The following is a 144,179-nucleotide window of genomic DNA, read 5'->3' as shown; positions in this document are numbered from 1 at the left end:
TGAATGAAAAAAACGGAATTAGAATGTACAGAACAGAGTTTGAATGAAAAAAACAGAATTAGAATGTACAGAACAGAGTTTGAATGAAAACAATGGAATTAGAATAAAAAAAACTGAATTGAAATGTACAGAACAGAGTTTGAATGACAACAACGGAATTAGAATGTATTAATAGTCCATTGTTTTCATTCTAATTCTGTTGTTTTCATTCAAATTCCATTGTTTTGATTCAAATTCAGTTCAATGGAAAAACAATGGAATTTGAATCAAAACAACAGAATTAGAATGAACAGAACTGAATTTGAATCAAAACAATGGAATTTGAATGAAAACAACGGAATTTGAATGTACAGAACAGAATTTGAATGAAAACAACAGAATTAGAATGTACAGAACAGACTTTGAATGAAAACAACGGAATTAAAATGTACAGAACAGAGTTTGAATGAAAACAACGGAATTAGAATGTACAGAACAGAGTTTGAATGAAAACAATGGAATTTGAATCTAAACAACAGAATTGAAATGTACAGAATAGAGTTTGAATGAAAAAAACGGAATTAGAATGTACAGAACAGAGTTTGAATGAAAAAAAACAGAATTAGAATGTACAGAACAGAGTTTGAATGAAAACAATGGAATTAGAATAAAAAAAACTGAATTGAAATGTACAGAACAGAGTTTGAATGAAAACAACGGAATTAGAATGTATTAATAGTCCATTGTTTTCATTCTAATTCTGTTGTTTTCATTCAAGTTCCATTGTTTTGATTCAAATTCAGTTCAATGGAAAAACAATGGAATTTGAATCAAAACAACAGAATTAGAATGTACAGAACAGAGTTTGAATGAAAACAACAGAATTAGAATGAACAGAACTGAATTTGAATCAAAACAATGGAATTTGAATGAAAACAACAGAATTAGAATGTACAGAACAGAGTTTGAATGAAAATAACGGAATTAGAATGTACAGAACAGAATTTGAATGAAAACAAGAGAATTAGAATGTACAGAACAGACTTTAAATGAAAACAACGGAATTAAAATGTACAGAACAGAGTTTGAATGATATCAAAGGAATTAGAATGTACAGAACAGAGTTTGAATGAAAACAACGGAAATAGAATGTACAGAACAGAGTTTGAATGAACACAACGGAATTAGAATGTACAGAACAGAGTTTGAATGAAAACAACGGAATTAGAATGTACAGAACAGAGTTTGAATGAAAACAACGGAATTAGAATGTAGAGAACAGAATTTGAAAGAAAACAATGGAATTTGAATCAAAACAAGAGAATTGAAATGTATAGAACAGAGTTTGAATGAAAAAAACGGAATTTGAATGAGAACAAGAGAATTAGAATGTACAGAACAGAGTTTGAATGAAAACAACGAAATTAGAATGAACAGAACTGAATTTGAATCAAAACAATGGAATTTGAATGAAAACAACAGAATTAGAATGAAAACAATGGAATATTAAAACAAACAACAGAATTAGAATGAAAACAACGGAATTAGAATAGAGAACAGAATTTGAAAGAAAACAATGGAATTTGAATCAAAACAACAGAATTGAAATGTACAGAACAGAGTTTGAATGAAAAGAAAAGGAATTAGAATGTACAGAACAGAGTTTGAATGAAAACAACGGAATTAGAATGTACAGAACAGAGTTTGAATGAAAACAACAGAATTTGAATGTACAGAACAGAGTTTGAATGAAAACAACAGAATTAGAATAAAAAAAACAGAATTGAAATGTACAGAACAGAGTTTGAATGAAAACAACGGAATTAGAATGTACAGAATAGAGTTTGAATGAAAAAAACGGAATTAGAATGTACAGAACAGAGTTTGAATGAAAAAAACAGAATTAGAATGTACAGAACAGAGTTTGAATGAAAACAATGGAATTAGAATAAAAAAAACTGAATTGAAATGTACAGAACAGAGTTTGAATGAAAACAACGGAATTAGAATGTATTAATAGTCCATTGTTTTCATTCTAATTCTGTTGTTTTCATTCAAATTCCATTGTTTTGATTCAAATTCAGTTCAATGGAAAAACAATGGAATTTGAATCAAAACAACAGAATTAGAATGTACAGAACAGAGTTTGAATGAAAACAATGGAATTAGAATAAAAAAAACTGAATTGAAATGTACAGAACAGAGTTTGAATGAAAACAACGGAATTAGAATGTATTAATAGTCCATTGTTTTCATTCTAATTCTGTTGTTTTCATTCAAGTTCCATTGTTTTCATTCAAATTCAGTTCAATGGAAAAACAATGGAATTTGAATCAAAACAACAGAATTAGAATGTACAGAACAGAGTTTGAATGAAAACAACAGAATTAGAATGAACAGAACTGAATTTGAATCAAAACAATGGAATTTGAATGAAAACAACAGAATTAGAATGTACAGAACAGAGTTTGAATGAAAATAACGGAATTAGAATGTACAGAACAGAATTTGAATGAAAACAAGAGAATTAGAATGTACAGAACAGACTTTAAATGAAAACAACGGAATTAGAATGTACAGAACAGAGTTTGAATGATATCAAAGGAATTAGAATGTACAGAACAGAGTTTGAATGAAAACAACGGAAATAGAATGTACAGAACAGAGTTTGAATGAACACAACGGAATTAGAATGTACAGAACAGAGTTTGAATGAAAACAACGGAATTAGAATGTACAGAACAGAGTTTGAATGAAAACAACGGAATTAGAATGTAGAGAACAGAATTTGAAAGAAAACAATGGAATTTGAATCAAAACAAGAGAATTGAAATGTATAGAACAGAGTTTGAATGAAAAGAAAAGGAATTAGAATGTACAGAACAGAGTTTGAATGAAAAAAACGGAATTTGAATGAGAACAAGAGAATTAGAATGTACAGAACAGAGTTTGAATGAAAACAACGAAATTAGAATGAACAGAACTGAATTTGAATCAAAACAATGGTATTTGAATGAAAACAACAGAATTAGAATTAAAACAATGGAATATTAAAACAAACAACAGAATTAGAATGAAAACAACGGAATTAGAATAGAGAACAGAATTTGAAAGAAAACAATGGAATTTGAATGAAAACAACAGAATTAGAATAAAAAAAACAGAATTGAAATGTACAGAACAGAGTTTGAATGAAAACAACGGAATGAGAATGTACAGAACAGAGTTTGAATGAAAACAACAGAATTAGAATAAAAAAAACAGAATTGAAATGTACAGAACAGAGTTTGAATGAAAACAACGGAATTAGAATGTACAGAACAGAGTTTGAATGAAAACAATGGAATTTGAATCAAAACAACAGAATTGAAATGTACAGAATAGAGTTTGAATGAAAAAAACGGAATTAGAATGTACAGAACAGAGTTTGAATGAAAAAAACAGAATTAGAATGTACAGAACAAAGTTTGAATGAAAACAATGGAATTAGAATAAAAAAAACTGAATTGAAATGTACAGAACAGAGTTTGAATGAAAACAACGGAATTAGAATGTATTAATAGTCCATTGTTTTCATTCTAATTCTGTTGTTTTCATTCAAGTTCCATTGTTTTGATTCAAATTCAGTTCAATGGAAAAACAATGGAATTTGAATCAAAACAACAGAATTAGAATGTACAGAACAGAGTTTGAATGAAAACAACAGAATTAGAATGAACAGAACAGACTTTGAATGAAAACAACAGAATTAGAATGTACAGAACAGAGTTTGAATGAAAACAACGGAATTAGAATGTACAGAACAGAGTTTGAATGAAAACAACGGAATGAGAATGTACAGAACAGACTTTGAATGAAAACAACAGAATTAGAATGTACAGAACAGAGTTTGAATGAAAACAACGGAATTAGAATGTACAGAACAGAGTTTGAATGAAAACAACGGAATTAGAATGTACAGAACAGAGTTTGAATGAAAACAATGGAATTTGAATCAAAACAACAGAATTGAAATGTACAGAATAGAGTTTGAATGAAAAAAACGGAATTAGAATGTACAGAACAGAGTTTGAATGAAAAAAACAGAATTAGAATTTACAGAACAGAGTTTGAATGAAAACAATGGAATTAGAATAAAAAAAACTGAATTGAAATGTACAGAACAGAGTTTGAATGAAAACAACGGAATTAGAATGTATTAATAGTCCATTGTTTTCATTCTAATTCTGTTGTTTTCATTCAAGTTCCATTGTTTTGATTCAAATTCAGTTCAATGGAAAAACAATGGAATTTGAATCAAAACAACAGAATTAGAATGTACAGAACAGAGTTTGAATGAAAACAACAGAATTAGAATGAACAGAACTGAATTTGAATCAAAACAATGGAATTTGAATGAAAACAACAGAATTAGAATCTAGAGAACAGAGTTTGAATGAAAACAACGGAATTAGAATGTACAGAACAGAATTTGAATGAAAACAAGAGAATTAGAATGTACAGAACAGACTTTAAATGAAAACAACGGAATTAAAATGTACAGAACAGAGTTTGAATGATATCAAAGGAATTAGAATGTACAGAACAGAGTTTGAATGAAAACAACGGAAATAGAATGTACAGAACAGAGTTTGAATGAACACAACGGAATTAGAATGTACAGAACAGAGTTTGAATGAAAACAACGGAATTAGAATGTACAGAACAGAGTTTGAATGAAAACAACGGAATTAGAATGTAGAGAACAGAATTTGAAAGAAAACAATGGAATTTGAATCAAAACAAGAGAATTGAAATGTATAGAACAGAGTTTGAATGAAAAAAACGGAATTTGAATGAGAACAAGAGAATTAGAATGTACAGAACAGAGTTTGAATGAAAACAACGAAATTAGAATGAACAGATCTGAATTTGAATCAAAACAATGGAATTTGAATGAAAACAACAGAATTAGAATGAAAACAACGGAATTAGAATAGAGAACAGAATTTGAAAGAAAACAATGGAATTTGAATCAAAACAACAGAATTGAAATGTACAGAACAGAGTTTGAATGAAAAGAAAAGGAATTAGAATGTACAGAACAGAGTTTGAATGAAAACAACGGAATTAGAATGTACAGAACAGAGTTTGAATGAAAACAACAGAATTTGAATGTACAGAACAGAGTTTGAATGAAAACAACAGAATTAGAATAAAAAAAACAGAATTGAAATGTACAGAACAGAGTTTGAATGAAAACAACGGAATTAGAATGTACAGAATAGAGTTTGAATGAAAAAAACGGAATTAGAATGTACAGAACAGAGTTTGAATGAAAACAATGGAATTAGAATAAAAAAAACTGAATTGAAATGTACAGAACAGAGTTTGAATGAAAACAACGGAATTAGAATGTATTAATAGTCCATTGTTTTCATTCTAATTCTGTTGTTTTCATTCAAATTCCATTGTTTTGATTCAAATTCAGTTCAATGGAAAAACAATGGAATTTGAATCAAAACAACAGAATTAGAATGTACAGAACAGAGTTTGAATGAAAACAACGGAATTAGAATGTACAGAACAGAGTTTGAATGTAAACAACAGAATTAGAATGTAAAGAATAGAGTTTGAATGAAAACAACGGAATTAGAATGTACAGAACAGAGTTTGAATGAAAACAACGGAATTAGAATGTACAGAATAGAGTTTGAATGAAAACAACGGAATTAGAATGTACAGAACAGAGTTTGAATGAAAATAACGGAATTAGAATGTACAGAACAGACTTTGAATGAAAACAACAGAATTAGAATATACAGAACAGAGTTTGAATGAAAAACGGAACTAGAATGTACAAAACAGAGTTTGAATAAAAACAATGGAATTTGAATCAAAACAACAGAATAGAAATGTACAGAACAGAGTTTGAATGAAAAAAACGGAATTAGAATGTACAGAACAGAGTTTGAATGAAAAAAACAGAATTAGAATGTACAGAACAGAGTTTGAATGAAAACAATGGAATTAGAATAAAAAAAACTGAATTGAAATGTACAGAACAGAGTTTGAATGACAACAACGGAATTAGAATGTATTAATAGTCCATTGTTTTCATTCTAATTCTGTTGTTTTCATTCAAATTCCATTGTTTTGATTCAAATTCAGTTCAATGGAAAAACAATGGAATTTGAATCAAAACAACAGAATTAGAATGAACAGAACTGAATTTAAATCAAAACAATGGAATTTGAATGAAAACAACGGAATTAGAATGTACAGAACAGAATTTGAATGAAAACAACAGAATTAGAATGTACAGAACAGACTTTGAATGAAAACAACGCAATTAAAATGTACAGAACAGAGTTTGAATGAAAATAACGGAATTAGAATGTACAGAACAGACTTTGAATGAAAACAACAGAATTAGAATATACAGAAAAGAGTTTGAATGAAAAACGGAAGTAGAATGTACAAAACAGAGTTTGAATAAAAACAATGGAATTTGAATCAAAACAACAGAATTGAAATGTACAGAACAGAGTTTGAATGAAAAAAACGGAATTAGAATGTACAAAACAGAGTTTGAATGACAACAACGGAATTAGAATAAAAAAAACAGAATTGAAATGTACAGAACAGAGTTTGAATGAAAACAACGGAATTAGAATGTACAGAATAGAGTTTGAATGAAAACAACGGAATTAGAATGTACAGAACAGAGTTTGAATGAAAACAACGGAATTAGAATGTACAGAATAGAGTTTGAATGAAAACAACAGAATTAGAATGTACAGGACAGAGTTTGAATGAAAACAACGGAATTAGAATGTACAGAACAGACTTTGAATGAAAACAACAGAATTAGAATATACAGAACAGAGTTTGAATGAAAAACGGAAGTAGAATGTACAAAACAGAGTTTGAATAAAAACAATGGAATTTGAATCAAAACAACAGAATAGAAATGTACAGAACAGAGTTTGAATGAAAAAAACGGAATTAGAATGTACAGAACAGAGTTTGAATGAAAAAAACAGAATTAGAATGTACAGAACAGAGTTTGAATGAAAACAATGGAATTAGAATAAAAAAAACTGAATTGAAATGTACAGAACAGAGTTTGAATGACAACAACGGAATTAGAATAGTCCATTGTTTTCATTCTAATTCTGTTGTTTTCATTCAAATTCCATTGTTTTGATTCAAATTCAGTTCAATGGAAAAACAATGGAATTTGAATCAAAACAACAGAATTAGAATGAACAGAACTGAATTTGAATCAAAACAATGGAATTTGAATGAAAACAACGGAATTTGAATGTACAGAACAGAATTTGAATGAAAACAACAGAATTAGAATGTACAGAACAGACTTTGAATGAAAACAACGGAATTAAAATGTACAGAACAGAGTTTGAATGAAAACAACGGAATTAGAATGTACAGAACAGAGTTTGAATGAAAACAATGGAATTTGAATCTAAACAACAGAATTGAAATGTACAGAATAGAGTTTGAATGAAAAAAACGGAATTAGAATGTACAGAACAGAGTTTGAATGAAGAAAAACAGAATTAGAATGTACAGAACAGAGTTTGAATGAAAACAATGGAATTAGAATAAAAAAAACTGAATTGAAATGTACAGAACAGAGTTTGAATGAAAACAACGGAATTAGAATGTATTAATAGTCCATTGTTTTCATTCTAATTCTGTTGTTTTCATTCAAGTTCCATTGTTTTCATTCAAATTCAGTTCAATGGAAAAACAATGGAATTTGAATCAAAACAACAGAATTAGAATGTACAGAACAGAGTTTGAATGAAAACAACAGAATTAGAATGAACAGAACTGAATTTGAATCAAAACAATGGAATTTGAATGAAAACAACAGAATTAGAATGTACAGAACAGAGTTTGAATGAAAATAACGGAATTAGAATGTACAGAACAGAATTTGAATGAAAACAAGAGAATTAGAATGTACAGAACAGACTTTAAATGAAAACAACGGAATTAAAATGTACAGAACAGAGTTTGAATGATATCAAAGGAATTAGAATGTACAGAACAGAGTTTGAATGAAAACAACGGAATTAGAATGTACAGAACAGAGTTTGAATGAACACAACGGAATTAGAATGTACAGAACAGAGTTTGAATGAAAACAACGGAATTAGAATGTACAGAACAGAGTTTGAATGAAAACAACGGAATTAGAATGTAGAGAACAGAATTTGAAAGAAAACAATGGAATTTGAATCAAAACAAGAGAATTGAAATGTATAGAACAGAGTTTGAATGAAAAGAAAAGGAATTAGAATGTACAGAACAGAGTTTGAATGAAAAAAACGGAATTTGAATGAGAACAAGAGAATTAGAATGTACAGAACAGAGTTTGAATGAAAACAACGAAATTAGAATGAACAGAACTGAATTTGAATCAAAACAATGGTATTTGAATGAAAACAACAGAATTAGAATTAAAACAATGGAATATTAAAACAAACAACAGAATTAGAATGAAAACAACGGAATTAGAATAGAGAACAGAATTTGAAAGAAAACAATGGAATTTGAATCAAAACAACAGAATTGAAATGTACAGAACAGAGTTTGAATGAAAAGAAAAGGAATTAGAATGTACAGAACAGAGTTTGAATGAAAACAACGGAATTAGAATGTACAGAACAGAGTTTGAATGAAAACAACAGAATTTGAATGTACAGAACAGAGTTTGAATGAAAACAACAGAATTAGAATAAAAAAAACAGAATTGAAATGTACAGAACAGAGTTTGAATGAAAACAACGGAATTAGAATGTACAGAATAGAGTTTGAATGAAAACAACGGAATTAGAATGTACAGAACAGAGTTTGAATGAAAACAACGGAATTAGAATGTACAGAAAAGAGTTTGAATGAAAACAACGGAATTAGAATGTACAGAACAGAGTTTGAATGAAAACAATGGAATTTGAATCAAAACAACAGAATTGAAATGTATAGAACAGAGTTTGAATGAAAAAAACGGAATTTGAATGAAAACAACGAAATTAGAATGAACAGAACTGAATTTGAATCAAAACAATGGAATTTGAATGAAAACAACAGAATTAGAATGAAAACAATGGAATATTAAAACAAACAACAGAATTAGAATGAAAACAACGGAATTAGAATGTACAGAACAGAGTTTGAATGAAAAAAACGGAATTAGAATGTACAAAACAGAGTTTGAAAGTAAACAACAGAATTTGAATGTACAGAACAGAGTTTGAATGAAAACAACGGAATTAGAATGTACAGAACAGATTTTGAATGAAAACAACGGAATTAGAATGTACAGAACAGAGTTTGAATGAAAACAACGGAATGAGAATGTACAGAACAGAGTTTGAATGAAAACAACAGAATTAGAATGTACAGAACAGAGTTTGAATGAAAACAACGAAATTAGAATGTACAGAACAGAGTTTGAATGAAAACAATGGAATTTGAATCAAAACAACAGAATTGAAATGTACAGAATAGAGTTTGAATGAAAAAAACGGAATTAGAATGTACAGAACAGAGTTTGAATGAAAAAAACAGAATTAGAATGTACAGAACAAAGTTTGAATGAAAACAATGGAATTAGAATAAAAAAAACTGAATTGAAATGTACAGAACAGAGTTTGAATGAAAACAACGGAATTAGAATGTATTAATAGTCCATTGTTTTCATTCTAATTCTGTTGTTTTCATTCAAGTTCCATTGTTTTGATTCAAATTCAGTTCAATGGAAAAACAATGGAATTTGAATCAAAACAACAGAATTAGAATGTACAGAACAGAGTTTGAATGAAAACAACAGAATTAGAATGAACAGAACAGACTTTGAATGAAAACAACAGAATTAGAATGTACAGAACAGAGTTTGAATGAAAACAACGGAATTAGAATGTACAGAACAGAGTTTGAATGAAAACAACGGAATGAGAATGTACAGAACAGACTTTGAATGAAAACAACAGAATTAGAATGTACAGAACAGAGTTTGAATGAAAACAACGGAATTAGAATGTACAGAACAGAGTTTGAATGAAAACAACGGAATTAGAATGTACAGAACAGAGTTTGAATGAAAACAATGGAATTTGAATCAAAACAACAGAATTGAAATGTACAGAATAGAGTTTGAATGAAAAAAACGGAATTAGAATGTACAGAACAGAGTTTGAATGAAAAAAACAGAATTAGAATTTACAGAACAGAGTTTGAATGAAAACAATGGAATTAGAATAAAAAAAACTGAATTGAAATGTACAGAACAGAGTTTGAATGAAAACAACGGAATTAGAATGTATTAATAGTCCATTGTTTTCATTCTAATTCTGTTGTTTTCATTCAAGTTCCATTGTTTTGATTCAAATTCAGTTCAATGGAAAAACAATGGAATTTGAATCAAAACAACAGAATTAGAATGTACAGAACAGAGTTTGAATGAAAACAACAGAATTAGAATGAACAGAACTGAATTTGAATCAAAACAATGGAATTTGAATGAAAACAACAGAATTAGAATCTAGAGAACAGAGTTTGAATGAAAACAACGGAATTAGAATGTACAGAATAGAGTTTGAATGAAAACAACGGAATTAGAATGTACAGAACAGAGTTTGAATGAAAACAACGGAATTAGAATGTACAGAATAGAGTTTGAATGAAAACAACGGAATTAGAATGTACAGAACAGAGTTTGAATGAAAATAACGGAATTAGAATGTACAGAACAGACTTTGAATGAAAACAACAGAATTAGAATGTACAGAATAGAGTTTGAATGAAAACAACGGAATTAGAATGTACAGAACAGAGTTTGAATGAAAATAACGGAATTAGAATGTACAGAACAGACTTTGAATGAAAACAACGGAATTAGAATGTACAGAATAGAGTTTGAATGAAAACAACGGAATTAGAATGTACAGAACAGAGTTTGAATGAAAATAACGGAATTAGAATGTACAGAACAGACTTTGAATGAAAACAACAGAATTAGAATATACAGAACAGAGTTTGAATGAAAAACGGAACTAGAATGTACAAAACAGAGTTTGAATAAAAACAATGGAATTTGAATCAAAACAACAGAATAGAAATGTACAGAACAGAGTTTGAATGAAAAAAACGGAATTAGAATGTACAGAACAGAGTTTGAATGAAAAAAACAGAATTAGAATGTACAGAACAGAGTTTGAATGAAAACAATGGAATTAGAATAAAAAAAACTGAATTGAAATGTACAGAACAGAGTTTGAATGACAACAACGGAATTAGAATGTATTAATAGTCCATTGTTTTCATTCTAATTCTGTTGTTTTCATTCAAATTCCATTGTTTTGATTCAAATTCAGTTCAATGGAAAAACAATGGAATTTGAATCAAAACAACAGAATTAGAATGAACAGAACTGAATTTAAATCAAAACAATGGAATTTGAATGAAAACAACGGAATTAGAATGTACAGAACAGAATTTGAATGAAAACAACAGAATTAGAATGTACAGAACAGACTTTGAATGAAAACAACGGAATTAAAATGTACAGAACAGAGTTTGAATGAAAATAACGGAATTAGAATGTACAGAACAGACTTTGAATGAAAACAACAGAATTAGAATATACAGAAAAGAGTTTGAATGAAAAACGGAAGTAGAATGTACAAAACAGAGTTTGAATAAAAACAATGGAATTTGAATCAAAACAACAGAATAGAAATGTACAGAACAGAGTTTGAATGAAAAAAACAGAATTAGAATGTACAAAACAGAGTTTGAATGAAAACAACGGAATTAGAATAAAAAAAAACAGAATTGAAATGTACAGAACAGAGTTTGAATGAAAACAACGGAATTAGAATGTACAGAATAGAGTTTGAATGAAAACAACAGAATTAGAATGTACAGAACAGAGTTTGAATGAAAACAACGGAATTAGAATGTACAGAACAGACTTTGAATGAAAACAACAGAATTAGAATATACAGAACAGAGTTTGAATGAAAAACGGAAGTAGAATGTACAAAACAGAGTTTGAATAAAAACAATGGAATTTGAATCAAAACAACAGAATAGAAATGTACAGAACAGAGTTTGAATGAAAAAAACGGAATTAGAATGTACAGAACAGAGTTTGAATGAAAAAAACAGAATTAGAATGTACAGAACAGAGTTTGAATGAAAACAATGGAATTAGAATAAAAAAAACTGAATTGAAATGTATAGAACAGAGTTTGAATGACAACAACGGAATTAGAATAGTCCATTGTTTTCATTCTAATTCTGTTGTTTTCATTCAAATTCCATTGTTTTGTTTCAAATTCAGTTCAATGGAAAAACAATGGAATTTGAATCAAAACAACAGAATTAGAATGAACAGAACTGAATTTGAATCAAAACAATGGAATTTGAATGAAAACAACGGAATTTGAATGTACAGAACAGAATTTGAATGAAAACAACAGAATTAGAATGTACAGAACAGACTTTGAATGAAAACAACGGAATTAAAATGTACAGAACAGAGTTTGAATGAAAACAACGGAATTAGAATGTACAGAACAGAGTTTGAATGAAAACAATGGAATTTGAATCTAAACAACAGAATTGAAATGTACAGAATAGAGTTTGAATGAAAAAAACGGAATTAGAATGTACAGAACAGAGTTTGAATGAAAAAAAAAACAGAATTAGAATGTACAGAACAGAGTTTGAATGAAAACAATGGAATTAGAATAAAAAAAACTGAATTGAAATGTACAGAACAGAGTTTGAATGAAAACAACGGAATTAGAATGTATTTATAGTCCATTGTTTTCATTCTAATTCTGTTGTTTTCATTCAAGTTCCATTGTTTTGATTCAAATTCAGTTCAATGGAAAAACAATGGAATTTGAATCAAAACAACAGAATTAGAATGTACAGAACAGAGTTTGAATCAAAACAACAGAATTAGAATGAACAGAACTGAATTTGAATCAAAACAATGGAATTTGAATGAAAACAACAGAATTAGAATGTACAGAACAGAGTTTGAATGAAAATAACGGAATTAGAATGTACAGAACAGAATTTGAATGAAAACAAGAGAATTAGAATGTACAGAACAGACTTTAAATGAAAACAACGGAATTAAAATGTACAGAACAGAGTTTGAATGATATCAAAGGAATTAGAATGTACAGAACAGAGTTTGAATGAAAACAACGGAAATAGAATGTACAGAACAGAGTTTGAATGAACACAACGGAATTAGAATGTACAGAACAGAGTTTGAATGAAAACAACGGAATTAGAATGTACAGAACAGAGTTTGAATGAAAACAACGGAATTAGAATGTAGAGAACAGAATTTGAAAGAAAACAATGGAATTTGAATCAAAACAAGAGAATTGAAATGTATAGAACAGAGTTTGAATGAAAAAAACGGAATTTGAATGAGAACAAGAGAATTAGAATGTACAGAACAGAGTTTGAATGAAAACAACGAAATTAGAATGAACAGAACTGAATTTGAATCAAAACAATGGAATTTGAATGAAAACAACAGAATTAGAATGAAAACAATGGAATATTAAAACAAACAACAGAATTAGAATGAAAACAACGGAATTAGAATAGAGAACAGAGTTTGAATGAAAAGAAAAGGAATTAGAATGTACAGAACAGAGTTTGAATGAAAACAACGGAATTAGAATGTACAGAACAGAGTTTGAATGAAAACAACAGAATTTAAATGTACAGAACAGAGTTTGAATGAAAACAACAGAATTAGAATAAAAAAAACAGAATTGAAATGTACAGAACAGAGTTTGAATGAAAACAACGGAATTAGAATGTACAGAACAGAGTTTGAATGAAAAAAACAGAATTAGAATGTACAGAACAGAGTTTGAATGAAAACAATGGAATTAGAATAAAAAAAACTGAATTGAAATGTACAGAACAGAGTTTGAATGAAAACAACGGAATTAGAATGTACAGAATAGAGTTTGAATGAAAACAACGGAATTAGAATGTACAGAACAGAGTTTGAATGAAAATAACGGAATTAGAATGTACAGAACAGACTTTGAATGAAAACAACAGAATTAGAATATACAGAACAGAGTTTGAATGAAAAACGGAACTAGAATGTACAAAACAGAGTTTGAATAAAAACAATGGAATTTGAATGAAAACAACAGAATTAGAATTAAAACAATGGAATATTAAAACAAACAACAGAATTAGAATGAAAACAACGGAATTAGAATAGAGAACAGAATTTGAAAGAAAACAATGGAATTTGAATCAAAACAACAGAATTGAAATGTACAGAACAGAGTTTGAATGAAAAGAAAAGGAATTAGAATGTACAGAACAGAGTTTGAATGAAAACAACGGAATTAGAATGTACAGAACAGAGTTTGAATGAAAACAACAGAATTTGAATGTACAGAACAGAGTTTGAATGAAAACAACAGAATTAGAATAAAAAAAACAGAATTGAAATGTACAGAACAGAGTTTGAATGAAAACAACGGAATTAGAATGTACAGAATAGAGTTTGAATGAAAACAACGGAATTAGAATGTACAGAACAGAGTTTGAATGAAAACAACGGAATTAGAATGTACAGAAAAGAGTTTGAATGAAAACAACGGAATTAGAATGTACAGAACAGAGTTTGAATGAAAACAATGGAATTTGAATCAAAACAACAGAATTGAAATGTATAGAACAGAGTTTGAATGAAAAAAACGGAATTTGAATGAAAACAACGAAATTAGAATGAACAGAACTGAATTTGAATCAAAACAATGGAATTTGAATGAAAACAACAGAATTAGAATGAAAACAATGGAATATTAAAACAAACAACAGAATTAGAATGAAAACAACGGAATTAGAATGTACAGAACAGAGTTTGAATGAAAAAAACGGAATTAGAATGTACAAAACAGAGTTTGAAAGTAAACAACAGAATTTGAATGTACAGAACAGAGTTTGAATGAAAACAACGGAATTAGAATGTACAGAACAGAGTTTGAATGAAAACAACGGAATTAGAATGTACAGAACAGAGTTTGAATGAAAACAATGGAATTTGAATCAAAACAACAGAATTGAAATGTACAGAATAGAGTTTGAATGAAAAAAACGGAATTAGAATGTACAGAACAGAGTTTGAATGAAAAAAACAGAATTAGAATGTACAGAACAAAGTTTGAATGAAAACAATGGAATTAGAATAAAAAAAACTGAATTGAAATGTACAGAACAGAGTTTGAATGAAAACAACGGAATTAGAATGTATTAATAGTCCATTGTTTTCATTCTAATTCTGTTGTTTTCATTCAAGTTCCATTGTTTTGATTCAAATTCAGTTCAATGGAAAAACAATGGAATTTGAATCAAAACAACAGAATTAGAATGTACAGAACAGAGTTTGAATGAAAACAACAGAATTAGAATGAACAGAACAGACTTTGAATGAAAACAACAGAATTAGAATGTACAGAACAGAGTTTGAATGAAAACAACGGAATTAGAATGTACAGAACAGAGTTTGAATGAAAACAACGGAATGAGAATGTACAGAACAGACTTTGAATGAAAACAACAGAATTAGAATGTACAGAACAGAGTTTGAATGAAAACAACGGAATTAGAATGTACAGAACAGAGTTTGAATGAAAACAACGGAATTAGAATGTACAGAACAGAGTTTGAATGAAAACAATGGAATTTGAATCAAAACAACAGAATTGAAATGTACAGAATAGAGTTTGAATGAAAAAAACGGAATTAGAATGTACAGAACAGAGTTTGAATGAAAAAAACAGAATTAGAATTTACAGAACAGAGTTTGAATGAAAACAATGGAATTAGAATAAAAAAAACTGAATTGAAATGTACAGAACAGAGTTTGAATGAAAACAACGGAATTAGAATGTATTAATAGTCCATTGTTTTCATTCTAATTCTGTTGTTTTCATTCAAGTTCCATTGTTTTGATTCAAATTCAGTTCAATGGAAAAACAATGGAATTTGAATCAAAACAACAGAATTAGAATGTACAGAACAGAGTTTGAATGAAAACAACAGAATTAGAATGAACAGAACTGAATTTGAATCAAAACAATGGAATTTGAATGAAAACAACAGAATTAGAATCTAGAGAACAGAGTTTGAATGAAAACAACGGAATTAGAATGTACAGAACAGAATTTGAATGAAAACAAGAGAATTAGAATGTACAGAACAGACTTTAAATGAAAACAACGGAATTAAAATGTACAGAACAGAGTTTGAATGATATCAAAGGAATTAGAATGTACAGAACAGAGTTTGAATGAAAACAACGGAAATAGAATGTACAGAACAGAGTTTGAATGAACACAACGGAATTAGAATGTACAGAACAGAGTTTGAATGAAAACAACGGAATTAGAATGTACAGAACAGAGTTTGAATGAAAACAACGGAATTAGAATGTAGAGAACAGAATTTGAAAGAAAACAATGGAATTTGAATCAAAACAAGAGAATTGAAATGTATAGAACAGAGTTTGAATGAAAAAAACGGAATTTGAATGAGAACAAGAGAATTAGAATGTACAGAACAGAGTTTGAATGAAAACAACGAAATTAGAATGAACAGATCTGAATTTGAATCAAAACAATGGAATTTGAATGAAAACAACAGAATTAGAATGAAAACAACGGAATTAGAATAGAGAACAGAATTTGAAAGAAAACAATGGAATTTGAATCAAAACAACAGAATTGAAATGTACAGAACAGAGTTTGAATGAAAAGAAAAGGAATTAGAATGTACAGAACAGAGTTTGAATGAAAACAACGGAATTAGAATGTACAGAACAGAGTTTGAATGAAAACAACAGAATTTGAATGTACAGAACAGAGTTTGAATGAAAACAACAGAATTAGAATAAAAAAAACAGAATTGAAATGTACAGAACAGAGTTTGAATGAAAACAACGGAATTAGAATGTACAGAATAGAGTTTGAATGAAAAAAACGGAATTAGAATGTACAGAACAGAGTTTGAATGAAAACAATGGAATTAGAATAAAAAAAACTGAATTGAAATGTACAGAACAGAGTTTGAATGAAAACAACGGAATTAGAATGTATTAATAGTCCATTGTTTTCATTCTAATTCTGTTGTTTTCATTCAAATTCCATTGTTTTGATTCAAATTCAGTTCAATGGAAAAACAATGGAATTTGAATCAAAACAACAGAATTAGAATGTAGAGAACAGAGTTTGAATGAAAACAACGGAATTAGAATGTACAGAACAGAGTTTGAATGTAAACAACAGAATTAGAATGTACAGAATAGAGTTTGAATGAAAACAACGGAATTAGAATGTACAGAACAGAGTTTGAATGAAAACAACGGAATTAGAATGTACAGAATAGAGTTTGAATGAAAACAACGGAATTAGAATGTACAGAACAGAGTTTGAATGAAAATAACGGAATTAGAATGTACAGAACAGACTTTGAATGAAAACAACAGAATTAGAATATACAGAACAGAGTTTGAATGAAAAACGGAACTAGAATGTACAAAACAGAGTTTGAATAAAAACAATGGAATTTGAATCAAAACAACAGAATAGAAATGTACAGAACAGAGTTTGAATGAAAAAAACGGAATTAGAATGTACAGAACAGAGTTTGAATGAAAAAAACAGAATTAGAATGTACAGAACAGAGTTTGAATGAAAACAATGGAATTAGAATAAAAAAAACTGAATTGAAATGTACAGAACAGAGTTTGAATGACAACAACGGAATTAGAATGTATTAATAGTCCATTGTTTTCATTCTAATTCTGTTGTTTTCATTCAAATTCCATTGTTTTGATTCAAATTCAGTTCAATGGAAAAACAATGGAATTTGAATCAAAACAACAGAATTAGAATGAACAGAACTGAATTTGAATCAAAACAATGGAATTTGAATGAAAACAACGGAATTTGAATGTACAGAACAGAATTTGAATGAAAACAACAGAATTAGAATGTACAGAACAGACTTTGAATGAAAACAACGGAATTAAAATGTACAGAACAGAGTTTGAATGAAAACAACGGAATTAGAATGTACAGAACAGAGTTTGAATGAAAACAATGGAATTTGAATCTAAACAACAGAATTGAAATGTACAGAATAGAGTTTGAATGAAAAAAACGGAATTAGAATGTACAGAACAGAGTTTGAATGAAAAAAAACAGAATTAGAATGTACAGAACAGAGTTTGAATGAAAACAATGGAATTAGAATAAAAAAAACTGAATTGAAATGTACAGAACAGAGTTTGAATGAAAACAACGGAATTAGAATGTATTAATAGTCCATTGTTTTCATTCTAATTCTGTTGTTTTCATTCAAGTTCCATTGTTTTGATTCAAATTCAGTTCAATGGAAAAACAATGGAATTTGAATCAAAACAACAGAATTAGAATGTACAGAACAGAGTTTGAATGAAAACAACAGAATTAGAATGAACAGAACTGAATTTGAATCAAAACAATGGAATTTGAATGAAAACAACAGAATTAGAATGTACAGAACAGAGTTTGAATGAAAATAACGGAATTAGAATGTACAGAACAGAATTTGAATGAAAACAAGAGAATTAGAATGTACAGAACAGACTTTAAATGAAAACAACGGAATTAAAATGTACAGAACAGAGTTTGAATGATATCAAAGGAATTAGAATGTACAGAACAGAGTTTGAATGAAAACAACGGAAATAGAATGTACAGAACAGAGTTTGAATGAACACAACGGAATTAGAATGTACAGAACAGAGTTTGAATGAAAACAACGGAATTAGAATGTACAGAACAGAGTTTGAATGAAAACAACGGAATTAGAATGTAGAGAACAGAATTTGAAAGAAAACAATGGAATTTGAATCAAAACAAGAGAATTGAAATGTATAGAACAGAGTTTGAATGAAAAAAACGGAATTTGAATGAGAACAAGAGAATTAGAATGTACAGAACAGAGTTTGAATGAAAACAACGAAATTAGAATGAACAGAACTGAATTTGAATCAAAACAATGGAATTTGAATGAAAACAACAGAATTAGAATGAAAACAATGGAATATTAAAACAAACAACAGAATTAGAATGAAAACAACGGAATTAGAATAGAGAACAGAATTTGAAAGAAAACAATGGAATTTGAATCAAAACAACAGAATTGAAATGTACAGAACAGAGTTTGAATGAAAAGAAAAGGAATTAGAATGTACAGAACAGAGTTTGAATGAAAACAACGGAATTAGAATGTACAGAACAGAGTTTGAATGAAAACAACAGAATTTGAATGTACAGAACAGAGTTTGAATGAAAACAACAGAATTAGAATAAAAAAAACAGAATTGAAATGTACAGAACAGAGTTTGAATGAAAACAACGGAATTAGAATGTACAGAATAGAGTTTGAATGAAAAAAACGGAATTAGAATGTACAGAACAGAGTTTGAATGAAAAAAACAGAATTAGAATGTACAGAACAGAGTTTGAATGAAAACAATGGAATTAGAATAAAAAAAACTGAATTGAAATGTACAGAACAGAGTTTGAATGAAAACAACGGAATTAGAATGTATTAATAGTCCATTGTTTTCATTCTAATTCTGTTGTTTTCATTCAAATTCCATTGTTTTGATTCAAATTCAGTTCAATGGAAAAACAATGGAATTTGAATCAAAACAACAGAATTAGAATGTACAGAACAGAGTTTGAATGAAAACAATGGAATTAGAATAAAAAAAACTGAATTGAAATGTACAGAACAGAGTTTGAATGAAAACAACGGAATTAGAATGTATTAATAGTCCATTGTTTTCATTCTAATTCTGTTGTTTTCATTCAAGTTCCATTGTTTTCATTCAAATTCAGTTCAATGGAAAAACAATGGAATTTGAATCAAAACAACAGAATTAGAATGTACAGAACAGAGTTTGAATGAAAACAACAGAATTAGAATGAACAGAACTGAATTTGAATCAAAACAATGGAATTTGAATGAAAACAACAGAATTAGAATGTACAGAACAGAGTTTGAATGAAAATAACGGAATTAGAATGTACAGAACAGAATTTGAATGAAAACAAGAGAATTAGAATGTACAGAACAGACTTTAAATGAAAACAACGGAATTAGAATGTACAGAACAGAGTTTGAATGATATCAAAGGAATTAGAATGTACAGAACAGAGTTTGAATGAAAACAACGGAAATAGAATGTACAGAACAGAGTTTGAATGAACACAACGGAATTAGAATGTACAGAACAGAGTTTGAATGAAAACAACGGAATTAGAATGTACAGAACAGAGTTTGAATGAAAACAACGGAATTAGAATGTAGAGAACAGAATTTGAAAGAAAACAATGGAATTTGAATCAAAACAAGAGAATTGAAATGTATAGAACAGAGTTTGAATGAAAAGAAAAGGAATTAGAATGTACAGAACAGAGTTTGAATGAAAAAAACGGAATTTGAATGAGAACAAGAGAATTAGAATGTACAGAACAGAGTTTGAATGAAAACAACGAAATTAGAATGAACAGAACTGAATTTGAATCAAAACAATGGTATTTGAATGAAAACAACAGAATTAGAATTAAAACAATGGAATATTAAAACAAACAACAGAATTAGAATGAAAACAACGGAATTAGAATAGAGAACAGAATTTGAAAGAAAACAATGGAATTTGAATGAAAACAACAGAATTAGAATAAAAAAAACAGAATTGAAATGTACAGAACAGAGTTTGAATGAAAACAACGGAATGAGAATGTACAGAACAGAGTTTGAATGAAAACAACAGAATTAGAATAAAAAAAACAGAATTGAAATGTACAGAACAGAGTTTGAATGAAAACAACGGAATTAGAATGTACAGAACAGAGTTTGAATGAAAACAATGGAATTTGAATCAAAACAACAGAATTGAAATGTACAGAATAGAGTTTGAATGAAAAAAACGGAATTAGAATGTACAGAACAGAGTTTGAATGAAAAAAACAGAATTAGAATGTACAGAACAAAGTTTGAATGAAAACAATGGAATTAGAATAAAAAAAACTGAATTGAAATGTACAGAACAGAGTTTGAATGAAAACAACGGAATTAGAATGTATTAATAGTCCATTGTTTTCATTCTAATTCTGTTGTTTTCATTCAAGTTCCATTGTTTTGATTCAAATTCAGTTCAATGGAAAAACAATGGAATTTGAATCAAAACAACAGAATTAGAATGTACAGAACAGAGTTTGAATGAAAACAACAGAATTAGAATGAACAGAACAGACTTTGAATGAAAACAACAGAATTAGAATGTACAGAACAGAGTTTGAATGAAAACAACGGAATTAGAATGTACAGAACAGAGTTTGAATGAAAACAACGGAATGAGAATGTACAGAACAGACTTTGAATGAAAACAACAGAATTAGAATGTACAGAACAGAGTTTGAATGAAAACAACGGAATTAGAATGTACAGAACAGAGTTTGAATGAAAACAACGGAATTAGAATGTACAGAACAGAGTTTGAATGAAAACAATGGAATTTGAATCAAAACAACAGAATTGAAATGTACAGAATAGAGTTTGAATGAAAAAAACGGAATTAGAATGTACAGAACAGAGTTTGAATGAAAAAAACAGAATTAGAATTTACAGAACAGAGTTTGAATGAAAACAATGGAATTAGAATAAAAAAAACTGAATTGAAATGTACAGAACAGAGTTTGAATGAAAACAACGGAATTAGAATGTATTAATAGTCCATTGTTTTCATTCTAATTCTGTTGTTTTCATTCAAGTTCCATTGTTTTGATTCAAATTCAGTTCAATGGAAAAACAATGGAATTTGAATCAAAACAACAGAATTAGAATGTACAGAACAGAGTTTGAATGAAAACAACAGAATTAGAATGAACAGAACTGAATTTGAATCAAAACAATGGAATTTGAATGAAAACAACAGAATTAGAATCTAGAGAACAGAGTTTGAATGAAAACAACGGAATTAGAATGTACAGAACAGAATTTGAATGAAAACAAGAGAATTAGAATGTACAGAACAGACTTTAAATGAAAACAACGGAATTAAAATGTACAGAACAGAGTTTGAATGATATCAAAGGAATTAGAATGTACAGAACAGAGTTTGAATGAAAACAACGGAAATAGAATGTACAGAACAGAGTTTGAATGAACACAACGGAATTAGAATGTACAGAACAGAGTTTGAATGAAAACAACGGAATTAGAATGTACAGAACAGAGTTTGAATGAAAACAACGGAATTAGAATGTAGAGAACAGAATTTGAAAGAAAACAATGGAATTTGAATCAAAACAAGAGAATTGAAATGTATAGAACAGAGTTTGAATGAAAAAAACGGAATTTGAATGAGAACAAGAGAATTAGAATGTACAGAACAGAGTTTGAATGAAAACAACGAAATTAGAATGAACAGATCTGAATTTGAATCAAAACAATGGAATTTGAATGAAAACAACAGAATTAGAATGAAAACAACGGAATTAGAATAGAGAACAGAATTTGAAAGAAAACAATGGAATTTGAATCAAAACAACAGAATTGAAATGTACAGAACAGAGTTTGAATGAAAAGAAAAGGAATTAGAATGTACAGAACAGAGTTTGAATGAAAACAACGGAATTAGAATGTACAGAACAGAGTTTGAATGAAAACAACAGAATTTGAATGTACAGAACAGAGTTTGAATGAAAACAACAGAATTAGAATAAAAAAAACAGAATTGAAATGTACAGAACAGAGTTTGAATGAAAACAACGGAATTAGAATGTACAGAATAGAGTTTGAATGAAAAAAACGGAATTAGAATGTACAGAACAGAGTTTGAATGAAAACAATGGAATTAGAATAAAAAAAACTGAATTGAAATGTACAGAACAGAGTTTGAATGAAAACAACGGAATTAGAATGTATTAATAGTCCATTGTTTTCATTCTAATTCTGTTGTTTTCATTCAAATTCCATTGTTTTGATTCAAATTCAGTTCAATGGAAAAACAATGGAATTTGAATCAAAACAACAGAATTAGAATGTACAGAACAGAGTTTGAATGAAAACAACGGAATTAGAATGTACAGAACAGAGTTTGAATGTAAACAACAGAATTAGAATGTAAAGAATAGAGTTTGAATGAAAACAACGGAATTAGAATGTACAGAACAGAGTTTGAATGAAAACAACGGAATTAGAATGTACAGAATAGAGTTTGAATGAAAACAACGGAATTAGAATGTACAGAACAGAGTTTGAATGAAAATAACGGAATTAGAATGTACAGAACAGACTTTGAATGAAAACAACAGAATTAGAATATACAGAACAGAGTTTGAATGAAAAACGGAACTAGAATGTACAAAACAGAGTTTGAATAAAAACAATGGAATTTGAATCAAAACAACAGAATAGAAATGTACAGAACAGAGTTTGAATGAAAAAAACGGAATTAGAATGTACAGAACAGAGTTTGAATGAAAAAAACAGAATTAGAATGTACAGAACAGAGTTTGAATGAAAACAATGGAATTAGAATAAAAAAAACTGAATTGAAATGTACAGAACAGAGTTTGAATGACAACAACGGAATTAGAATGTATTAATAGTCCATTGTTTTCATTCTAATTCTGTTGTTTTCATTCAAATTCCATTGTTTTGATTCAAATTCAGTTCAATGGAAAAACAATGGAATTTGAATCAAAACAACAGAATTAGAATGAACAGAACTGAATTTAAATCAAAACAATGGAATTTGAATGAAAACAACGGAATTAGAATGTACAGAACAGAATTTGAATGAAAACAACAGAATTAGAATGTACAGAACAGACTTTGAATGAAAACAACGCAATTAAAATGTACAGAACAGAGTTTGAATGAAAATAACGGAATTAGAATGTACAGAACAGACTTTGAATGAAAACAACAGAATTAGAATATACAGAAAAGAGTTTGAATGAAAAACGGAAGTAGAATGTACAAAACAGAGTTTGAATAAAAACAATGGAATTTGAATCAAAACAACAGAATTGAAATGTACAGAACAGAGTTTGAATGAAAAAAACGGAATTAGAATGTACAAAACAGAGTTTGAATGACAACAACGGAATTAGAATAAAAAAAACAGAATTGAAATGTACAGAACAGAGTTTGAATGAAAACAACGGAATTAGAATGTACAGAATAGAGTTTGAATGAAAACAACGGAATTAGAATGTACAGAACAGAGTTTGAATGAAAACAACGGAATTAGAATGTACAGAATAGAGTTTGAATGAAAACAACAGAATTAGAATGTACAGGACAGAGTTTGAATGAAAACAACGGAATTAGAATGTACAGAACAGACTTTGAATGAAAACAACAGAATTAGAATATACAGAACAGAGTTTGAATGAAAAACGGAAGTAGAATGTACAAAACAGAGTTTGAATAAAAACAATGGAATTTGAATCAAAACAACAGAATAGAAATGTACAGAACAGAGTTTGAATGAAAAAAACGGAATTAGAATGTACAGAACAGAGTTTGAATGAAAAAAACAGAATTAGAATGTACAGAACAGAGTTTGAATGAAAACAATGGAATTAGAATAAAAAAAACTGAATTGAAATGTACAGAACAGAGTTTGAATGACAACAACGGAATTAGAATAGTCCATTGTTTTCATTCTAATTCTGTTGTTTTCATTCAAATTCCATTGTTTTGATTCAAATTCAGTTCAATGGAAAAACAATGGAATTTGAATCAAAACAACAGAATTAGAATGAACAGAACTGAATTTGAATCAAAACAATGGAATTTGAATGAAAACAACGGAATTTGAATGTACAGAACAGAATTTGAATGAAAACAACAGAATTAGAATGTACAGAACAGACTTTGAATGAAAACAACGGAATTAAAATGTACAGAACAGAGTTTGAATGAAAACAACGGAATTAGAATGTACAGAACAGAGTTTGAATGAAAACAATGGAATTTGAATCTAAACAACAGAATTGAAATGTACAGAATAGAGTTTGAATGAAAAAAACGGAATTAGAATGTACAGAACAGAGTTTGAATGAAGAAAAACAGAATTAGAATGTACAGAACAGAGTTTGAATGAAAACAATGGAATTAGAATAAAAAAAACTGAATTGAAATGTACAGAACAGAGTTTGAATGAAAACAACGGAATTAGAATGTATTAATAGTCCATTGTTTTCATTCTAATTCTGTTGTTTTCATTCAAGTTCCATTGTTTTCATTCAAATTCAGTTCAATGGAAAAACAATGGAATTTGAATCAAAACAACAGAATTAGAATGTACAGAACAGAGTTTGAATGAAAACAACAGAATTAGAATGAACAGAACTGAATTTGAATCAAAACAATGGAATTTGAATGAAAACAACAGAATTAGAATGTACAGAACAGAGTTTGAATGAAAATAACGGAATTAGAATGTACAGAACAGAATTTGAATGAAAACAAGAGAATTAGAATGTACAGAACAGACTTTAAATGAAAACAACGGAATTAAAATGTACAGAACAGAGTTTGAATGATATCAAAGGAATTAGAATGTACAGAACAGAGTTTGAATGAAAACAACGGAATTAGAATGTACAGAACAGAGTTTGAATGAACACAACGGAATTAGAATGTACAGAACAGAGTTTGAATGAAAACAACGGAATTAGAATGTACAGAACAGAGTTTGAATGAAAACAACGGAATTAGAATGTAGAGAACAGAATTTGAAAGAAAACAATGGAATTTGAATCAAAACAAGAGAATTGAAATGTATAGAACAGAGTTTGAATGAAAAGAAAAGGAATTAGAATGTACAGAACAGAGTTTGAATGAAAAAAACGGAATTTGAATGAGAACAAGAGAATTAGAATGTACAGAACAGAGTTTGAATGAAAACAACGAAATTAGAATGAACAGAACTGAATTTGAATCAAAACAATGGTATTTGAATGAAAACAACAGAATTAGAATTAAAACAATGGAATATTAAAACAAACAACAGAATTAGAATGAAAACAACGGAATTAGAATAGAGAACAGAATTTGAAAGAAAACAATGGAATTTGAATCAAAACAACAGAATTGAAATGTACAGAACAGAGTTTGAATGAAAAGAAAAGGAATTAGAATGTACAGAACAGAGTTTGAATGAAAACAACGGAATTAGAATGTACAGAACAGAGTTTGAATGAAAACAACAGAATTTGAATGTACAGAACAGAGTTTGAATGAAAACAACAGAATTAGAATAAAAAAAACAGAATTGAAATGTACAGAACAGAGTTTGAATGAAAACAACGGAATTAGAATGTACAGAATAGAGTTTGAATGAAAACAACGGAATTAGAATGTACAGAACAGAGTTTGAATGAAAACAACGGAATTAGAATGTACAGAAAAGAGTTTGAATGAAAACAACGGAATTAGAATGTACAGAACAGAGTTTGAATGAAAACAATGGAATTTGAATCAAAACAACAGAATTGAAATGTATAGAACAGAGTTTGAATGAAAAAAACGGAATTTGAATGAAAACAACGAAATTAGAATGAACAGAACTGAATTTGAATCAAAACAATGGAATTTGAATGAAAACAACAGAATTAGAATGAAAACAATGGAATATTAAAACAAACAACAGAATTAGAATGAAAACAACGGAATTAGAATGTACAGAACAGAGTTTGAATGAAAAAAACGGAATTAGAATGTACAAAACAGAGTTTGAAAGTAAACAACAGAATTTGAATGTACAGAACAGAGTTTGAATGAAAACAACGGAATTAGAATGTACAGAACAGATTTTGAATGAAAACAACGGAATTAGAATGTACAGAACAGAGTTTGAATGAAAACAACGGAATGAGAATGTACAGAACAGAGTTTGAATGAAAACAACAGAATTAGAATGTACAGAACAGAGTTTGAATGAAAACAACGAAATTAGAATGTACAGAACAGAGTTTGAATGAAAACAATGGAATTTGAATCAAAACAACAGAATTGAAATGTACAGAATAGAGTTTGAATGAAAAAAACGGAATTAGAATGTACAGAACAGAGTTTGAATGAAAAAAACAGAATTAGAATGTACAGAACAAAGTTTGAATGAAAACAATGGAATTAGAATAAAAAAAACTGAATTGAAATGTACAGAACAGAGTTTGAATGAAAACAACGGAATTAGAATGTATTAATAGTCCATTGTTTTCATTCTAATTCTGTTGTTTTCATTCAAGTTCCATTGTTTTGATTCAAATTCAGTTCAATGGAAAAACAATGGAATTTGAATCAAAACAACAGAATTAGAATGTACAGAACAGAGTTTGAATGAAAACAACAGAATTAGAATGAACAGAACAGACTTTGAATGAAAACAACAGAATTAGAATGTACAGAACAGAGTTTGAATGAAAACAACGGAATTAGAATGTACAGAACAGAGTTTGAATGAAAACAACGGAATGAGAATGTACAGAACAGACTTTGAATGAAAACAACAGAATTAGAATGTACAGAACAGAGTTTGAATGAAAACAACGGAATTAGAATGTACAGAACAGAGTTTGAATGAAAACAACGGAATTAGAATGTACAGAACAGAGTTTGAATGAAAACAATGGAATTTGAATCAAAACAACAGAATTGAAATGTACAGAATAGAGTTTGAATGAAAAAAACGGAATTAGAATGTACAGAACAGAGTTTGAATGAAAAAAACAGAATTAGAATTTACAGAACAGAGTTTGAATGAAAACAATGGAATTAGAATAAAAAAAACTGAATTGAAATGTACAGAACAGAGTTTGAATGAAAACAACGGAATTAGAATGTATTAATAGTCCATTGTTTTCATTCTAATTCTGTTGTTTTCATTCAAGTTCCATTGTTTTGATTCAAATTCAGTTCAATGGAAAAACAATGGAATTTGAATCAAAACAACAGAATTAGAATGTACAGAACAGAGTTTGAATGAAAACAACAGAATTAGAATGAACAGAACTGAATTTGAATCAAAACAATGGAATTTGAATGAAAACAACAGAATTAGAATCTAGAGAACAGAGTTTGAATGAAAACAACGGAATTAGAATGTACAGAATAGAGTTTGAATGAAAACAACGGAATTAGAATGTACAGAACAGAGTTTGAATGAAAACAACGGAATTAGAATGTACAGAATAGAGTTTGAATGAAAACAACGGAATTAGAATGTACAGAACAGAGTTTGAATGAAAATAACGGAATTAGAATGTACAGAACAGACTTTGAATGAAAACAACAGAATTAGAATGTACAGAATAGAGTTTGAATGAAAACAACGGAATTAGAATGTACAGAACAGAGTTTGAATGAAAATAACGGAATTAGAATGTACAGAACAGACTTTGAATGAAAACAACGGAATTAGAATGTACAGAATAGAGTTTGAATGAAAACAACGGAATTAGAATGTACAGAACAGAGTTTGAATGAAAATAACGGAATTAGAATGTACAGAACAGACTTTGAATGAAAACAACAGAATTAGAATATACAGAACAGAGTTTGAATGAAAAACGGAACTAGAATGTACAAAACAGAGTTTGAATAAAAACAATGGAATTTGAATCAAAACAACAGAATAGAAATGTACAGAACAGAGTTTGAATGAAAAAAACGGAATTAGAATGTACAGAACAGAGTTTGAATGAAAAAAACAGAATTAGAATGTACAGAACAGAGTTTGAATGAAAACAATGGAATTAGAATAAAAAAAACTGAATTGAAATGTACAGAACAGAGTTTGAATGACAACAACGGAATTAGAATGTATTAATAGTCCATTGTTTTCATTCTAATTCTGTTGTTTTCATTCAAATTCCATTGTTTTGATTCAAATTCAGTTCAATGGAAAAACAATGGAATTTGAATCAAAACAACAGAATTAGAATGAACAGAACTGAATTTAAATCAAAACAATGGAATTTGAATGAAAACAACGGAATTAGAATGTACAGAACAGAATTTGAATGAAAACAACAGAATTAGAATGTACAGAACAGACTTTGAATGAAAACAACGGAATTAAAATGTACAGAACAGAGTTTGAATGAAAATAACGGAATTAGAATGTACAGAACAGACTTTGAATGAAAACAACAGAATTAGAATATACAGAAAAGAGTTTGAATGAAAAACGGAAGTAGAATGTACAAAACAGAGTTTGAATAAAAACAATGGAATTTGAATCAAAACAACAGAATAGAAATGTACAGAACAGAGTTTGAATGAAAAAAACAGAATTAGAATGTACAAAACAGAGTTTGAATGAAAACAACGGAATTAGAATAAAAAAAAACAGAATTGAAATGTACAGAACAGAGTTTGAATGAAAACAACGGAATTAGAATGTACAGAATAGAGTTTGAATGAAAACAACAGAATTAGAATGTACAGAACAGAGTTTGAATGAAAACAACGGAATTAGAATGTACAGAACAGACTTTGAATGAAAACAACAGAATTAGAATATACAGAACAGAGTTTGAATGAAAAACGGAAGTAGAATGTACAAAACAGAGTTTGAATAAAAACAATGGAATTTGAATCAAAACAACAGAATAGAAATGTACAGAACAGAGTTTGAATGAAAAAAACGGAATTAGAATGTACAGAACAGAGTTTGAATGAAAAAAACAGAATTAGAATGTACAGAACAGAGTTTGAATGAAAACAATGGAATTAGAATAAAAAAAACTGAATTGAAATGTATAGAACAGAGTTTGAATGACAACAACGGAATTAGAATAGTCCATTGTTTTCATTCTAATTCTGTTGTTTTCATTCAAATTCCATTGTTTTGTTTCAAATTCAGTTCAATGGAAAAACAATGGAATTTGAATCAAAACAACAGAATTAGAATGAACAGAACTGAATTTGAATCAAAACAATGGAATTTGAATGAAAACAACGGAATTTGAATGTACAGAACAGAATTTGAATGAAAACAACAGAATTAGAATGTACAGAACAGACTTTGAATGAAAACAACGGAATTAAAATGTACAGAACAGAGTTTGAATGAAAACAACGGAATTAGAATGTACAGAACAGAGTTTGAATGAAAACAATGGAATTTGAATCTAAACAACAGAATTGAAATGTACAGAATAGAGTTTGAATGAAAAAAACGGAATTAGAATGTACAGAACAGAGTTTGAATGAAAAAAAAAACAGAATTAGAATGTACAGAACAGAGTTTGAATGAAAACAATGGAATTAGAATAAAAAAAACTGAATTGAAATGTACAGAACAGAGTTTGAATGAAAACAACGGAATTAGAATGTATTTATAGTCCATTGTTTTCATTCTAATTCTGTTGTTTTCATTCAAGTTCCATTGTTTTGATTCAAATTCAGTTCAATGGAAAAACAATGGAATTTGAATCAAAACAACAGAATTAGAATGTACAGAACAGAGTTTGAATCAAAACAACAGAATTAGAATGAACAGAACTGAATTTGAATCAAAACAATGGAATTTGAATGAAAACAACAGAATTAGAATGTACAGAACAGAGTTTGAATGAAAATAACGGAATTAGAATGTACAGAACAGAATTTGAATGAAAACAAGAGAATTAGAATGTACAGAACAGACTTTAAATGAAAACAACGGAATTAAAATGTACAGAACAGAGTTTGAATGATATCAAAGGAATTAGAATGTACAGAACAGAGTTTGAATGAAAACAACGGAAATAGAATGTACAGAACAGAGTTTGAATGAACACAACGGAATTAGAATGTACAGAACAGAGTTTGAATGAAAACAACGGAATTAGAATGTACAGAACAGAGTTTGAATGAAAACAACGGAATTAGAATGTAGAGAACAGAATTTGAAAGAAAACAATGGAATTTGAATCAAAACAAGAGAATTGAAATGTATAGAACAGAGTTTGAATGAAAAAAACGGAATTTGAATGAGAACAAGAGAATTAGAATGTACAGAACAGAGTTTGAATGAAAACAACGAAATTAGAATGAACAGAACTGAATTTGAATCAAAACAATGGAATTTGAATGAAAACAACAGAATTAGAATGAAAACAATGGAATATTAAAACAAACAACAGAATTAGAATGAAAACAACGGAATTAGAATAGAGAACAGAGTTTGAATGAAAAGAAAAGGAATTAGAATGTACAGAACAGAGTTTGAATGAAAACAACGGAATTAGAATGTACAGAACAGAGTTTGAATGAAAACAACAGAATTTAAATGTACAGAACAGAGTTTGAATGAAAACAACAGAATTAGAATAAAAAAAACAGAATTGAAATGTACAGAACAGAGTTTGAATGAAAACAACGGAATTAGAATGTACAGAACAGAGTTTGAATGAAAAAAACAGAATTAGAATGTACAGAACAGAGTTTGAATGAAAACAATGGAATTAGAATAAAAAAAACTGAATTGAAATGTACAGAACAGAGTTTGAATGAAAACAACGGAATTAGAATGTACAGAATAGAGTTTGAATGAAAACAACGGAATTAGAATGTACAGAACAGAGTTTGAATGAAAATAACGGAATTAGAATGTACAGAACAGACTTTGAATGAAAACAACAGAATTAGAATATACAGAACAGAGTTTGAATGAAAAACGGAACTAGAATGTACAAAACAGAGTTTGAATAAAAACAATGGAATTTGAATCAAAACAACAGAATAGAAATGTACAGAACAGAGTTTGAATGAAAAAAACGGAATTAGAATGTACAGAACAGAGTTTGAATGAAAAAAACAGAATTAGAATGTACAGAACAGAGTTTGAATGAAAACAATGGAATTAGAATAAAAAAAACTGAATTGAAATGTACAGAACAGAGTTTGAATGACAACAACGGAATTAGAATGTATTAATAGTCCATTGTTTTCATTCTAATTCTGTTGTTTTCATTCAAATTCCATTGTTTTGATTCAAATTCAGTTCAATGGAAAAACAATGGAATTTGAATCAAAACAACAGAATTAGAATGAACAGAACTGAATTTAAATCAAAACAATGGAATTTGAATGAAAACAACGGAATTAGAATGTACAGAACAGAATTTGAATGAAAACAACAGAATTAGAATGTACAGAACAGACTTTGAATGAAAACAACGGAATTAAAATGTACAGAACAGAGTTTGAATGAAAATAACGGAATTAGAATGTACAGAACAGACTTTGAATGAAAACAACAGAATTAGAATATACAGAAAAGAGTTTGAATGAAAAACGGAAGTAGAATGTACAAAACAGAGTTTGAATAAAAACAATGGAATTTGAATCAAAACAACAGAATAGAAATGTACAGAACAGAGTTTGAATGAAAAAAACGGAATTAGAATGTACAAAACAGAGTTTGAATGAAAACAACGGAATTAGAATAAAAAAAAACAGAATTGAAATGTACAGAACAGAGTTTGAATGAAAACAACGGAATTAGAATGTACAGAATAGAGTTTGAATGAAAACAACAGAATTAGAATGTACAGAACAGAGTTTGAATGAAAACAACGGAATTAGAATGTACAGAACAGACTTTGAATGAAAACAACAGAATTAGAATATACAGAACAGAGTTTGAATGAAAAACGGAAGTAGAATGTACAAAACAGAGTTTGAATAAAAACAATGGAATTTGAATCAAAACAACAGAATAGAAATGTACAGAACAGAGTTTGAATGAAAAAAACGGAATTAGAATGTACAGAACAGAGTTTGAATGAAAAAAACAGAATTGAAATGTACAGAACAGAGTTTGAATGACAACAACGGAATTAGAATAGTCCATTGTTTTCATTCTAATTCTGTTGTTTTCATTCAAATTCCATTGTTTTGATTCAAATTCAGTTCAATGGAAAAACAATGGAATTTGAATCAAAACAACAGAATTAGAATGAACAGAACTGAATTTGAATCAAAACAATGGAATTTGAATGAAAACAACGGAATTTGAATGTACAGAACAGAATTTGAATGAAAACAACAGAATTAGAATGTACAGAACAGACTTTGAATGAAAACAACGGAATTAAAATGTACAGAACAGAGTTTGAATGAAAACAACGGAATTAGAATGTACAGAACAGAGTTTGAATGAAAACAATGGAATTTGAATCTAAACAACAGAATTGAAATGTACAGAATAGAGTTTGAATGAAAAAAACGGAATTAGAATGTACAGAACAGAGTTTGAATGAAAAAAAACAGAATTAGAATGTACAGAACAGAGTTTGAATGAAAACAATGGAATTAGAATAAAAAAAACTGAATTGAAATGTACAGAACAGAGTTTGAATGAAAACAACGGAATTAGAATGTATTAATAGTCCATTGTTTTCATTCTAATTCTGTTGTTTTCATTCAAGTTCCATTGTTTTGATTCAAATTCAGTTCAATGGAAAAACAATGGAATTTGAATCAAAACAACAGAATTAGAATGTACAGAACAGAGTTTGAATGAAAACAACAGAATTAGAATGAACAGAACTGAATTTGAATCAAAACAATGGAATTTGAATGAAAACAACAGAATTAGAATGTACAGAACAGAGTTTGAATGAAAATAACGGAATTAGAATGTACAGAACAGAATTTGAATGAAAACAAGAGAATTAGAATGTACAGAACAGACTTTAAATGAAAACAACGGAATTAAAATGTACAGAACAGAGTTTGAATGATATCAAAGGAATTAGAATGTACAGAACAGAGTTTGAATGAAAACAACGGAAATAGAATGTACAGAACAGAGTTTGAATGAACACAACGGAATTAGAATGTACAGAACAGAGTTTGAATGAAAACAACGGAATTAGAATGTACAGAACAGAGTTTGAATGAAAACAACGGAATTAGAATGTAGAGAACAGAATTTGAAAGAAAACAATGGAATTTGAATCAAAACAAGAGAATTGAAATGTATAGAACAGAGTTTGAATGAAAAAAACGGAATTTGAATGAGAACAAGAGAATTAGAATGTACAGAACAGAGTTTGAATGAAAACAACGAAATTAGAATGAACAGAACTGAATTTGAATCAAAACAATGGAATTTGAATGAAAACAACAGAATTAGAATGAAAACAATGGAATATTAAAACAAACAACAGAATTAGAATGAAAACAACGGAATTAGACTAGAGAACAGAATTTGAAAGAAAACAATGGAATTTGAATCAAAACAACAGAATTGAAATGTACAGAACAGAGTTTGAATGAAAAGAAAAGGAATTAGAATGTACAGAACAGAGTTTGAATGAAAACAACGGAATTAGAATGTACAGAACAGAGTTTGAATGAAAACAACAGAATTTGAATGTACAGAACAGAGTTTGAATGAAAACAACAGAATTAGAATAAAAAAAAACAGAATTGAAATGTACAGAACAGAGTTTGAATGAAAACAACGGAATTAGAATGTACAGAATAGAGTTTGAATGAAAAAAACGGAATTAGAATGTACAGAACAGAGTTTGAATGAAAAAAACAGAATTAGAATGTACAGAACAGAGTTTGAATGAAAACAATGGAATTAGAATAAAAAAAACTGAATTGAAATGTACAGAACAGAGTTTGAATGAAAACAACGGAATTAGAATGTATTAATAGTCCATTGTTTTCATTCTAATTCTGTTGTTTTCATTCAAATTCCATTGTTTTGATTCAAATTCAGTTCAATGGAAAAACAATGGAATTTGAATCAAAACAACAGAATTAGAATGTACAGAACAGAGTTTGAATGAAAACAACGGAATTAGAATGAACAGAACTGAATTTGAATCAAAACAATGGAATTTGAATGAAAACAACAGAATTAGAATGTACAGAACAGAGTTTGAATGAAAATAACGGAATTAGAATGTACAGAACAGAATTTGAATGAAAACAAGAGAATTAGAATGTACAGAACAGACTTTAAATGAAAACAACGGAATTAAAATGTACAGAACAGAGTTTGAATGATATCAAAGGAATTAGAATGTACAGAACAGAGTTTGAATGAAAACAACGGAAATAGAATGTACAGAACATAGTTTGAATGAACACAACGGAATTAGAATGTACAGAACAGAGTTTGAATGAAAACAACGGAATTAGAATGTACAGAACAGAGTTTGAATGAAAACAACGGAATTAGAATGTAGAGAACAGAATTTGAAAGAAAACAATGGAATTTGAATCAAAACAAGAGAATTGAAATGTATAGAACAGAGTTTGAATGAAAAAAACGGAATTTGAATGAGAACAAGAGAATTAGAATGTACAGAACAGAGTTTGAATGAAAACAACGAAATTAGAATGAACAGAACTGAATTTGAATCAAAACAATGGAATTTGAATGAAAACAACAGAATTAGAATGAAAACAATGGAATATTAAAACAAACAACAGAATTAGAATGAAAACAACGGAATTAGACTAGAGAACAGAATTTGAAAGAAAACAATGGAATTTGAATCAAAACAACAGAATTGAAATGTACAGAACAGAGTTTGAATGAAAAGAAAAGGAATTAGAATGTACAGAACAGAGTTTGAATGAAAACAACGGAATTAGAATGTACAGAACAGAGTTTGAATGAAAACAACAGAATTTGAATGTACAGAACAGAGTTTGAATGAAAACAACAGAATTAGAATAAAAAAAACAGAATTGAAATGTACAGAACAGAGTTTGAATGAAAACAACGGAATTAGAATGTACAGAATAGAGTTTGAATGAAAAAAACGGAATTAGAATGTACAGAACAGAGTTTGAATGAAAAAAACAGAATTAGAATGTACAGAACAGAGTTTGAATGAAAACAATGGAATTAGAATAAAAAAAACTGAATTGAAATGTACAGAACAGAGTTTGAATGAAAACAACGGAATTAGAATGTATTAATAGTCCATTGTTTTCATTCTAATTCTGTTGTTTTCATTCAAATTCCATTGTTTTGATTCAAATTCAGTTCAATGGAAAAACAATGGAATTTGAATCAAAACAACAGAATTAGAATGTACAGAACAGAGTTTGAATGAAAACAACGGAATTAGAATGTACAGAACAGAGTTTGAATGTAAACAACAGAATTAGAATGTACAGAACAGAGTTTGAATGAACACAACGGAATTAGAATGTACAGAACAGAGTTTGAATGAAAACAACGGAATTAGAATGTACAGAACAGAGTTTGAATGAAAACAACGGAATTAGAATGTAGAGAACAGAATTTGAAAGAAAACAATGGAATTTGAATCAAAACAAGAGAATTGAAATGTATAGAACAGAGTTTGAATGAAAAAAACGGAATTAGAATGTACAGAACAGAGTTTGAATGAAAAAAACAGAATTAGAATGTACAGAACAGAGTTTGAATGAAAACAATGGAATTAGAATAAAAAAAACTGAATTGAAATGTACAGAACAGAGTTTGAATGACAACAACGGAATTAGAATGTATTAATAGTCCATTGTTTTCATTCTAATTCTGTTGTTTTCATTCAAATTCCATTGTTTTGATTCAAATTCAGTTCAATGGAAAAACAATGGAATTTGAATCAAAACAACAGAATTAGAATGAACAGAACTGAATTTAAATCAAAACAATGGAATTTGAATGAAAACAACGGAATTAGAATGTACAGAACAGAATTTGAATGAAAACAACAGAATTAGAATGTACAGAACAGACTTTGAATGAAAACAACGGAATTAAAATGTACAGAACAGAGTTTGAATAAAAACAATGGAATTTGAATCAAAACAACAGAATAGAAATGTACAGAACAGAGTTTGAATGAAAAAAACGGAATTAGAATGTACAAAACAGAGTTTGAATGAAAACAACGGAATTAGAATAAAAAAAAACAGAATTGAAATGTACAGAACAGAGTTTGAATGAAAACAACGGAATTAGAATGTACAGAATAGAGTTTGAATGAAAACAACAGAATTAGAATGTACAGAACAGAGTTTGAATGAAAACAACGGAATTAGAATGTACAGAACAGACTTTGAATGAAAACAACAGAATTAGAATATACAGAACAGAGTTTGAATGAAAAACGGAAGTAGAATGTACAAAACAGAGTTTGAATAAAAACAATGGAATTTGAATCAAAACAACAGAATACAAATGTACAGAACAGAGTTTGAATGAAAAAAACGGAATTAGAATGTACAGAACAGAGTTTGAATGAAAAAAACAGAATTAGAATGTACAGAACAGAGTTTGAATGAAAACAATGGAATTAGAATAAAAAAAACTGAATTGAAATGTACAGAACAGAGTTTGAATGACAACAACGGAATTAGAATAGTCCATTGTTTTCATTCTAATTCTGTTGTTTTCATTCAAATTCCATTGTTTTGATTCAAATTCAGTTCAATGGAAAAACAATGGAATTTGAATCAAAACAACAGAATTAGAATGAACAGAACTGAATTTGAATCAAAACAATGGAATTTGAATGAAAACAACGGAATTTGAATGTACAGAACAGAATTTGAATGAAAACAACAGAATTAGAATGTACAGAACAGACTTTGAATGAAAACAACGGAATTAAAATGTACAGAACAGAGTTTGAATGAAAACAACGGAATTAGAATGTACAGAACAGAGTTTGAATGAAAACAATGGAATTTGAATCTAAACAACAGAATTGAAATGTACAGAATAGAGTTTGAATGAAAAAAACGGAATTAGAATGTACAGAACAGAGTTTGAATGAAAAAAAACAGAATTAGAATGTACAGAACAGAGTTTGAATGAAAACAATGGAATTAGAATAAAAAAAACTGAATTGAAATGTACAGAACAGAGTTTGAATGAAAACAACGGAATTAGAATGTATTAATAGTCCATTGTTTTCATTCTAATTCTGTTGTTTTCATTCAAGTTCCATTGTTTTGATTCAAATTCAGTTCAATGGAAAAACAATGGAATTTGAATCAAAACAACAGAATTAGAATGTACAGAACAGAGTTTGAATGAAAACAACAGAATTAGAATGAACAGAACTGAATTTGAATCAAAACAATGGAATTTGAATGAAAACAACAGAATTAGAATGTACAGAACAGAGTTTGAATGAAAATAACGGAATTAGAATGTACAGAACAGAATTTGAATGAAAACAAGAGAATTAGAATGTACAGAACAGACTTTAAATGAAAACAACGGAATTAAAATGTACAGAACAGAGTTTGAATGATATCAAAGGAATTAGAATGTACAGAACAGAGTTTGAATGAAAACAACGGAAATAGAATGTACAGAACAGAGTTTGAATGAACACAACGGAATTAGAATGTACAGAACAGAGTTTGAATGAAAACAACGGAATTAGAATGTACAGAACAGAGTTTGAATGAAAACAACGGAATTAGAATGTAGAGAACAGAATTTGAAAGAAAACAATGGAATTTGAATCAAAACAAGAGAATTGAAATGTATAGAACAGAGTTTGAATGAAAAAAACGGAATTTGAATGAGAACAAGAGAATTAGAATGTACAGAACAGAGTTTGAATGAAAACAACGAAATTAGAATGAACAGAACTGAATTTGAATCAAAACAATGGAATTTGAATGAAAACAACAGAATTAGAATGAAAACAATGGAATATTAAAACAAACAACAGATTTAGAATGAAAACAACGGAATTAGAATAGAGAACAGAATTTGAAAGAAAACAATGGAATTTGAATCAAAACAACAGAATTGAAATGTACAGAACAGAGTTTGAATGAAAAGAAAAGGAATTAGAATGTACAGAACAGAGTTTGAATGAAAACAACGGAATTAGAATGTACAGAACAGAGTTTGAATGAAAACAACAGAATTTGAATGTACAGAACAGAGTTTGAATGAAAACAACAGAATTAGAATAAAAAAAACAGAATTGAAATGTACAGAACAGAGTTTGAATGAAAACAACGGAATTAGAATGTACAGAATAGAGTTTGAATGAAAAAAACGGAATTAGAATGTACAGAACAGAGTTTGAATGAAAAAAACAGAATTAGAATGTACAGAACAGAGTTTGAATGAAAACAATGGAATTAGAATAAAAAAAACTGAATTGAAATGTACAGAACAGAGTTTGAATGAAAACAACGGAATTAGAATGTATTAATAGTCCATTGTTTTCATTCTAATTCTGTTGTTTTCATTCAAATTCCATTGTTTTGATTCAAATTCAGTTCAATGGAAAAACAATGGAATTTGAATCAAAACAACAGAATTAGAATGTACAGAACAGAGTTTGAATGAAAACAACGGAATTAGAATGTACAGAACAGAGTTTGAATGTAAACAACAGAATTAGAATGTACAGAATAGAGTTTGAATGAAAACAACGGAATTAGAATGTACAGAACAGAGTTTGAATGAAAACAACGGAATTAGAATGTACAGAATAGAGTTTGAATGAAAACAACGGAATTAGAATGTACAGAACAGAGTTTGAATGAAAATAACGGAATTAGAATGTACAGAACAGACTTTGAATGAAAACAACAGAATTAGAATATACAGAACAGAGTTTGAATGAAAAACGGAACTAGAATGTACAAAACAGAGTTTGAATAAAAACAATGGAATTTGAATCAAAACAACAGAATACAAATGTACAGAACAGAGTTTGAATGAAAAAAACGGAATTAGAATGTACAGAACAGAGTTTGAATGAAAAAAACAGAATTAGAATGTACAGAACAGAGTTTGAATGAAAACAATGGAATTAGAATAAAAAAAACTGAATTGAAATGTACAGAACAGAGTTTGAATGACAACAACGGAATTAGAATGTATTAATAGTCCATTGTTTTCATTCTAATTCTGTTGTTTTCATTCAAATTCCATTGTTTTGATTCAAATTCAGTTCAATGGAAAAACAATGGAATTTGAATCAAAACAACAGAATTAGAATGAACAGAACTGAATTTAAATCAAAACAATGGAATTTGAATGAAAACAACGGAATTAGAATGTACAGAACAGAATTTGAATGAAAACAACAGAATTAGAATGTACAGAACAGACTTTGAATGAAAACAACGGAATTAAAATGTACAGAACAGAGTTTGAATGAAAATAACGGAATTAGAATGTACAGAACAGACTTTGAATGAAAACAACAGAATTAGAATATACAGAAAAGAGTTTGAATGAAAAACGGAAGTAGAATGTACAAAACAGAGTTTGAATAAAAACAATGGAATTTGAATCAAAACAACAGAATAGAAATGTACAGAACAGAGTTTGAATGAAAAAAACAGAATTAGAATGTACAAAACAGAGTTTGAATGAAAACAACGGAATTAGAATAAAAAAAAACAGAATTGAAATGTACAGAACAGAGTTTGAATGAAAACAACGGAATTAGAATGTACAGAATAGAGTTTGAATGAAAACAACAGAATTAGAATGTACAGAACAGAGTTTGAATGAAAACAACGGAATTAGAATGTACAGAACAGACTTTGAATGAAAACAACAGAATTAGAATATACAGAACAGAGTTTGAATGAAAAACGGAAGTAGAATGTACAAAACAGAGTTTGAATAAAAACAATGGAATTTGAATCAAAACAACAGAATAGAAATGTACAGAACAGAGTTTGAATGAAAAAAACGGAATTAGAATGTACAGAACAGAGTTTGAATGAAAAAAACAGAATTAGAATGTACAGAACAGAGTTTGAATGAAAACAATGGAATTAGAATAAAAAAAACTGAATTGAAATGTACAGAACAGAGTTTGAATGACAACAACGGAATTAGAATAGTCCATTGTTTTCATTCTAATTCTGTTGTTTTCATTCAAATTCCATTGTTTTGATTCAAATTCAGTTCAATGGAAAAACAATGGAATTTGAATCAAAACAACAGAATTAGAATGAACAGAACTGAATTTGAATCAAAACAATGGAATTTGAATGAAAACAACGGAATTTGAATGTACAGAACAGAATTTGAATGAAAACAACAGAATTAGAATATACAGAACAGACTTTGAATGAAAACAACGGAATTAAAATGTACAGAACAGAGTTTGAATGAAAACAACAGAATTAGAATGTACAGAACAGAGTTTGAATGAAAACAATGGAATTTGAATCTAAACAACAGAATTGAAATGTACAGAATAGAGTTTGAATGAAAAAAACGGAATTAGAATGTACAGAACAGAGTTTGAATGAAAAAAAAACAGAATTAGAATGTACAGAACAGAGTTTGAATGAAAACAATGGAATTAGAATAAAAAAAACTGAATTGAAATGTACAGAACAGAGTTTGAATGAAAACAACGGAATTAGAATGTATTAATAGTCCATTGTTTTCATTCTAATTCTGTTGTTTTCATTCAAGTTCCATTGTTTTGATTCAAATTCAGTTCAATGGAAAAACAATGGAATTTGAATCAAAACAACAGAATTAGAATGTACAGAACAGAGTTTGAATGAAAACAACAGAATTAGAATGAACAGAACTGAATTTGAATCAAAACAATGGAATTTGAATGAAAACAACAGAATTAGAATGTACAGAACAGAGTTTGAATGAAAATAACGGAATTAGAATGTACAGAACAGAATTTGAATGAAAACAAGAGAATTAGAATGTACAGAACAGACTTTAAATGAAAACAACGGAATTAAAATGTACAGAACAGAGTTTGAATGATATCAAAGGAATTAGAATGTACAGAACAGAGTTTGAATGAAAACAACGGAAATAGAATGTACAGAACAGAGTTTGAATGAACACAACGGAATTAGAATGTACAGAACAGAGTTTGAATGAAAACAACGGAATTAGAATGTACAGAACAGAGTTTGAATGAAAACAACGGAATTAGAATGTAGAGAACAGAATTTGAAAGAAAACAATGGAATTTGAATCAAAACAAGAGAATTGAAATGTATAGAACAGAGTTTGAATGAAAAAAACGGAATTTGAATGAGAACAAGAGAATTAGAATGTACAGAACAGAGTTTGAATGAAAACAACGAAATTAGAATGAACAGAACTGAATTTGAATCAAAACAATGGAATTTGAATGAAAACAACAGAATTAGAATGAAAACAATGGAATATTAAAACAAACAACAGAATTAGAATGAAAACAACGGAATTAGAATAGAGAACAGAATTTGAAAGAAAACAATGGAATTTGAATCAAAACAACAGAATTGAAATGTACAGAACAGAGTTTGAATGAAAAGAAAAGGAATTAGAATGTACAGAACAGAGTTTGAATGAAAACAACGGAATTAGAATGTACAGAACAGAGTTTGAATGAAAACAACAGAATTTGAATGTACAGAACAGAGTTTGAATGAAAACAACAGAATTAGAATAAAAAAAACAGAATTGAAATGTACAGAACAGAGTTTGAATGAAAACAACGGAATTAGAATGTACAGAATAGAGTTTGAATGAAAAAAACGGAATTAGAATGTACAGAACAGAGTTTGAATGAAAAAAACAGAATTAGAATGTACAGAACAGAGTTTGAATGAAAACAATGGAATTAGAATGTATTAATAGTCCATTGTTTTCATTCTAATTCTGTTGTTTTCATTCAAATTCCATTGTTTTGATTCAAATTCAGTTCAATGGAAAAACAATGGAATTTGAATCAAAACAACAGAATTAGAATGTACAGAACAGAGTTTGAATGAAAACAACGGAATTAGAATGTACAGAACAGAGTTTGAATGTAAACAACAGAATTAGAATGTACAGAATAGAGTTTGAATGAAAACAACGGAATTAGAATGTACAGAACAGAGTTTGAATGAAAACAACAGAATTAGAATGTACAGAATAGAGTTTGAATGAAAACAACGGAATTAGAATGTACAGAACAGAGTTTGAATGAAAATAACGGAATTAGAATGTACAGAACAGACTTTGAATGAAAACAACAGAATTAGAATATACAGAACAGAGTTTGAATGAAAAACGGAACTAGAATGTACAAAACAGAGTTTGAATAAAAACAATGGAATTGGATCAAAACAACAGAATAGAAATGTACAGAACAGAGTTTGAATGAAAAAAACGGAATTAGAATGTACAGAACAGAGTTTGAATGAAAAAAACAGAATTAGAATGTACAGAACAGAGTTTGAATGAAAACAATGGAATTAGAATAAAAAAAACTGAATTGAAATGTACAGAACAGAGTTTGAATGACAACAACGGAATTAGAATGTATTAATAGTCCATTGTTTTCATTCTAATTCTGTTGTTTTCATTCAAATTCCATTGTTTTGATTCAAATTCAGTTCAATGGAAAAACAATGGAATTTGAATCAAAACAACAGAATTAGAATGAACAGAACTGAATTTAAATCAAAACAATGGAATTTGAATGAAAACAACGGAATTAGAATGTACAGAACAGAATTTGAATGAAAACAACAGAATTAGAATGTACAGAACAGACTTTGAATGAAAACAACGGAATTAAAATGTACAGAACAGAGTTTGAATGAAAATAACGGAATTAGAATGTACAGAACAGACTTTGAATGAAAACAACAGAATTAGAATATACAGAAAAGAGTTTGAATGAAAAACGGAAGTAGAATGTACAAAACAGAGTTTGAATAAAAACAATGGAATTTGAATCAAAACAACAGAATAGAAATGTACAGAACAGAGTTTGAATGAAAAAAACGGAATTAGAATGTACAAAACAGAGTTTGAATGAAAACAACGGAATTAGAATAAAAAAAAACAGAATTGAAATGTACAGAACAGAGTTTGAATGAAAACAACGGAATTAGAATGTACAGAATAGAGTTTGAATGAAAACAACAGAATTAGAATGTACAGAACAGAGTTTGAATGAAAACAACGGAATTAGAATGTACAGAACAGACTTTGAATGAAAACAACAGAATTAGAATATACAGAACAGAGTTTGAATGAAAACAACAGAATTAGAATGAACAGAACTGAATTTGAATCAAAACAATGGAATTTGAATGAAAACAACAGAATTAGAATGTACAGAACAGAGTTTGAATGAAAACGACAGAATTAGAATGAACAGAACTGAATTTGAATCAAAACAATGGAATTTGAATGAAAACAACAGAATTAGAATGTACAGAACAGAGTTTGAATGAAAATAACGGAATTAGAATGTACAGAACAGAATTTGAATGAAAACAAGAGAATTAGAATGTACAGAACAGACTTTAAATGAAAACAACGGAATTAAAATGTACAGAACAGAGTTTGAATGATATCAAAGGAATTAGAATGTACAGAACAGAGTTTGAATGAAAACAACGGAAATAGAATGTACAGAACAGAGTTTGAATGAACACAACGGAATTAGAATGTACAGAACAGAGTTTGAATGAAAACAACGGAATTAGAATGTACAGAACAGAGTTTGAATGAAAACAACGGAATTAGAATGTAGAGAACAGAATTTGAAAGAAAACAATGGAATTTGAATCAAAACAAGAGAATTGAAATGTATAGAACAGAGTTTGAATGAAAAAAACGGAATTTGAATGAGAACAAGAGAATTAGAATGTACAGAACAGAGTTTGAATGAAAACAACGAAATTAGAATGAACAGAACTGAATTTGAATCAAAACAATGGAATTTGAATGAAAACAACAGAATTAGAATGAAAACAATGGAATATTAAAACAAACAACAGAATTAGAATGAAAACAACGGAATTAGAATAGAGAACAGAATTTGAAAGAAAACAATGGAATTTGAATCAAAACAACAGAATTGAAATGTACAGAACAGAGTTTGAATGAAAAGAAAAGGAATTAGAATGTACAGAACAGAGTTTGAATGAAAACAACGGAATTAGAATGTACAGAACAGAATTTGAAAGAAAACAACAGAATTAGAATGTACAGAACAGAGTTTGAATTATATCAAAGGAATTAGAATGTACAGAACAGAGTTTGAATGAAAACAACGGAATTAGAATGTACAGAACAGAGTTTGAATGAAAACAACGGAATTAGAATGTACAGAACAGAGTTTGAATGAAAACAACGGAATTAGAATGTACAGAACAGAGTTTGAATGAAAACAACGGAATTAGAATGTAGAGAACAGAATTTGAAAGAAAACAATGGAATTTGAATCAAAACAAGAGAATTGAAATGTATAGAACAGAGTTTGAATGAAAAAAACGGAATTTGAATGAGAACAAGAGAATTAGAATGTACAGAACTGAATTTGAATCAAAACAATGGAATTTGAATGAAAAAAACAGAATTAGAATGAAAACAATGGAATATTAAAACAAACAACAGAATTAGAATGAAAACAACGGAATTAGAATGTACAGAACAGAGTTTGAATGAAAAAAACGGAATTAGAATGTACAGAACAGAGTTTGAATGAAAAAAACAGAATTAGAATGTACAGAACAGAGTTTGAATGAAAACAATGGAATTAGAATAAAAAAAACTGAATTGAAATGTACAGAACAGAGTTTGAATGAAAACAACAGAATTAGAATGTACAGAACAGAGTTTGAATGTAAACAACAGAATTTGAATGTACAGAATAGAGTTTGAATGAAAACAACGGAATTAGAATGTACAGAACAGAGTTTGAATGAAAAACGGAAGTAGAATGTACAAAACAGAGTTTGAATAAAAACAATGGAATTTGAATCAAAACAACAGAATAGAAATGTACAGAACAGAGTTTGAATGAAAAAAACGGAATTAGAATGTACAGAACAGAGTTTGAATGAAAACAACGGAATTAGAATGTACAGAACAGAGTTTGAATGAAAACAATGGAATTAGAATAAAAAAAACTGAATTGAAATGTACAGAACAGAGTTTGAATGACAACAACGGAATTAGAATGTATTAATAGTCCATTGTTTTCATTCTAATTCTGTTGTTTTCATTCAAATACCATTGTTTTGATTCAAATTCAGTTCAATGGAAAAACAATGGAATTTGAATCAAAACAACAGAATTAGAATGAACAGAACAGAATTTGAATGAAAACAACGGAATTAAAATGTACAGAACAGAGTTTGAATGAAAACAACGGAATTAGAATGTAGAGAACAGAATTTGAAAGAAAACAATGGAATTTGAATCAAAACAACAGAATTGAAATGTACAGAACAGAGTTTGAATGAAAAAAACGGAATTAGAATGTACAGAACAGAGTTTGAATGAAAACAACGGAATTAGAAGGTACAGAACAGAATTTGAAAGAAAACAACAGAATTAGAATGTACAGAACAGAGTTTGAATTATATCAAAGGAATTAGAATGTACAGAACAGAGTTTGAATGAAAACAACGGAATTAGAATGTACAGAACCCAGACCCAGGTGGTGTTACCCTCTCCCCACCGCAGGGAAAAGGGTAACACCACCTGGGTCTGGGTGCAATTCCCCCCTCCAGGGGCAAGGGTACCTAGACCCGGTTTGTAGAGTACGCTTGGGGAGTGTGATTGTGTGTACAGCGTCTCTTTATGTCTGTCTCCACGTTGGTTGAGTGTGGAGTGAGTGCATATGAGAGCATGAGGGTGGGAATGGATGTTTGTGTCTGTGTGTGCCTGTATGTCTGTGTCTATATGTCAGGTTGGGTATCAGACGCCACCTCTCTGGGGACACCTCAGGCCCTCCAAGGTTTGGAGGCCTATCTCCACCCACCACCACTTCCCCTGCCGGTGGCGGACTCCCTCAGGTGTCGGTGTGTTGGTGGTTCTTTGTGTCTGGGGGTGGGCGTCCGGGTACACACCGGCTCACTCCTTGGCGGCCGCTTGTCGGGGCCTGGGGCCTGGGGCTCGCTCGGGCCCCTTTGGAGGTGGGGTGCCCCCGGCCTCTCGGCCTAGGGCTCGGTCACTCAGGCGCAGCTGGGGGCCGGCGGAGCTCACGGGCGCGTCACTGCAACCCCCCCTGGCTTCTGCTCCGCGGCTGCTGAGTGAGCCCTCATCTGGGACTCTCCTCAGCTCTTACTGGAACAGTGGCGCGGCTGCCCCTCTGTTGGTCTTCCATGGTCTCTTGTGTTCTGGGGGCCTCTGGATGTCTGGAGTTTTGATCTCCTCCATACCCGCTTCACACCCTGGAGGATGGGGCTGTGGCCCCCCCACACTCCCTAGCAGATCATTACATGGAGAAACCTTTGGAATGCAAGCATGCTGATCCACACAGGTATGCACACATGGGTATTCACAGACGCGGACTAAAGCTTTCTTGGCTGCTGCCTCAAAGCACACTGTGCGCTGTCTATCTTGCGTGCTGCACAATATCGTTTATTACTTAGTAAATACTGATATCTATGACTAGCTAGTTTATTGTGATGGTGCTTTGTTTTCTCTATTATTATGTTGCTCTTTGTTGTTTGCTGTCTCCTCTGTTTGTTTGTTTGTTTGTTTGTTTGTTTGTTTTTTCTCCATACAGGTGACCCAGGAGTTTTTTTTTTTTTTTTTGTCTCTCTTCCCCCCCCTTCTCACCGTCTCTTCTCCCCTTGGGTTTTCTTTCTTTCTCTCCCCCTCTCTCTCTCATTCATTCCCCCTGTCCTACTTATTAAAAAAAAAAAAAAAAAAAAAAAAAAAAAATGACAAAGGATGAACTGAAGCTCTGCCATCACGTAATGTCGCATACTGCTGTTTCTGATGTCATTTAAAAAAAAAAAAAAAAAAAAAAAAAAAAAAAGAATGTACAGAACAGAGTTTGAATGAAAACAACGGAATTAGAATGTAGAGAACAGAGTTTGAATGAAAACAACGGAATTAGAATGTACAGAACAGAGTTTGAATGAAAACAATGGAATTTGAATCAAAACAACAGAATTGAAATGTATAGAACAGAGTTTGAATGAAAAAAACGGAATTTGAATGAAAACAACGAAATTAGAATGAACAGAACTGAATTTGAATCAAAACAATGGAATTTGAATGAAAACAACAGAATTAGAATGAAAACAATGGAATATTAAAACAAACAACAGAATTAGAATGAAAACAACGGAATTAGAATGTACAGAACAGAGTTTGAATGAAAAAAACGGAATTAGAATGTACAAAACAGAGTTTGAAAGTAAACAACAGAATTTGAATGTACAGAACAGAGTTTGAATGAAAACAACGGAATTAGAATGTATTAATAGTCCATTGTTTTCATTCTAATTCTGTTGTTTTCATTCAAATTCCATTGTTTTGATTCAAATTCAGTTCAATGGAAAAACAATGGAATTTGAATCAAAACAACAGAATTAGAATGTAGAGAACAGAGTTTGAATGAAAACAACGGAATTAGAATGTACAGAACAGAGTTTGAATGTAAACAACAGAATTAGAATGTACAGAATAGAGTTTGAATGAAAACAACGGAATTAGAATGTACAGAACAGAGTTTGAATGAAAACAACGGAATTAGAATGTACAGAATAGAGTTTGAATGAAAACAACGGAATTAGAATGTACAGAACAGAGTTTGAATGAAAATAACGGAATTAGAATGTACAGAACAGACTTTGAATGAAAACAACAGAATTAGAATATACAGAACAGAGTTTGAATGAAAACAACAGAATTAGAATGAACAGAACTGAATTTGAATCAAAACAATGGAATTTGAATGAAAACAACAGAATTAGAATGTACAGAACAGAGTTTGAATGAAAATAACGGAATTAGAATGTACAGAACAGAATTTGAATGAAAACAACAGAATTAGAATGTACAGAACAGACTTTAAATGAAAACAACGGAATTAAAATGTACAGAACAGAGTTTGAATGATATCAAAGGAATTAGAATGTACAGAACAGAGTTTGAATGAAAACAACGGAAATAGAATGTACAGAACAGAGTTTGAATGAACACAACGGAATTAGAATGTACAGAACAGAGTTTGAATGAAAACAACGGAATTAGAATGTAGAGAACAGAATTTGAAAGAAAACAATGGAATTTGAATCAAAACAAGAGAATTGAAATGTATAGAACAGAGTTTGAATGAAAAGAAAAGGAATTAGAATGTACAGAACAGAGTTTGAATGAAAAAAACGGAATTTGAATGAGAACAAGAGAATTAGAATGTACAGAACAGAGTTTGAATGAAAACAACGAAATTAGAATGAACAGAACTGAATTTGAATCAAAACAATGGTATTTGAATGAAAACAACAGAATTAGAATTAAAACAATGGAATATTAAAACAAACAACAGAATTAGAATGAAAACAACGGAATTAGAATAGAGAACAGAATTTGAAAGAAAACAATGGAATTTGAATCAAAACAACAGAATTGAAATGTACAGAACAGAGTTTGAATGAAAAGAAAAGGAATTAGAATGTACAGAACAGAGTTTGAATGAAAACAACGGAATTAGAATGTACAGAACAGAGTTTGAATGAAAACAACAGAATTTGAATGTACAGAACAGAGTTTGAATGAAAACAACAGAATTAGAATAAAAAAAACAGAATTGAAATGTACAGAACAGAGTTTGAATGAAAACAACGGAATTAGAATGTACAGAATAGAGTTTGAATGAAAACAACGGAATTAGAATGTACAGAACAGAGTTTGAATGAAAACAACGGAATTAGAATGTACAGAAAAGAGTTTGAATGAAAACAACGGAATTAGAATGTACAGAACAGAGTTTGAATGAAAACAATGGAATTTGAATCAAAACAACAGAATTGAAATGTATAGAACAGAGTTTGAATGAAAAAAACGGAATTTGAATGAAAACAACGAAATTAGAATGAACAGAACTGAATTTGAATCAAAACAATGGAATTTGAATGAAAACAACAGAATTAGAATGAAAACAATGGAATATTAAAACAAACAACAGAATTAGAATGAAAACAACGGAATTAGAATGTACAGAACAGAGTTTGAATGAAAAAAACGGAATTAGAATGTACAAAACAGAGTTTGAAAGTAAACAACAGAATTTGAATGTACAGAACAGAGTTTGAATGAAAACAACGGAATTAGAATGTACAGAACAGATTTTGAATGAAAACAACGGAATTAGAATGTACAGAACAGAGTTTGAATGAAAACAACGGAATGAGAATGTACAGAACAGAGTTTGAATGAAAACAACAGAATTAGAATGTACAGAACAGAGTTTGAATGAAAACAACGGAATTAGAATGTACAGAACAGAGTTTGAATGAAAACAATGGAATTTGAATCAAAACAACAGAATTGAAATGTACAGAATAGAGTTTGAATGAAAAAAACGGAATTAGAATGTACAGAACAGAGTTTGAATGAAAAAAACAGAATTAGAATGTACAGAACAAAGTTTGAATGAAAACAATGGAATTAGAATAAAAAAAACTGAATTGAAATGTACAGAACAGAGTTTGAATGAAAACAACGGAATTAGAATGTATTAATAGTCCATTGTTTTCATTCTAATTCTGTTGTTTTCATTCAAGTTCCATTGTTTTGATTCAAATTCAGTTCAATGGAAAAACAATGGAATTTGAATCAAAACAACAGAATTAGAATGTACAGAACAGAGTTTGAATGAAAACAACAGAATTAGAATGAACAGAACAGACTTTGAATGAAAACAACAGAATTAGAATGTACAGAACAGAGTTTGAATGAAAACAACGGAATTAGAATGTACAGAACAGAGTTTGAATGAAAACAACGGAATGAGAATGTACAGAACAGACTTTGAATGAAAACAACAGAATTAGAATGTACAGAACAGAGTTTGAATGAAAACAACGGAATTAGAATGTACAGAACAGAGTTTGAATGAAAACAACGGAATTAGAATGTACAGAACAGAGTTTGAATGAAAACAATGGAATTTGAATCAAAACAACAGAATTGAAATGTACAGAATAGAGTTTGAATGAAAAAAACGGAATTAGAATGTACAGAACAGAGTTTGAATGAAAAAAACAGAATTAGAATTTACAGAACAGAGTTTGAATGAAAACAATGGAATTAGAATAAAAAAAACTGAATTGAAATGTACAGAACAGAGTTTGAATGAAAACAACGGAATTAGAATGTATTAATAGTCCATTGTTTTCATTCTAATTCTGTTGTTTTCATTCAAGTTCCATTGTTTTGATTCAAATTCAGTTCAATGGAAAAACAATGGAATTTGAATCAAAACAACAGAATTAGAATGTACAGAACAGAGTTTGAATGAAAACAACAGAATTAGAATGAACAGAACTGAATTTGAATCAAAACAATGGAATTTGAATGAAAACAACAGAATTAGAATCTAGAGAACAGAGTTTGAATGAAAACAACGGAATTAGAATGTACAGAACAGAATTTGAATGAAAACAAGAGAATTAGAATGTACAGAACAGACTTTAAATGAAAACAACGGAATTAAAATGTACAGAACAGAGTTTGAATGATATCAAAGGAATTAGAATGTACAGAACAGAGTTTGAATGAAAACAACGGAAATAGAATGTACAGAACAGAGTTTGAATGAACACAACGGAATTAGAATGTACAGAACAGAGTTTGAATGAAAACAACGGAATTAGAATGTACAGAACAGAGTTTGAATGAAAACAACGGAATTAGAATGTAGAGAACAGAATTTGAAAGAAAACAATGGAATTTGAATCAAAACAAGAGAATTGAAATGTATAGAACAGAGTTTGAATGAAAAAAACGGAATTTGAATGAGAACAAGAGAATTAGAATGTACAGAACAGAGTTTGAATGAAAACAACGAAATTAGAATGAACAGATCTGAATTTGAATCAAAACAATGGAATTTGAATGAAAACAACAGAATTAGAATGAAAACAACGGAATTAGAATAGAGAACAGAATTTGAAAGAAAACAATGGAATTTGAATCAAAACAACAGAATTGAAATGTACAGAACAGAGTTTGAATGAAAAGAAAAGGAATTAGAATGTACAGAACAGAGTTTGAATGAAAACAACGGAATTAGAATGTACAGAACAGAGTTTGAATGAAAACAACAGAATTTGAATGTACAGAACAGAGTTTGAATGAAAACAACAGAATTAGAATAAAAAAAACAGAATTGAAATGTACAGAACAGAGTTTGAATGAAAACAACGGAATTAGAATGTACAGAATAGAGTTTGAATGAAAAAAACGGAATTAGAATGTACAGAACAGAGTTTGAATGAAAACAATGGAATTAGAATAAAAAAAACTGAATTGAAATGTACAGAACAGAGTTTGAATGAAAACAACGGAATTAGAATGTATTAATAGTCCATTGTTTTCATTCTAATTCTGTTGTTTTCATTCAAATTCCATTGTTTTGATTCAAATTCAGTTCAATGGAAAAACAATGGAATTTGAATCAAAACAACAGAATTAGAATGTAGAGAACAGAGTTTGAATGAAAACAACGGAATTAGAATGTACAGAACAGAGTTTGAATGTAAACAACAGAATTAGAATGTACAGAATAGAGTTTGAATGAAAACAACGGAATTAGAATGTACAGAACAGAGTTTGAATGAAAACAACGGAATTAGAATGTACAGAATAGAGTTTGAATGAAAACAACGGAATTAGAATGTACAGAACAGAGTTTGAATGAAAATAACGGAATTAGAATGTACAGAACAGACTTTGAATGAAAACAACAGAATTAGAATATACAGAACAGAGTTTGAATGAAAAACGGAACTAGAATGTACAAAACAGAGTTTGAATAAAAACAATGGAATTTGAATCAAAACAACAGAATAGAAATGTACAGAACAGAGTTTGAATGAAAAAAACGGAATTAGAATGTACAGAACAGAGTTTGAATGAAAAAAACAGAATTAGAATGTACAGAACAGAGTTTGAATGAAAACAATGGAATTAGAATAAAAAAAACTGAATTGAAATGTACAGAACAGAGTTTGAATGACAACAACGGAATTAGAATGTATTAATAGTCCATTGTTTTCATTCTAATTCTGTTGTTTTCATTCAAATTCCATTGTTTTGATTCAAATTCAGTTCAATGGAAAAACAATGGAATTTGAATCAAAACAACAGAATTAGAATGAACAGAACTGAATTTGAATCAAAACAATGGAATTTGAATGAAAACAACGGAATTTGAATGTACAGAACAGAATTTGAATGAAAACAACAGAATTAGAATGTACAGAACAGACTTTGAATGAAAACAACGGAATTAAAATGTACAGAACAGAGTTTGAATGAAAACAACGGAATTAGAATGTACAGAACAGAGTTTGAATGAAAACAATGGAATTTGAATCTAAACAACAGAATTGAAATGTACAGAATAGAGTTTGAATGAAAAAAACGGAATTAGAATGTACAGAACAGAGTTTGAATGAAAAAAAACAGAATTAGAATGTACAGAACAGAGTTTGAATGAAAACAATGGAATTAGAATAAAAAAAACTGAATTGAAATGTACAGAACAGAGTTTGAATGAAAACAACGGAATTAGAATGTATTAATAGTCCATTGTTTTCATTCTAATTCTGTTGTTTTCATTCAAGTTCCATTGTTTTGATTCAAATTCAGTTCAATGGAAAAACAATGGAATTTGAATCAAAACAACAGAATTAGAATGTACAGAACAGAGTTTGAATGAAAACAACAGAATTAGAATGAACAGAACTGAATTTGAATCAAAACAATGGAATTTGAATGAAAACAACAGAATTAGAATGTACAGAACAGAGTTTGAATGAAAATAACGGAATTAGAATGTACAGAACAGAATTTGAATGAAAACAAGAGAATTAGAATGTACAGAACAGACTTTAAATGAAAACAACGGAATTAAAATGTACAGAACAGAGTTTGAATGATATCAAAGGAATTAGAATGTACAGAACAGAGTTTGAATGAAAACAACGGAAATAGAATGTACAGAACAGAGTTTGAATGAACACAACGGAATTAGAATGTACAGAACAGAGTTTGAATGAAAACAACGGAATTAGAATGTACAGAACAGAGTTTGAATGAAAACAACGGAATTAGAATGTAGAGAACAGAATTTGAAAGAAAACAATGGAATTTGAATCAAAACAAGAGAATTGAAATGTATAGAACAGAGTTTGAATGAAAAAAACGGAATTTGAATGAGAACAAGAGAATTAGAATGTACAGAACAGAGTTTGAATGAAAACAACGAAATTAGAATGAACAGAACTGAATTTGAATCAAAACAATGGAATTTGAATGAAAACAACAGAATTAGAATGAAAACAATGGAATATTAAAACAAACAACAGAATTAGAATGAAAACAACGGAATTAGAATAGAGAACAGAATTTGAAAGAAAACAATGGAATTTGAATCAAAACAACAGAATTGAAATGTACAGAACAGAGTTTGAATGAAAAGAAAAGGAATTAGAATGTACAGAACAGAGTTTGAATGAAAACAACAGAATTTGAATGTACAGAACAGAGTTTGAATGAAAACAACAGAATTAGAATAAAAAAAACAGAATTGAAATGTACAGAACAGAGTTTGAATGAAAACAACGGAATTAGAATGTACAGAATAGAGTTTGAATGAAAAAAACGGAATTAGAATGTACAGAACAGAGTTTGAATGAAAAAAACAGAATTAGAATGTACAGAACAGAGTTTGAATGAAAACAATGGAATTAGAATAAAAAAAACTGAATTGAAATGTACAGAACAGAGTTTGAATGAAAACAACGGAATTAGAATGTATTAATAGTCCATTGTTTTCATTCTAATTCTGTTGTTTTCATTCAAATTCCATTGTTTTGATTCAAATTCAGTTCAATGGAAAAACAATGGAATTTGAATCAAAACAACAGAATTAGAATGTACAGAACAGAGTTTGAATGAAAACAATGGAATTAGAATAAAAAAAACTGAATTGAAATGTACAGAACAGAGTTTGAATGAAAACAACGGAATTAGAATGTATTAATAGTCCATTGTTTTCATTCTAATTCTGTTGTTTTCATTCAAGTTCCATTGTTTTCATTCAAATTCAGTTCAATGGAAAAACAATGGAATTTGAATCAAAACAACAGAATTAGAATGTACAGAACAGAGTTTGAATGAAAACAACAGAATTAGAATGAACAGAACTGAATTTGAATCAAAACAATGGAATTTGAATGAAAACAACAGAATTAGAATGTACAGAACAGAGTTTGAATGAAAATAACGGAATTAGAATGTACAGAACAGAATTTGAATGAAAACAAGAGAATTAGAATGTACAGAACAGACTTTAAATGAAAACAACGGAATTAGAATGTACAGAACAGAGTTTGAATGATATCAAAGGAATTAGAATGTACAGAACAGAGTTTGAATGAAAACAACGGAAATAGAATGTACAGAACAGAGTTTGAATGAACACAACGGAATTAGAATGTACAGAACAGAGTTTGAATGAAAACAACGGAATTAGAATGTACAGAACAGAGTTTGAATGAAAACAACGGAATTAGAATGTAGAGAACAGAATTTGAAAGAAAACAATGGAATTTGAATCAAAACAAGAGAATTGAAATGTATAGAACAGAGTTTGAATGAAAAGAAAAGGAATTAGAATGTACAGAACAGAGTTTGAATGAAAAAAACGGAATTTGAATGAGAACAAGAGAATTAGAATGTACAGAACAGAGTTTGAATGAAAACAACGAAATTAGAATGAACAGAACTGAATTTGAATCAAAACAATGGTATTTGAATGAAAACAACAGAATTAGAATTAAAACAATGGAATATTAAAACAAACAACAGAATTAGAATGAAAACAACGGAATTAGAATAGAGAACAGAATTTGAAAGAAAACAATGGAATTTGAATGAAAACAACAGAATTAGAATAAAAAAAACAGAATTGAAATGTACAGAACAGAGTTTGAATGAAAACAACGGAATTAGAATGTACAGAATAGAGTTTGAATGAAAACAACGGAATTAGAATGTACAGAACAGAGTTTGAATGAAAACAACGGAATTAGAATGTACAGAAAAGAGTTTGAATGAAAACAACGGAATTAGAATGTACAGAACAGAGTTTGAATGAAAACAATGGAATTTGAATCAAAACAACAGAATTGAAATGTATAGAACAGAGTTTGAATGAAAAAAACGGAATTTGAATGAAAACAACGAAATTAGAATGAACAGAACTGAATTTGAATCAAAACAATGGAATTTGAATGAAAACAACAGAATTAGAATGAAAACAATGGAATATTAAAACAAACAACAGAATTAGAATGAAAACAACGGAATTAGAATGTACAGAACAGAGTTTGAATGAAAAAAACGGAATTAGAATGTACAAAACAGAGTTTGAAAGTAAACAACAGAATTTGAATGTACAGAACAGAGTTTGAATGAAAACAACGGAATTAGAATGTACAGAACAGATTTTGAATGAAAACAACGGAATTAGAATGTACAGAACAGAGTTTGAATGAAAACAACGGAATGAGAATGTACAGAACAGAGTTTGAATGAAAACAACAGAATTAGAATGTACAGAACAGAGTTTGAATGAAAACAACGGAATTAGAATGTACAGAACAGAGTTTGAATGAAAACAATGGAATTTGAATCAAAACAACAGAATTGAAATGTACAGAATAGAGTTTGAATGAAAAAAACGGAATTAGAATGTACAGAACAGAGTTTGAATGAAAAAAACAGAATTAGAATGTACAGAACAAAGTTTGAATGAAAACAATGGAATTAGAATAAAAAAAACTGAATTGAAATGTACAGAACAGAGTTTGAATGAAAACAACGGAATTAGAATGTATTAATAGTCCATTGTTTTCATTCTAATTCTGTTGTTTTCATTCAAGTTCCATTGTTTTGATTCAAATTCAGTTCAATGGAAAAACAATGGAATTTGAATCAAAACAACAGAATTAGAATGTACAGAACAGAGTTTGAATGAAAACAACAGAATTAGAATGAACAGAACAGACTTTGAATGAAAACAACAGAATTAGAATGTACAGAACAGAGTTTGAATGAAAACAACGGAATTAGAATGTACAGAACAGAGTTTGAATGAAAACAACGGAATGAGAATGTACAGAACAGACTTTGAATGAAAACAACAGAATTAGAATGTACAGAACAGAGTTTGAATGAAAACAACGGAATTAGAATGTACAGAACAGAGTTTGAATGAAAACAACGGAATTAGAATGTACAGAACAGAGTTTGAATGAAAACAATGGAATTTGAATCAAAACAACAGAATTGAAATGTACAGAATAGAGTTTGAATGAAAAAAACGGAATTAGAATGTACAGAACAGAGTTTGAATGAAAAAAACAGAATTAGAATTTACAGAACAGAGTTTGAATGAAAACAATGGAATTAGAATAAAAAAAACTGAATTGAAATGTACAGAACAGAGTTTGAATGAAAACAACGGAATTAGAATGTATTAATAGTCCATTGTTTTCATTCTAATTCTGTTGTTTTCATTCAAGTTCCATTGTTTTGATTCAAATTCAGTTCAATGGAAAAACAATGGAATTTGAATCAAAACAACAGAATTAGAATGTACAGAACAGAGTTTGAATGAAAACAACAGAATTAGAATGAACAGAACTGAATTTGAATCAAAACAATGGAATTTGAATGAAAACAACAGAATTAGAATCTAGAGAACAGAGTTTGAATGAAAACAACGGAATTAGAATGTACAGAACAGAATTTGAATGAAAACAAGAGAATTAGAATGTACAGAACAGACTTTAAATGAAAACAACGGAATTAAAATGTACAGAACAGAGTTTGAATGATATCAAAGGAATTAGAATGTACAGAACAGAGTTTGAATGAAAACAACGGAAATAGAATGTACAGAACAGAGTTTGAATGAACACAACGGAATTAGAATGTACAGAACAGAGTTTGAATGAAAACAACGGAATTAGAATGTACAGAACAGAGTTTGAATGAAAACAACGGAATTAGAATGTAGAGAACAGAATTTGAAAGAAAACAATGGAATTTGAATCAAAACAAGAGAATTGAAATGTATAGAACAGAGTTTGAATGAAAAAAACGGAATTTGAATGAGAACAAGAGAATTAGAATGTACAGAACAGAGTTTGAATGAAAACAACGAAATTAGAATGAACAGATCTGAATTTGAATCAAAACAATGGAATTTGAATGAAAACAACAGAATTAGAATGAAAACAACGGAATTAGAATAGAGAACAGAATTTGAAAGAAAACAATGGAATTTGAATCAAAACAACAGAATTGAAATGTACAGAACAGAGTTTGAATGAAAAGAAAAGGAATTAGAATGTACAGAACAGAGTTTGAATGAAAACAACGGAATTAGAATGTACAGAACAGAGTTTGAATGAAAACAACAGAATTTGAATGTACAGAACAGAGTTTGAATGAAAACAACAGAATTAGAATAAAAAAAACAGAATTGAAATGTACAGAACAGAGTTTGAATGAAAACAACGGAATTAGAATGTACAGAATAGAGTTTGAATGAAAAAAACGGAATTAGAATGTACAGAACAGAGTTTGAATGAAAACAATGGAATTAGAATAAAAAAAACTGAATTGAAATGTACAGAACAGAGTTTGAATGAAAACAACGGAATTAGAATGTATTAATAGTCCATTGTTTTCATTCTAATTCTGTTGTTTTCATTCAAATTCCATTGTTTTGATTCAAATTCAGTTCAATGGAAAAACAATGGAATTTGAATCAAAACAACAGAATTAGAATGTAGAGAACAGAGTTTGAATGAAAACAACGGAATTAGAATGTACAGAACAGAGTTTGAATGTAAACAACAGAATTAGAATGTACAGAATAGAGTTTGAATGAAAACAACGGAATTAGAATGTACAGAACAGAGTTTGAATGAAAACAACGGAATTAGAATGTACAGAATAGAGTTTGAATGAAAACAACGGAATTAGAATGTACAGAACAGAGTTTGAATGAAAATAACGGAATTAGAATGTACAGAACAGACTTTGAATGAAAACAACAGAATTAGAATATACAGAACAGAGTTTGAATGAAAAACGGAACTAGAATGTACAAAACAGAGTTTGAATAAAAACAATGGAATTTGAATCAAAACAACAGAATAGAAATGTACAGAACAGAGTTTGAATGAAAAAAACGGAATTAGAATGTACAGAACAGAGTTTGAATGAAAAAAACAGAATTAGAATGTACAGAACAGAGTTTGAATGAAAACAATGGAATTAGAATAAAAAAAACTGAATTGAAATGTACAGAACAGAGTTTGAATGACAACAACGGAATTAGAATGTATTAATAGTCCATTGTTTTCATTCTAATTCTGTTGTTTTCATTCAAATTCCATTGTTTTGATTCAAATTCAGTTCAATGGAAAAACAATGGAATTTGAATCAAAACAACAGAATTAGAATGAACAGAACTGAATTTGAATCAAAACAATGGAATTTGAATGAAAACAACGGAATTTGAATGTACAGAACAGAATTTGAATGAAAACAACAGAATTAGAATGTACAGAACAGACTTTGAATGAAAACAACGGAATTAAAATGTACAGAACAGAGTTTGAATGAAAACAACGGAATTAGAATGTACAGAACAGAGTTTGAATGAAAACAATGGAATTTGAATCTAAACAACAGAATTGAAATGTACAGAATAGAGTTTGAATGAAAAAAACGGAATTAGAATGTACAGAACAGAGTTTGAATGAAAAAAAACAGAATTAGAATGTACAGAACAGAGTTTGAATGAAAACAATGGAATTAGAATAAAAAAAACTGAATTGAAATGTACAGAACAGAGTTTGAATGAAAACAACGGAATTAGAATGTATTAATAGTCCATTGTTTTCATTCTAATTCTGTTGTTTTCATTCAAGTTCCATTGTTTTGATTCAAATTCAGTTCAATGGAAAAACAATGGAATTTGAATCAAAACAACAGAATTAGAATGTACAGAACAGAGTTTGAATGAAAACAACAGAATTAGAATGAACAGAACTGAATTTGAATCAAAACAATGGAATTTGAATGAAAACAACAGAATTAGAATGTACAGAACAGAGTTTGAATGAAAATAACGGAATTAGAATGTACAGAACAGAATTTGAATGAAAACAAGAGAATTAGAATGTACAGAACAGACTTTAAATGAAAACAACGGAATTAAAATGTACAGAACAGAGTTTGAATGATATCAAAGGAATTAGAATGTACAGAACAGAGTTTGAATGAAAACAACGGAAATAGAATGTACAGAACAGAGTTTGAATGAACACAACGGAATTAGAATGTACAGAACAGAGTTTGAATGAAAACAACGGAATTAGAATGTACAGAACAGAGTTTGAATGAAAACAACGGAATTAGAATGTAGAGAACAGAATTTGAAAGAAAACAATGGAATTTGAATCAAAACAAGAGAATTGAAATGTATAGAACAGAGTTTGAATGAAAAAAACGGAATTTGAATGAGAACAAGAGAATTAGAATGTACAGAACAGAGTTTGAATGAAAACAACGAAATTAGAATGAACAGAACTGAATTTGAATCAAAACAATGGAATTTGAATGAAAACAACAGAATTAGAATGAAAACAATGGAATATTAAAACAAACAACAGAATTAGAATGAAAACAACGGAATTAGAATAGAGAACAGAATTTGAAAGAAAACAATGGAATTTGAATCAAAACAACAGAATTGAAATGTACAGAACAGAGTTTGAATGAAAAGAAAAGGAATTAGAATGTACAGAACAGAGTTTGAATGAAAACAACGGAATTAGAATGTACAGAACAGAGTTTGAATGAAAACAACAGAATTTGAATGTACAGAACAGAGTTTGAATGAAAACAACAGAATTAGAATAAAAAAAACAGAATTGAAATGTACAGAACAGAGTTTGAATGAAAACAACGGAATTAGAATGTACAGAATAGAGTTTGAATGAAAAAAACGGAATTAGAATGTACAGAACAGAGTTTGAATGAAAAAAACAGAATTAGAATGTACAGAACAGAGTTTGAATGAAAACAATGGAATTAGAATAAAAAAAACTGAATTGAAATGTACAGAACAGAGTTTGAATGAAAACAACGGAATTAGAATGTATTAATAGTCCATTGTTTTCATTCTAATTCTGTTGTTTTCATTCAAATTCCATTGTTTTGATTCAAATTCAGTTCAATGGAAAAACAATGGAATTTGAATCAAAACAACAGAATTAGAATGTACAGAACAGAGTTTGAATGAAAACAACGGAATTAGAATGTACAGAACAGAGTTTGAATGTAAACAACAGAATTAGAATGTAAAGAATAGAGTTTGAATGAAAACAACGGAATTAGAATGTACAGAACAGAGTTTGAATGAAAACAACGGAATTAGAATGTACAGAATAGAGTTTGAATGAAAACAACGGAATTAGAATGTACAGAACAGAGTTTGAATGAAAATAACGGAATTAGAATGTACAGAACAGACTTTGAATGAAAACAACAGAATTAGAATATACAGAACAGAGTTTGAATGAAAAACGGAACTAGAATGTACAAAACAGAGTTTGAATAAAAACAATGGAATTTGAATCAAAACAACAGAATAGAAATGTACAGAACAGAGTTTGAATGAAAAAAACGGAATTAGAATGTACAGAACAGAGTTTGAATGAAAAAAACAGAATTAGAATGTACAGAACAGAGTTTGAATGAAAACAATGGAATTAGAATAAAAAAAACTGAATTGAAATGTACAGAACAGAGTTTGAATGACAACAACGGAATTAGAATGTATTAATAGTCCATTGTTTTCATTCTAATTCTGTTGTTTTCATTCAAATTCCATTGTTTTGATTCAAATTCAGTTCAATGGAAAAACAATGGAATTTGAATCAAAACAACAGAATTAGAATGAACAGAACTGAATTTAAATCAAAACAATGGAATTTGAATGAAAACAACGGAATTAGAATGTACAGAACAGAATTTGAATGAAAAAAACAGAATTAGAATGTACAGAACAGACTTTGAATGAAAACAACGCAATTAAAATGTACAGAACAGAGTTTGAATGAAAATAACGGAATTAGAATGTACAGAACAGACTTTGAATGAAAACAACAGAATTAGAATATACAGAAAAGAGTTTGAATGAAAAACGGAAGTAGAATGTACAAAACAGAGTTTGAATAAAAACAATGGAATTTGAATCAAAACAACAGAATTGAAATGTACAGAACAGAGTTTGAATGAAAAAAACGGAATTAGAATGTACAAAACAGAGTTTGAATGACAACAACGGAATTAGAATAAAAAAAACAGAATTGAAATGTACAGAACAGAGTTTGAATGAAAACAACGGAATTAGAATGTACAGAATAGAGTTTGAATGAAAACAACGGAATTAGAATGTACAGAACAGAGTTTGAATGAAAACAACGGAATTAGAATGTACAGAATAGAGTTTGAATGAAAACAACAGAATTAGAATGTACAGGACAGAGTTTGAATGAAAACAACGGAATTAGAATGTACAGAACAGACTTTGAATGAAAACAACAGAATTAGAATATACAGAACAGAGTTTGAATGAAAAACGGAAGTAGAATGTACAAAACAGAGTTTGAATAAAAACAATGGAATTTGAATCAAAACAACAGAATAGAAATGTACAGAACAGAGTTTGAATGAAAAAAACGGAATTAGAATGTACAGAACAGAGTTTGAATGAAAAAAACAGAATTAGAATGTACAGAACAGAGTTTGAATGAAAACAATGGAATTAGAATAAAAAAAACTGAATTGAAATGTACAGAACAGAGTTTGAATGACAACAACGGAATTAGAATAGTCCATTGTTTTCATTCTAATTCTGTTGTTTTCATTCAAATTCCATTGTTTTGATTCAAATTCAGTTCAATGGAAAAACAATGGAATTTGAATCAAAACAACAGAATTAGAATGAACAGAACTGAATTTGAATCAAAACAATGGAATTTGAATGAAAACAACGGAATTTGAATGTACAGAACAGAATTTGAATGAAAACAACAGAATTAGAATGTACAGAACAGACTTTGAATGAAAACAACGGAATTAAAATGTACAGAACAGAGTTTGAATGAAAACAACGGAATTAGAATGTACAGAACAGAGTTTGAATGAAAACAATGGAATTTGAATCTAAACAACAGAATTGAAATGTACAGAATAGAGTTTGAATGAAAAAAACGGAATTAGAATGTACAGAACAGAGTTTGAATGAAAAAAAACAGAATTAGAATGTACAGAACAGAGTTTGAATGAAAACAATGGAATTAGAATAAAAAAAACTGAATTGAAATGTACAGAACAGAGTTTGAATGAAAACAACGGAATTAGAATGTATTAATAGTCCATTGTTTTCATTCTAATTCTGTTGTTTTCATTCAAGTTCCATTGTTTTCATTCAAATTCAGTTCAATGGAAAAACAATGGAATTTGAATCAAAACAACAGAATTAGAATGTACAGAACAGAGTTTGAATGAAAACAACAGAATTAGAATGAACAGAACTGAATTTGAATCAAAACAATGGAATTTGAATGAAAACAACAGAATTAGAATGTACAGAACAGAGTTTGAATGAAAATAACGGAATTAGAATGTACAGAACAGAATTTGAATGAAAACAAGAGAATTAGAATGTACAGAACAGACTTTAAATGAAAACAACGGAATTAAAATGTACAGAACAGAGTTTGAATGATATCAAAGGAATTAGAATGTACAGAACAGAGTTTGAATGAAAACAACGGAATTAGAATGTACAGAACAGAGTTTGAATGAACACAACGGAATTAGAATGTACAGAACAGAGTTTGAATGAAAACAACGGAATTAGAATGTACAGAACAGAGTTTGAATGAAAACAACGGAATTAGAATGTAGAGAACAGAATTTGAAAGAAAACAATGGAATTTGAATCAAAACAAGAGAATTGAAATGTATAGAACAGAGTTTGAATGAAAAGAAAAGGAATTAGAATGTACAGAACAGAGTTTGAATGAAAAAAACGGAATTTGAATGAGAACAAGAGAATTAGAATGTACAGAACAGAGTTTGAATGAAAACAACGAAATTAGAATGAACAGAACTGAATTTGAATCAAAACAATGGTATTTGAATGAAAACAACAGAATTAGAATTAAAACAATGGAATATTAAAACAAACAACAGAATTAGAATGAAAACAACGGAATTAGAATAGAGAACAGAATTTGAAAGAAAACAATGGAATTTGAATCAAAACAACAGAATTGAAATGTACAGAACAGAGTTTGAATGAAAAGAAAAGGAATTAGAATGTACAGAACAGAGTTTGAATGAAAACAACGGAATTAGAATGTACAGAACAGAGTTTGAATGAAAACAACAGAATTTGAATGTACAGAACAGAGTTTGAATGAAAACAACAGAATTAGAATAAAAAAAACAGAATTGAAATGTACAGAACAGAGTTTGAATGAAAACAACGGAATTAGAATGTACAGAATAGAGTTTGAATGAAAACAACGGAATTAGAATGTACAGAACAGAGTTTGAATGAAAACAACGGAATTAGAATGTACAGAAAAGAGTTTGAATGAAAACAACGGAATTAGAATGTACAGAACAGAGTTTGAATGAAAACAATGGAATTTGAATCAAAACAACAGAATTGAAATGTATAGAACAGAGTTTGAATGAAAAAAACGGAATTTGAATGAAAACAACGAAATTAGAATGAAGAGAACTGAATTTGAATCAAAACAATGGAATTTGAATGAAAACAACAGAATTAGAATGAAAACAATGGAATATTAAAACAAACAACAGAATTAGAATGAAAACAACGGAATTAGAATGTACAGAACAGAGTTTGAATGAAAAAAACGGAATTAGAATGTACAAAACAGAGTTTGAAAGTAAACAACAGAATTTGAATGTACAGAACAGAGTTTGAATGAAAACAACGGAATTAGAATGTACAGAACAGATTTTGAATGAAAACAACGGAATTAGAATGTACAGAACAGAGTTTGAATGAAAACAACGGAATGAGAATGTACAGAACAGAGTTTGAATGAAAACAACAGAATTAGAATGTACAGAACAGAGTTTGAATGAAAACAACGGAATTAGAATGTACAGAACAGAGTTTGAATGAAAACAATGGAATTTGAATCAAAACAACAGAATTGAAATGTACAGAATAGAGTTTGAATGAAAAAAACGGAATTAGAATGTACAGAACAGAGTTTGAATGAAAAAAACAGAATTAGAATGTACAGAACAAAGTTTGAATGAAAACAATGGAATTAGAATAAAAAAAACTGAATTGAAATGTACAGAACAGAGTTTGAATGAAAACAACGGAATTAGAATGTATTAATAGTCCATTGTTTTCATTCTAATTCTGTTGTTTTCATTCAAGTTCCATTGTTTTGATTCAAATTCAGTTCAATGGAAAAACAATGGAATTTGAATCAAAACAACAGAATTAGAATGTACAGAACAGAGTTTGAATGAAAACAACAGAATTAGAATGAACAGAACAGACTTTGAATGAAAACAACAGAATTAGAATGTACAGAACAGAGTTTGAATGAAAACAACGGAATTAGAATGTACAGAACAGAGTTTGAATGAAAACAACGGAATTAGAATGTATTAATAGTCCATTGTTTTCATTCTAATTCTGTTGTTTTCATTCAAATTCCATTGTTTTGATTCAAATTCAGTTCAATGGAAAAACAATGGAATTTGAATCAAAACAACAGAATTAGAATGAACAGAACTGAATTTAAATCAAAACAATGGAATTTGAATGAAAACAACGGAATTAGAATGTACAGAACAGAATTTGAATGAAAACAACAGAATTAGAATGTACAGAACAGACTTTGAATGAAAACAACGGAATTAAAATGTACAGAACAGAGTTTGAATGAAAATAACGGAATTAGAATGTACAGAACAGACTTTGAATGAAAACAACAGAATTAGAATATACAGAAAAGAGTTTGAATGAAAAACGGAAGTAGAATGTACAAAACAGAGTTTGAATAAAAACAATGGAATTTGAATCAAAACAACAGAATAGAAATGTACAGAACAGAGTTTGAATGAAAAAAACAGAATTAGAATGTACAAAACAGAGTTTGAATGAAAACAACGGAATTAGAATAAAAAAAAACAGAATTGAAATGTACAGAACAGAGTTTGAATGAAAACAACGGAATTAGAATGTACAGAATAGAGTTTGAATGAAAACAACAGAATTAGAATGTACAGAACAGAGTTTGAATGAAAACAACGGAATTAGAATGTACAGAACAGACTTTGAATGAAAACAACAGAATTAGAATATACAGAACAGAGTTTGAATGAAAAACGGAAGTAGAATGTACAAAACAGAGTTTGAATAAAAACAATGGAATTTGAATCAAAACAACAGAATAGAAATGTACAGAACAGAGTTTGAATGAAAAAAACGGAATTAGAATGTACAGAACAGAGTTTGAATGAAAAAAACAGAATTAGAATGTACAGAACAGAGTTTGAATGAAAACAATGGAATTAGAATAAAAAAAACTGAATTGAAATGTATAGAACAGAGTTTGAATGACAACAACGGAATTAGAATAGTCCATTGGTTTCATTTTAATTCTGTTGTTTTCATTCAAATTCCATTGTTTTGTTTCAAATTCAGTTCAATGGAAAAACAATGGAATTTGAATCAAAACAACAGAATTAGAATGAACAGAACTGAATTTGAATCAAAACAATGGAATTTGAATGAAAACAACGGAATTTGAATGTACAGAACAGAATTTGAATGAAAACAACAGAATTAGAATGTACAGAACAGACTTTGAATGAAAACAACGGAATTAAAATGTACAGAACAGAGTTTGAATGAAAACAACGGAATTAGAATGTACAGAACAGAGTTTGAATGAAAACAATGGAATTTGAATCTAAACAACAGAATTGAAATGTACAGAATAGAGTTTGAATGAAAAAAACGGAATTAGAATGTACAGAACAGAGTTTGAATGAAAAAAAAAACAGAATTAGAATGTACAGAACAGAGTTTGAATGAAAACAATGGAATTAGAATAAAAAAAACTGAATTGAAATGTACAGAACAGAGTTTGAATGAAAACAACGGAATTAGAATGTATTTATAGTCCATTGTTTTCATTCTAATTCTGTTGTTTTCATTCAAGTTCCATTGTTTTGATTCAAATTCAGTTCAATGGAAAAACAATGGAATTTGAATCAAAACAACAGAATTAGAATGTACAGAACAGAGTTTGAATGAAAACAACAGAATTAGAATGAACAGAACTGAATTTGAATCAAAACAATGGAATTTGAATGAAAACAACAGAATTAGAATGTACAGAACAGAGTTTGAATGAAAATAACGGAATTAGAATGTACAGAACAGAATTTGAATGAAAACAAGAGAATTAGAATGTACAGAACAGACTTTAAATGAAAACAACGGAATTAAAATGTACAGAACAGAGTTTGAATGATATCAAAGGAATTAGAATGTACAGAACAGAGTTTGAATGAAAACAACGGAAATAGAATGTACAGAACAGAGTTTGAATGAACACAACGGAATTAGAATGTACAGAACAGAGTTTGAATGAAAACAACGGAATTAGAATGTACAGAACAGAGTTTGAATGAAAACAACGGAATTAGAATGTAGAGAACAGAATTTGAAAGAAAACAATGGAATTTGAATCAAAACAAGAGAATTGAAATGTATAGAACAGAGTTTGAATGAAAAAAACGGAATTTGAATGAGAACAAGAGAATTAGAATGTACAGAACAGAGTTTGAATGAAAACAACGAAATTAGAATGAACAGAACTGAATTTGAATCAAAACAATGGAATTTGAATGAAAACAACAGAATTAGAATGAAAACAATGGAATATTAAAACAAACAACAGAATTAGAATGAAAACAACGGAATTAGAATAGAGAACAGAGTTTGAATGAAAAGAAAAGGAATTAGAATGTACAGAACAGAGTTTGAATGAAAACAACGGAATTAGAATGTACAGAACAGAGTTTGAATGAAAACAACAGAATTTAAATGTACAGAACAGAGTTTGAATGAAAACAACAGAATTAGAATAAAAAAAACAGAATTGAAATGTACAGAACAGAGTTTGAATGAAAACAACGGAATTAGAATGTACAGAACAGAGTTTGAATGAAAAAAACAGAATTAGAATGTACAGAACAGAGTTTGAATGAAAACAATGGAATTAGAATAAAAAAAACTGAATTGAAATGTACAGAACAGAGTTTGAATGAAAACAACGGAATTAGAATGTACAGAATAGAGTTTGAATGAAAACAACGGAATTAGAATGTACAGAACAGAGTTTGAATGAAAATAACGGAATTAGAATGTACAGAACAGACTTTGAATGAAAACAACAGAATTAGAATATACAGAACAGAGTTTGAATGAAAAACGGAACTAGAATGTACAAAACAGAGTTTGAATAAAAACAATGGAATTTGAATCAAAACAACAGAATAGAAATGTACAGAACAGAGTTTGAATGAAAAAAACGGAATTAGAATGTACAGAACAGAGTTTGAATGAAAAAAACAGAATTAGAATGTACAGAACAGAGTTTGAATGAAAACAATGGAATTAGAATAAAAAAAACTGAATTGAAATGTACAGAACAGAGTTTGAATGACAACAACGGAATTAGAATGTATTAATAGTCCATTGTTTTCATTCTAATTCTGTTGTTTTCATTCAAATTCCATTGTTTTGATTCAAATTCAGTTCAATGGAAAAACAATGGAATTTGAATCAAAACAACAGAATTAGAATGAACAGAACTGAATTTAAATCAAAACAATGGAATTTGAATGAAAACAACGGAATTAGAATGTACAGAACAGAATTTGAATGAAAACAACAGAATTAGAATGTACAGAACAGACTTTGAATGAAAACAACGGAATTAAAATGTACAGAACAGAGTTTGAATGAAAATAACGGAATTAGAATGTACAGAACAGACTTTGAATGAAAACAACAGAATTAGAATATACAGAAAAGAGTTTGAATGAAAAACGGAAGTAGAATGTACAAAACAGAGTTTGAATAAAAACAATGGAATTTGAATCAAAACAACAGAATAGAAATGTACAGAACAGAGTTTGAATGAAAAAAACGGAATTAGAATGTACAAAACAGAGTTTGAATGAAAACAACGGAATTAGAATAAAAAAAAACAGAATTGAAATGTACAGAACAGAGTTTGAATGAAAACAACGGAATTAGAATGTACAGAATAGAGTTTGAATGAAAACAACAGAATTAGAATGTACAGAACAGAGTTTGAATGAAAACAACGGAATTAGAATGTACAGAACAGACTTTGAATGAAAACAACAGAATTAGAATATACAGAACAGAGTTTGAATGAAAAACGGAAGTAGAATGTACAAAACAGAGTTTGAATAAAAACAATGGAATTTGAATCAAAACAACAGAATAGAAATGTACAGAACAGAGTTTGAATGAAAAAAACGGAATTAGAATGTACAGAACAGAGTTTGAATGAAAAAAACAGAATTGAAATGTACAGAACAGAGTTTGAATGACAACAACGGAATTAGAATAGTCCATTGTTTTCATTCTAATTCTGTTGTTTTCATTCAAATTCCATTGTTTTGATTCAAATTCAGTTCAATGGAAAAACAATGGAATTTGAATCAAAACAACAGAATTAGAATGAACAGAACTGAATTTGAATCAAAACAATGGAATTTGAATGAAAACAACGGAATTTGAATGTACAGAACAGAATTTGAATGAAAACAACAGAATTAGAATGTACAGAACAGACTTTGAATGAAAACAACGGAATTAAAATGTACAGAACAGAGTTTGAATGAAAACAACGGAATTAGAATGTACAGAACAGAGTTTGAATGAAAACAATGGAATTTGAATCTAAACAACAGAATTGAAATGTACAGAATAGAGTTTGAATGAAAAAAACGGAATTAGAATGTACAGAACAGAGTTTGAATGAAAAAAAACAGAATTAGAATGTACAGAACAGACTTTGAATGAAAACAACGGAATTAAAATGTACAGAACAGAGTTTGAATGAAAATAACGGAATTAGAATGTACAAAACAGAGTTTGAATAAAAACAATGGAATTTGAATCAAAACAACAGAATAGAAATGTACAGAACAGAGTTTGAATGAAAAAAACGGAATTAGAATGTACAAAACAGAGTTTGAATGAAAACAACGGAATTAGAATAAAAAAAAACAGAATTGAAATGTACAGAACAGAGTTTGAATGAAAACAACGGAATTAGAATGTACAGAATAGAGTTTGAATGAAAACAACAGAATTAGAATGTACAGAACAGAGTTTGAATGAAAACAACGGAATTAGAATGTACAGAACAGACTTTGAATGAAAACAACAGAATTAGAATATACAGAACAGAGTTTGAATGAAAAACGGAAGTAGAATGTACAAAACAGAGTTTGAATAAAAACAATGGAATTTGAATCAAAACAACAGAATACAAATGTACAGAACAGAGTTTGAATGAAAAAAACGGAATTAGAATGTACAGAACAGAGTTTGAATGAAAAAAACAGAATTAGAATGTACAGAACAGAGTTTGAATGAAAACAATGGAATTAGAATAAAAAAAACTGAATTGAAATGTACAGAACAGAGTTTGAATGACAACAACGGAATTAGAATAGTCCATTGTTTTCATTCTAATTCTGTTGTTTTCATTCAAATTCCATTGTTTTGATTCAAATTCAGTTCAATGGAAAAACAATGGAATTTGAATCAAAACAACAGAATTAGAATGAACAGAACTGAATTTGAATCAAAACAATGGAATTTGAATGAAAACAACGGAATTTGAATGTACAGAACAGAATTTGAATGAAAACAACAGAATTAGAATGTACAGAACAGACTTTGAATGAAAACAACGGAATTAAAATGTACAGAACAGAGTTTGAATGAAAACAACGGAATTAGAATGTACAGAACAGAGTTTGAATGAAAACAATGGAATTTGAATCTAAACAACAGAATTGAAATGTACAGAATAGAGTTTGAATGAAAAAAACGGAATTAGAATGTACAGAACAGAGTTTGAATGAAAAAAAACAGAATTAGAATGTACAGAACAGAGTTTGAATGAAAACAATGGAATTAGAATAAAAAAAACTGAATTGAAATGTACAGAACAGAGTTTGAATGAAAACAACGGAATTAGAATGTATTAATAGTCCATTGTTTTCATTCTAATTCTGTTGTTTTCATTCAAGTTCCATTGTTTTGATTCAAATTCAGTTCAATGGAAAAACAATGGAATTTGAATCAAAACAACAGAATTAGAATGTACAGAACAGAGTTTGAATGAAAACAACAGAATTAGAATGAACAGAACTGAATTTGAATCAAAACAATGGAATTTGAATGAAAACAACAGAATTAGAATGTACAGAACAGAGTTTGAATGAAAATAACGGAATTAGAATGTACAGAACAGAATTTGAATGAAAACAAGAGAATTAGAATGTACAGAACAGACTTTAAATGAAAACAACGGAATTAAAATGTACAGAACAGAGTTTGAATGATATCAAAGGAATTAGAATGTACAGAACAGAGTTTGAATGAAAACAACGGAAATAGAATGTACAGAACAGAGTTTGAATGAACACAACGGAATTAGAATGTACAGAACAGAGTTTGAATGAAAACAACGGAATTAGAATGTACAGAACAGAGTTTGAATGAAAACAACGGAATTAGAATGTAGAGAACAGAATTTGAAAGAAAACAATGGAATTTGAATCAAAACAAGAGAATTGAAATGTATAGAACAGAGTTTGAATGAAAAAAACGGAATTTGAATGAGAACAAGAGAATTAGAATGTACAGAACAGAGTTTGAATGAAAACAACGAAATTAGAATGAACAGAACTGAATTTGAATCAAAACAATGGAATTTGAATGAAAACAACAGAATTAGAATGAAAACAATGGAATATTAAAACAAACAACAGATTTAGAATGAAAACAACGGAATTAGAATAGAGAACAGAATTTGAAAGAAAACAATGGAATTTGAATCAAAACAACAGAATTGAAATGTACAGAACAGAGTTTGAATGAAAAGAAAAGGAATTAGAATGTACAGAACAGAGTTTGAATGAAAACAACGGAATTAGAATGTACAGAACAGAGTTTGAATGAAAACAACAGAATTTGAATGTACAGAACAGAGTTTGAATGAAAACAACAGAATTAGAATAAAAAAAACAGAATTGAAATGTACAGAACAGAGTTTGAATGAAAACAACGGAATTAGAATGTACAGAATAGAGTTTGAATGAAAAAAACGGAATTAGAATGTACAGAACAGAGTTTGAATGAAAAAAACAGAATTAGAATGTACAGAACAGAGTTTGAATGAAAACAATGGAATTAGAATAAAAAAAACTGAATTGAAATGTACAGAACAGAGTTTGAATGAAAACAACGGAATTAGAATGTATTAATAGTCCATTGTTTTCATTCTAATTCTGTTGTTTTCATTCAAATTCCATTGTTTTGATTCAAATTCAGTTCAATGGAAAAACAATGGAATTTGAATCAAAACAACAGAATTAGAATGTACAGAACAGAGTTTGAATGAAAACAACGGAATTAGAATGTACAGAACAGAGTTTGAATGTAAACAACAGAATTAGAATGTACAGAATAGAGTTTGAATGAAAACAACGGAATTAGAATGTACAGAACAGAGTTTGAATGAAAACAACGGAATTAGAATGTACAGAATAGAGTTTGAATGAAAACAACAGAATTAGAATATACAGAACAGAGTTTGAATGAAAAACGGAACTAGAATGTACAAAACAGAGTTTGAATAAAAACAATGGAATTTGAATCAAAACAACAGAATACAAATGTACAGAACAGAGTTTGAATGAAAAAAACGGAATTAGAATGTACAGAACAGAGTTTGAATGAAAAAAACAGAATTAGAATGTACAGAACAGAGTTTGAATGAAAACAATGGAATTAGAATAAAAAAAACTGAATTGAAATGTACAGAACAGAGTTTGAATGACAACAACGGAATTAGAATGTATTAATAGTCCATTGTTTTCATTCTAATTCTGTTGTTTTCATTCAAATTCCATTGTTTTGATTCAAATTCAGTTCAATGGAAAAACAATGGAATTTGAATCAAAACAACAGAATTAGAATGAACAGAACTGAATTTAAATCAAAACAATGGAATTTGAATGAAAACAACGGAATTAGAATGTACAGAACAGAATTTGAATGAAAACAACAGAATTAGAATGTACAGAACAGACTTTGAATGAAAACAACGGAATTAAAATGTACAGAACAGAGTTTGAATGAAAATAACGGAATTAGAATGTACAGAACAGACTTTGAATGAAAACAACAGAATTAGAATATACAGAAAAGAGTTTGAATGAAAAACGGAAGTAGAATGTACAAAACAGAGTTTGAATAAAAACAATGGAATTTGAATCAAAACAACAGAATAGAAATGTACAGAACAGAGTTTGAATGAAAAAAACAGAATTAGAATGTACAAAACAGAGTTTGAATGAAAACAACGGAATTAGAATAAAAAAAAACAGAATTGAAATGTACAGAACAGAGTTTGAATGAAAACAACGGAATTAGAATGTACAGAATAGAGTTTGAATGAAAACAACAGAATTAGAATGTACAGAACAGAGTTTGAATGAAAACAACGGAATTAGAATGTACAGAACAGACTTTGAATGAAAACAACAGAATTAGAATATACAGAACAGAGTTTGAATGAAAAACGGAAGTAGAATGTACAAAACAGAGTTTGAATAAAAACAATGGAATTTGAATCAAAACAACAGAATTAGAATGAACAGAACTGAATTTGAATCAAAACAATGGAATTTGAATGAAAACAACGGAATTTGAATGTACAGAACAGAATTTGAATGAAAACAACAGAATTAGAATATACAGAACAGACTTTGAATGAAAACAACGGAATTAAAATGTACAGAACAGAGTTTGAATGAAAACAACAGAATTAGAATGTACAGAACAGAGTTTGAATGAAAACAATGGAATTTGAATCTAAACAACAGAATTGAAATGTACAGAATAGAGTTTGAATGAAAAAAACGGAATTAGAATGTACAGAACAGAGTTTGAATGAAAAAAAAACTGAATTAGAATGTACAGAACAGAGTTTGAATGAAAACAATGGAATTAGAATAAAAAAAACTGAATTGAAATGTACAGAACAGAGTTTGAATGAAAACAACGGAATTAGAATGTATTAATAGTCCATTGTTTTCATTCTAATTCTGTTGTTTTCATTCAAGTTCCATTGTTTTGATTCAAATTCAGTTCAATGGAAAAACAATGGAATTTGAATCAAAACAACAGAATTAGAATGTACAGAACAGAGTTTGAATGAAAACAACAGAATTAGAATGAACAGAACTGAATTTGAATCAAAACAATGGAATTTGAATGAAAACAACAGAATTAGAATGTACAGAACAGAGTTTGAATGAAAATAACGGAATTAGAATGTACAGAACAGAATTTGAATGAAAACAAGAGAATTAGAATGTACAGAACAGACTTTAAATGAAAACAACGGAATTAAAATGTACAGAACAGAGTTTGAATGATATCAAAGGAATTAGAATGTACAGAACAGAGTTTGAATGAAAACAACGGAAATAGAATGTACAGAACAGAGTTTGAATGAACACAACGGAATTAGAATGTACAGAACAGAGTTTGAATGAAAACAACGGAATTAGAATGTACAGAACAGAGTTTGAATGAAAACAACGGAATTAGAATGTAGAGAACAGAATTTGAAAGAAAACAATGGAATTTGAATCAAAACAAGAGAATTGAAATGTATAGAACAGAGTTTGAATGAAAAAAACGGAATTTGAATGAGAACAAGAGAATTAGAATGTACAGAACAGAGTTTGAATGAAAACAACGAAATTAGAATGAACAGAACTGAATTTGAATCAAAACAATGGAATTTGAATGAAAACAACAGAATTAGAATGAAAACAATGGAATATTAAAACAAACAACAGAATTAGAATGAAAACAACGGAATTAGAATAGAGAACAGAATTTGAAAGAAAACAATGGAATTTGAATCAAAACAACAGAATTGAAATGTACAGAACAGAGTTTGAATGAAAAGAAAAGGAATTAGAATGTACAGAACAGAGTTTGAATGAAAACAACGGAATTAGAATGTACAGAACAGAGTTTGAATGAAAACAACAGAATTTGAATGTACAGAACAGAGTTTGAATGAAAACAACAGAATTAGAATAAAAAAAACAGAATTGAAATGTACAGAACAGAGTTTGAATGAAAACAACGGAATTAGAATGTACAGAATAGAGTTTGAATGAAAAAAACGGAATTAGAATGTACAGAACAGAGTTTGAATGAAAAAAACAGAATTAGAATGTACAGAACAGAGTTTGAATGAAAACAATGGAATTAGAATAAAAAAAACTGAATTGAAATGTACAGAACAGAGTTTGAATGAAAACAACGGAATTAGAATGTACAGAATAGAGTTTGAATGAAAACAACGGAATTAGAATGTACAGAACAGAGTTTGAATGAAAATAACGGAATTAGAATGTACAGAACAGACTTTGAATGAAAACAACAGAATTAGAATATACAGAACAGAGTTTGAATGAAAAACGGAACTAGAATGTACAAAACAGAGTTTGAATAAAAACAATGGAATTTGAATCAAAACAACAGAATAGAAATGTACAGAACAGAGTTTGAATGAAAAAAACGGAATTAGAATGTACAGAACAGAGTTTGAATGAAAAAAACAGAATTAGAATGTACAGAACAGAGTTTGAATGAAAACAATGGAATTAGAATAAAAAAAAACTGAATTGAAATGTACAGAACAGAGTTTGAATGACAACAACGGAATTAGAATGTATTAATAGTCCATTGTTTTCATTCTAATTCTGTTGTTTTCATTCAAATTCCATTGTTTTGATTCAAATTCAGTTCAATGGAAAAACAATGGAATTTGAATCAAAACAACAGAATTAGAATGAACAGAACTGAATTTAAATCAAAACAATGGAATTTGAATGAAAACAACGGAATTAGAATGTACAGAACAGAATTTGAATGAAAACAACAGAATTAGAATGTACAGAACAGACTTTGAATGAAAACAACGGAATTAAAATGTACAGAACAGAGTTTGAATGAAAATAACGGAATTAGAATGTACAGAACAGACTTTGAATGAAAACAACAGAATTAGAATATACAGAAAAGAGTTTGAATGAAAAACGGAAGTAGAATGTACAAAACAGAGTTTGAATAAAAACAATGGAATTTGAATCAAAACAACAGAATAGAAATGTACAGAACAGAGTTTGAATGAAAAAAACGGAATTAGAATGTACAAAACAGAGTTTGAATGAAAACAACGGAATTAGAATAAAAAAAAACAGAATTGAAATGTACAGAACAGAGTTTGAATGAAAACAACGGAATTAGAATGTACAGAATAGAGTTTGAATGAAAACAACAGAATTAGAATGTACAGAACAGAGTTTGAATGAAAACAACGGAATTAGAATGTACAGAACAGACTTTGAATGAAAACAACAGAATTAGAATATACAGAACAGAGTTTGAATGAAAAACGGAAGTAGAATGTACAAAACAGAGTTTGAATAAAAACAATGGAATTTGAATCAAAACAACAGAATAGAAATGTACAGAACAGAGTTTGAATGAAAAAAACGGAATTAGAATGTACAGAACAGAGTTTGAATGAAAAAAACAGAATTAGAATGTACAGAACAGAGTTTGAATGAAAACAATGGAATTAGAATAAAAAAAACTGAATTGAAATGTACAGAACAGAGTTTGAATGACAACAACGGAATTAGAATAGTCCATTGTTTTCATTCTAATTCTGTTGTTTTCATTCAAATTCCATTGTTTTGATTCAAATTCAGTTCAATGGAAAAACAATGGAATTTGAATCAAAACAACAGAATTAGAATGAACAGAACTGAATTTGAATCAAAACAATGGAATTTGAATGAAAACAACGGAATTTGAATGTACAGAACAGAATTTGAATGAAAACAACAGAATTAGAATGTACAGAACAGACTTTGAATGAAAACAACGGAATTAAAATGTACAGAACAGAGTTTGAATGAAAACAACGGAATTAGAATGTACAGAACAGAGTTTGAATGAAAACAATGGAATTTGAATCTAAACAACAGAATTGAAATGTACAGAATAGAGTTTGAATGAAAAAAACGGAATTAGAATGTACAGAACAGAGTTTGAATGAAAAAAACAGAATTAGAATGTACAGAACAGAGTTTGAATGAAAACAATGGAATTAGAATAAAAAAAACTGAATTGAAATGTACAGAACAGAGTTTGAATGAAAACAACGGAATTAGAATGTATTAATAGTCCATTGTTTTCATTCTAATTCTGTTGTTTTCATTCAAGTTCCATTGTTTTGATTCAAATTCAGTTCAATGGAAAAACAATGGAATTTGAATCAAAACAACAGAATTAGAATGTACAGAACAGAGTTTGAATGAAAACAACAGAATTAGAATGAACAGAACTGAATTTGAATCAAAACAATGGAATTTGAATGAAAACAACAGAATTAGAATGTACAGAACAGAGTTTGAATGAAAATAACGGAATTAGAATGTACAGAACAGAATTTGAATGAAAACAAGAGAATTAGAATGTACAGAACAGACTTTAAATGAAAACAACGGAATTAAAATGTACAGAACAGAGTTTGAATGATATCAAAGGAATTAGAATGTACAGAACAGAGTTTGAATGAAAACAACGGAAATAGAATGTACAGAACAGAGTTTGAATGAACACAACGGAATTAGAATGTACAGAACAGAGTTTGAATGAAAACAACGGAATTAGAATGTACAGAACAGAGTTTGAATGAAAACAACGGAATTAGAATGTAGAGAACAGAATTTGAAAGAAAACAATGGAATTTGAATCAAAACAAGAGAATTGAAATGTATAGAACAGAGTTTGAATGAAAAAAACGGAATTTGAATGAGAACAAGAGAATTAGAATGTACAGAACAGAGTTTGAATGAAAACAACGAAATTAGAATGAACAGAACTGAATTTGAATCAAAACAATGGAATTTGAATGAAAACAACAGAATTAGAATGAAAACAATGGAATATTAAAACAAACAACAGAATTAGAATGAAAACAACGGAATTAGAATAGAGAACAGAATTTGAAAGAAAACAATGGAATTTGAATCAAAACAACAGAATTGAAATGTACAGAACAGAGTTTGAATGAAAAGAAAAGGAATTAGAATGTACAGAACAGAGTTTGAATGAAAACAACGGAATTAGAATGTACAGAACAGAGTTTGAATGAAAACAACAGAATTTGAATGTACAGAACAGAGTTTGAATGAAAACAACAGAATTAGAATAAAAAAAACAGAATTGAAATGTACAGAACAGAGTTTGAATGAAAACAACGGAATTAGAATGTACAGAATAGAGTTTGAATGAAAAAAACGGAATTAGAATGTACAGAACAGAGTTTGAATGAAAAAAACAGAATTAGAATGTACAGAACAGAGTTTGAATGAAAACAATGGAATTAGAATGTATTAATAGTCCATTGTTTTCATTCTAATTCTGTTGTTTTCATTCAAATTCCATTGTTTTGATTCAAATTCAGTTCAATGGAAAAACAATGGAATTTGAATCAAAACAACAGAATTAGAATGTACAGAACAGAGTTTGAATGAAAACAACGGAATTAGAATGTACAGAACAGAGTTTGAATGTAAACAACAGAATTAGAATGTACAGAATAGAGTTTGAATGAAAACAACGGAATTAGAATGTACAGAACAGAGTTTGAATGAAAACAACAGAATTAGAATGTACAGAATAGAGTTTGAATGAAAACAACGGAATTAGAATGTACAGAACAGAGTTTGAATGAAAATAACGGAATTAGAATGTACAGAACAGACTTTGAATGAAAACAACAGAATTAGAATATACAGAACAGAGTTTGAATGAAAAACGGAACTAGAATGTACAAAACAGAGTTTGAATAAAAACAATGGAATTTGAATCAAAACAACAGAATAGAAATGTACAGAACAGAGTTTGAATGAAAAAAACGGAATTAGAATGTACAGAACAGAGTTTGAATGAAAAAAACAGAATTAGAATGTACAGAACAGAGTTTGAATGAAAACAATGGAATTAGAATAAAAAAAACTGAATTGAAATGTACAGAACAGAGTTTGAATGACAACAACGGAATTAGAATGTATTAATAGTCCATTGTTTTCATTCTAATTCTGTTGTTTTCATTCAAATTCCATTGTTTTGATTCAAATTCAGTTCAATGGAAAAACAATGGAATTTGAATCAAAACAACAGAATTAGAATGAACAGAACTGAATTTAAATCAAAACAATGGAATTTGAATGAAAACAACGGAATTAGAATGTACAGAACAGAATTTGAATGAAAACAACAGAATTAGAATGTACAGAACAGACTTTGAATGAAAACAACGGAATTAAAATGTACAGAACAGAGTTTGAATGAAAATAACGGAATTAGAATGTACAGAACAGACTTTGAATGAAAACAACAGAATTAGAATATACAGAAAAGAGTTTGAATGAAAAACGGAAGTAGAATGTACAAAACAGAGTTTGAATAAAAACAATGGAATTTGAATCAAAACAACAGAATAGAAATGTACAGAACAGAGTTTGAATGAAAAAAACGGAATTAGAATGTACAAAACAGAGTTTGAATGAAAACAACGGAATTAGAATAAAAAAAAACAGAATTGAAATGTACAGAACAGAGTTTGAATGAAAACAACGGAATTAGAATGTACAGAATAGAGTTTGAATGAAAACAACAGAATTAGAATGTACAGAACAGAGTTTGAATGAAAACAACGGAATTAGAATGTACAGAACAGACTTTGAATGAAAACAACAGAATTAGAATATACAGAACAGAGTTTGAATGAAAACAACAGAATTAGAATGAACAGAACTGAATTTGAATCAAAACAATGGAATTTGAATGAAAACAACAGAATTAGAATGTACAGAACAGAGTTTGAATGAAAACGACAGAATTAGAATGAACAGAACTGAATTTGAATCAAAACAATGGAATTTGAATGAAAACAACAGAATTAGAATGTACAGAACAGAGTTTGAATGAAAATAACGGAATTAGAATGTACAGAACAGAATTTGAATGAAAACAAGAGAATTAGAATGTACAGAACAGACTTTAAATGAAAACAACGGAATTAAAATGTACAGAACAGAGTTTGAATGATATCAAAGGAATTAGAATGTACAGAACAGAGTTTGAATGAAAACAACGGAAATAGAATGTACAGAACAGAGTTTGAATGAACACAACGGAATTAGAATGTACAGAACAGAGTTTGAATGAAAACAACGGAATTAGAATGTACAGAACAGAGTTTGAATGAAAACAACGGAATTAGAATGTAGAGAACAGAATTTGAAAGAAAACAATGGAATTTGAATCAAAACAAGAGAATTGAAATGTATAGAACAGAGTTTGAATGAAAAAAACGGAATTTGAATGAGAACAAGAGAATTAGAATGTACAGAACAGAGTTTGAATGAAAACAACGAAATTAGAATGAACAGAACTGAATTTGAATCAAAACAATGGAATTTGAATGAAAACAACAGAATTAGAATGAAAACAATGGAATATTAAAACAAACAACAGAATTAGAATGAAAACAACGGAATTAGAATAGAGAACAGAATTTGAAAGAAAACAATGGAATTTGAATCAAAACAACAGAATTGAAATGTACAGAACAGAGTTTGAATGAAAAGAAAAGGAATTAGAATGTACAGAACAGAGTTTGAATGAAAACAACGGAATTAGAATGTACAGAACAGAGTTTGAATGAAAACAACAGAATTTGAATGTACAGAACAGAGTTTGAATGAAAACAACAGAATTAGAATAAAAAAAACAGAATTGAAATGTACAGAACAGAGTTTGAATGAAAACAACGGAATTAGAATGTACAGAATAGAGTTTGAATGAAAAAAACGGAATTAGAATGTACAGAACAGAGTTTGAATGAAAAAAACAGAATTAGAATGTACAGAACAGAGTTTGAATGAAAACAATGGAATTAGAATAAAAAAAACTGAATTGAAATGTACAGAACAGAGTTTGAATGAAAACAACGGAATTAGAATGTATTAATAGTCCATTGTTTTCATTCTAATTCTGTTGTTTTCATTCAAATTCCATTGTTTTGATTCAAATTCAGTTCAATGGAAAAACAATGGAATTTGAATCAAAACAACAGAATTAGAATGTACAGAACAGAGTTTGAATGAAAACAACGGAATTAGAATGTACAGAACAGAGTTTGAATGTAAACAACAGAATTAGAATGTACAGAATAGAGTTTGAATGAAAACAACGGAATTAGAATGTACAGAACAGAGTTTGAATGAAAACAACGGAATTAGAATGTACAGAATAGAGTTTGAATGAAAACAACGGAATTAGAATGTACAGAACAGAGTTTGAATGAAAATAACGGAATTAGAATGTACAGAACAGACTTTGAATGAAAACAACAGAATTAGAATATACAGAACAGAGTTTGAATGAAAAACGGAACTAGAATGTACAAAACAGAGTTTGAATAAAAACAATGGAATTTGAATCAAAACAACAGAATAGAAATGTACAGAACAGAGTTTGAATGAAAAAAACGGAATTAGAATGTACAGAACAGAGTTTGAATGAAAAAAAACAGAATTAGAATGTACAGAACAGAGTTTGAATGAAAACAATGGAATTAGAATAAAAAAAACTGAATTGAAATGTACAGAACAGAGTTTGAATGACAACAACGGAATTAGAATGTATTAATAGTCCATTGTTTTCATTCTAATTCTGTTGTTTTCATTCAAATTCCATTGTTTTGATTCAAATTCAGTTCAATGGAAAAACAATGGAATTTGAATCAAAACAACAGAATTAGAATGAACAGAACTGAATTTAAATCAAAACAATGGAATTTGAATGAAAACAACGGAATTAGAATGTACAGAACAGAATTTGAATGAAAACAACAGAATTAGAATGTACAGAACAGACTTTGAATGAAAACAACGGAATTAAAATGTACAGAACAGAGTTTGAATGAAAATAACGGAATTAGAATGTACAGAACAGACTTTGAATGAAAACAACAGAATTAGAATATACAGAAAAGAGTTTGAATGAAAAACGGAAGTAGAATGTACAAAACAGAGTTTGAATAAAAACAATGGAATTTGAATCAAAACAACAGAATAGAAATGTACAGAACAGAGTTTGAATGAAAAAAACGGAATTAGAATGTACAAAACAGAGTTTGAATGAAAACAACGGAATTAGAATAAAAAAAAACAGAATTGAAATGTACAGAACAGAGTTTGAATGAAAACAACGGAATTAGAATGTACAGAATAGAGTTTGAATGAAAACAACAGAATTAGAATGTACAGAACAGAGTTTGAATGAAAACAACGGAATTAGAATGTACAGAACAGACTTTGAATGAAAACAACAGAATTAGAATATACAGAACAGAGTTTGAATGAAAAACGGAAGTAGAATGTACAAAACAGAGTTTGAATAAAAACAATGGAATTTGAATCAAAACAACAGAATACAAATGTACAGAACAGAGTTTGAATGAAAAAAACGGAATTAGAATGTACAGAACAGAGTTTGAATGAAAAAAACAGAATTAGAATGTACAGAACAGAGTTTGAATGAAAACAATGGAATTAGAATAAAAAAAACTGAATTGAAATGTACAGAACAGAGTTTGAATGACAACAACGGAATTAGAATAGTCCATTGTTTTCATTCTAATTCTGTTGTTTTCATTCAAATTCCATTGTTTTGATTCAAATTCAGTTCAATGGAAAAACAATGGAATTTGAATCAAAACAACAGAATTAGAATGAACAGAACTGAATTTGAATCAAAACAATGGAATTTGAATGAAAACAACGGAATTTGAATGTACAGAACAGAATTTGAATGAAAACAACAGAATTAGAATGTACAGAACAGACTTTGAATGAAAACAACGGAATTAAAATGTACAGAACAGAGTTTGAATGAAAACAACGGAATTAGAATGTACAGAACAGACTTTGACAGTGAGTCTGTGAAAAGGGTTGTGAAAAGAAATAAAGACAAGTATGAGAAGAACTCTGAGGATATCCAGAGTGCACTGGAAGAGTTTGAACAAAATAGTGATGTTGTGATCGATGAATGGTGTAATCTGGCTCCTGAATCTTAAGTTGTGAGGCTGCAATGTGATGAGAATCTTCCTGAGAGACATTCTGATGATGAGAACGAACAGGAGAATGTCCCTGACTACAGTCGTCAGTCTGATGCTGTAACAGAGATCAGAGCGATCAGAGAACAACCTGCAGTAGATCCAGCCGTGGTACGTGTAATGTATCAGAATCTGAACCAGAAGCAGGCCTGCGTGTTCTATGCCATAAGAGACTGGTGTATTCAGCGAGTTTGTGGTTTGAACCCAGATCCATTTTTCTTCTATATCAACGGTGGTGCAGGAACTGGAAAGTCACATCTGATTAAGTGTATTCACTCTGAAGCATCAAAGATCCTGAGCAGACTGCCTGCTAATGCAGAAGAAGCTGACATATCAAATCCAACTGTTTTACTGACTTCATTTACCGGGACAGCAGCTTTTTCTATCAATGGCTCTACATTACATTCCCTACTCAAACTACCCAGGAGTCTGAAACCACCCATTCAAGGACTTGGTAACCAACTGGATGAAATCAGATCTGAGCTGATGAATGCTGAAATTATTGTTATTGATGAGATTTCAATGGTTTCAAAACCCCTTTTTGCTTATGTGGATGCAAGACTGAAACAAATCAAAGGCACTCAGAGACCTTTTGGTGGAATGTCAGTTTTAGCTGTTGGAGATTTTTACCAGCTGCCACCAGTGCGACAGTCTAAACCTCTCTGTGTTTACGATCCAGAACAGATTGACCTATGGCAGGAACATTTTCAGATGATCACTCTAACCGAGATCATGCGTCAGAAAGATGATGTGGCCTTTGCAGAGATGCTGAACAGGATTAGAGTCAAAGAAAAGACAGATGAGCTTTCTCAGTGCGACAGAGATTTGTTGTCACAGGCTGTGACTGCACCAGAAGAATGTCCAACTGAGGTCTTACACATTTATGCCACCAACAAGAATGTGGAATCCCATAACGCAGATACCCTGAAGAAGCTTCATTCAAACATCATAATCATCACTGCAGACGATTTCCAGAAGGATAAACGTACAGGCAGAATGGAACGAAGAGACAAACCATTTACAGGTGGGAGAAATGATTTACCTGACACTCTGAATGTTGCTGAAGGAGCTCGAGTCATGCTGACCAGAAACTTGGACACACTAAACGGTTTAGTCAACGGTGCTTTTGGTATACTGGTAAAGGTGGTGAGATCTGAAAATGATGGACACATAATCAAACTGGGGCTCAGAATGGACAACCGGCAGCCTATGAGACACAACCGCAGTGCTAATGCAGCATCTGATGATCTGGTTTACATTGAGAGAGCAGAGGAGAGTCTGAAGTTTAAAGGAGCGGTACGCAGACAGTTTCCTGTAAAGCTAGCATTCGCCTGCACAATTCACAAAACTCAGGGTCTTACAACACAGACAGCTGTAGTTTCAATGAAGAACATTTTTGAACCAGGTATGGCTTATGTTGCTCTCAGCAGGGTGACGTCTCTCAGTGGACTCTATTTACAGGACTTGGATGAGAAAAAGATTTACGCCAATCCCGAGGTAACTGCAGCGCTCCAAACCATGAGACAAGCCAGTGTTGAGGAAATGATGCCTCTTCTTCAGGTTAGAGAAACAGCCAGCAGACCTGACACTCTTACACTGATCCATCACAATACGGAGGGTTTGCCATCTCACATCAGTGACATCAAGAGTCATCATGAAATGTGTTTAGCAGATGTTTTGTGTCTCACAGAGTCTCACCTCCAAGGCTCCTTTGTTGCAGACAGTCTTCATTTGGACGGCTACACCATGTTCAAACGCAACAGACATGTGTCCTACACAAACTTTCCTCACATGGCCAGCAGAAGTGGTGGTGGAGTTGTTGTGTATTTGAGGAATCATTTTCAGGTTCAGGTAAAACAGTATCTGCATAATGTCACTGATCTTGAGTTTTTAGTGTTGAAGGTTCAGGCTCCATTCCCTGCACTCATTGCTGTTGTGTACAGACCCCCTGACTACAGTTTGACACCGTTCATGCAAAACCTGGTAAGTCTTTTAGATTCACTTGAAATAATGGACTGTCACCCAATCATTGTGTGTGGAGATTTTAATGAAAACCAGTTGCAGAGTGGAAGAAAACAGATTCTGGAGCAGTTTCAGTCTAGAGGGTATTCACAGCTGATCACTTCTGCCACTACAAACAAGAACACCCTGCTTGACCTCATTTTTATTTCTCAGCCACAGCTATGTCGTCATTCAGGTGTTCTGAGATCATACTACAGTTACCACAACCCTGTGTTTTGTGTCCTGTCCTCGAGCCAATCATGAAGTCATCTGGTGAGTTTTGAAACAATTACAGATCATGTTTGTTACAGAGTTTACTGATTGTAGAGTATGAAAAATATTTTTCATTGGAAAAAATTGTCTTCCCTACTCTGTCTGTAAGAAGACCCTTTCTTATTGCAATGTTATTAATCATTTCACCAAATCATGGCTGTACTTCATGCAGAGCCGGGAGATCTGCTTTCTGTTATCATGCACCTCAGATCTGAAATATACTGCATTAAACGGACATAATTTATTTTTTATTCTCATGTTTTACATGACTAAATCTACTTATACTTTTTTCATAGATGTTAATTGTCATCTCCTTTTTTGATACTTTTTTTACTCTGATGTATGTATCTCAACAAACGAGATCTTCCCCTCCAAGATGCTTTCAAATATGAAATAGTAAATAAACAAATCCCAGATAAATGCAGGTATTTATTATGGGTCACATGAATAAATACAGACAATTATATTTTCTTGATTATAGTAAATTTTGTAGAATCAAATGTTTTTGGGATGAATGAGGTTTTGCTTATCATGTTTTACAGGTAAAAAATGTTAAAAGCTTTAAGCTATCTTTAGGCTACCAGAGATGTCTATAATTATACATTATGTAGAGAAAAACATTTTCACAGCTTACAGAATATGTATAAAAACTGATTTAGAAGTACATGGAAAGTTTCTGTCCTCGAGCCTGTCCTCGAGCCAATCATGAAGTCATCTGGTGAGTTTTGAAACAATTACAGATCATGTTTGTTACAGAGTTTACTGATTGTAGAGTATGAAAAATATTTTTCATTGGAAAAAATTGTCTTCCCTACTCTGTCTGTAAGAAGACCCTTTCTTATTGCAATGTTATTAATCATTTCACCAAATCATGGCTGTACTTCATGCAGAGCCGGGAGATCTGCTTTCTGTTATCATGCACCTCAGATCTGAAATATACTGCATTAAACGGACATAATTTATTTTTTATTCTCATGTTTTACATGACTAAATCTACTTATACATTTTTTCATAGATGTTAATTGTCATCTCCTTTTTTGATACTTTTTTTACTCTGACGTATGTATCTCAACAAACGAGATCTTCCCCTCCAAGATGCTTTCAAATATGAAATAGTAAATAAACAAATCCCAGATAAATGCAGGTATTTATTATGGGTCACATGAATAAATACAGACAATTATATTTTCTTGATTATAGTAAATTTTGTAGAATCAAATGTTTTTGAGATGAATGAGGTTTTGCTTATCATGTTTTACAGGTAAAAAATGTTAAAAGTTTTAAGCTATCTTTAGGCTACCAGAGATGTCTATAATTATACATTATGTAGAGAAAAACATTTTCACAGCTTACAGAATATGTATAAAAACTGATTTAGAAGTACATGGAAAGTTTCTGCATCCATTTTCTGACTTGGCCTTTATCCGGGTGGGTTTGGGTTTGGGTGGATAAAGGCCAAGTCAGAATTCTCCGAGCAGCTGGAAAAAGCTGCTAATAAACAAAGACATCAGAAAGCGGGGGCTTTAGGTGTAGCCCCCGTTTTCTGACGCACTAATTAGATTTAGTAACTGACACCCCATACCAGCATTATATAGACACTTGGGGGCTGAGATGGGTGGGTATGGGGGGGGGGGTGGGTGGTGTTAAAAGCACTTTATGTTTTGTAGATGTATTTTTTTCAGACAGGGCACACACAGTCCTGTTTCCTTTGTGGGAAAACCTTCAAACTTCACCATCCTCAGCTGAAACAACAACATCTTAACACCATCTTCATGAACTGCTGAGCCAAACTTGATCCATCAGTGCTGGACTGCACAGATAACTACATGCCACACAGAGACTGCTGTTTTATGAACTGCCATACCAGTGTGTCTTCAATGGAGAAGATGACACACCCATCACCTGACCTCCTGCCTGATTTGGAGACCATCATGATGCTGCCACACTACACACCTCTGAGACCATGAATGATGACTCCTACTGAGGAAACTGTATTTCCTGTCAGAGATGCTCAGTGATCCTCAGAGCAGAGAGAGGTATGATTCTTTATCTTTGATAAAAAAAAATGTCAGTGTTTTTAATTCAATTAATTAATTAAAATCCTGTTTAGTGCATAAATAATTCCACACTCAAATGATTATACTTGTTGACACTTTTTGAGTTTTAATTCACATTATGGATTACAAATCTATGCTTTTTCTACTCTGTCTCTCTGTGCAGGTATTGCTGTCTTCTGAGTTCTTCAGTGTCCCAACTGAGACATTCAAACCTCATTGCAGAGCTCATGTCTTTCCTCACCATCATGTGAGTGTGAGATTGCTCTGGATTCTGGTTATGTGGCCTGCAGCACCTATAAGGTATTTCAACATTGTTCATTGTATAACTTATTTGTAGTTTTTAGGCCTTAACACAAATAAAATGTTCCTTTTTCTGTATTTTTTAGAACAAGCTCGTCCAGTGTGCCTGCATTCCAGCTTCTTAGACTCTACTCAAGTGGACAGAGTATCAGTGTTTGGCCACTCTTACAGACACCAACTTCTGTCAACTCTCTGCTACTGATCAGGCACCTCACTCCAGGAAGACAGAGGGCTGCAAGCCTGTCATCGTTTCCAGTGTGGCTTTGTATTCTTGGGGTAGCATCAGATTTTTCCCACAAATATTCAAAAGTAACACTTATTTTAAGCTTAGTTATTAAGTCAAAAGTCTTCCCTTGTGTTAATTTTATTTTTTTTATTTGTTTTTGTTTTCTTTTAGATTTATGTGCAGTGATCGGATGTGGTGGAGCTTTGTTAACTGTGTGGAAAACATCTGTTTGTGATGATATTTACAATGAGGCTTTAAGGTGACAGTTTCCATGTAATTTCAGTCCTTTTTCTAAACAAAAACATTTTTTAATTAACATATTTTTTATTTGTTTTACCAGCACATCATTGGTCAAAGTTAAAAAGAGCCACATGTTACACCAACAATGAATTTTTGACTCTGTTTGTGTCACCAGATTTTACAAACAATATCAGACCTATGAAATAAGTAATTGCACCATTTTTGGATAAATGTGCAATTATATTGTTTTGTATTTTCAATTGTTGAATAATTATGTTGTAGAACAAACTCAATCTGTTTAGCCAAACAACATAATTTGTTTGGTTAAATAGTGGATTTGTATAATTTTAGTCTATAAGTACAGCAAGCTGAATTCATACAAACACACAGCTCTAAATCTTGAATTGTAGGATGCACAATAATGATCATTTAATTATTATGGACATTTAAATCAGAATCTATTGAACCATTACACATATTCTTTATAGAGATTACATAACCTCAAAATGCGAAAAACAAACAAACAAGTGTTTAAGAGGATAAATAAAGAAAGCTCAAAGTGTGTTCGTATGAATACTGCCTTAGTATGGGGTGTCAGTAAGTACATGAGTTTAGAATAGGTGTAACAGTAGTTTTCCACATCTGTGCTTAGACTGCTCTAAAAATATATAGATAATGGGTCAGACATATAGTTTGACCCATTAAGTCTATTTGAAAAGTTTATGAAGTTCATGAAGATCACATGCAGTCAGATGTGTTTCTGTTTATCATTTTATGAGGTCACACAGCTGATATGAGTTTTGATCACAGTAGAACCATATTAATGAGTCTACTGTTTCCAGCTACTTTATGATAAATTTTATCCTGGTCACAGCACTATGTTAAAAACTGTAAGAGGTAAAGTTAACCCAATTAATACCTGATCATAAATCACTCTCTAACACAGGGCAGTGATTATTTTTCAATGTAATTTATTCCACAGCAATGTTCTTTATTTGATCCCTGTTTCTTTAAATATGTGCATCAATTGTTCAGCTGTGTGACTCTCCATACCTGAAATATATCACAATGTGAACTTCATTTCAACAATATTCTGTAGTTTATCATCAAATCAGGAAAGCTAAACTAAAACTAAACTAAATGGAAAAAAAGAAGCTCTTGGGAGTTTTAATGAAGTTGTAATGTTATTTATCCTTGCCATACGGGATGTGCACACAACTTCAGCAAATCAAAGAATATATTTTGTCTCTCATTTCCTGTTTATATATGTATATATTTTTGCAGTTAATAGCCTATCATGTGTCTGCGCATCTTAGGGCCATAAATGTAAACATGGCAAACAAGGATGTATTCACTATTCCAACGGATGCTTCAATTGTTTGTATAGATTTTGGATTAATTTGTAATGTAATTAATGTAAATGAATGTAATTATGTAAAAATCGTGTTTCTGTTCTGTGTCCTGTTCTGTTTGTATATGTGTGTGTGTGTTTTCTTTTTTTTGTGCTGCTGATACAACCAAATTTCCCCTTGTGGGACAATTAAAGGATTATTCTATTCTATTCTATTCTCATTGATATCATGTCTACCCAGAAATCTCAAGTTCATCATTTTGCGCTTCCACAATTATTTGAATAAAAAATTAAAAGAGAAGGAATGTTAAAATGAATATTTATTAGATTTTCAAAACAGTTAATTATGGTACAGGGCTAGATTCTAATGAACAGTCTCTACTTTATAATAAAAAACAAACAGAATAATTATTTTATATACCTGTGTATATACATTTACACAAAGGTCTTCATCTTAATATATACTTTATAATAAAAATAAAAGCATACACAATGGAAAATGGCAAAATTACCCTGAATTGGGCATAATGGACACCAACTAGAATTTGTAAACTGGCAAACTTTTCATTTATGTTGCTGTCACTTAAGCATTTAACTATGTGTGATTAATTAAAGATTATAAATACACAGAAAATATTAACTTCATTGTTTTTAATTTATAAAATATAACATTTTATATTTTTGAACAAACAAACAAGTAACAAACAAAGGAACAAATCAATACATTTTTTAAATTATTCACAGTGTTTTTTTTTAATCTGCATAATTTGCTTCCCCTTAATTTGAACTTTTACCCTGACCGCTGCCTCCTCAAGTTCATCGTCAAATGGTGTCCAGAGCTCACTGTTGATGAAGAGGCTCTGCCCATCATCCAGAAGAACCTCAAGCTGGTTCGGCTCGTCACTCATGGCCACACCAACGATGAGGACCTCCTCTCTGTCCTCTACTTTTGTCTGTTGACAAAGCATAAGCACATATTTAGCCCTGCAAACATTCCCTTTTTTTTAATCCAAAAAGAAAATCTATGGTCATCATGTGGTTTCAGTAAGTCACCAAGACATACACATTGTGTTTATACGTTTATATGTATGTGTTACATTATGCATTATATGATGCATGATCAATCATGCAGGTAATTAAATCCCAAAGACGTCTTGGGATTATGTTTATCTGGACATCTATATATGTGTGTGTGTGTGCGTGTGTGTGTGCGTGTGTGTGTGTGTGTGTGTGTATAAGATAATATGATTGATATATATATATATATATATATATATATATATATATATATATATATATATATATATAGATATATAGATATAATTTCATATTTTGACCCAGACTGAAAGAATATGTAGTTACATTTCAAAACCTAGTTCTAAACATTTGTTGATAAGACAATGCTGTGAAATATTGGTACAAAGGTTTAGCTTCTTCATACCTGAACCTTCGTATAAGTAGTGCTGTGCAGCTGTGGCCCATATGCGGTGTGGTTCAGCTTCATGTGGGAGAGGTTAATCTGGTCTCCCACATTAAAGGTGTGAATTCCTGCCTCCCTCCAGAGGCAGACTGAGATAGTATAACCATCCTGAAATCACAAATATGACAGAATTATAGATTTATTAATTAAATAATCCAAAATCCAGTAACTAGAAAAAGAAAGCCCACAGCCTCATACACTCTGCTCATGTACCAGCAATGTTAAATTTGTCACATTAGTTTAACGAATTTCAATATAAAACTAAAATTGCATCATTACCTCCTTTAGCTGGAGATTTCGCAAGGGAACGTGTTGTTTTCCCGACACTACATCCTTTACTGCAGAAAACTGAAAAGTAAATTGAAATAAAATATCAATAATAGTTAGTGTATTGATATGTGGTAGGTTTTTATTTCTTCAGTAAGATTTTTAGATTATATTATTGCTGTTATTAAGTATTCTTCATTGAACTTATCAGAAGCAGTTTATTAGGATGTTTTTCATGATTATGAAACAGCTTGAAGGAAATCTTTCTACAAACAATACATTTGTAACTTAGTTGGATTCTTAAGTGACAGCAACATAAATGAAAAGTTTGCCAGTTTACAAATTCTAGTTGGTGTCCATTATGCCCAATTCAGGGTAATTTTGCCAGTTTCCATTGTATCTGCTTTTATTTTTATTATAAAGTATATATTAAGATGTCTGTGAAGGTTCTCAGTCATCCAGGTCATCGTAGTCAAAGGAGCTTGCAAAGAAAAGCATCTGGACTTCTTTAAAGAAGAAGTCTTATTAAGTCTTCATCTTATATTAAGATGAAGACCTTTGTATAAATTTATATACACAGGTATATAAAATAATTATTCTGTTTGTTTTTTATTATCAAGTAGAGACTGTTCATTAGAATCTAGCCCTTACAATACAAATGTATGTAGACACAATGCAAATTGGCTGCATAAATACCAGAAACGGTCTTTGGAAAATATTTTTTAAAAATTGTGCTTAACAATCTTAACAGAATTTAGTCTCTGCTTGACAGCAAAAATTATTTTTAACTGTAAAAAAATACACGCAATAATGGGTTATTTGGAAACCTAAAGCCATGTAAATTCTGATGGAACCACAAATACTTACCTCCACCACCTCCCCTTGGACTGTGATGAGCCCGCCACTTGTGGAGCCCATCTTCAGAGGTGTCAGTGGAGCAGGAGGATGTAGAAGATGCTCTGCTTCGGTGAAACGATCCTCACTAACAGTTAGGTTTGCAGCCTTAAAAAATTGGGTTCGTGCAGTTATATTTATATTGTATGGTGGGGCCGTGCCCCTGAGTTCATACCCCCTCATTATGTAGCATCCCCCCTGCTGGATTTTAGAGGAGAATTCCTCAAATATTGTGACCTTGGTCACAGTCTGGGTATCTGTGATGGCTGCCACAGTGTTCTTTTTGGTAATCAGGGGTGTAGCTGTCCCATCTTGGAAGTGCCAGCTAGTGACCCTCAGCTGGTCGCATGATCTTAACACTTTGAAATGTAGTGGGGGTGGCCGGAAATACGGTGTGTCAGGGCGAGTATTTAGAAGCTTCATCAAAGCCATTCTGAAAAAAAAGGCAACACAAAAAATATTAAGAAGTTAATACATTTCTGTTACAACCAAGGGTCATATAATATGGTAACACCTGTAGATTTTGTGCAGTCTCTTTGCTTTCTGATGTCAAACAAAAGTCAAAAATACCTTTCTGAGGTTCCCGCTTAAAAATGACAGGCCAAAAAACCCAGGCCTGTCTAAAAGTATTTTTCTGATATTAAATACAATTACAATGTTGGTTTTAAAATAAAGCTAACAGTTCTAAGATTTCATTGCCGGAAATGAGGCTTCATTTCCCGCAGGTCTGTCTAAGCAGCCCGCTGTTTTCCAGCCCGGGGTCAAATGTGGAGCAAGGGCGCCACCCGGTGGACAAATAAAAAAATTACAACTCTAAGGCCCGTACTGCAAAATGAAAATGAAAGTTAAACATCGACGATCCCTTTGACCGTAATTAATTTGCAGTGAAAAATAGCGTTTATAATGGGTTTCAATGGGGCACAAATCGACCACTAAGCCCAATAGTGTAAGTTTGTCTGTAGCTTAGCCACTGAAGCTAATTGAAGGAAGTCAGACTTGAATTTTGAAATAAAATCATATCAAACTTTTTTTTTTGGAGAATTTGGCTATAGTCCATTCAACACTGTGCAAATGGCATGTAATCAAAATTTGAAAATAGCCACAAATCGACCCAAGACCCTCCAGGGGTTTTAAATGCCTAAAATATTTGTTGTTTGTTGGAGATCCCCCCCCCCCTCCACACACACACACACACACACACACACACACACACACACACACACACACGTAATGCACTTGCATAGTTCCTGTGGCTGTGGCTCTTTCTATTGGTCCCCTTTGTTAATCATTTGAGCCAATAGAATGACAGTAATCTAGTACGCTTTCATGTCAGTCACAACCTCTGTAACCGCGCAGAAAATGGCCTTTTTTTGACGAGTAATGGCTCTGAGGCATTGTGGGAAATGAAGTTATTCATTTTTTGTTGAACTCTTTTAGCTTAATTCCTATTGGTTATTTAGTTTTTGTATAGCTTAATTGAGAAAGTGCTAGAAAGTGTTGTTGCCAGGGCAGGGTGCCAGCCTTAAGCAAAGTTAGAGACTCACAGCTCAAACTTAACATCTTAAAGTTTATAAAACTGTTATAGAGCTTGAAGATTTGTCAAATTCGTTAAGATCTTAATATTTCATATAAAAAATTAGGACTGAAATTATTTTTCATTAATACGTTTAGATCTTTTTTTCAATTAAACACCCATGAGACAATAAGTTCATCAACTATGACACCCACTAATATATTACTGTCAATAGTAAATGTGAATTTATTGATAATGAATTTCTCTGCAATAGAAACGTAACATAGGAAAAAGAAAAGTCAGATTAAGTTTTGGTACTTTGACAGTCTTTATATTGACAGCAAGTTAAATGGCTAGATCTTGTGTCTTGCCCTATATTGTATTATACATATTATAAGGGTAGTAAAAAAAACACCCTCAAAATTCAATCCGGTTGTTCAGTCTGACTTCACTAGCCGTGTCTGGACCTAAACTCCATATATCAAACGATCACTATGGCATTACTGAGAGTTGAAAAACTGTCTAAAGTGTTTCATCTTTAATAAAATGATCAGCGTTCTGCTCTACCAGGTGTAACAATTGAGTTTAACATCCAGGCATCCATGAAAACGGAATTCATGACATTTAACGGAGTTAGAAGTCGGATACTTACGTTTTGTGAAGTTTTTGAGAACAGTAAAAGCCGTCTGTGTCCCTCGAAGTATCTTAGAAATTAATACACTGTCACAGAACGGTAATTCATATTCATCATTTATTACAATTCTGAAAACTTTTATGATTTTACCAGTTTTTCTAATATGGACCTCACATTCTTGTTAACACTCCATGGCACAAATACTCTTCCCTTTAGGCTCTGTGTATGTGTGTGTGTGTGTATCAATATTTCTCCTATGTTTAAGTATTACTCCTCAATCATAGTATTGGAATCAAGCCGTTTCTTCTCTCGTCATATCTCTGTAAATCGCAGTCAAAGTACACCAAAGTCAGCTGATTCACCCAGTGCAAGAATTATGCTTCTAACCCACCTAGTTTTTGAGTTACACAACGTTTTGTAACTCCAAAAAACGGCGTTTTTCGCCTCTCACCGCGATCTAATTCTGACTCCTCATCAGCCTTTTTTTCAAATCGCCCGCCCCCTTACGGTGTGTTCACACCGAACGCGATGGACGCGAATAAAACGCCCCAAACGCCCCTAATTTGACGCGTGTACATTCGCGTCTCAACGCGTGTCCAAGAAAAATCCATCGCGATATTTTGACGCGCGTGAACCGGAAATGTGGGAGGAATGTGGGAGGGAGTTGTGCCAGACCGGTATCTTTGCAAGATGGCAGCTATCAAGCTAGCGCTTGAAGAGAGAGTCTCCCTTCTCTATGTACTGTGGAGAGCAGAGCAGCAGCGTAAAAGACGTCCTCGCCGTACCTGGGTCCATCAGGTCCTCCAGAGGCATGAGCAGTTTGGTGAGTTTCACCACTTGCTCCAGGAGCTGCGCCTGGATGACGGCCGATTCCAGCGCTATCACCGTCGGCCAGTTTGAGGACCTGCTTTCCCTCGTCGGTCCCAGCATCGCCCGCCTAGACACCAACTACAGACGCTCAATCCCACCTGCAGAGCGCCTGTCCGTCTGCCTGAGGTTAGTAAAACTATTTAATACGGTAGTCCTTTATTGATATCTGTGCTAATATGCTAATCCATCCAGTTATACACTGCTAACATGGATGTGCTATGCTAACAGTGAATGCTGTCGGTGTTTACTGAAAGCAAACTGTGGTACAGAGACGACTCTTTATAATATTTCTAGTGATACTCAGAAGGTCTCATCAAGTCCCGATTTAATTCGATTTATGCTGTTATCAGTGTTTGCATGATAGCATGGCTGTGGTGTCACATCAATGTATGCGCTCAGTGTTTGCTGATATCAAACTGTAGCATTAGGACCACTGAGTTAACCTTTGTAGTGATACTCACTCCTTTTTATTTAGACCTGGTTTAATTCTGGGATAGTTGAATATTTGTATATAATCCCTGCAGCTGTCAGACTCTATAGCAGGGGTCACAGCCTTTATTAAAACAGAGTTAGATAAAACTGTGAACAGTTTGGTTCATCTCTAGTTACATGGTTCTATCTTGATAAGCTGTCTTATCACAGATTAATTTTTCAAAAATATTAATGATTTAAGCAAGGAAAGGGCTACATGTCAACACACAACTCTTTATTTCTATTAATGTCTTACTTCATTCCTACCTGATTGACATGTTTAGGAATTATGAGTGATTGGCTCACTGTAGTTGTGAAAGTTGCTACCAATCAAATTATGATATGTTAAAGTTAAAACAAAACACAACTGTTTTAGATATTATCTAATATACATTTTGTAATTATCCTTATAATTACAAAATGTTTTATGTAAGATTTAAGTTTTGTGATTTATATCTGACATCACAAAAGTATTTTGGAATTTGAATAATGTATTTTGTAACTGCAGTACACATAATACTGATTTTGAACAATTTTGTCCAGGTTCCTTGTCACCGGGGACTCCTTCAGGACCATCGCGTTCAGTTTCAGAGTCGGTGTGTCCACGGTGAGCCAGATCACCCCCCAGGCAGCGACGTCCATCTGGGACTGTCTAGTGGACGACTTCATGGCTGTGCCTTCACCTGGAGACTGGCGGTCCATCACAGAGGGATTCCAGAAGCGCTGGAACTTTCCTCTGTGCTGTGCAGCTCTGGATGGGAAGCACATCCAGACAAAGGCACCCCATATATCATATAGGAGACACACACATTGATATACACTAAATATTCATTTCATTTCTTTTTTGTGGTGCCCAAATTTATGCACCTGCTTGATTTTGTTTAAACAATTATTGCACACTTTCTGTAAATCCAGTAAACTTCTTTTCACTTCTCAAATATCACTGTGTGTGTCTCCTGTATGATATTTAACTGACATTTTTTATTGTAACAACCAACGATTTATACAGGAAAATAATGTCTATTAACAAGGTTGCCCAAACTTCTGCATCCCACTGTATCAGTATATTTTGTCATTAGTATAATATGAAATAAATTCTACATGTGTCAAGTTGTGTGCCAACATTTGCTGTGTAGTAGAACTGAGACATTAGTCATTATAAACATTTATTTGAAATAATATTAAAAGTCTCAAACAGAAAAACATTAAACATAAACATATAAAATATAAGAATTTACAGAGAGACAGGAATAAAAAGGACCAGCTGCTCTCCAGAGCAGGAACAAGGCTGAGGAGGAAATGCTCCATTGGAGACTGGTGTGGCCTCTTCAGGGACTCCAGGATGGCCAGCTCCACCGCCGATGGACCGTCCTGGGACCCGTCCCTCATCTGCCTCGGAGCCGTCCTCCTCTGTGGGCCTGTAAAACAGCACAAAACACAAAGAAATGAGAAGGCTGCTACTAGATTTTAATTTCAACATTGAAAAAAAAAACAAAACAACAGGATATAATCAGATTGGTTGTAGATATTTAGTAAAGGTGATCACAAGGGAATCCCACCGACTAAAAAGGTATCAGTGCTTGCTGTGCATATCTGTGGGTGCAGCAGCAGGAGCTCAGGGACTGGGGATGCTCTGCTGCAGAATCAGTTGGTTCTATCAATACAGTATTAAATGTTAACAGGTTGGATATAATAATCGTAGAGTAGACAGTGGTCCCTCATTTATTGCAGGGGTTCTCAGAATAACTAGCCCCTGGTCCAACCCGTTCTCACTCCCGACGCGTAAAATAATGACGATTTGTCACGTCCCTTAACTTCTCATGCTGACGCCTAAGGTACCCTTCCACGTTTTTATGTGACGCTGTGGGTTGTCAATTCATTCCAATATGAACCCGCTCGCGGCGATCAGAGACGCTTCGAGCAGAGGCTCCAGCCATCCATTTACTCCAATAATAACCCCGTCACGGCGAAACATGACGCCGTGAAGCACAATCTAACTGGAGAACCGGGGACCCTCTCCGCGAACGGGTTTTTCTCCCTAATTTAATGCTTTCTTTTAATGACATCGTTAACATTTCTCAACAAAAACACGAAAGTATCACTGATAATTCAACAATAAAATCGCTTCATGTTGTGGCCATCACACAGTGTTTTCCAAACTGATTCACGATCTGAAAGTGCGCAGATTTAACGTACATAATCCTTTGTTAGGTTTATTATTTTCATTTCACACGTAAAACACATTTATAGATTCATTCACCACTCCTGTTAGTTTTGGACGCGCTCGGCTCCAGCCAATCAGACGCAACCTGTGTAAGCAAAGGCTGATGGGAGAACGGAGAGACCCATTTATAAGAATAAGAAAATGAGGCGGAACTGATTGATTCTAATGCAGGTATGTAAAAAATACATATATTTAAAGTAATACCTTGATGTGTGTTTCAAAGTTTGTTTTTTCATAAAAGCTTCAAACAAACAGAGGTGACTGATCTCGGAAACGGTGTAATGTATTTAAAAATGGCTACAGCTACCGTCAGCATGCTTGCTAGGTAACGACTACACGTGTCTACTGCAGCATTAGCCATTTAATCCAACGATGATGGATTAAATCTATTACAAACGTTAAAGGACTTGTGTGCTGCAAAATACCCTCACATGGTGCGTAAAGCAGTTTTTGCGCTAAGAGTTCTGCTAGCTCTTTACAAACTGATGATGCTAACGTTAATTGCTAACATTAACCGGAGCGCCAAGACTGAAAATCATTTGAATTGCGTTAGTTATGTGTTTATGTCACTGAGTTCTGCAAAAATCTCTTTCCTCTTTAGCTTGAAAATGAGTGATTCAGAGGATCCCGAGCTGGAGGAAGAGCTTCAGGCTGCTGACGAACTCCTTCAAGATATGCAGGTAACATTTTTAGTGGAAACAGTTGTTAAAGAGGGAACACGCTTGTCTAATATTTTGTACGGAGTAAACGTTATGTTATTTGAATTTTTTTTAAAGTTTATGTCAAATTAAGTTGGTTAACTTAAGATGTTTGATAATCTTTGCTTTAATCATAGACTGTATTTTAGGTGTTCCCTTTTTTCCTTGTTAATTGCGTAGAATGATGCACAGAGTGAACCTCAGCCAAGACCAGTGCGCTGGAAAAAACGTGACAGACAGGGAGCTTTTATTCCTCAAAGACCATCAACCAGTCAAAGTACTAGTTGCATGCCACGTGGTCAGTGTTCACACAACCATTGATTTTATCTCACAACTTGTTTTCACCAAAGAATTTCAGTAAGTAAATATTCTTCATCCCCCCCCCCCCCCCCTCAGTGTCCAGAGAGCAGCATCAATGTCCACGTGAAGAACCTAGTTATGTTGCCAGTGTCAACCCAACAAAAGGTACTTTACCTTCTTGTATATATTGTGATTTCTGTTTACTTTTATATTTGTTGTTATAGTTGAGTTATGCAGGGCTTTTGTGGAGTCCTAAGAAACATACTGCCTAGAGTGTTTTTCAGAGTTTCTTCCTTTCTTTATTTTTTTTCTGTTAGTGTATGGAACTGAGGTGCTTCGTCAGGAGCTCCTTCAGTTGTTGGAGGATGGAGAAGAGGACGCAGCCATGACTTGTGAGACGTCGTCTGAGTCAGCTGCTACTCACTGGGCGATCAGAAATATGGTGTCCTCGCAAAAGTGGAAAGAGGCCAGGCCTTGTCTTATAGACAATATGTTAGCTACTCTGGATCCACAGTCACACCGTGTGTGTCAGTGTGGCAAACAAGTAGTTGTGAGGTGTCTGGACTGCCTGCCTCTTCCATTCCTTTGTGCTGACTGTGATATTGCAGTTCACACACGCTTTGTCCTGCACAACAGAGAGGCAGTAACAGGAGGGTTTTTGCAGCCTTCATCAGAGTTTCACAAGCCAATAGGTACAGTTTTTAAGTCTTATGCATTTCTTGCTATGTATGAGTATGAGTGGGTGCTGTTATTATATATTTATTGTGTATCAGTTAATTTCTAATTCTTTTTATATATATTGTGTGTTTTAATGTTAGTTCGGCTGTTGCCTGTGCAAAGGCCAGACCATGTGTGTGACTGCCCAGCAGGTAACGTTGAGGTTTCACCCGGCGCAATTGTGGCTCTTGTAACCATAAATGGTAAGTTGCCCTTTTGTCACACACTACATACACAATAGATGTGTTTGGAGGTTTTATTGCAAATTGTGCATTGCTATCTTGGTTTTAATTACCCTCGGCCCGCAGTATATGTGGGCACCTGTCAAAGGTCATTTGGATTTACCAGACCGATTTGAAAACAACATGAAAAAAATGAATGCTTTGAGCCATGACTGAATTTATCCTTATCCTTTCTAAAGGCCGTTATAACCTTGCACTGCCAGTGGTGAGCTGCACCAGCTGTGGCCTAATGTGGTCCCCCTCAGTTAAGGACATCCTGGGTAGTGGATATTGGCCTGGCACCTTAAATTTCTGCACCCTGTTTTCAATGGATGTCTTTCAGTCTTTCTATGACATTAAGAAGGCTGCACCAGGGATGTCACTTAAGGCATTTGTCAAAATGCTGGATGAACGAACAGCCCATTTTGGAAGGGTGAGTTTCTAAATTTGCTAAGTTTAAGGAAATTGTGCAAATCAATGTTTATGATGACTGTCCTTGAATATTCTGTTGTATGTCCTCTATGTAAAAGAATGGCCGAATATCAGCTGATGCCTTCAGTAAAAGTTTCTTGGAGTGGAGTGCTGTAAAGTTTGAGGTGGACAGGATGTGCAAGGAGCCATGCTTTAGCTGCCCTGCCTGCACTCCAGACATGCTTGCCGTCTCAGTTGATGGAAACCGCAAGCTTTATCGCTTTCAGTCTAATGCAAGGTACGTTATGCATTGTGTACATAAGTCAAATATGGATTTGTAGAAAAATGTATTTTAATGTTTCTTTTCAAACAACTGTCACTGTGTTCGTTCAGCACTTCAGAGCAGGGGAACTTTGAAGGTGTCTTCATTGAAAAAGATGAGGAAGTTGCTGAGTTTGTGAAATACATCCAGAGACACACAAATCATGTAAGATACACATATATATATTAGTGCTGTTAGCGTTAATCTTGTTAAAATGACGTTAATGCCGTAACCATATACACATACGTGTGTGTGTGTGTGTGTGTGTGTGTGTGTGTGTGTGTGTAGACATATATGGATGGGTCGATATTTTTTTTATTTTTCTCTTGGTGTTGTCGTAATACTATTTACTTTACTTTATCTTAATGTTTACTTAATTTTGTCACCATGTGTATTTAAAAAAAACAACATGATTTTTATTTTGTGTTATCAGTGCTGTCCTGGGGAGATCTGAGGTCTTGTGTGACTCGAGGCTAATTCAGCTAATTGTTATGCGTTTGTTTTAAAAAGTTTGTCCCTGATAGGGCTTAATCATGTCATGTCTTTTATGTTAAAATCTTTGAGTGTATAGGTCCCGGGGAAAGGGTTGTGCGGATCTTCATCTTGGACTGCAGCAAAGGAGTCGTCCAAAAAGTCCACTGGGAAGTTGGATGAGGAGGGCATGGAAATAGCTGTTTGTCGCCACGGAGTCCTCTTAGCTGCATTGAACATGTTTCGAGGGGAGATCTTTGCTTACCCCCTTTTTCTCCAGAGGAAGTTGGCAGCTAGCATCCCAGGACATATTACGTTCCTTTGCTCCGATGTGGCCTGTAAATATTTCCCCTATTTAACCAAGGTGGCTCAGCAGTGCCCTGAGCTGAGGAACCTCTTGTCAATGCGTCCTTTTCTCTCCGTCATGCATGCAAAGGCTCACACTTGGAAATGCGAGGTATACTGCAGCTTGTAGTTTTGGATTAGTTTGAGACATTTTGTTATAAGGTTGAATGAATTCAGCAGTCATGTATTGTGACCTCCTTTCTATAGATCAAATGGGGAGGTGCGTTTCAGGATGGGGCCGGTTCAACAGTTGGAGAAGAGGTGGAACAAGTAAACAGTTTCCTGTCTAGGGCGGCCATCACAACGAAGTACATGTCTAAAGCAGGTGTGTGTCCGTGTCTGAGATTCCACTCAGTCTCCTGCTCATTAATTCTAATTTGTATACTAACTGAAATGCAGGGCGAACAGACATGCTGACCCTCCTGGCTTTGGGGTGGAACAAAAGGAAAGTGGAACAACTGGGCCGCACTTTGAGCCAGCGATATCTAAAGGTCATTTTTTCAACACCCATTTTAATGTGTGTGGTAATGGGGGGAAAACACCAGTACTCTTTTAATGTCAATATGAATGACATTTATGAATGCATTCTTAGATCATAAGGATCCTTAGAGAACAAGTGGAGAGCCTGAATGCGACCAGAAATGAGCTGGGTGTGGATGACGACACACTGCAGCAATGGGTGGCCGATGTGCAGAAATGGGCTGAAGGTGAGTCTCAATATAATGCACTCATGTATAACAATAGGACCCACCATGGCCTCATTAAAGAACTTAGAGTTAAGATCTTTCTGACAGTGTCAACAAACAATGAAAAATAAGCCTTGGAAAAGCAAATTTATGGCAGAGTTGTTGCGTTTCATCAAATTGGATAGAACCTGGGTTGAAATGATGTCGTACTAGTTGGTTTTATAAACCTGAACACCAACATACTTGTTATCTCATGATTATCATGAGATAGCAGCACATGAAGGCTCCAGATGTCTTATAATGAATGTCATCAAGTCAGTGATTACAGAGTCCACTGTAGTTTGGTGACTGTTACTCATCCTGTGTTCTGATTAATATTCCTCTCACTTAGAAAGTGATCAAACTGATGGCAGCCTTGGAGCGTTGCAGGCACGAGTAGAGGAGCTTGTCGTCATCATCAGAGTGCGAACACAAAGTCTTTACAGACAAAATGGTGTCCCAGTTTCTTTGAAACGGACCGTTTGATGCTCAGTTTGTACAGCTTGTGCAGCTACTTTGTAAACAGAATCAAATCAGATCCAGGTTTGTTTAAGCTGGATGTGATTTGTTCTAGCAAACAAATTGATGAGTGTAGATTAAAATGAAACTATATACATTATGTGAAGGTGTGAATTTTTTATGATTATTTACAGATAGCAACAAGAGGCGACACAGAATTCGCAAGGTCATCTTAGTTGAGAAGAAACGCTTGGCGGCTGCTGTTGACGACTACAACAAGTTCGCTGAACCAACAAAGCAAATCGTATCCAGTGATGCCCTCATGCAGACCGATATTTGGCCCTGGCAGAGCACAAGTGAACGTAAGCTCTTGATTTATAAATATCCTTTTTAAACAAGCTCCCAGTATCTGAGCAGTAGTTGAATGTTTTGTTCTTGAATCATAATATGCTGCTATGTTTTCCCATCTGATGTTGTTAAACTGTAGCTGCTGCTGACCTCCGGACAAAGAGAAAGGTCTTTGAGAAGGTGATGGCTGTGAGGCGCCTGAGAGAGGAGGAGATGATCCTTTGCAGGGAGATGCGGCATCACTGGACAGTGTTGCGAATGCGTTCTGTGGTGTTGGGGACAATCTCCTCAGACTGTAAGCACTTTATTTATTTATTAATTTTTTGATGAATCGATTGAAAATAAGAGCAGATGCTAAAGTCTTACTGGATCTTTTACCTATATCTAGATTGCTAGCTAACACTGCCTTCTCCCTTTTAAAAAAATGTTTAATTACAGCATCCTAATTCATTGTGTTTATGAGGTGATGTTTTTTTGTTGTTTGTTTTTTTTACTTTTCTCATATTTATTTGTTTTGTTCTTTTTACAGCCTCCTTTGTTGGCATGTCGGAGGATGCACAGAAGGGACTCTGTAGCCTGGTTTTAAAAAAACAAAGTGAACTGAAAGCTGAAATGCTCAAAGTAAAGGACATGTACAAGAGAATCCTCAGCCACCAACCACTCCTGGAAATGGACTCGGAGGAGGAGGAGGACATTCCAGACGATGCCACTGAGAGTGATTTGAGCACTTCTGATGAAGACTGATTGTGTCATCATTGATGTTATGTTTGGTAAAATAAAAAGTTAATCACATCTCTGTTCAATGTGATTTTTCAACAGACATTTTACATTTTGAGAAGAAAAATGGAATTTCCTTGGTGCAGTTGTTTACCCTGAATCATTATTTCCCATCTAATTTAATGACTAGTGTACATGTTCAGATACGATAACATAATTTAATTTATGGGATGCTTTCTGGGCTGCTCAAATAATCACAAAATTTAAAAGCACCAGGCAGCACACTCACAAGTAAATTTTTTGTTCAGTGTTTTGTCGAAGAAATCAACAAGTACAACTGAGATGTTTGCTGTAGTGGTGTGTTTGTTAAGAAGCATGCCAGCACACTGGTGAACTGACAGTCCCAGAATGCACCCGAGCCATTGACTCGCCCCAGAGCAAATGAAATTGCTTATCTAGAAAGACAACCGTCATCAAAGAAGAAGTAAAAGAGTAGGAAACAAATGGTAAGGGAAGGTACTGTGGGGTAGGAAAGAAAGGCCAGAGCTGTGCAAAATGACCTCCAGCAGGCCACAAATGTGCACGTCCGCTCAAACGGTCAGAAATGGACTCCATGAGGGTGGTATGAGGGCCCGACGTCCACAGGTGGGGTTGTGCTTACAGCCCAACACAGTGCCGTATGTTTGGCATTTGCCAGAGAACACAAAGATTGGCAACTTTGCCACTGGCGCCCTGTGCTCCTCACAGATGAAAGCAGGTTCACACTGAGCACTTGTGACAGTCTGGAGACGCCGTGGAGAACCTTCTGCTTCCTGCAACATCCTCCAGCATGAGTTTGGCAGTGGGTCAGTTTTGGTGTGGGGTGGCATTTCTTTGGGGAGCAGCACAGCCCTCCATGTGTTCGGCAGAGGTAGCCTGACTGCCATTAGGTACTGAGATGAGATCCTCAGACCCCTTGTGAGACCATATGCTGGTGCGGTTGGCCCCGGGTTCCTCCTAATGCAAGACAATCCTAGACCTCATGTGGCTGGAGTGTGTCAGCAGTTCCTGCAAGACGAAGGCATTGATGCTGTGGACTGGCCCGCCCATTCCCCAGAACTGAATCCAATTGAGGACATCTGGGACATTATGTCTCGCTCCATCCACCAACTGCACCACAAAATGTCCAGGAGTGGGCAGATGCTTTAGTCCTGGAGTCTGGGAGGAGATCCATCAGGAGAGCATCTGCCACTTCATCAGGAGCATGCCCAGGTGTTGTAGGGAGGTCATACAGGCATGTGGAGGCCACACAGACTAGTGAGCCTCATTTTGACATGTTTTGAGGACATTACATAAAACCAGATTAATGATTCTGTATTGCATTGATCAAGGAACCAACCCAATAGGAGCTAAAGGAATCCTCTTGACATTACTTCACTCAGTAAGTTTATACTATGTTTAATGTGCATTTTCTTCATCAGTTTAGAACATAACATGTTAGTGCTCCCTGGTCCTTTTTGGAGACAGATCCTGAGACAGCAGGCAGCTATGGAGAACTTGTGTCAGCTGTGGTAATTAAGGAATACTTTGATTTAATATTGATTTCATGACAACTATCCTCTGGCACATATTCCTGGATATATATAATGACATAAGTAAACTCCCATTTTAGAATCATTGCCTTCTTTGATCTGACTTATTGCCTCAGACTTTGGCCCTGTGTCCCCAAAAGTATAGAAAATCCATGACACTGAGTAAGAGGCCTTTATCATGTTATAAGTGAGAGAGTTTGGTGTAACAGTGGTTGAACATGCCAAATCAATCCACAACATACTGCCATTCCCCAGCTGTAACCTGCATATGCATCAAACCAAAATCCAGTATCATAGCCACAAAAAAGACATAAAGATTAGGTTAAAAGGGTTGTCTCATTTTGCCAGATAGCTTCATCCCAAAAAAGATAAACATTCTTCAAAAACAAAAGTTTGTGAATATTTGCTGTATTGCCAGGCCTAAACCAACCTGTTAAACTTATCAAATTATTGTCATAGATACAAACCTATTGATTGAAACAGAATAATCCATTGAAGCCTCCATCATCATCCACAATCACTGTTACTGTTCAGATTATTTTATCTCTGTTTTCCTCTAGAATGTTTTGAAAATCAGCATTTGATCAACAGACTTTTTAAAAGTTTATTTTGATCCTATTGTTTACGTGTGTAATAGCATTTTTATTGAAATTATGACAGGAAAACCCTCAATCAAATTGTATCTTTGATATCTAATAATAATATTAACAATAATGTTACATATGTAATATGTACACAATAATATTGTGCAAACAAACAAGAAAAATAGCAAAAAATGTCAATTTTTTTTAATACCCTGTATATAAAGACCACATATGACCACAACTCCAAATGTGCAATTGTCACTGCATCTAAACATGACATATTACAAAAAGGTAGAAACATATAATATACAATATGTTCTGAAGCTGGTACTGGTGCAGTTAACTTTGCTTTAGGCTCCCATACACAGTAGGTGTTACTTACTATACGTGCAGTGCAGTATTACTTTACCTTGTAATATGTTATAATAAGCAAGTCACTTCTATATTTATGAGGATGTAGACAATAATGTTGGCTGATATGTAAAACTATGAGATGTCGAGTGCAGGGAAGATATTATTGATCGATCAGATTTATGAATATGTTAGGTACTTAAGCCACAATTAGAGAGTGAAACAGAGACTGACACTGGTTGAAATGTATAGTAACTATTTTATTTTGAACTTTTATGCTGAACTGCAAGCTGTGAACTGTGCGATCTCTGCGACCTGTGGTGCCTGGTTTACTGTGTGTAAAACTGCGCAGGTTCCCATGTGTCATCCCACACTTTGCCACTGTCAGGAGAAAAACATAACAAACAACAACGACAACCACACACAAAATAGGACAATTTAGGTTGTGACATATGACAATTTTTTAGGATGAAATATCTTCTATATTCATGTCATGCTTTATACACCTTCATTGTAATATAAATTAATCAAATCAAGTCAGAGAGTATTAATATATGTAGTAGATGTCAAGCAGGACCACAGCAGCAGCCACGATCCATTGGAACCTGCTGGATGAGAGAGCACAGAAACTCCAGGGAAGAAGTTTAGTTAGTAACATGCATGAACTGCATTACTGAGACATGTATGTTTACAGATGGTGGTGAGGGAGAGGGGGAGAGTTTTCAGTAAAAGGAGACGTGACTGCATCTTCAACCAATACTGAGCCTGCATAACCCTGAAAGAGACAGACAGAGAGGGGGGGGGACACTAACCCCCAGCAGTCTGGTCCTATTACAGCATAACTAAGGGCTGAGCTGAACCAGCCCTAACTATAAGCTCTATAAAGAAGTAAAGTCTTATGCCTACTCTTAAAAGTGTTGACCATGTCCACCTCCAAAACTCATAATGGACTTTGGAGGTGGACAGCTATCAAGCTCCTCACAGAAGAGGAGCTCGATAGCTAAAAGCTCCCAATTTACTTTAGTCCAAATACATGAATTCAAATTGAGTTGATAACTATTTATCAACAATATGAATGTCTGTTCCCGTCCAACAAAGTTGTTACTACATACCATGTTGAGCAAGGCTTCCACTTGACTTTAACTTCTTCTTTTTCCTGAAAAACATGATATAAACAAACAATTAATTAAGAAAGACATGCAAGTTGCATACAAAAAGGAGCTTATAAACATTTGTGTACTATTGAATGGCTCAATATATTATACAATTAGTTTACAAAAACATAAGAACCACTACAATGCTTGTACTGCCAGCATCGAGTGCATGTCAGCAAAGCAACACTGCTTACATTGTGGCTCACAAGCAAAACTAACTGAAGCAGATGTTACTGAATGGGAAGGAGCACCTCCACATCAATCACTCCTTCTGAGCATGATGTCAGGAGGACTTTAAAGAACGTAAACATCAGGAAGGCAGCATGACCAGGTCGTATCAGGTGGTCTGTTCTTATTTAATGTCCTATTTGGAGTGAAATCCTGACTCAGTGGCTGAATTAGTGTAGATTCATCAAATACAAAAGCTTATGGATATTCAGTCAGGCACAGTTCAAATCCGGGAAGTCCAAAGACGCAAACAAATCTGCACAACAGCAGGCTAAATTACTTACATTTACAACTCTCCTGTCTACTATCTCTTCATATTTGAAAATCTTCTGTGTACGGTGTTTTCGGCATTCTGAAAAATAACAAATGAAATATTTACATGAGTTCTGTAAAACTGGAAAAAATGCAAAAATTAAGAAAAAGAAATCTTAACAAACTTAACGAACATGTCATGTGTTTCGTACATTTACAATACCATAACGTCTAACCTTTCCTTGTCCTTTTTTTGTTTGGGACATCCGAGGTGTACACCGTAGAAATTGAGGGAGATGCAGGATGTGGAGATGGAGAGGAGGATGCAGGAGAAAGCAGAGATGAAGAAGAGGATGCAGGAGGAAGCAGAGATGGAGAGGAGGATGCAGGAGGAAGCAGAGATGGAGAGGAGGATGCAGGATGAAGCAGAGATGGAGAGGAGGATGCAGGAGAAAGCAGAGATGAAGAGGAGGATGCAGGAGGAAGCAGAGATGGAGAGGAGGATGCAGGAGGAAGCAGAGATGGAGAGGAGGATGCAGGAGGAAGCAGAGATGGAGAGGAGGATGCAGGAGGAAGCAGAGACAGAGAGGAATATGCAGGAGGAAGCAGAGATGGAGAGGAGGATGCAGGAGGAAGCAGAGATGGAGAGGAGGATGCAGGAGGAAGCAGAGATGAAGAGGAGGATGCAGGAGGCTGACAGAGGGAAGATGTTGGTACAGGCTCTAAATGAAGAATAAATTCCTCGTTTAGAGCCTCTGGGTCTGGGACTGGTCCAGCATCGACACTGTCAGCAGAGGATGGTCCAGCTGCTGGTGTAGAACTTTTAGCAGGAGGTGAAGCTTGTAATTCTGAAAAATTTTAAATATTAAACATTCATTAAAATGGGTTGAAAAAATGTACAGTACACATAAACACATAATAAGTAGTGATTTGCATGTTTTCAGTTAAGTTTTTACTAAAGATACAACTGGTAAATATTGGCATCAAATAAGTCATCTCGCACACTCACTGACCCAAATAATTCAGTACAAGTGCCCTCTAGGGTAGTGTGACATCTGTAGTGCTTTTCTACATTGTACATTAAAAAATTAATGAGTGTGACTATAAATCCAGATAGATAATGACTTTTTCCTCTGATGACACTACTTTCCTGACTTTGTAGTGAATAACATTTGACACTTCAAGCTAGTACTGTGACTTAGGAGTTTTGTAGGGATTATTTCAGGTCTGTTTTGGTGAAACGATTACAAAAATAATTTATGACCAAAGAAATAACTTATATTACGAGGCAGTATTACACCATATTTAGAAAAAAAAATCAATTACGAGATTAAAGTCATTAATATTGAGTTAATTACGTGAATAGGGTTAAAAAAAACCCTGAATTGATTACAGAAAAGATACATTGCTAAAATAGAGCAGTACTAACATTAGCTGGGTGGCCAAGCAAGTGTCTTACACATGAGAATACATCACAAAAAAATTTAAATAAACTTTTGCAGAAGTAGTTCTCTTGGTACACAGACTGCTCTGTGAAAACATTTCAAGTTTAATATCAGTTTAATATCACTGAAATTAATATTTCAGTGAACATGCAAATTACCCACAGTTTATCACAACTTACTTAGCTAGGATCTGCCTCGTGTCCAGTCGAAAACTTCGCTGCAGGACCGTGAGTTGAAAGATACATTTACTACGACTCCCAAGATGCATTGCAGTAAAAACCATCCAATCGCCTTGCTTAAGATCTGTTGACGTGTCGCTAAAGGCGCGCTGTAGATAAATATTGCAATTTGTAAAAAATAAAATACTACAATTTGCATTTTTTAATTACATAATTAAACACTGGGCCAGTTTAATTTCGTATTATCGCTGGTTATTATTTTAGAGTAAATAAAGGAATAACGGGTAGCACCAAGCTGTTGTTATCTTCATTTCCATAGCGACGGCGGTTGAGGATTATGGGTAGTGTGCAGTTACGGGATTAGTGCGTCTGCGTAAATTGGTCTGATTGGTTGGAGCCGAGCGCATCCAAAACTAGCAGGAGTGGTGAATGAATCTATAAATGTGTTTTACGTGTGAAATGAAAATAATAAACCTAACGAAGGATTATGTATGTTAAATCTGCGCACTTTCAGATCGTGAATCAGTTTGGAAAACACTGTGTGATGGCCACAACATGAAGCGATTTTATTGTTGAATTATCAGTGATACTTTCGTGTTTTTGTTGAGAAATGTTAACGATGTCATTAAAAGAAAGCATTAAATTAGGGAGAAAAACCCGTTCGCGGAGAGGGTCCCCGGTTCTCCAGTTAGATTGTGCTTCTCGGCGTCATGTTTCGCCGTGACGGGGTTATTATTGGAGTAAATGGATGGCTGGAGCCTCTGCTCGAAGCGTCTCTGATCGCCGCGAGCGGGTTCATATTGGAATGAATTGACAACCCACAGCGTCACATAAAAACGTGGAAGGGTACCTTAGGCGTCAGCATGAGAAGTTAAGGGACGTGACAAATCGTCATTATTTTACGCGTTGGGAGTGAGAACGGGTTGCCTGGTCACAGTTCTCACAATTGATTCTCAAAGTGCAAACCTTTGTAGATTGCAAAACGTAAAAGTATTATTATGCCGCGGTTTGTCTTCATCTGCCCGCCACTTTCGTGCGCCTTTTTCCCTCACGGTGCAGGTGTCTATTTCCGAATGAGGCTCATAGTTATGGGTGTTTTTGTGCTGTTTTTTCTATTGGACGCGATGGTTATCAAAACCAAACGTGATAAATTTGGCAAGCGCAGGAGATTTGTCAATCAGGCTGCAGAATGCAATGCTGTACTGTGCAATAAAAAATCAGCGAAAAAGCAAAGCAGTGACGGATGAACAGCGGGACCACTGTGTGCTGTTTATTAATAAACAATAAAATATATTCCTAAATGACAACATGCATAAAAGCAGAACGGTATTTGTACGTCAGTGGGAAAATAGCGGTGGCTTGCTAGCTTTTGTGCGGCTTCCCCGGGTCAGTGAAAACTTTCAAAAGAGAAATGAATGAACTTACCAGGTTGCCCGATCTCTTCACATATCTTCCTCCAAGCTCGGTCCTTTTTATTCCTGTCTCGGTACTGAAAGCAGCTGGTGTTGTACAGCTCCGAGTTGTTTGCTACCGCATTGATTAGCCTTCCCCTCCATTGAAGTATGAAAGGCTTTGGCTGGATCTGCCCCTTTGACCTAGGTAACAGCCACGTCACCAGGCTCCTGATTGGTTGTCGCGGCGCGATTTGACGCTGGAGTTCAGATTTTTCCAACTCGAGCGGTAGACGCGAAACGCGCGTATGCACAAAATGCAACACAAAAACTCACGCGCGTGGTTTTATTCGCGAGTCAAACGCGCCAGACGCGCTACACTGACGCGCGTTTCACGCGTTTTGGCGTTTTCGCGACGCAAATCTGCTTCCGAATTTTCGCGGGACCCGCAATCGCGCGTCATCGCGCCTTTCCATTGACTTTACATGTAAACCTGACGCTCTATTCACGTCCATCGCGTTCAGTGTGAACACACCGTTAGAGGTGGTGCGATTGGTAATCACACGGCTCTTCAGACCAAAGGTCGTGGGTTCGATTCCACCTTGGCCCACATGTTTTTTTTAACTACAAATTTATACACTGTCACAGACCAGTAATTCATATTCATCATTTATTACAATTCTGCAAACTTTTATGATTTTACCAGTTTTTCTAATATGGACCTCACATTCTTGTTAACACTCCATGGCACAAATACTCTTCCCTTTAGGCTCTGTGTATGTGTGTGTGTGTGTATCAATATTTCTCCCATTTTAAAGTATTACTCCTCCATAATTGTATTTCTGTTAAATCAAAGTACTTTTACTACATCTTAGTACTTCTGCTCAATCATAGTATTTTTGACAAATCATGATTTTTGTGCCAAATCATAACATTTGTGTTATGTTAAAGTATTACTACTAATTGGAGGAATTTCTGTCATGTTACAGTATATGTGCTAAATATAGTATTTCAGCCAAATCATACTATTTCTACTATATTATATTTTTCTTTCTAAATACAGCATTTCTGCTATGTTGTACTATTTTTCTAAATCATAGTGTTTCTGTAATGTTTAAGTATTTTTGGCTAAATATATTCTTTCTGCTATCTTATACTATTTCTCCTAAATTCTTGTATTTTTGAGAAGTTATCAAGTTTCTGGTAAGTTACAATATTTCTGCTAAGTTCTGCTATGCTATTGTATTTCTGCCAAGTATTATGTTTCCTCTAAGATATTGCAGTTTTGCTAAGTTATTACATTTTCGCAAAGTTCTATTTGCTTCTGCAAAGTTTTTGCAATTTCTGCAACTTTTCAGCTTTTTCAGCTACTTTTTGCATGCAGCTTCAGCTTTAAGCATCCACACTGCATTTTCGCAGGAAATGCAATTTTTAAGAGTGCCTATGCCAAAAGGCACACTTATTACTATTGCTCGGATTTATTATTAAGTGTGCCTATGCCAAAAGGCACACTTATTACTATTGCTCGGATTTATTATTCTTATTAAGTGTGCCTATGCCAAAAGGCACACTTATTACTATTGCTCGGATTTATTATTCTTATTAAGTGTGCCTATGCCAAAAGGCACACTTATTACTATTGCTCGGATTTATTATTCTTATTATTATTATTAAGTGTGCCTATGCCAAAAGGCACACTTATTACTATTGCTCGGATTTATTATTCTTATTATTATTATTATTTTCCTTTTTCAGCCTGAAATTTCCGCGCGTAACTCATCCCACAGTTTTGACACAAGCTTCATATATGTTATATCATTTTGTGCGGCTGGATCAGGAATGGTGTGCTATGACTTTTGGTGTTTATTACTTCTATAGTTTTTAAATATGAATATTTTAATGCAAGTTTTTGCCCATTCAAATGAATGGGAACGAACGAAAGTGAAACTTTACTTACTTTGTGGTGTGTTTGCTCACTCACTTAATTTGTGGTGTGTTGGCTCACTCTAGTGGTATGTCCCCGTATTTGGATTACCATAATGACAACAATATGAACGGCGCGCACAGCGTCGGTGCTTTCAGGAACCATTGGAATTCTTAAGGTTGCACGAAGCATTGAATAGTTACGGTAACGGCAAGGGTGTATGCTTGGTGGAAAACTGCATATCCCACAATTCAAAGCACGCCTCTACCAGTCAAACAATGGCGGCTGCCACTTGGTTTAATATATTCCTCTTATTTGTGTTTCTAGGTCACAAAGTAAACTTTTAAGATATTTTCAGGTGAGAATGTAGGTGTGTAAACGTCAAATATCTGCTCGTTTTGTCAAAACATCCCATATTGGCAACAGATTTTTCACGATGTTGGCTAGCTAGCGCGGCTAGCTAGCCGGCTAGCGCCGCTTCACTCAAAAGCACCCAGGCTTGGCTTTCAGTGAGGCGTCTCTAACTCCTTTCATCCCCGATAGCTCCGCAAACAGTCTTTGTCTTAGCTGGACTTATTTTTCGTTTATATGGGCCGATGATGCTGGTCGATGAGGAAAAACTAACTGAGTTGTTTGGTGGTGGCTAACGCAGAGCTAGCTAGCCACCGGTATGTGTCTCTTTCCCCTCATATGTTGGGAAAGAAACATGTGAGGCGGCCGCCGATCGACCGGTTTTCAGGTGAGAATGTAGGTGTGTAAACGTCAAATATCTGCTCGTTTTGTCAAAACACCCCATATTAGCAACAGATTTCTCACGATGTTGCTGCTAGCCGGCTAGCTAGTTCGGCCGGCCGGCTAGCCGGCTAGCTAGCTCGGCTAGCTAGCGCCGCTTCGCTCAAAAGCACCCAGGCTTGGCTTTCAGTGAGGCGTCTCTAACTCCTTTCACCCCCGATCGCTCCGCAAACAGTCTTTGTCTTAGCTGGACTTATTTTTCGTTTATATGGGCCGATGATGCTGGTCGATGTGGAAAAAATAACTGAGTTGTTCATATACCGGTGGCTAGCTAGCTCCGCGTTAGCCACCGGTATATGTCTCTTCCCCTCGTATGCGGGGAAAGAAACACCGATCGACCGGTGGTGGCTAACGCGGAGCTCAATCGTGGATAAGGGAAACCCAATGCAGGAGAAGCAGGCGGCTGGTGAACTGAATTTCAGGTAAGACGTTATTAACTGCACTCTATTTGGGTCAGATATAAACCGAGTTTAGGTGTAGTTTATTTTCGTTGTGCTGACAGTTACAATAACTGTACTGCGTGCTAGCTAGCACGACGGAGTTTCTATACAGCTGTGCGCGCTAAGTTACTGATTTTGAACTTTATGACAGCCTCCCCTATTTTCAGGCGAGAATGTAGGGGTGTAAACTTCAAATATCTGCTCGTTAAGCGTGCCTATGCAAAGGCACACTTAATTTTATCAAGAAGTCCCATATTTTATCAAGAAGTCCCATATCTCTCACGATGTTACTGCTAGCGCCGCATGGCAGCTAGCTGGCTAGGGCGGCTTGGCTGACACCTAGGCCGGGCTCTCGTTTCACCGCCGCATGGCAGCTAGCCAGCTAGCCGGCTAGCTGGCTAGCGCGGCTTGGCTGCCACCCAGGTCGGGCTGGCTGACACCCAGGCTGGGCTGGCTGACACCCAGGCCCGCTCACGCTGTCGTGTCACCCCTAGTCTTTCGTGATGACTCTTGGTTGGCTGCTGGACTTATTTTTCATTTATATGGGCTGGTGATTCAGTATGAGTGTCCGGTGAACTGAATGTCAGGTAAGACGTTATGTATATGTAAGGTAGTGACTGGAATAAGTCACAAGGTGTCGCTGTTGAGCTGCATATATGTTGTAAATTTTAGCAATTTTGACCATTTGTCCTCTGCAGGACACCGTAGTTCAGATTTCTCGTTCGCGTGGGCGCCATCTTGGTTCAGTGTTTACTGTGATGTGCAAAGGTAAGCACTGTCAGTGGCGAACTGCATTGGTTTTGTTTAAAAATAAGTGTTCCACTGTGTAAAATAGCGGTTTGTCATTTAAGCCGAGCATATATTTTGTTTATTGAGAGGTTCATGTATTGTCTGATGAGAGTATGAGACAAAGATATACTTTTCTTTCTTACTCTCATATAAAATATTTAGCTTTTATTAAATAGTTATCTGAATCTTACAACCAAAGTTTGTATAATAATACACAAGATTGGCTGTAGACCATTGTTAATCATTCAGAACACTGTGTAAAAATAACAAAAAACAAAAAGTGAATGAAAAGTGCATAAATATTTATTTTACGTGTTTGATGTGTGTGGCAGGGCGTGGTCTGCAGTGCCGCTGCAGGGGAGGTGGACCCACCTCAGCGGCATCTGCAATCACGCCTCTCAGGTGTAAAGTCTGTGCTCTCTCTGCTTTTTTTTTTTTTTTTTTGTGTATGTGTCGGGCTATGAGATGAAAAGCTACAGCCGGCTGTGTGGGTACAGCAACTATGTGTGAAAAGTGGTCCATAACGTAATGCTTCAAAGTGTGTTCATGCAAACATTGTCGGGTCTGCTTATGAACCTCTGCGCACAGCGTCTACAAATTGGGGCTGTACGAAGTCACCTCATCTTTACACAAAACTGTAAGCTGTCATCTGTGAGGCGCGAGCGGTGTTTGGTTTTACCATAGTTCATGGTGGAGAATGGCTGCTCTGCTGAGTTTTGCTCTCTGTAGCTGTTTGAATGGCAAACTATACTGATTAGCGGCGGCATAGGCACACTTAAAATTTCTTCAGAAATTTTCGCTTTCTAGTTTTCTTTTTTCTTTCTCAACAGGTGATCCAGGTGATCGATATATGCTTTTTTTTTTCTTCTTTTTTTTTGCTGCCCATTCTGTTGGTTTTTGTTTTTTGCCCTTCTCCCCCGTCCCTCTTCTCAGCTGTTTCTCTTTCCCTCTTTCTTTCTCCCCTTCTTTCCTCCAGTCAAGTCTGTCCCGTATTCAGCAAGTGAAAATAAAATAAACAATAAAAGGTGAATCAAATGGACCATTATGGCAAGGCTGGGATGGTCAATTTGGTAAAGTAAATCCGTTGGGCATCTTCCTTTGCCTTTAGACAATAATTCTGATGGCAAAAGAGCCAAACGGGACAGGCACAAAAAAAAAAAAAAAAAGTCTAGCTTTTAAAAAAATAATTATCTGAATCTTACAACAAACGATTGATAGATTGATGCATATATACCATCAAAACAGTGTACATCACTGTCACAACAGTGTTTATTTTCATTCAAAGGCTTTATGATTTTTCCTATAATGGTGGGCCAGTCTCTAGTCAAAATGTCCGGGCCAATTTTCTGTCCCAGTCCAGCTCTGTATGCAGCTCATCTGCAGTCTGGTGTTACCTACATCTTCCTATTCAGAAGGCAGAATTTCCGAGTTCTGAGTACAATCGAAAGCACCACGACTGCAGTTTTTGTGTTGGATGTAAAAGGCGCACATGATGCTGTGACGTAGGCTAGAATCATGGCAGCAGTCAATGACGGTCCAGGCGTGGGATTTCTCTCGTGGAAATATGCACATTATCTTTTCCTTTCTGTTGGTAGGTGGCACAGTGCACTTGTGGCAAGTAAGCAAGCTAGAAGACTGGCAAAGTTATGGAAGAAACACATTAACAAGAGAATTCTGAGTAAAACCAAAGTTACTTTCCCTAGTAACTAGTTACTTTGAAAGTAACAAGTAACTTGAAGTAACTGAGTTACTTTTGAGTGAAGTAACTAGTAATGTAACTAAGTTACTATTTTAAAGTAACTTACCCAACACTGCTCATCAGTAATGTTTGTAGGGGGAGTGCATTTTTAAAACAATTTGTGCAAACTACACCACAAGGTGGAATATTTGCAAAATCATGACTACTCTGTGAAATTTTGTCTCAAGAATTAACCCTATGAATATGTCAGTACCATTAGGATGAAATTATTGTGTCACCAACATTTTAACGTTAGACGTATAATTTTAACAGCCTCTGTAAACTAATATCCTGACTTGCTCAAGGCTGCTGTTTTCTCTGACAGTTTCAATCAAAATTAGAAATGCTACTCTAGGAGACTGAGAGAACTAATAGTGCTGCCTGTTGTGCAGTTAGTTTCCCAAACACGTTATTCATGGTTACATACAATTTTAGACTGATGTGGGCCAAAGCCTACCATAGCCACACATTTGTTGAGTGAAATTGACTTTAAGTGACTTACAGGTTTCTTTGAAAAATACTTTCTTAGATCCAGTTTCTTCCTTTGTGCTGCCATCCTCCTCTCCTCCTCGCAGATCAGGCTTGCTTCTGCTAAAACTAAACAGAGCTCCCTGAAAAGCACAGCCAATCACATTGGCCATATTTGTCATATGACGTAGGACTCCAGTAGAGAACGTAATTTAACCCTTTCTGCACCGCTGGGTGAATGAGACGTTGACAGATTGTTTTTTTCTTACTATCGGGTTTGTTTTTCTTTACTCTAAGAAATCAAATTATTGATGCTGACATGTCCCTTCCGTCCATGCCAAATCTACGCCCTTGCCTGAATCCCAGGCTGCTGGGGGATTCCCATGACGCTCTGAGAGTTTCCTCTGGTGTTCATACACCACTCATTTCATTTTGTGTTCTCTCTCATAACTTTGTCTTGTTTCTCTGTGCTCTCCTTTTTCTCCAATGGGTCTCTATGATGGCTGCCCTTCCCTGAGCCTTGTTCTCTTGGAGGTTACCTCCTGTTGAAAGGGAGTTTTCCTTCCCATTGTTACCAATTGCCACTCATAGGTGATGATGTGATTTTGGGGTTTCTCTCTAATGCTGTGGAGTCTCTAAATTGAGAGGACTGCAATTGTGAGGTGGTGCAATAAAAATAAAGCTGAACTTATTTAAAGAAACTAAATTCCAATTTTGCCATTTTTTTGGTTGCACTAATGCTGATGCACACTATTCAATCCATACCTCCTTGCTGATGCCGTGTGTTGTTTCAGGCTCTGACCTGAGGGTGGTGCTGGTGGGTCAGGAGAGAGTGGGGAAGAGCTCAGCAGGAAACACCATCCTGGGAAAGAAGGAGTTTAACTGTAGGATCAGTTTGAGCCCTCTGACTTTGAGCAGTGAGAAGAAACAAGTTGATATTGACGATCATAGAGTCTCTGTGGTCGACACCCCCGGACTCTTCAGCACTCGGCTATCTGCAGACGAGGTGAAAGCAGAGCTGGAAAAAGCTCTCCAGCTAAGCTCTCCAGGTCCTCACGTCTTCATCCTCGTCCTCCAACTCGGAAGATTCACTCCACAGGAGCAGGAAGGACTGAAAGCTCTGCAGAAGATGCTTAGCGCTAATGTCTCCAAACACACCATGTTGCTTTTCACCTACGGAGACCGACTGGAAGACACCGACATGGACATTGAGATGTTCACCAGAGAGGACAGAAACATCCAGCAGCTCCTGCAAAGCTGCAGCGGTGTGTACCACGTATTCAACAACAAGATGGAAAACAGGGATCAGGTCAAAGAGCTGCTGCAGAAGATTGATAAAATCTGTGACAGCGGACAGTCATACTATGGGAGAAGGCCTCAGTCAGTCTGGGGTTCAGTGCTCAGAGCTCTGAGAGAGAACAAGTGGCTAGTGTGTGGTCTGATACCATGTGGTCTGATACTGTGTGGTCTGATACTGGGAGATCGTATAATGCTACCCCAGCAGTGTGTAAGAAAATTCAAGATCTTTGTGGTTACGAGCCATATGTGGGACAAAGTCATTGTTTTCCAAGACTCAAGTAAGTCTCCAATCTTTATCCTCAATTCTCAAGCCCTAAACTTTGAATTTCTTTCAAGTCTTTTTTAAACAATGTTGCAGGTACATATTAAATGTAAATAATAGATCATGTTTTCTCTTTCTTAATCTGTATGTATCTCAACACATAATGAAACAAGTGAACTTACAAAATATACACCAAGTAATTCTGAAATTGTACCTCTATAATGTACAGCTCAATGAAACTTAGCTGCAAGAATAGTCACAGAAGAAACATTCAATGAAAAATGCAAAAGCAGAACTTTCTCTTCAGACAAAAAGTGCTGAGATTGTACAAAGCAAAGAACCATCACAGTAAATTTAGTGCAGTGTGATTAGCATGTCCCGTCTGTCTTATCTAGTCTCTGTGTGAACATGTGTTTGTATGTGTCCAAGTGTGAGTGACAGCGAAAATAAATAAATAAATAAATATGAATTAAACAATGAACATAATGTGCACTTTATGTTATTTCATTGCATTTCCAAAAGACCAAACTGGCCAAAAGTCTGGCAGTCATTTGTGCACGATGAGACATAGAATGATGCTTGGAGACTCCTGACCAGGCCATTCAGGAAACGGACTTGAGGTGTCAGTTTCTCAAGGTGGTAATTGAGAGACAGCACGGATGGAACAACACTACTGATCGTGACTGTTTTCTCACTATGTGTCAAATCTGTTGCTTCTCTGAAAGGCTTCCAGATGTCTGCTATCTCCTTCAGCAGGTTCCACTCTTGTGCTGTGAATAATAACTCATTTTGCCCAGCCATTTTGAGAACAGCACAGAGTTGAAGATGTTCACATTGGAGAACTGCCTTCTCTTGTCTCAGTGTTGAATTCGATCTTGTGATCACAGCCGCTGGGATTGCTTTCTGTTCAAATTAAGCTTCAAACACATCTATGAATGTTGTGCTTGTGTGCAGTAAAGAGCTGAGCTTAGATAACTTTGAAAGAGAAGTAGATGTCACTTTGGTCTCTGACAAGCCATCTCTCACCACCAGAAACCACCAAAACACTGCTGGTGCTGTCTTTGTCATAGCAGCACCACGACTTAACATGATCTTCCAAGGTTAAGTCATGCCAGAGCTCTGGGTCATCAAGATGATCATCATCATGTGTCTCACCTTGCTCGGCATGGAAGCACAGAGTTAATGCTTTCGGCATATTGGCAACATTGTCAATAATAATATAGTTTATTTTTGTATTCGTCACATATAACTTCAAATTTCTCACAGATTCTCTCACCTGTGTGTAAGCCTATGAAGCAGTTTGGACTTCAGCCGTATCCTCTATGTCTCTTTCTGTATCCAGTGCACAGTGATACCAAAGTAACCCCTCATCCTTCAGTCCAACCAGAAGTCCACAGTGACTGAAACATGATCAGTGTCGCTCAGCTGGGTTTTTAACAAGTTCTCTGTTTTTGATGTAATTTTTCTAGGGCCACCGTGGTTCGCTGGTTTGATCCCCGGGCTCTCTGTCCTGGTTGTTGTGTCCTTGGGCAAGAAACTTTACCCTACCGCCTACTGGTGTTGGCCAGAGGGGCCGATGGTGCGATATGGCAGCCTCGCTTCTGTCAGTCTGCCCCAGGGCAGCTGTGGCTACAACTGCAGCTTGCCTTCACCAGTGTGTGAATGTGAGAGTGAATGAATAGTGGCATTGTAAAGCGCTTTGGGTGCCTTGAAAAGCGCTATATAAATCCACTCCATTATTATTATTATTATTATTACCGGATTCTATTTGCAGTCAACTACTTTCAGAAACTGCTGAAAACTCTTCTTTTCCACAATAGACAGGGTCAGGTTTCAACCAATATTCAACTCATTTAAAAATAATGCCTTTGTGAAGGCTTTCTGCTGTGGATGAGTCATGCTGTACTGCCCGGCACGAGTTTCCAGACGCTGTGATATGGAAGGATGTTGAGGTTTATTTGCTCTTGTTCATCAGGCATTCTTCAAATCTGCTGAGGTAAGCATATTGGTCTGATATCATTAAATTCATTACAACTATTCATGAACTGGATTTGACTTTAAGTTGTTCCTACTAATGCTAAATAAATATATACACTTAAATCCTGAAACGTCTTGATGCATTCTCAATTCTCCAGGAAAGCAAATCTCCAAAAGTTGATTCTGTTCATCTGGACAAAGCGTTTTGTGGGAGAAACGTTTCATCACTCATCCCAGTGACTTCTTCAGTCTCGGCTGACTGCAGTTTCCCCTTTATAAACAGTACATTTGCATAATGACTGAAACCAGCCCACTGAAGGAACATAGGGTTGAATTTTGCTGTCACATCGAGACAAATCCCGCTAGTGATGCTGATCACAGCCACAGAAACAACAGTTCGTAACACCAATATTGCAGAAGTGGAAGCAGAGCAACTACGGACGAAAGTTTCGGCCTGTCTCAGCAATGCAAATCCCCCAGCATCCAACATCACCATGGAGGAGAGGAAGGCACTCACATCACTTAGTGATGACAACAACATTATCATCCTTCCAGCAGACAAGGGTAGGTGCACAGTATTGCTAAACCAGAAAGACTATCATGAGAAAATGTTGTCACTACTCAGTGATGAAAATACTTATGAGCCAATGAAACGAGACCCAGGAAGTGGCTACAGGAAGAAAGTAACATTTCCAAGTTTCTGGCTTCAATCCTCAACCCGCTGGTGGGCAGCTCTGAACACCATATCCAGAACACCCTGGATTTCGTTGAGAAGGTGAGAGATGTCATTATGGAGGCAGATAAAACCATGGTCTCATACGACATTACATCTCTCTTCACTTGTATCCCAGTCACGGAAGCGTTGGAGGTAGTCCGTAAGAGATTACAGGATGACACCAACCTCAGCAACAGGAACACTCTTAGCATCGACCAACTGTGTTTGCTTTCGGAACTGTGTTTTCATTTCAATCCTTTAATTTCCCCTTGTGGGACAATTAAAGGATTATTCTATTCTATTATATTCTTGACAGGGGATATAATTCACAGCATCAATGCCTTCATCTTGCAGGAACTGCTGACACACTCCAGCCACATGAGGTCTAGCATTGTCTTGCATTAGGAGGAACCCGGGGCCAACCGCACCAGCATATGGTCTCACAAGGAACCTGAGGATCGCATCTCAGCACCTAATGGCAGTCAGGTGTATAGCAATTTCTTTTACTTATGTATTAATCACATTATTTTATTGTATAATGCCTTGGTGCCACTGGAGTTTAACATGTCTGACACTCATACAGTAAGACAAATGGTGGGAGTCTAGTAAGGAAGTTGGGGGGGAAGCAAACACTCCACAGGAAGAGTCTTTTGTCTCTTCGAGAACTCTGGGAGGTAGCAAGGGAGTGTCAACCTTAAGGTGTGAAACAGCTGTGTACTGCCTTTTGTTCCTGGAGAAGGTATTTAACTGAGAGCCATGCTAGGCTCAGTGAGACTGCTGACCCTGCCCCGCGGTCATGTAGGCTCTCCACAAGCTTGGTTGTCTCTGTTCTTTGTGTGTTTGGATTAAAGAATGTTAGCTACCGCTCACCACTCGTCTACAGGCTTTATTTAATTGGAAAAGTTCCACAACACAGGCTACCTCTGCCGAACACATGGAGGACTGTGTTGTCCCCAAAGAAATGCCACCCCACACCAAAACTGACCCACTGCCAAATCGTCATGCTGGAGGATGTTGCAGGCCGCAGAAGGTTCTCCACGGCGTCTCCAGACTCTGTCACAAGTCCTCAGTGTGAACCTGCTTTCATCTGTGAGGAGCACAGGGCGCCAGTGGCAAAGTTGCCAATCTTTGTGTTCTCTGGCAAATGCCAAACATCCTGCACGGTGTTGGGCTGTAAGCACAACCCCCACCTGTGGACGTCGGGCCCTCATAACACCCTCATGGAGTCCGTTTCTGACCGCTTGAGCAGACATGTGCACATTTGTGGCCTGCTGGAGGTCATTTTGCACGGCTCTGGCCTTTCTTTCCTACCCCACAGTACCTTCCCTTACCATTTGTTTTCTACTCTTTTACTTATTCTTTGATGACGGTTGTCTTTCTAGATAAGCAATTTCATTTGCTCTGGGGCGAGTCACTGGCTCGGGTGCATTCTGGGACTGTCAGTTCACCAGTGTGCTGGCATGCTTCTTAACAAACACACCACTACAGCAAACATCTCAATTGTACTTGTTGATTTCTTCGACAAAACACTGAACAAAAAATTTCCTTATGAGTGTGCTGCCTGGTGCTTTTAAATTTTGTGATAATTTGAGCAGTCCAGAAAGCATTCCATGAATTAAATTATGTTATTGTATGTGAACATGTACAGTTGTCATTAAATTAGATGGGAAAGAATGATTCAGGGTAAACTGCACCAAGGAATTTCCATTTTTCTTCTTAAAATGTAAAATGTCTGTTGATGATAAGCAATTTCTAAAACAGACATTGTAAAAATCAGATTAAACAGATGTGATTAACTTTTATTTTACCAAACATAACATCAATGATGACACAATCAGTCTTCATCAGAAGTGCTCAAATCACTCTCAGTGGCATCGTCTGGAATGTCTTCCTCCTCCTCCGAGTCCATTTCCAGGAGTGGTTGGTGGCTGAGGATTCTCTTTTACGTGTCCTTTACTTTGAGCATTTCAGCTTTCAGTTCATTTCGTTTTTTTAAAACCAGGCTACGGAGTCCCTTCTGTGCATCCTCCGACATGCCAACAAGGGAGGCTGTAAAAAGAACAAAACAAATAAATATGAGTAAAGCAAAAAAACAAACAAACAAACAAACAAACAAAAAACCTCACCTCATGTGGTAGGACTCGACTTAAGCGGTCAAAGAAGTGCAGGAGACCGATGCTGTCCAGTGTAGCAAGTGATTTATTCACCATTTTGTGGCCCAAACAATATTTACAAAGAAACAAATAATAAACTCAACTCTATAATTAACTCAATTCAAATAAACATAACTGAACTTAAATCAACAGAAATTAAAGTCAAACTGCACACAGCTACACCAACCTGAACCTTTCTCCCAAAACACCTGAGTTCTTCTGCTTAAATAGTCCACTTAACCAAACAATTCCTCCTCTGGACTATTCCATTCAGTAGGTAGGTAGGTAAGATGAACATGATTATATTCAAACCTCTACTACTCCTCTTTACTGGCAACATAAACTCTGGTGTAATCAATACATATTACAACAATAAATCTATGTCTTCACAAACCCTCTAAAATCAACTTTATTAAATTATAAGAGTTCTTCCCCTTCTGCACTTGGTCTCTTCCTGTGACCTCAGATGAACCCAGAAGGTATAAAGCAGGAAGTAAAACTACATTTCCTCCTTTTGTTTCTGGAAGACAGGTAGGTAAGGTAAGTTCTAAACAATACAAATTAACAGTTGAAATAAAGAACATGTTAACTTAACAAACTTGTAGGAATTGATTTAAACCAAGATGTTATATTATATAATCTGTAAAAGTGCAAAACATAAACCCGGGATAGTAGATGTTTGCCTATTGCAGATTACATGTGAAATATGGTTAAATCAAAACAAGAATGTTAAGAATATAGACAAATGGTCTTCTCACCCACTTTGTCACACCTCATAAACACAAGGAATTAGGATCCTGTAATTAAACTTTTTTTTTAAAGGGAGAAAGCAGTGTTAGCCACCAACCTAGATATAGGTAAAAGATCCAGTAAGACTTTAGCATCTGCTCTTATTTTCAATCGATTCATCAAAAAATTTATAAATAAATAAAGTGCTTACAGTCTGAGGAGATTGTCCCCAACACCACAGATTGCATTCGCAACACTGTCCAGTGATGCCGCATCTCCCTGCAAAGGATAATCTCCTCCTCTCTCAGGCGCCTCACAGCCATCACCTTCTCAAAGACCTTCCTCTTTGTCTGGAGGTCTGCAGCAGCTACAGTTTAACAACATCAGATGGGAAAACATAGTAGCATATTATGATTCAAGAACAAAACATTCAACTACTGCTCAGATACTGGGAGCTTGTTTAAAAAGGATATTTATAAATCAAGAGCTTACGTTCACTTGTGCTCTGCTAGGGCCAAATGTCGGTCTGGATGAGGGCATCGCTGGATACGATTTGCTTTGTTGATTCAGCAAGCTTTTTGTAGTCGTCAACAGCAGCCGCCAAGCATTTCTTCTCAACTAAGATGACTTTGCGAATTCTGTGTCGCCTCTTGTTGCTATCTGTAAATATTCATAAAAAATTCACACCTTCACATAATGTATATATTTACATTTTAATCTACACTCATCAATTTGTTTGCTAGAACACCCATCACATCCATCTTAAACAAACCTGGATCTAATTTTATTCTGTTTACAAAGTAGCTGTACAAACTAAGTATCAAACGGTCCATTTCAAAGAAACTGGGACGTACCATTTTGTCTGTAAAGACTTTGTGTTCGTACTTTGATGATGACGACAAGCTCCTCTATTCGTGCCTGCAACGCTCCAAGGCTGCCATCAGTTTGATCAGTTTCTAAGTGAGAGGAATATTAATCAGAATATAGGATGAGTAACAGTCACCAAACTACAGTGGACTCTGTAATCACTGACTTGATGATATTCATTATAAGACATCTGTAGCCTTCATGTGCTGCATTATCATGAGATAACAAGTATGTTGGTGTTCAGGTTTATAAAACCAAACAGTACAACATCATTTCAACCCAGGTTCAATCCAATTTGATCAAACGCAACAACTCTGCCATAAATTCTGCTTTTACAACGCTTATTTTTCATTGTTTGTTGGCACTGTCAGAAATATCTTAATTCTACCTTAAGTTCTTTAATGAGGCGATGGTGGGTCCTATTGTTATACACGAGTGCATTATATTGAGACTCACCTTCAGCCCATTGCTGCACATCGGAAGCCCGGTTGCAGCACCGGTTCAGCATGGTGGTCAGCAGTCCCAGTAACTGCGGCAAGACTTTTTTTTGTTAAAAGTGTCATTGAAAACTCTTCCAGGATTATATCACACAGCATTGATAACATTGTGTATATATACTCATGCTGGCAGCCACTATATGACCAGCTTCTTAAGATAAAAGACATAAACTTTGTTAACGGTATACCCGAATCTCTTGCTGATGACACCCTTCTGCCTAAAGACAAGAACAATTTGCTAATTATAGATGATGTGATGAACGATGCCACTAACAATTTAGAAGTACAAAATGTGTTCACAAAGTATGTGCATCATAGGAATTTGAGTTGTATATAACTAGTTCAGAATTTGTTTATTCAAGGAAAATCCAGTAGAACCATTTCCTTGAACACTAACTACCTAATATTCAAAGGAGCTTGCAAAGAAAGGCGTCTGGACTTCTTTAAGTTACTTGAAGACGTTTCACCTCTCATCCGACAAGCTTCTTCAGTTCTAAGGTCAAATGGTGGAGAGTCCCAGATATAAACCTAGTTTTGGCGTTTTGTTTTTCGGGTAAACCAGTTTTTGTCTGAGCGTGTTGCTGGGTCTGAAATACACTGGGATGTCGTGCTTGGTTCACCCGAAAGACAAAACGCCAAAACACAGACTTAACAATGTGGTGTATGCTGTACAGTGCAGCGAGGAATGCCCAGACCTCTACATTGGAGAGACCAAACAGCCACTTCACAAGCGCATGGCACAACATAGAAGAGCCACCTCCACAGGACAAGACTCAGCAGTCCATCTGCATCTTAAGGATAAAGGACACTCTTTCGAGGATGCCAATGTTCACATTTTGGACAGAGAGGACAGATGGTTTGAAAGAGGAGTGAAAGAAGCATCTATGTCCACTGTGAGCGACCATCTTTGAACAGAGGCGGTGGTTTACGACACCAACTCTCTGCCATCTATAATCCAGTTTTGAGATCCCTTCCCAGACGCCTTAACGCCCACTCACATCCTGGGCCATCTGATCTCAGGAATTCGCATGATAAGGTGGGGCCAGGTTTCACAATGAACTCACCCGAAACTCTGGCTGATTGGGACCCACACCCAGTTTCACACCTTGGCTCAGACGATTAGAGGATCATCAGGGGGTCCTTTTGTCCCTCTGTGGGGGGTTACTCCCACTAGGTTTATATCTGGGACTCTCCACCATTTGACCTTAGAACTGAAGAAGCTTGTCGGATGAGAGGTGAAACGTCTTCAAGTAACTTAAAGAAGTCCAGACGCTTTTCTTTGCAAGCTCCTTTGACTACGGTAGTGACAATTTTTGAAAGGGCAATCCAATGTCTCATGCTGTTTTAGATGTGTCCTTAAGTGACTAAGGACATTTTTATCATTGAATGGTTGGCTACAACCACAAAGAGGGCAAAGAAATACTGCACTTTGATCTCTACTTTGCACAACTTTCTGAGAATGTATCCATGTTAAATGAATTTTCAAAGCATTCAGTGACTGAAATGTACAGATACAGCAATCATATGGACATGGCAAAGGACTGACTGAGGAAACATTCCTATGATGTAACCGATAGTGCTCAAGCACCTTTATCTGTTTTCCAAAGATAAGATTACAAAGTTTGCATTTGAACGCTATTGTATGATTTTTTTTTAAACTTTTTTAAAGTAACTGTGGAAGTGCTATCAATGGGGTTTTTTTCTTATTTTTAGCAATCAACATACCAAAATAGTATCTTTCTACACCAGCAAGGAGTTTCAGCCTTAACCTGAAAAGAGAGATTAAGAAATAGGTATAATACGTTATTGTCCAGCGCTTTGTCACTTTTTTTTTTACATAATCAGTTATCAAACACTGTATACATACAGGTGGTCTAACAACAACCACTTTTTAAACATTTGCTAATACCATCACATAGATATACAAACTAGACAAAGAGTTACAAACATCATATTAAAACTGGAACAACAAGGAAAATGTAATGCAGGGATCGCTGGTGTGTTTATGGAGTGGACACAAAAACAAACAAACAAACAAAAACAAGCTGTTTATTTCAGGGTGATGTCCAAAAACATAAAAGCAAGGCAAGGCGAAACAAGGGTGAAACTAAACTAAAACCTTAACTGCGGAAAACCTAAACTAACATTGAAAACAATAACGAGAGACAAGAACATGAAACTTAACAGGGACATGCAAACATAAAAGTGAAAAATGTCTAAACATGAGCACGAACCTGAGCAGTAGCAGAAATTCTGTGACTTTGACATGAAGATAAATAGACACTGAACAGACGAAGACAGAGGACTTAAATACATAGAAAGGAAAAGAGGGAAGTGGAAACACCGGGGAAACACAGCTGACACAAATGAACCTGAATGCCACAGGGTAAGTACAACAAAACAAACTGAACATGGAACCACCAGACTCTTCACAGTAAAACAGAAACAAGAAAGGGACGCAGTCAAGACAACACGAGCTTGACAAATAGAACACGGAACACGCATAAATACATGGGGAGACTCAAGGAAACAGATTAGGGAAATGAGGGCATGGACATAAAAGTAAAACACAGAAGACAAGACACATAACCAAGGTGACAGATGAAACATAACTAGGCCAGAACTCAACTAATTCTTAACTAATAATAACACAGGAATTTCACCTTATTTCAATATAACATCAAAATTAAACTCAAAAAGTCCTTCTAATGTACACTGGGGTTGAGAATAAAATTAGAAAAAAAAACTGTTTGGTAAATGTATTATTGATGGGTTCACCCTCAAGTTAACCTGAAATAGACCAGGCACAACAACTTAATAGTTCAGAAGATTCAACATTCCTACTTGTATACAGAACTATTTGCAATCCAAACCAAGTTCTACTGGCTAATTATATGATGATTGATCACTGCTTATATCATCCTATGCCTACAATATTGATGCCCCAGTTTTAATATGTACAATTCCAGAGAACTAAACTATGGAAGGCCGTTTCCGCCACTAAAAAAAAACAAACGGATACTTAACTCGAAATTTCGAGTTATCTTTCTCGAAATTTCGACTTATTTTCTCAAAATTTCAACTTAGCAACTCGAAATTTAGACTTATTTTCTCAAAATTTCAACCTAGCAACTTGAAATTTCAACTTAGCAACTCGAAATTTCGACTTAACTCGAAATTATGAGAGAAATAACTCGAAACTTTGAGAAAATAACTCAAAATTTCGAGTTAGCTCTGCCAATCAGTAATCTATGTGAATGACGTCATTTCCGTGTTACCCGGAAGCTGAAGCCCTCAGCTACAAATGCTACAGAAATGCTAACAGTATTACAGATACGGATCATGAATTCACAAATTGCTGAGTGTTTTAAGCGTATATTGCATATTATAGAAACATCAGATATATTAAAGTACACGTGAAAAGTAGTGCTTTTACTAAACATGAAAACAGAAATATAGGAAAATATCTTTTAAATAACTACCCCATCGGCTATGCAGTTTTGAAAAAGGGGGTGTGAAATGCACTACACACAGGTCTTTATCACCAGATTCCACATTTATTTATAGTTTTCCCTGCGTTATGACTGAACACAGTCTGACAGCTGTTGGTCCCAGCTGATTTCCCTCTCCCTCTGCTCCTCTCCGTCTCACTATAAAAAGGGAAGGAAAAAACCATCAGTCCAAATCGCCATCAGCTGTTTTCACCGGCATCTCCAGCACCGCCCCGTTGAGCTCACTCCACCACTCCTCCCCTGCAGCCGCGCCCGGGACCACACCTCCGCCACACACCCCCACCGCCCGACTGAGGCCGGGGAGCTGTCCTGCCGAACCTACTCCCCCCCCCCCCACCCCCCCGCGAGCGAGAGAGGAAATCGGCCACCGCCATCTGCGCCCCCAGCCTATGGACCACCTTGAACTTAAAGGGCTGTAAAGCCAGATACCACCGGGTGATCCAGGCGTTGGCATCCTTCATGCGGTGGAGCCACTGCAGCGGGGCGTGGTCCGAGCAGAGGGTGAATGAGCGCCCCAGGAGGTAATAGCGAAGGGAGTCGACCGCCCACCGGATAGCCAAGCACTCTGCCAGCTTCCGGCTGATGTAAAGAACGGGACGGTCGGCCCCCCCTTACCTGCTGGGACAAAACGGCCCCCAGCCCTCTGTTCGAGGCGTCAGTCTGCAGAACAAAAGGGAGGGAAAAGTTAGGAGTGTGAAGCAGCGGCTCCCCACAGAGAGACTTTTTCACCTGCACAAACGCCGCCTGGCACGGCCCCGTCCACTGAACCAGATCTGGAGCACCCTTTCGGGTGAGATCGGTCAAGGGGCTGGTCAGCTGCGCAAACCCTGGCACGAAACGGCGATAGTAACCTGCCAGCCCCAGAAACCGTCTCACCTCCTTTTTAGTCTTGGGGCGCGGGCAGGATGCGATAACCGCCGTCTTCTCCACCTGTGGACGCACCTGCCCGCCCCCCAAGTGGTACTCCAGATACTGTACCTCCCTCCGTCCAACCGCACACTTCTTCGGGTTGGCCGTGAGCCCCGCCCTCCTCAGGGACTCCAGGACCGTGGCCACCCGCTGCACATGCTCCGCCCAGGTGTCGCTGTGGATGATCACGTCATCCAGGTAGGCAGCAGCATATGCAGCGTGCGGACGCAGCACCCGGTCCATGAGGCGCTGAAAGGTGGCAGGGGCTCGGAGCAAGCCGAACGGAAGCGTAACGAATTGGTACAACCCGTACGGAGTGGAGAAGGCCGTTTTCTCCTTGGACTCGGCAGACAAGGGAATCTGCCAGTAGCCCTTGGTTAAATCCAGTGTCGTGAAAAAACGGGCCGTGCCCAGCCGATCCAGGAGCTCGTCGACCCGGGGCATGGGATAAGCATCAAAACGTGACACTTCATTCACCTTGCGATAGTCGACACAGAACCGTATAGACCCATCCTTCTTCACCACAAGAACGATGGGGCTACACCAGGCGCTGTGCGACTCTTCTATCACTCCCATTTTCAGCATTTCAGCCAATTCCCTCTGATCGATTTGCCGTTTATGCTCAGAAAGCCTGTAGGGCCGTGAACGCACCGTCACGCCAGGCTGCGTTACAAAATTATGCTCAATGAGAGACGTTCGGCCTGGCAGGGGGGAGAACACATCTGCAAACCGCTGTTGTGAGACCACAACAGGGGTCTCACAACCACTACAATACATGTCATCTTGTGACATTAAATTAATAAAATTTGACAAATTAAAATTAACCTAATGCATTTTTTAAAGTTGATTTTGGATTCAAATAATAGAAAAATTGAATAAAAGGTGGAAAAACTGCTTTCATTGTTCACATGCACACATGCTGACTGAGGAAATGGGAATGCTTATAAATGGTCTCCAGACTGCCACTCTGAGACCTCTGCAGAAATGCATTTCACAAGTGTTTAGAAAAATATTGCCTCAGTTGTAATAGGAAAACACAGAAACACAAAGAAGTACCTCAAATTGCATTACAGTGGTATTTCACCAAAGACTTTTTCTTGGAACTCAGTTTTTAAACACCTGAAACCTTTGCTGTGACATTCACATGGGAACACTTTAGTCTTAGTTCACAACTCAAATATAATCTGTTGTAAAACAACAATGGCTTTTAAGCCATTGTCCGTGAATCAAACCTTTAGATAATGTCCATAACCCACACATTTGATTCCAACACACTGTTCATCTCCGATCTGAAGTCAGGATAGCTGTCATAATTTATCGACAGCTCCAGTACACACCCACATGTGTGTGCCACAGGTCGTCTCTGGAAACCTTTAAGTTCGTTAAACCCAATGATGATGTTCTTTCCCAGATGTAAATCTGAACCTGTGCAAAACCTGAGGAACAAACACAAATGTTCCTTCTCAGCATTCTTCACATATGTAGTTAGATATTTCTGAATAATCAGCTTCTGGTGAGCCGTCATTGTTTCAGGGAAAGTGAGACACTTGAGAACTTTTCTCACAGTTGGTTGGAGGGTTTCATAAACTGAAGATAGATCACAAAGGCTTTCCCGTGGCATGCTGAGTGTTCTTGCCCACTGTTCAATAACATAGGCAGGCTCTTGGACAAGTGTTTTGTGTGCAAGCTCCAATAGGACTTCAGTGGCATTGCAGGCTGTTGGTATCTTTCTGCAGCTGTGGTTATCAAGTATGTCTATAAGTTCTTCTTGGTCCACGGTGCTAAAGTCTGATCGCCGCGCCTCTAACACTGTACGCTCAGAGTCAGGCATGAACTTAAGGAAATTCTCCACAGTATCACTCTTTACATATCCAAAGGCAGCTTGTTCCAGAATGGCAGGTGCAATTTTCACAGGCAGATATTTCTCTCTAACCCACCCAAATGCAATGATTCTGCCCACACTCTCCCACTCCGGTTGCCCAAAATCATGCCTTAAGAAGGGCACTTTGTAAACGTTTCCAGTGGTGCACTTGTCATAGAATTCTTTCCAGAATTCTGAAAGACAATCTCTCACAACTCCCCCATCGTCATGGGCCATTTCAGGTGTTCCATCAGGCAGTAAGACCTGGATTTTGATGTCGACATCTTCAAGGTCCTTATCACTAAAATGTGAAATGAGCTCTGACATTACCTGCCCTCTGTGGACCACCACTACTCTCCTCACTCTCTCACTGGATGGACCAGGTTGTGGAGAAAAAATCAGGGTGTCATCCAAATTTATTGGCTCACTGTCAGAAAAGGGGCCAACAAAAATAATGTCACTGCTGTGAGAAGTGTTAGCACTTAGAGACTGCGTGGAAGTTTGTGGAAGGTTATCGTTTGGAGTGTCTTCAATGTATGTCACATCATGGCTGATTGTTTCAAATGGAGCAGATGTTTGGACTGTAGTGACAGAAAAAGAAGAGGTTTGGTTTTGAGGACTCGCTTCAATTTCTGAAGATGGATACAAACCTGGGTTGGAGCTCTGAAGGCTGTCATTTTGTTTTTTCTTTGTGGTGAGGTAGAACCTGAGGATATTTAGTTTTGTGACATGATAAAGTTCTCCTACTGTCAATGCATCATCGACTATCATCTCTTGATAATCCTTCAGATCACAGTCAAAATCTGTTAAGGGCCCCTGAATGTTTCCCCCATCTGGAAAGAACAGGCCTGTTGCAACCTGTAATATGTCCCTTTTCTTGGCATCCTTGCAAATGTCTATTTTTCTTGTTCCTCCTCGTCTAGCTCTAACCTGCTTGAAAACCTCAGTGTCTTCATCATAATGCATCCATCCTATTTCTATTTTTCTATTTCTCTTCAGAGCATTTCTTTTATGGGTTGTTTGGGAATTTTCTTATTGCCGTGTGCTACTGCCATCCTCTTCAGATAATTTTCTTTTGGACAGTTTGGATTTCAGCCGTTCAAAAAGCGCTGACTTGCGGCTGCTGCCCCTCTATCTGCAAAATCCAAATACTGCTAGACGATCACCGTATGATGGCAAATAAGTCTTCAGCTCCTCATCTGTCATTAGACTTATGACACTGGCATCAATCTAAAGATGGAAAAATAATTTAATTTATTGAAACAACCAGCCTTGAAAATACAATCCTATTTTTAACTTAAGAACAATGAGGAAAAGTTGCATTTCAACCAGTATCTTGTTGGAATTAAGTACCTTCTCATTCTGCAAGGTCTGTATAATTTCCTCAGAGACTTCTCTTTGTTTCAAGAATTCAGTCAAGTCTCCCATGCTGTAAGGAAGGATGTAAATTAAAATTACAAAATTAAAATAAAGCCACCATATTATCATCAAAGTATCTGTGCCTACCTACATTATGAGCTCTGACTATGGTGGAGAAGTGGGAACTGCATTTTTAAGTGTCCATTTGCACTGTAACTACAATCAGCATCACAATACAGTCAATCCCACATTTTCTCAGTTGTCTGGTTACAGTTTTATTGGTTTTGTTCCTTATTTATATAGTTGTCAGTCATATTCCCTGTTTTGGGTGATTTGTGATTTTGTTTTATACAGTGCTGTACACTTATTATGCATGCTTTCAGCAAAACGTCTGTTTCACCAGACGTAACAGGTGTCATTAGCGTGTAACAGAAACCTTATAGGTGCCTTTGGTTAACCCTCACGTTGCATTCTGTTCAACTTTGTATGTAACAATCGCGGTCACACTGTTTTTGTATACCTTTTATCCAGTTATCATTTGTAGGAAGGCATTCAAAACTGAAGAACCTGGCGCCATTTGCTCCCCTCCACAGTCTCACTGAACTCTGTCACACACACACACACACACACACACACACACACACACACACACACACACACACACTCTCTGACTCACTCACTGGCCTGCACCAGTTACCAGTCACTTTGTGGAGCATTGGACTGCCATTACCTCATAAGACTTTGTTGTTACACTATCTCTTACCGCATACCACTAAATCTCCATTTGCACTATTTGCCTATTTGCACTACTATGCCTCCTTACTTGAATATTGTATATTGTATATTGCATAGCTTTTTTTTTTTTTTTGTTATACGTAAAATTGTATTGTATTTATTTAAATTTTTACTTTTTAATTATTTTATTTGCATTTTTTAATCACTAGGGTTTGAGAGTAACGAAATTTCTATTCTCTGTATGTCCTGTACATGTGGCAGAATTGACAAATAAAGTTGACTTGACTTGACTTGACTTGACATTTGTTGTTATACAGTAGCTCACGACACGATCCAGTTTTGAGTGCGCACCCTTTTGCGCCATATCCTTCCGGGTAACAAGGAAATGACATCAGCCACGTAGATTTCTTATTGGCACCGCTAACTCGAAATTTTGAGTTATTTTCTCAAAATTTTGAGTTAATAACTCGAAATTTCGAGTTATTTTTCTCAAAATTTCGAGTTAATAAGTCGAAATTTTGAGTTAATAAGTCCGAATTTTGAGAAAATAACTCGAAATTTCAAGAAAATAACTCGAAATTTCGAGTTATGGATCTTTTTTTTTTTTTTTTTTAGTGGCGGAAACGGGCTTCCATACTAAACATAGCTTTCAAGTTCCACCAGTTGGCAAATGAGTTAGCTAAGCAGCGCAGCAGTGCAACAAAGACTCAACAATTTATCCACAAGGCAGTTTATAAACTACAAATCTGTTTAGCACTCTAGAAACGCCTGCTAAAGACTTATTTTACAGTAGTAAGAGATTAGAAATGTATGAGCAGGGCTTAGCTTTAGTGCTCGCCTCTGCTGGGACTAATAATGTGTTATACTAAATGTGAGCTTATTAGCTTCCTGCAAAACACACTTTGGGGCCAATGCCACCAAGACCATACACTGGAACCCTATTTTTACATTAGGTGGCATGGATTTTAAAAAAAAAAGAAAAGAAAAAAGCAATTCTTAAATGCCTGCTACAATTCAACATTTATGACGATAATAATTCGTATTACAAAGGAGAAATAAGGTTTCAGAAAAAATAAAACTTACCACAAAAGCGCTCACAAAGACAAAATTGCTGCAAAGGCGGTAAATGCAGCTAGCCAAGTGCAGAGCGTTAGCTGTTCCAGTTCAAAGGTCTGTAACATACCACAGCACGTCCTCCTTTATCCAGCGTCAAAGACAATGCAGCAAAAAACCTTCCCAAGTGATTTTATTTCTGTTCGGAAATTAACGTTCCACAGCTTTCTTTCGGAGTAATGAGCAGGCATTCGGACTCGAAGCGACGATTCCAAGATGGTTCCCAGCTCCTCATGAAGAACAGGTGGCACACGTACGTACGTACGTAGGCACGTATGTGATGTCAGTGTCGACTCAAATTATTCAAGGGCAATGTCTGAAACTAATCAACATATTCAAGTACTGATAACTTGAAAAAACAAACTTGTTCAAACTACTCAAAGAAATAAGGGTGTATGAACTTATAACGGGTTTTTAAGTAGTTGCAACTCATTTCATTTATCAAACTATTACTATTCGGTCTTACAGTGCAGGAATAAATCTGTGATTTCTGAGTTCAGTCCTGCATTGTGGGTCCTCCCTCTGTTCGCCACACATCTGCTTCCATGGTACTTCTCTATTAATACAGCAAAGAGGAAACGGATGAATCAATATGGATTAACATAGCAGGACACGCTGGTGAAGGATATCTGTGGCTATTTGCTCTCTAAAAGTGACGAAGCTTCTCAGTGCTTTTCTGTTATTGACTACTGAATATGGCAGTAGTTCTGTGAAGTTTCTGTTCTGTGCAATCTTCACCAAAATAAATGTCTGCAGCCTTGAACTTTCTGGTGACGTTGGCCACACTGTCATTTCACACAACAGTCTGAATACCTGAAGCTTAAAAGAAACGAGTCTTTCCTGCGCAAATGTTTTATCAAACAACACTGTCTGCACTGTGGATGCTCACAAAAGGATGTGCCATCACTGGTTGTATGCTTGCTGCTGCATGGTCATTGGCCAGCCTTTTGCTGTCAGCTGACGCATATCAGTCTTCACTCCCTCCTTCCATCAGTCACTCCTGTGTGAATGTCTGGTCTCCGTACCTACCTCTCAGCCTGCAGTCTGACATTTGGCTTTAAACTGCAGTTTGAACATCTCTCACAATAAAGAACGAAACTCATTCAGGTAAGTTTTACACACACTAACACGCTGGGAACAAATAGTCATTTCTACTTTACATGTCTCCTTTATTTGCCCAATTTGGTAAGATAAGACTTAGTAAAATTCTATTGTTAGTGTTAAATCCTATTTAAGGATGCCAGAGCACCCTTGATGCTGCACTAAAATTGTGATAAATTCTACTCTGTGCATAACAGGAGCTGTCAGTTTGTTCTGAGAGGCAATAAATTCAGACCATTGCAGAACATTAAGAATGTTGCAGGCTGGCAGGAGATGAAATGGATTGTTTGTCCTTGTAGCCATTTTTTTCTGTTATTTCTTTTCATTTCTATTGACTCCTGTTTTCAAAAGCGCTTCTGCGTCAGTGTGTAACTAAACAGAATTCCTCTTTGGCTACATGTGCAAGTAGCTATTAAAATATTTTTGAGACATGTAAGTCCTGGACAAAACCATTTCTATACTAATGTTTCAGTATCTATTTGGCCTTTCTGTGTGAAGTGTTGTGTTGAGGAATGACATTTTCTCTGCTGCTGCTGTTATCATTAGATATTCTGTCTGTGGTGGTGGAAGACCAGGCCTGACCCCCTCGGATCGGGGTTTGAATGTCACCCTGCAGAAAAGGCTGCTAAAGTTTAAAACCTGCTGCTCTTTATAAAAACATTTTGGTAAAAAAAAAATTATTCTCCTTGAGCACTCAAACTGTTCTATACAACATTCACAGATTCACACCCATTCATACAGGCATTGTTTTCTATGCGTTTTCCAGGGAAGCGCTTTCTATCTAACATTCACGCTCCAATTGATCCATCAGAGTGCAACTTGGCGTTAGTATCATGCCCAAGGATATTTGGCATGTAGACTGGAGCAGCCCAGGACCAAACCTCCAACCTTCTGATTAATAGATGACCTGCTCCAACAATTACTTATTCTTTCCTAAATGAACCTGTACAGCTCTACATTGTTGTACATTTCATAGAGTTAGAACACTGAATGCCTGTCAGAGATTTATTTTACTGTCTGTGTTTCTTTCTATGGTCTTTCCACCATCTCAGCTCCTGACAGCTTCCTGCCATCCCACCCGGGTTTTTTGTTTTTGCTCTCCCTTATTAAAGCTTAATTTTCCCAGGAGACCAGGGAACCAGCCTAAATACAGATGATTTCATTATTACATGACCAAACCTCTATACTCCCAAATATTTTCATAATGTTTAGTGAAAAAAAGTTGTCTTTAAAGCAATACATAAAATACAAACAACCTGTAAAAAGTTGACATCATAACATATAAGCACAAGATACTAAAACTGTAAACTATGTCATATCAGGAAAAGAAATGGACTTGAAGTACAGAGTACTCAGTAAATACTGCATTAACTTTAAAGTTTAACGTTTAGGATTACGATTTTAAAGAAAGCAATAATTAAATTGAAACCACCAAAATATATAAGGCCCATTCTAATTGCAAGTATTTTAACTCTTGATACTTTAAAAGTGCTAGAAATATTTTTATATAATGTAGTTTCCATTGACTGTACACTGTATGTTGTATACTTTTATACTTTTAGCTCTCTTTTGTGGATGGAAGCAGAGCTGGAAGCTTACACGGTCACTTAGTGGTGAGGGCGAGTTGTGTATTTTTCTTTAGAAAAAAGTCTGTGACTCTATTTGTTATTAACTTTGTGTTTTGAGTGACAGGATGTCTCCTCATTGTCACAATGTTGAAATCTATCAGGAGATGTATGTGCAGAGTATTATTGGATAGAATACTAAGTCTCAGTGTCAAAATCAAGACAACAATAGCTTGTTACAGAGGTGCAAAGACAACAGGTTGTTTCTGTGTGAACTGCTGCTGCTCTGCAAATGCTGCACAGTTATAAAATACTGGAAAGAAGAGCAATGTTAATTCATGTGTAACTGTGACTTTCCAGTTTTCTTTCACTTTTACCAGAAACTGAAAGTTTTTCATTCTTAGCAAAACCACATTGTTAATAAGGGAGAGCAAAAACAAAAAACCCGGGTGGGATGGCAGGAAGCTGTCAGGAGCTGAGATGGTGGAAAGACCATAGAAAGAAACACAGACAGTAAAATAAATCTCTGACAGGCATTCAGTGTTCTAACTCTATGAAATGTACAACAATGTAGAGCTGTACAGGTTCATTTAGGAAAGAATAAGTAATTGTTGGAGCAGGTCATCTACAAGACAGCTTTCAGCTTGAACTCAATGCAGTATTTTGGTGGGATATGAACTTTCCCAGGTAACAATCGTACTGTGCTGTGATTCTTCTACAGCCATTTATTTTGTTAATCAAATACTGCTATGGAGACACCCATCAATGTTTCAATGCACCTTCTCTGTTCAGGGTCATGAGTGGGCTAAAGCCTACCTCAGCATGGTTTAAAGATGAGGTGCACTTCTGGCAGCTTAACATAACAAGTGTTTTAACATACATGGAAAAAGTTGTTGCACTCCAATTTGCACTGTGGTAAGAGTGAAAAGTTGAGCACTACCTGTTTCTTCCAAAAAACATAGTTTTTATGAAGATAAATACTATGTCTGTCTGTATTCATATCTTTTTGGGGCCCAAAAATTGGAAGTTTACTATACTTGTGGGGCCCAACAGGCCTTATGGCGCCCAAAATCCTGGTCCACACAAGTTTGAAGGCGTTTTTGAGACTCAAAATGTGGTTTTAGTGACAGGGTTACAGTTGGGTTATGGTTAGGTATAGGGTAAGGGTTAGGCATTCATTTTTCATGGTTAAGGGTAGGGTAAGTGGCTACAGAAAGCATTATGTCAATTAGATGTCCCCACAAGATATGAATACCCAACGTGTGTGTAAGAGAGGGAGAATTAATTTTCCCAAAATTAAGCAAATGCTTAATTTTGCCTCACACTAAAGCCAACTTTAGTGTAAGGCTGCAATATAAAATAGTGAAAGAGTGACTGGTTTCGAATATCTGAATGCACTGTCAAACAAGAAAACACTATATCAAACAAATGGTTTCTATAGGTAATGTGATGCTCAGATATGGTTTGGGACCCACAGTGTAAAGCTTCCAACAGCTGCCCACTTGATGGAGACCTAAAAACTTCTTACATTGTTGCAGGGATGTTTTGGGTGCACCTTCAGACAATGAAGTGACAGTGTTTCATCAAAGGTCCTCACAATGGATGAGTCAACAGAGGTTCGAACAGATGGCAATTCCCTGTTGAAGGCTGTATATTTATGCCGGCTACGTCTGACTCGGCTGCTCCTGGAAGGAGGAGCCTACATTAATGAGAGTAATGAGCATGGTGAGACACCACTTATGGTAGCCTGCAAGACATGCTATACAGATTCACAGAGTGTACCCCAGCACAAGATGGTTCGGTAAGTTTTATATATTTTTGTTGAGCATTAATATCTTCTAGATAATTGATAAAATAAATGTACCCTTTACTTTACTTTACCTTACTTTACTTTTACTACAAGGTATCTTCTTGAAAATGGTGCTGATCCAAACATCCAAGACAAGACTGGGAAAACGGCTCTAATGCATGCATGTCTTCAACAAATGGGAGCTGAAATTCTGTCACTTCTTCTTAACAGCGGAGCTGATCCAACCCTGGAGGATCATGGAGGTTTATCTGCGTTAGTTTATGCAGTTAATTCTGGTAACAGGGACATTCTTAGTGTACTCTTAGATGCCTGTAAAGCCAAGGGTAAGGAAGTTATCATCATCACCACCAACAAACTGCCATCTGGCCATCAGGTGACAAAGCAGTACCTTAATGTTCCTCCATCTCCTGAAGTTGAAGAGAGTCTGCATTACTTACCAGCATCTTGCTGCATGTCGCCATATGAGGTCCAGCTACGAACGCCTCCTCAGGGCTCTTCAGCAAAAACCTCTCCTCAACCTGGCAGCCCCCTTCGTGCCCTCAAGGATCCCCAGTGTTTAGGCTTAGGGCATGGCCTGATCAGATTTCAACCAGGTTCACCAATGCAACATCGAAGTCCTCTACGTGTTCCCGATGTGGATAAGCGACCTAACTTCCATCAGCTACACTCAGAAGCCTGGTCCAAAAGTCCTTCCCTGTTGCTCCAGCAGAGTCAGGCGTCCTCTCTGACTGAGGAACCAGTGGAAATTACTCCGGAGGAGGTGCTGTCTTTCAGAGTCGAAGAACATCCTCCTGCTATTTCACGGCACCAGAGCATTGATTTCAAAGATGCAAAAGGACTTGTGAAAGCATTAGAGATCTTATCAGGAAATGACAACAGGGGAGGTGGTGGGAAAAAAGGCTTTGGCAGAAAGATGTCATATGACAGTGCTGCAAGTTCATTATATTCTGTTTCACACCCAAACTTGCTTCAAGATAGTCTTGCCTTTTCCCATGAATCCAGACCTGCAGATGAAGATTCATCTGACTGTCTTACACAGATGAATGTTTCCAGTCTGCAAAATGTGGTGCGTCGGCAGAACATTGGTATTGCCCACTACAGTTCTGACTCTCAGTTGCAGCAATTCAGCAGCAGAGACAGAACCTCAAAGAGCAGTGGTGGTGCTGGATTGGCAGCGGAAAGACACAAGCTGGTCACCAGCAGAGCCTCCAATCTGTCGGGATCCAGGGAGTCCTTGGAGAGCTCGGCCCAGAGGCGAGCCACTACAGGGCTGGAGCGAAGAGGCTCAGGAGCTCTTCTTCTGGATCACATTGCCCACACACGCCCCGGATACCTGCCTCGTTTGAATCCTCATATTCCCATACCAGATATTGGGGTTAGCTCTAACTCTTCCTGCCCTTTGAGTGGAAGTACCAAGACACTGAACGGTGTTCTTATAGGCCCAAAACCTGTTCTACCCTGTGTACCTGTTTTCCCCAAGGATCTGAAAGCCAAGAAAATGTTGTGGAGGCGTCACTCAATGCAGAGTGACCAAATAAAACAACTTGCCAACTTTGCGGAAACTTTTGGGCACTAGAAAAAAAAATCTCTCAGGAGAAAATATGTGTGCAATAGCTGTATTATAGCTATAACCCCATCTCTAATGCCAATTCATATGTGCTTTAAAAGTGATTATAGATTAGATGTGCTCACCTGTGTCAGTGTGTTGTTTTAGAGTAACATTTTAATTATCACCAGGGCAGTTTGGAAATGATAATTATAAATACTTTAGTATGAAACATTGCATTTCAAATACCTTGAAAACAAATGTATTTAAATATTGTAGTAATTTTGTAAACAGTTGTGAATAGAACAGCCCTCTTCATTAATACTTCGGCCATCCAATCATATCAATTAATGCTGTATGTTTATTGGTGAGTCTGTTCTGAGAAAAGTGACTAGTGTTATTATATTAGATTAGATGAAACTTTATTAATCTCACGGGTGGGTTCCTCCGGGAAATTGAGTTTCCAGTAGCACAGCACCGACAGAAGTTGCATGTTACAGACACAATAAAGGGGAATGAGAGTAAGGATATAAGCATAATTATACCATATATACACATATATAAATACAGACTATATAATAGAGATAAATAGGAATACTAGTGGATTCCACATTTGAGTGAGTCTATTGCACAATGATTATTGCACAGTCGGATGTAAGAAATATATTGCAAATATAGCACAAGGAAAAAAGCACTACAGGTCAGTTGTTCCCAACCCTCCTTTGTCCCCGTTTCCTCTCTCTCTCTCCTCCAGTGAGGAGTTAAGCAGTCTGATGGCGTGTGAGACAAAGGAGTTTTTAAGTCTGTTGCTTCTTGACTTTGGGAGAAGCAACCTGTTGCTGAATAGGCTACTATGATTATTTACGACCGTGTGCAGAGGATGCCCAGCATTGTCCATAATGTCCAGCAGTTTCTTTAATGTCCTTTTCTCTGCTACTGTCACCAGAGTGTCCAACTTCATGCCGACTACAGAGCTAGCCTTTGTTTAGTTTTTCCAGCCTGGATGAGTCCTTCTTTGCTGTGCTGCACCCCCAGCACACCACAGCATAGAACAGTACCCCGGCAACCACCGACTGGTAAAACATCCTAAGGAGCTAGTGTTGGTTTTGTCTGTGAAGGTTCTCAGTCATCCAGGTCATCGTAGTCTAAGGAGCTTGGAAAGAAAAAAAAGTGTCTGGACTTCTTTGAGTTGCTTGAAGACATTTTACCTCTTATCTGAGAAGCTTCTTCAGTTCTAGAGTCAAATGTTGGAGAGTCCCAGATTTAAGCCATGTGGGAGTGCCCCCCAGAGAGGGACAATGGACCCCCTAATGAACCCCTACCTAATTACATGAGCCAAGGTGTGAAAATGGGTGTAGTTCACAATCAGCTAAGGTTTTCGGTGAGCTCATTGTGAAACCTAGCCCCACCCTATCATGTGATTTCCTGAGGTCAGAAGTCCCGGGATGTGAGTGGGCATTAAGGCGTCTGGGAAAGGATCTCAGAACTGGATTATAGATGGCAGACAGTGGACACAAAGGGCTTCTTTCACTCCTCTTTCAAACCATCTGTCTTCTTTGTCCAAAATGTGAATATTGGTGTCCTCGAAGGACTGACCTTTGACCTGTAGATACAGATGGTCCACCAAGTCTCTTCCAGTTGACGTGGTATACATATACATATATATACATGTATAGATATATTTTTTTCGGATCCAAATAAACAGATGCGACCAATTAGATCCCTCCATCTGGCAACAAGTGCACTCCTAACTCAAGTCATGCGCTAGTACTGATATGGAAATAGTAAAATAATACTTTACCTCAGTCAATGTGGTCCCAATAAGAGCTGAAATTGCCCCATTGGCATCCTGAATATATATGAAAGCTTCAGATCGTGGATCAAGCCATGACATTTTCCCTGTTGCTGCTGCCTTGAGAGGATTGGATAGACCCAGAATCTGTTTCTTCCTTTTCTTGTTTAGAAAGCTCACGACCAGCTTATCGTCAGTTGACGTAAACTTTTTTTCACAGTGCATTTTTTGATGATGAATTTTCAGCAAAAATACAATGCATTCCATTACATGGCAAATTCAGATATAGTTCTGCAATCTGTTGGGTGTTTAAAGGCCTTTAGCCTTGCACATACTAATTAGAAAACTGAAAAAAAATTGTGTTATCTCTTATGTACCAACCACCTGGTCCTTATGCCCTGATATTGAAAGTTAAAGACCCTACAGTAAAATTTATATCTCAGTGGTGCAAAAATGTTGGAATAAATAAGGGACGGATAAGGGCCAAAATTAATTATCTCAGTCTCATGTACATGCATTCTTTATTCACATACATACTCTATATTGTCAAAAGTATTCATTTACCCATCTCCAACTCATTGAATTCACATGTCCCAATCATGTACATGGCCACAGGTGCACAGAGGTTGCCAGCTTTCTGCAGAGTCACAGTTCAGCCACAATGACGAATC

General features: G+C 33.7%; 5 protein-coding genes and 3 long non-coding RNA genes across 12 annotated transcripts; 6 read left to right on the top strand and 2 right to left on the bottom strand.

The window, feature by feature from the left end:
* Positions 1–83,935: 83,935 nt before the first annotated feature.
* Positions 83,936–86,350, top strand: LOC309718285 (ATP-dependent DNA helicase PIF1-like). 5 transcript variants are annotated; one of them, XM_082553366.1, is made up of 3 exons: positions 83,936–85,425; positions 85,556–85,672; positions 85,760–86,350. In XM_082553366.1, exons 1-3 carry the CDS (start codon positions 83,986–83,988, stop codon positions 85,763–85,765), a joined length of 1,563 nt encoding a protein of 520 aa, XP_082409492.1. In that variant the 5' UTR covers positions 83,936–83,985; the 3' UTR covers positions 85,766–86,350. The 5 variants fall into 5 exon arrangements, with proteins under 5 accessions (XP_082409492.1, XP_082409491.1, XP_082409494.1 ...); XM_082553365.1 differs by having other exon boundaries at positions 85,590–85,672; positions 85,760–86,349; XM_082553368.1 differs by having other exon boundaries at positions 83,936–85,161; positions 85,327–85,425; positions 85,590–86,348.
* Positions 86,351–88,052: 1,702 nt separating this feature from the next.
* LOC309719822 lies at positions 88,053–88,700 on the top strand. Its single transcript, XR_014280330.1, has 3 exons — positions 88,053–88,175; positions 88,360–88,496; positions 88,583–88,700. It is a non-coding gene; the product is annotated as an uncharacterized lncRNA (long non-coding RNA).
* A 7,107-nt stretch (positions 88,701–95,807) lies between these two features.
* Positions 95,808–97,552, top strand: LOC309718703 (uncharacterized protein). The gene is made up of 2 exons (XM_082554191.1): positions 95,808–96,097; positions 96,986–97,552. Exons 1-2 carry the CDS (start codon positions 95,838–95,840, stop codon positions 97,254–97,256), a joined length of 531 nt encoding a protein of 176 aa, XP_082410317.1. The 5' UTR covers positions 95,808–95,837; the 3' UTR covers positions 97,257–97,552.
* Positions 97,553–99,182: 1,630 nt separating this feature from the next.
* Positions 99,183–104,079, top strand: LOC309718482 (uncharacterized protein; the record flags this gene model as incomplete). Its single annotated transcript, XM_082553747.1, has 16 exons — positions 99,183–99,346; positions 99,545–99,662; positions 99,761–99,829; positions 99,982–100,356; positions 100,483–100,584; positions 100,803–101,035; positions 101,133–101,311; positions 101,407–101,500; positions 101,907–102,263; positions 102,359–102,476; positions 102,551–102,642; positions 102,744–102,858; positions 103,229–103,330; positions 103,530–103,697; positions 103,823–103,978; positions 104,072–104,079. Exons 1-16 carry the CDS (start codon positions 99,230–99,232, stop codon positions 104,077–104,079), a joined length of 2,403 nt encoding a protein of 800 aa, XP_082409873.1. The 5' UTR covers positions 99,183–99,229.
* A 10,611-nt stretch (positions 104,080–114,690) lies between these two features.
* On the bottom strand, positions 114,691–115,410 carry LOC309718803. Its single transcript, XR_014280077.1, has 3 exons — positions 115,150–115,410; positions 114,943–115,004; positions 114,691–114,912 (listed from the first exon to the last, which is right to left on the bottom strand). It is a non-coding gene; the product is annotated as an uncharacterized lncRNA (long non-coding RNA).
* Positions 115,411–118,481: 3,071 nt separating this feature from the next.
* On the top strand, positions 118,482–122,364 carry LOC309718481 (GTPase IMAP family member 8-like; the record flags this gene model as incomplete). Its single annotated transcript, XM_082553746.1, has 4 exons — positions 118,482–119,283; positions 121,611–121,808; positions 122,096–122,182; positions 122,276–122,364. 4 exons carry the CDS (start codon positions 118,482–118,484, stop codon positions 122,362–122,364), a joined length of 1,176 nt encoding a protein of 391 aa, XP_082409872.1.
* A 1,414-nt stretch (positions 122,365–123,778) lies between these two features.
* Positions 123,779–125,403, bottom strand: LOC309719321. The gene is made up of 3 exons (XR_014280223.1): positions 125,334–125,403; positions 125,053–125,208; positions 123,779–124,008 (listed from the first exon to the last, which is right to left on the bottom strand). It is a non-coding gene; the product is annotated as an uncharacterized lncRNA (long non-coding RNA).
* Positions 125,404–139,958: 14,555 nt separating this feature from the next.
* On the top strand, positions 139,959–141,746 carry ankrd34bb (ankyrin repeat domain 34Bb; the record flags this gene model as incomplete). Its single annotated transcript, XM_082555391.1, has 2 exons — positions 139,959–140,161; positions 140,264–141,746. 2 exons carry the CDS (start codon positions 139,959–139,961, stop codon positions 141,744–141,746), a joined length of 1,686 nt encoding a protein of 561 aa, XP_082411517.1.
* Positions 141,747–144,179: the final 2,433 nt, after the last annotated feature.

This window comes from Aulonocara stuartgranti, assembly GCF_965226115.1.
Source record: "Aulonocara stuartgranti genome assembly, chromosome: 12".
In the NCBI taxonomy this organism is placed as follows: domain Eukaryota; kingdom Metazoa; phylum Chordata; class Actinopteri; order Cichliformes; family Cichlidae; genus Aulonocara; species Aulonocara stuartgranti.
Note: the sequence above shows the minus strand (reverse complement) of the source record. Positions and strands in the feature narration are given on the sequence as shown.

Excerpts from the sequence above, each read along its gene's own strand:
- LOC309718285 (XM_082553365.1), top strand. The coding sequence starts at position 83,986 with ATGTATCAGAATCTGAACCAGAAGCAGGCCTGCGTGTTCTATGCCATA. Across the intron at positions 85,426-85,589 it reads AAATGATGCCTCTTCTTCAG|TCTTCATTTGGACGGCTACA; the intron begins GTTAGAGAAACA and ends TGTTGCAGACAG. Across the intron at positions 85,673-85,759 it reads TCACATGGCCAGCAGAAGTG|TGTTGAAGGTTCAGGCTCCA; the intron begins GTGGTGGAGTTG and ends TTGAGTTTTTAG.
- LOC309718703 (XM_082554191.1), top strand. The coding sequence starts at position 95,838 with ATGTACTGTGGAGAGCAGAGCAGCAGCGTAAAAGACGTCCTCGCCGTA. Across the intron at positions 96,098-96,985 it reads CGCCTGTCCGTCTGCCTGAG|GTTCCTTGTCACCGGGGACT; the intron begins GTTAGTAAAACT and ends AATTTTGTCCAG.